Genomic DNA, 144,179 nt, shown 5'->3' with positions numbered 1-144,179 from the left:
CATTGGCAGATTTTTTAAAGTTTCTTTAAACCAACTTCCATTTTTATAGATTTTTCAGAAATCGTGACTCACTATCTTATGTCATTTAGCTTGTGCCTCGACTTAAGAATGTTTCAATATTTGTAATTGAAAACAAGAAAAAAACACTGAGGAAGAAAATATTTTTTTGTAGCATTTCAACTGACATGGACTCTTAAAAATAACTCATTTGCGAAAACTCTACCTAGGGAGCAAGTCCATTTAACAAAATGAAAGAATACAAATAAACACACAAATATTGTGTAAAGGGGAAGTCGTGGCCTATTGGTTAGCGAGTCGGACTCGTAATCCAAAGGTTGTGGGTTCGAGTCCCCGGCCGGCAGGGATTGTAGGTGGGGGGAGTGAATGTCCAGCGCTCTCTCCACCCTCAATACCACGACTGAGGTGCCCTTGAGCAAGACACCGAACCCCCAACTGCTCCCCGGGCGCCTCAGCATAAATGCTGCCCACTGCTCCGGGTGTGTGTTCACGGTGTGTGTGTGTGTGTGTTCACGGTGTGTGTGTGTTCACTGCTGTGTGTGTGTGTGTGTGTGTGTGTGTGTGAGTGTGTGTGTTCACTGCTGTGTGTGTGTGTGTTCACTGCTGTGTGTGTGTGTGTGTGTGTGTGTGTGTGTGTGTGTGTGTGTGTGTGTGTGTGTTTTCACGGTGTGTGTGTGTTCACTGCTGTGTGTGTGTGTGTGTTCACGGTGTGTGTGTGTTCACTGCTGTGTGTGTGCACCTTGGATGGGTTAAATGCAGCGCACGAATTCCGAGTATGGGTCACCATACTTGGCAGTATGTCACTTCACTAAAATAACAAATTTGCATTTTGATTGTTTCACAAGCTCACTGCAGTGCATTTTGGGATTGTCTTCTCCATGACCAAACTGCAGTAATTTCTAGAACAGCCTTCGATTTAAGAGAGTGAAGCTGCTCCCTACATAAGGCTGCTCACTAGGTTTTGGAACAGAGCAGCAGCCTTCATCACATATGTGTTTACACTGATTTAGATTATATATCTGACATATTAAAACCAACATCCAGAAGCGTAGATACACACACAGACGGTTTAACAGAGCTCAGAGGGTCAAAGGTTTGTTGGTACTCCTCTCTATGATCATAAAGGCGACATTCAGACGCTTTTAATAAACTAAAGAGCACATCAGTGCAAACGCCCTGATCAAACACCAAGAGCAAATTAAATGACATTTCAGAAGATTACAGAGGACAAACATCATCAAAGCGAAGCTGAGTGTTGATTCATCCATCGGTGGTACGGCGCTCGGAGCCACTGAATAACCAGAGACTGAGGAACTGATAACAATAGAGATCTGTAACATCAGCTGTAACAAACAACACGCTCCAAAACAACAGATCACCACTTCATAAACACACTGCACTTCTGATGGAATACAGATTTATATTCACTGCCATCAGGCAATACTTTGGATCAGTAAAAAAAAATATATATATTATAAACGTTAGTATTTTTATATAGCAAGGGAACCTTAAATCGACTAAACTTGAAAGTAAAAACATGTCTAATGTTACAAAAGCTATTTTGCATTATTTTCTAATTTAATACTGAATTATTCATTACAAATGACATTATCAGAATAACAGAGATAATAATAGAGAGTCACTTTGGATAAAAGCATCTGCTAAATGAATAAATGTAAATGAATGCAAAGAGCTTTGAAATTATGCTGAATATCAGTTATTTACTGCTGACCTACAGATAAAATATGCATCATTGTACATCATAATGTTTCTTTGTTTTGAGAGTCAAAATCCTGAAACGTCAGTCATTTCCAGGTTCAAATTATCATTAAATCCACTAAAATAAATTGTCCAGTAAACGTGATTCTTTATATATATCCTAAAGGTTAGAAATTACTTTTATTCATCAAGGATGGATCAAATTGATCAAAAGTGACATTAAAGATGTTTATAATGTTACAAAAGGTTCTTATGAACTTTTTATTCACCTGTGAATCCTGAAAAATAAAATGTATCACAGTTTCCACAAAAATATTTATAACATTAACATTGATAATAATCAGAAATGTATGTTGAGCAGTAAATCAGTATATTTTATAGTTAGTAAATCAGGAACACAACACTACTAAGATGGAGAACATTCTTCTCCAAGACGTCTCAAAGAAATCTCACAATAAAGCTGAAGAACTGAATTAAAGGAATTTTTCACCCAAAAGTAACTTTTTTTTTTATACAAACCTGCATCTTTTGTGTTCTCCAGATGTTAACTGATGGACTGGAGTGGTGTGGATTATTGTGATGTTTTTATCAGCTGTTTGGACTCTGCTTCTGACGGCACCCATTCACTGCAGAGCATCCATTGCTGAGACTCTGATGGAATGTTTTTTGGGGTCAACTATTCCTTTAATAGACAGTATCGACAGATCTTTTCTTCTGCATTGGTAGATTACTAATATTAATAAATGTAACTGATGTTGATAAATGGATCCTTATTGCAAAGCGTTACCAAACAATGAAAGATATGCACAGATGCATCCTACACTTAGACCTATAACATGCATTCAGAAAATTAATGGGTGACTTTCCATTTTATGATGACTTTAAAGCTCTGTAAAGGAGCTGTTCATCCTAGACTGATGTTCTTCTCATCTAGCAGATGTCTTCTTCAGGTCCTGTGTGTCGTGAACTACAGGTGCGACTGACCTCACAGTAACACTGAAGTGTTTGTTCTAGAGTGAACGCTGCTTTCCTGAGCACTGAAACACACACCGTCCATTATCATATGTGACATAACAAGGTCAGAGCCATAATTCTCCCAGCAGCCCCTGCTGCGCGCCATCACTCATCACACAGAGGAACATTAGAGGAACCACAGAGAGAGAGCGGGAACATTTCACCCCAGAATCAACAGAAAGAAATATGAAAGCATATTTGACCATTTATATAATCATTAAAACCAAGTCAAATTTATTTGCATGGCGTTTTCTCAACACACACCGTTTCAAAGCAGCTTTACACAAAATCATGATGTTGATGTTTATAATATCTGAATATCTTCATGCCTAATAGTTGCATTTATCAGAACACAGCTGAATGATAAAACGTAATAATTCCAGTCTTGTTTGAGCCTAAATAAATGCACTTACGCACCTCCATGCCACAATACAAAGATCTTTTTGTTGTTTTAATAGATAAAGACATTAATAAATTTGGAATTCTTGTAATTAATATTTGGAAGCTTTTGAGAGAAGCTTTAGCAGTTTTCATAATGTCGAGAGTGTGTTTATATTTCTGATAATAAATTAAATCAGGAAACTAGATGAATTCAAGTGTGTGTGTCTCTTGATTTGTGCTTATTGGTGAAAGTGCAATAATTCTGATGCCATTTCTCAATTTACAACAATCATGGTCAGTAATTGTGGTTATAAAGTGGTGGCCAAAATTATTACAACACTTGGCGTATTTAAGAAGTTTCAGTATTTTTATTTATTTATTTTATTTTATTTTTTGTTGTTGAATTGGCCGTTACAATTCCCATAAAACAAACTATTGCTGGAACTAAAAATGATGGACTGCCCCTCAAAGTCCGGACCTCAACCCCATCCAGCAAATTTGGGGCGAGTTGGAAAATAAACTGGACAGATCTATTGTTCTTTGGCTTGAGTTGCAGAAGGCATGGGATAACATTAACGTTGAAGTTCCCGGGAAATATACTGACACTAGACCAGAGAGATGTGCTGCTGTAATTACTGTAAAAGGTGGACACACCAAATATTAAAGTTCAAAGTGGATAAAAACAGTGCGACTCACTTCATCTGATGTTTGTTGTGCTCACAGCAACCATCTGAATGTTTCATTAACATTATGAAATTAAATCATGTTTTGGAGGCAATATTTTCTATATTTTCATATCTGTCAGGTGGTCTAACAATTTTGGCCACCACTGTATGAGTAGAATAATTGTTATTATCAGTTTAACCATGCAGCCTGACTAAAATCTGTCCCTGGCACAAAAGCAGTCATGAGTAACACAGGTATATTTGTAGCAATAGCCAACAATACATTGTATGGCTCAAAATTATACATATTTCTTTTATGCCAAAAAATCATTATTAGGCAAAAATCATGTTCCATGCAGGTATTTTGTAAATGTCCTACTGTAAATATCTCAAAACTTCATTGTTGATTAGTAATATGCATTGCTAAGAACTTCATTTGAACAACTTTAAAGGAGATTTTCTCAATATTTAGATTTTTTTGCTCCCTCAGATTCCAGATTTTCAAATATATTTATCTCAGACAAATATTGTCCTATCATAACAAACCATACATCAATGGAAAGATTATTTATTCAGCTTTCGGATGATGTATACATCTCAATTTTGAAAAATGTAGTCCAGGGTAGTGTAGGTTTTGTGGTCCAGGGTCACAAATGTGATTTAATAGACTAAAACTCCCAGCTTTTAGGCAACTAGAACCTGACTACATAAAATAAATAAAAAAACAGGACAGATTGTCTAAATATGAACAAATTAAAAAGGAAATCTGACACAGAACTAAGACTAAATCAGAATGAAGACAAGCCGGGACTCACAGGGTGAAGTTTTCCTCCGGATAGCAGCGGTTGCGCAGAAGTCCAGCCCAGAGCTGAACGCCGATGATGCCGAAGATGAAGAAGACGAAGAAGCACAGCAGCAACACGTTCCCTAACATCGGCAGCGTGTCCAGCAGCAGATTCACCAGGATCCTCATGCCTGACACACACACACAGAACATGACAAAACACTAAGATACAGCACAATAAACACACATCTGCCCGTCACAAGACAATCAGCCTGAAAGATCTCTGACCAGATCAAGCCATCAGTGCTGGATCAGAAGGCAATTTGTCTCTATTTTAGCTTAATTTCCATCACAAAAACTGCAATAAGCCATAAATTCTTCAACTTCGTTCCTTGAGTTACAACTTCACATGCAAACACTGCTTTTGGGGACGAACTTTCCAGGAGTAGAACTTCCTGACATGCGAAGGATGTGACAATCTCTGAAGGCATTTCTGACTGACGTTCCTCCTCTGATCTCCTCACTAACTGCTCACGTTCACTCGGATGTGTTCCTGTAGTTTGGAGGTCTAGTTGTCAAACGCTGTGTTTCCAGAGCGCAGGTGAAGTAAAAAGAGTCTCAATAATGAGCAAATCACATCTGACACACTCACACTCACTCCAGCCGACTGAAGAAACTTCACTGAGAGTTTGAGACACTTCACTGTAAAATCACAGCCTCTGACAGACTGAGAGTTGGTCTGGAATGATCTGATACGCTTCAGCTGATGGAGAAACACCTCGCTCTGTTCCAGAAAGGCCAACTGAAACATTCACAACTGGTTTTACAGTACTTGCATGATGAGCTGAATTCATTGTCCATACAGCAGAGCATCACCCAGATGTCTGAGTGTGTGAAGCTCTGTTTGTGTTTATAAATGACTTGTAATTTGTGTCGGTTCACAATGGCTCTGAATGACTCAGTAGTGTGTTCAAAGCTTCAAAACAATCAATACTCATCAGCCGAGTTGAAATTTGTTTTGGATGTGCTGTGAATGATTAACTTTCAAATCATCTCAGATGGATTAAGCGAGGTTTGAAGAACGGACCCATGTACTTCGTCGGTTATTATTATTGTTTGTGTCTACGTGTTGTGCTGCTAGATTCCTTGTGTTTTCTCTAGTGATGGAAAGGAGGCTTTGTGGTGAAAAACGGCTCAAAACTCAAAGCCTTTAACACAATGCACATTAGCGACATCTGATGGTCAGAGGTTTTCTCCAACATATCTAACAAATCATTGCGGAGCAGAGGATGGGTTCAGAAAGTTTTTAATTTGTGCCAACTCGTGTCATGCGTAGTCTGGTCAACTGATTCACATATTAATCAATAATATAAAATATATGATCATAATTAATAGCTGATGAGAATAGTTGCAAAAATATTTTGGGTGAGCTGTTCAGGGTCTCTGAGATCCCAGCTATAGAACATGATTCAGGACGGTGACGAGTCTGCTTACAGACAGGAGGTTAAAGAGCTGGCTGTCTGGTGCAATCACAACAGCCTGGAGCTCAACACGCTCAAAACTGTGGAGATGATTGCGGACTTCAGGAGAAACCCCCCCATTTACCATCATGAACAGCACTGTTGCTGCAGTAGAGTCATTCAGGTTCCTGGGCACCAACATCTCTCAGAATCTGAAGTGGGAGTTCCACATAGACTCCGTTGTCAAGAAGGCCCAGTATTTCCTTCGCCAGCTGAGGAAGTTCAACCTGCCACAGGAGCTGCTGAAACAGTTCTTCTCTGCAGTCATTGATTCTGTCCTCCACTTCAATAACTGTCTGGTTCAGCTCAGCTACCAAATCTGACCTCAGAAGACTACAGGGGATAGTCCGGACTGCTGAGCGAATCATTGGTACAACCCTCCCCACTCTCCAAGAACTGTACTCATCCAGAGTGAGCAAAAGGGCTGGTAAAATCACTCTGGACCCCTCACACCCAGCACGTCTCTTTAGGCACAGTGTTAAATCCAGTGTGTCTCATCAGCTAATGGTTTCTCAGCAGATCCTCAGGAGATTGTGAGTCTCCTGTCCATGAACCCTTTATGATTCAGCACTGATGAAACACTCACAATCAGAAACAGAGTCAGGTTTGATTCCACACAGCAGAAATGAGTGGAGACTCACTGGGGACTCTGTTGATGGCTTTGAGCGGCCGCAGGACTCTCACCGTCCGGATGGCCGTCAGGTTGATGTTCTGCAGGTCCAGTGAATACTCCACCACCCTGAACACACACACACACACACTATAAACACACAGTTCATCTGTACAGCCTAACACAGTACAGGCGATGTTTTATACATTTATTCTTCAGCGCTGTTTGTTCCGAAGCTCCTCAAACACACGCACACACACACCTGGTTTGATGATCTCTGACAGCTTAAACATATTTACATACATGCAGACACACACACACACACACACACATACACGTGTCTGAGACGACGCTCATTAAAGATCTCCATCTGTCCTGCATTTACACACTGATCTCATATTAGACACAAATAAAACACAGCATAACAGAAGAGACAGAGATGAATGAGTGAGCATCATTACTCCAGTCTTCAGTGTCACATGATCTTCAGAAATCATAATAATATACTGATTTACTACTCAACAAACATTTCTGATTATTATCAATGTTGAACACACTTGTGCTGCACAATATTTTTTGTGGAAACTGTGATACATTTTATTTTTCAGGATTTACAGATGATCAGAAAGTTCAAAAGAACATCATTTATTTGAAATAGAAATCTTTTGTAACATTATAAATGTCTTTACTGTCACTTTGATCAATTTAATGCAGCCTTGAGGAATAAAAGTATTAATTTCTTTCCAAAAATATGAACGATGGTGTGTGTTTTATACTAAATGTCCCAATTATATTATTGTAGCAAAGCCTTATGGATTTTACACGGTTTGTCAGTGTTAACAGCATCATTGATTCTGAATGGAGAAACTCCAGAGCTCCTGAATCACTGCTGATCTGAACCGAGAGCGCTGAGTTACTAACACATATCACACTTCATCAGCTCAGCACTTCAGGAATCAAACTCTTGTAATGGGTTTTTTTGAGCGCTGAACTTAAGAGTGTAACGGTTACTGTCTGAAAGCTCTGTGTGTGTGTGTGTGAGTACCTGCTATTTATCACGTTATGGGGACCAAATTACATTTTTTTAGGTCCCCATGAGGAAACAAGCTTATAAATCATATGGAATGAGGTTTTTTTGAGAAAGTAATAATGCATAAAGTTTCCTGTGGGGGTGTGTGTGTGTGTGTGTGTGTGTGTGTGTGTGTGTGTGTGCATGTTTATGTGGTTTATGAGGACATAAATGTGTATAATGACATGGGTATGACAGAGGTATTACAATATGAAGGTGGTTTATGAGGACACTGCCTATGTCCCCGTAATTCAAAAGGCTTAAAAAACATACTAAATGGTGTTTTTTTGAAAATCTAAAAATGCACAAAGTCTCCTGTGAGGGCTAAGTTTAGGTGTAGGGTTGGTGTAGGGCAATAGTACACACAGTTTGTTCAGTATAAAAACCATTACACCTATGGATTGGTTTAAATCCTATCTTGAAGACAGAATGTTTTCTGTTTATCTTGATGGTTTTTCTTCATCTAGCTCCATCTTGCATTTTGGAGTTCCTCAGGGCTCCATTTTGGCCCCTGTTCTGTTCTCATTATATATGCTTCCTCTGGGGTACATCCTTACCAAGCACGGGGTGTCATTTCATTTCTATGCTGATGACACCCAAATCTATCTGCCCTTGAGGAAAAATTATCAAAGAGGCTTGGGATCACTAAATATGTGTTTGTATGAAATTAAGTCTTGGTTCTCTTCAAACTTTTTACATCTTAATGAGAGCAAAACGGAGGTCATTGTGTTTGGGTCTTCGGGGGCCCCTGATTGTGATTTTGGGAGATCTTGATTCCTGCAAAAAACTGTCTGTGAGAAATCTGGGTGTTAACTTTGATTCTGCACTCAGGTTCGATAAACAGATAAATTCTGTAGTCAGATCCAGTTTCTTCCAATTAAGATTGCTATCAAAAGCCAAGAGTTTGTTGTCGTTTAAAGAGTTAGAGAGAGTTATTCATGCTTTTGTGTCATCAAGGCTTGATTATTGTAATTCCCTTTATATGGGAATAAGTCAATCAAATATAAATCGACTCCAGATGGTTCAAAATGCGGCTGCCAGACTTTTGACTGGCACCCGCAGATTTGATCATATTTCTCCTGTATTATGTTCTTTGCACTGGTTGCCGATCTGTTACAGAATCAAGTTTAAAATTGTATGGTTTGTTTTGAGTGGAACGGCTCCTGAATATCTCAGTGATCTTTTAAATCCAAATACATCTTCTAGACCACTGAGGTCTTCGGAGAAAAGAGTGTTGATGGTCCCTAGATCTAGTGTGTGTGTGTCTGTGGGTGTGTGTGTGTGTGAGTGTGCGTGTGCGTGTGTGGGTGCGTGTGTGTGAGTGAGTCAGTGAGTGAGTGAGTGAGTCAGTGAGTGATTGAGTGAGTCAGTGAGTGAGTGAGTGAGTGAGTGAGTGAGTGAGTCAGTGAGTGAGTGAGTGAGTCAGTGAGTGAGTGAGTCAGTGAGTGAGTGAGTCAGTGAGTGAGTCAGTGAGTGAGTGAGTGAGTGAGTGAGTCAGTGAGTGAGTGAGTGAGTCAATGAGTGAGTGAGTGAGTCAGTGAGTGAGTGAGTGAGTCAGTGAGTGAGTGAGTGAGTGAGTGAGTGAGTGAGTGAGTCAGTGAGTGAGTGAGTGAGTCAGTGAGTGAGTGAGTGAGTCAGTGAGTGAGTGAGTGAGTGAGTCAGTGAGTGAGTGAGTGAGTGAGTGAGTCAGTGAGTGAGTGAGTGAGTGAGTCAGTGAGTGAGTGAGTGAGTGAGTCAGTGAGTGAGTGAGTGAGTCAGTGAGTGAGTGAGTGAGTCAGTGAGTGAGTGAGTGAGTGAGTGAGTGAGTGAGTGAGTCAGTGAGTGAGTGAGTGAGTCAGTGAGTGAGTGAGCGAGTCAGTGAGTGAGTGAGTGAGTGAGTGAGTGAGTGAGTCAGTGAGTGAGTGAGTGAGTCAGTGAGTGAGTGAGTGAGTCAGTGAGTGAGTGAGTGAGTCAGTGAGTGAGTGAGTGAGTGAGTGAGTCAGTGAGTGAGTGAGTGAGTGAGTCAGTGAGTGAGTGAGTGAGTCAGTGAGTGAGTGAGTGAGTGAGTGAGTGAGTCAGTGAGTGAGTGAGTGAGTCAGTGAGTGAGTGAGTCAGTGAGTGAGTGAGTCAGTGAGTGAGTCAGTGAGTGAGTGAGTGAGTGAGTGAGTCAGTGAGTGAGTGAGTGAGTCAGTGAGTCAGTGAGTGAGTGAGTGAGTCAGTGAGTGAGTGAGTGAGTCAGTGAGTGAGTGAGTGAGTGAGTGAGTGAGTGAGTGAGTCAGTGAGTGAGTGAGTGAGTCAGTGAGTGAGTGAGTGAGTCAGTGAGTGAGTGAGTCAGTGAGTGAGTGAGTCAGTGAGTGAGTCAGTGAGTGAGTGAGTGAGTGAGTGAGTGAGTGAGTGAGTGAGTGAGTGATCGATCTCACCCGGCCATCACGATGAAGAAGTCCAGTCTGTTCCAGGTGTCCCCCAGATAACAGCGCCGGCCAAAGATCCCCAGAGCCACCATCTTCACCACCATCTCCATCGCAAAGAAGATGTAGATGAAGGCGTCGAAGGCCTGAGAGGCAGAGAGAAATCAGCCGTGCAATTAAATCAATTGATATCAGAGTCTAATGATTAGCTAATTAACATGAAGCTCTGAAGATGAGTCTCTAGATGATGCTGATGATCTGTAATCATCTGAATATTAGATATGAAGCACACGCTTAACGGGTTAGTTAACGTGCTGAAACCTCGTGAGATCAGAAAGAGCGGATTAACGAAGCGAAGGACTCATTAACAGGCTTCTGCTGGAAGTATGTGAAACTGATGAATCCGGTTCCTCAGACTGACCTGCAGGATCTGGCAGCGTTCAGAGGAGCAGTCGATGTTCTCGCAGGGCTGGTACATCCCCAGAGTCACACAGTTTAGCAGGATCACCATCATACTGACTCGCTCGAACCACGTGAGCCAGTTAAGGAGAACACAACTAGTGCTCGATGCAATGATTGTGTGATTACAGCGCAGACGAACAGAAAACATCACCACAGCCAATAAACCAACACATTCATGATGAACCAATAGAGAGAGAGAAACTGAACCAGTCTGAACCATTGACATATGCATACAACATTAATTCATGTCCTATTACAACAGCATTAATGCATTAAATGAATAGTGTTTACGAGATAGTATTTAAGGAAATTAAAAATGGTATTCATTAAGGACGCATTAAATTGATCAAAAGTACCAGAACAAAATATGTATATTTCAAATAAAAGCTGTTCTTTTGAACTTTCTATCATCTGTGAATCCTGAAAAAAAAAAAAAATCAAATGTTCCAAAAATAAAAACAAACCAGTCCTAACTGAAAGAAAACAAGCTGACAAAAAATGTATACCATCTGGTGATAATATTGCATAACAAGATATTTATAAGCTACTTTTTGTAGGTCTGTAATTTTTGACCAGGAACACCACATGTGTTTTTTTTGTTTGTTTGTTTGTTTTGCTGTTTGTTTTTGCAATTTTGTACAAAATAAAGGCTTTTCAAAATTAATTTCTTGGTTAAACATTAGAGCATGCTGGTGTGATTAACAGTGCATTTTTTTATTTTATTTAATATTGATAAAATTATCCACAAATAACGCTTTTTTTCACTCAAAAACTGATGTACGTAAACTCAGATTAATGAGGCCTATGATAAATCAGTTCCAATATAATTAAATCAGTTCCATATAATTAAAGTAAATCAGTATATTAGAATGATTTCTGAAGATCATGTGACACTGAAGACTGGAGTAATGATGCTGAAAATACAGCTGCAGATCACAGAAATAAATTACAGTTTAATCGATATTCACAGAGAAAACAGCTGTTTTAAATTTAAATAATATATCACATTTTCACTACTGTATTTCTGATCAAATAAATTCAGTTTTGGTGAGCAGAAGAGACTACTTTCAAAAGCATTATAAATCATACACCACCATTTGAAAGTTTGGAGTGAATTTATAAAGTGAACTCATGCTTTTTTTTCTTTTTTTTCTCTATTAAAGGAGTCAAAATAGTCTTTCTATAGCACTATACAGAGCGATTGCATGAGTTTTGTGTGTGTTTGTATGAACGTGTGTCACCAGATGAGTGCCGGCTCCTCCTGAGGATTCGTCTTCATCTGCGTTTCTTTGTTTATTTGTCTAGCGCTCGTCAAAATGTTTACTGTTCCAAAGCAGCTTTACAGAGTTTCGAGGCGTAAAACACAGATTCGATACTGAATTCATTCCTGGAGCTCAGCAGCATCTGCTCATACGCTGTAAAAGAGCGGCGTGAACATTCTGCTGAACGACTCCTTTAGTGTTTCACAGAAGAAAGGAGTCAGTCATACAGGTTTGGAACCACTTGAGTGGGAGAAAATTATAACTTTCTTCAAAACTAATGTTTATAATATCGTACTCAAATGTTTAAACAGTTCAAACAAATGTCAGGTGATCTGCAGTGAATGTGATGCACAGGTGGGCAGTGGAGCTGCTCCGTTACCATAGTAACACCTCCTCAGGTGAAGCGCTCACCTCATTCATCCAGCTGCAGCAGGCCAAACACACATAACTCATTCAGTCATTATTACCAGAATGAGGCGAGATGCTGGAGGTGAACAGGGCATCAGATCTCACCACACTTCAGCAGCTGATTCATCATGACTACAGTTTTGCATTACAAGCTTTCTGAAAAGTTATGTTTAAGTATGCAAATGAGGCATTATATAATGAAATATGCACTCATTTGCATACATTTCCAAAACAGGAGTCTGAATATTAGATAAAGTCATGCTTTGTTGACAAAGGTTTTTCTAGAGGGGATTCTAGATTTCTCGTTTTATCACTCCATAAATCAAACAGAAAACAAATACATTTTCACCATGTGTTTAGAAATATAATGTTAAATACCGCATACATGTATGGGACTATGTACCAAACCCCTCAGTAAAAGCATTCAGAATATACAGAGGCATAAACCTGTAAAGTTTGGTAAGAAAAAAAAACTCTTTAAAGATATGGATTGGAATCTAAATACACACAAACAGATAAAACAATAAATAAAATAATAAAAATAAAACGCTTAAATGCGTATTTTTGGATACATGTTATGGAAGCAAAATAGACCAAAACTGACCAGTGCTGTAGATGCTCAAAAAAGTAATCATGATGATTCAATAAAATATAATTAAAGTTGATATGGTCAGTAAGGTGATTTTTTTTTTTTTTTGATAGTTGATAAGAATTTAGTATAATTTACTAGTTCCATTAACTCACATCTCCATCTGTGATGCTGAAAGTGTTTCTCAGTCTGAGCGCTGAACTCAGGATTCCCAGCAGACTTTCACATGCTCACTTACACTAATGCTGAACCATAAACAGATAAAGCTCTATCATGGGGTGGTGATGGCGCAGTGGATAAGACACATGCCTTTGGTGTGAGAGACCCGGGTTCGAATCCACTGTGAGACACCAATGTGTCCCTGAGCAAGACACTTAACCCTTATAGCAATTGTAAGTCGCTTTGGATAAAAGCGTCAGCTAAATGAATAAATGTAAATGTAAATCATGACGACACACACGGGCAGCGAGATCTCCATGAAAGCACATTAAACAGAAGGAGCGCTGGTCTGTATGAGTCTCTCATTATGAGCGTATGAAACCCTCCTCAGCGCTTCTGTCCCATCATGAGAGTGAATCCAGCTAGATGTCACTATGTCACTAGACGCTGATCTGGGGTCAGTAGAGAGGACTCGGGCTCTATTTATACAGCGGCTCCAGCAGAAGCACACGAGTTCTGACGGAAACCAGCACAATAATGAAGGCCTTTCCCAGAATCCTCACTGAGCCTGAGTGGAAAAAGGAGTATTTGAGGAAGATCCGGAGACACACTGCAGTTATAGATCATGGCAGAATATCTCTCACACACACACACACACACACCAATAACTCAGCTAAACTAGCTGCACATCTAAGATGATGAGATCCTGAACTTTTATTGAATACCTGTATGTCACTTAAAATAAAAAAAAACATACTGATTTCCCATAAGATTAAACAGTGAGCAGGATATAATAATAAAACAATAAAGAGATCAAAAGTGTTTAAAGATTTTCATAATTAAAAGTCATAGTTGGCTTTGTTAATTCATCAAAGCTTCAATGATGTAGACAAAAAAAAACTGATCAAAAGTGACAGAAAATACATTTATAATGTTACAGTAGATTTCTGTTTCAAATAAATGCTGTTCTTTTGAACTTTCTGATCATCCATGAATCCTGAAAAATAAAATGTATCATGGTTTCCACAAAAATATTGTGCAGCACAACTGTGTTCAACATTGATAATAATCATAAATGTTTCTTGAGCAGTAAATCAGTATATTATTATGATTTCTGAAGATCATGTGACACTGAAGACTGGAGTAATGATGCTGAAAATACAGCTGCAGATCACAGAAATACATTACAGTTTAACACATAGAAAACAGATATTTTAAATTGTAATAATGTTTTGCTGTTTTTAATGTATTTTACATCAAATAAGTGCAGCCTTGGTGAGCAGAAGACACTTATTTCAAAAACATAAAAAAAAACCCTACCAATATTAGTGTTTGTCATTATATTTGTATATTTTTCCATTCAGATGGATATGTGTGTGTGTGTGTGTGTGTGTGTGTGTGTGTGTGTGTGTGTGTGTGTGTGAAAGAAAAAATAAATTATATATATATATATATATATATATATATATATTATTATTACACAGGCATTAGATGACATGACACATGAATCAGTTTCTGTCTGTCACGGCTCATTGAAACCGATCCAGAGAAGCCCAGTGGCTGAGTGAAACTAAACTCTCTTATTGTCTCCACGGCGACACTTTCTGATCTCCATGGCAACAGCAAGAGTTTTTAAATCAAGTTAATTGAGAGTCTAGAAGTTGATGGCAGGAGGAGCAGCAGAACATCAGCAGACGATCACTCGCCGTGCATCTGCACCACAACAACAGACAGAAGCAACACAGAGCGCTGCGAGAGCCAACCACGAAACACATAAATGCATGATTTGAGAGTGAAATTTAACTGTTGTCCACTTCATTACATGTCATTTAACCATGTACATTATTTCATCAAAGTTGAAACTTTCTGGGCTAAATGAGGAAAATAACAATCCTAATAAATAATAAGCTAAAACTAAAAAGGACGAGACGCTGACCTTTAGCAGCGGCGTCAATTAGAGCCGCTGACACGCCGATATGATGAACGACACAGAAAACACATCAAGAGAAAGTGAGTAATCACACCAGACTCCTGAGGAACAAATCAAGCTTCAGCAGCTCCAACACACCCAGAAAACCGCTGCAACTCCACCTAAAAACAGCAATCATCTCACTGCACAGCGTTTATAACGGAGCGAGCAATGAAAAATAGAAAGCAGAAGCCATTATATTATTTTTTGCATATCAAAATGTGTGTTATAATAGAGTTTAAATAATCTTTCTGAGGTGGAATGCTGTTCTGGATTCAATGCATGACCCTTTTTCATGATTCCGTCATTGCTGAAGTCAATTTTTTGCAATCCTGCATAATTAGTAAATTCACCCTGAAATGATTGCAAAAATAAAGGGCTCACAAAAATGTGATTAAAGTCGGAATGTATTATTTTCATGAGGATACGGATGTCGCGCATGTGATGCCAATACCTGTTCCTATCCAAAGTTACGAATTAGCTTGCGCAAAACTGGAATGTTGCAAAACACATTTGCGAATAAAGCACCGTTTCTATCCAGTGAGTTGAAGAGAACAAAATCATCACGTCCTGATTAATGAGATTTGTGTTGATTGGTCCATTTTTATGCTGTCCCATTGCAAAATCACATCCTTTTTTATGCACATTAAGGAACTTATTTGGTAAAAGTGTTTCCATCAAGGTATATTCATGTTTTCTATAAGATATTTATATGACTTAGCTGAGCGCATTTTTATGCAATTTTTAGAATTTATATGCATCTTGGCATTCCCATCCAGCGTTTTCTATGCGATATCCCAAAATGTGCATACAAACAGGTGGATGGAAACACAGCTAGTGAGTCTGTGTAAAACAGTGAATCTTACTCACCTGAGTCTCACATAAGCAGGGTTGCCAAGTCTCAGGTTTACCTCCCAATTGGGCTCTTTTTACACTGTTGCCGCAGATTGCTTTTGAAGTCTGAGGGTTAAAGTGATCTAACCGGAATGCTGTTTCAACAGAGCGAAAACTGCAGAAAAAAAACAAAAAACTAACATAATTGGGCATTTTGTTTTGAAGACCTGGCAACCCTGCACATATTCTGCCACAGAGTCTCCTAAAGCATTACTGCTGTCTGTGTCATTAATATTAATGAAACAACAACAACAGAACAGAATAAATAAAGTACCTAAATTAAGCACTGTTGTAATCTTTATATTGTAATTATCTGTCACTTGTTTCTTTTCAAAATAAACAAGCTTTATGCATTTTGTTTGATCTCTGTGTCATGTATGACTATTGAGCAACTAACATGATATATAATATGGTAAAATAATATGGTTATCCTACTTAAAAAAATGCAATACAAAAAACTGCCACCACAAAATGAATGGGAAAACTCCCTGGTGCGGCTGATTACTGTAAACACATGACGGACGAGGCTGAGGTTATTTTCTGTGGTGACAGCATCGGTCAAACGGTTTGGATCATTGTATGGTTTCTAGTGTTTCCCGCTGCGGCGGAGCCCTGATGCTCACCGGTTAAACGGGCTGCCAACGGCAACAGAATCCCGCCAGCATTCCTCAAGACAGAACCATCCTGTTGCTGTGGCAACAGAAGAAAAAAGAGCGGGAGCGGAGCGAGCGACGGACGCTCCTCAGAGAGACCAGAAAGAACAGAGACTCAAATGAATGTGTGACAGAGAGAAACTCCCATCACAGCACAACACTGAACACTGAACACTTCAACACTGAAGTAACCGGAGCATCATCAGCTGTGTGTTCCTTCAGACACTAATAAACACTCACTGCTTCTCTCACTGCTCATTATAATGAGCTGCATTTACTATTTTTACTTGTTTCTATTTTATTTTATACTATTTTTAAAAAGCATTTCAAATATAATATACTACCAATCAAAAGTGTAAAATATTTTTTTGGTGAAAACTGAGATACACAACCATTAAAGGCTTGAGGTAAGATATAAAGAAACATAAATAAATAATACTTTTTGTTCTTCAAGGAAGCATTAAATTGATCAAAAGAGACTGTAAATATTTTGTAAACATGTATAGTATCAAAACAAAAATTATATTTCAAATAAATGCTGTTCTTTTGAAATTTTGTATCCATCTGTCAATCCTGAAAAATAAAATGTATCGAGTTTCAACAAAAATATTTAGTAATAATACTTCATAATATTATGGCTTTGACAAATACTAAAACTAAACCTGAACGTAAAACTAAACTAAACTAAAAACCAGACTTCAAAAGGTGCTGTTGAACAGAAATGGCCACAATAAATGTAGTAATTATTAAAGGGGTCATATGATGCGATTTCTTGTTTTCCTTTTCTTTAGTGTGTTATGTATCTGTTTGTGCGCGTATAAGATCTGCAGAGTTATAAAGCTCAAAGTCTCCCACAAAAGGATTTATTCTGTCTGAAAGAGAAGGCTGATCCAGACGGGCTGAAACACCTCATTCAAACACGTCCCACATGTCTACGTCACGATGTGGAAATATTTACATAATGCCGTCTGAATGTTCATGCAAAGAAAGGCATGGTTTCAGTAACTGCAGTAGTGTTGATGTGTGTGTGCGTGTGTGTGTGTGTGTGTGTGTGTGTGAGACAGAGGCAGGGTCACATCACAGTGGAGTCAGCTGTCTTAACTGCGTGTGTAAACACATACGAGCATCATCACTGTGTCTGTCACTCGACTCTGTTCCTCTCTCAGGCTTGAACTGATGGTAAAACTAAGGACATAATTAACTGTCTTTATATTTACTTTGAAAGCTGAAGCTCGCGATTATGGAAAGGGGCGCTACATTTCCAACGCGTGCTTGTGGTGTTCGGCCAATCACAATGCACTGTGTCAGCTGGCCAATCAGAGAAGCCTGTGCTTGTCAGAAGGAGGGGCTTTGTAGAAAACGTGTTTGAGAGAGGCGGAGCATAGAGGACCTACAATAATCTACAGTATTTGAAAAATAATGTGTTTTTTGAACATTAAAGCATGTCAAAATATTCTGTTACACCAAACACATAAAATAATGATCTTGAAAAAATGACCCCTTTAATCTAATTTTATGTAAAAATGTCTTCACTTTTTTCAGTCAGATCATATAATGGACATCAGCTGTGATTTTTAATGTCTGTCACATGTTGTGTGTCAATCTATATGACTCACTATATGACATCTGACAGATCATCCAGCGTGACAGATGTTAAACTCAGACTCTCATTCACTAAACAGTGTGGTATTACACTGTGATGTTTCTCTTTTCAGCATCGCTTGTTTGATCAGTTGTTTCTTCACAGTGTGTCAGAATGTACAGCGCTAAAGAGAAGTGTGTGTTGGGTTAATTGCATTATAAATAGTCCCAGTAAAGGGATTTGTATTGCTAATTAGTCTTTGCGGTGTTGTGCTGGTGTTATCTGTCAGCGGCGCTTTCATTCTGCCGCTCAGATCGCTCTCATTCAGCGCAGGTGAATCGTTTCTCTTTCATTTGTGCTGCTGTCTGTCAGATCTCTCAGTCAAACAGATCAATCGGGCCCTTAATCTTTCACATTCAAACACAAACAGGCTCCACGAGCGCCTCCGATAGCAGCTGAGCGAAGGGACGCTGAGAAAACTCACAAATAACTGTTATTTAAGGCAAATTAAGCAGCATGAGAGAAACCTGAAGGCCAAAACTCAGACTTACACAAACACAAGCAGATGAGTATAACACACTCCTGTCTCTCTCATTACTCATCTACATTTAGTCATTTAGCAGGCGCTTTTATCAAAAGCGACTTAGAAATGATCCTAAATACAGCAAAAACAGTAATATTGTGAAATATTTTTAACTATTTAAAATAACTGTTTTCTATTTGAATATATTTTAAAATGTAATTTATTCCTGTGATCAAAGATGCATTTTAAGTATCATTACTAGTCACATGATCCCTCAGAAATAATTAGCATATTTATTATATTTTAATAAAAAACATAAATAAAAAAACATTTATTATTATTATTATGTTGAAGTTTTTTTTCAGGTTTCTTTGATGAAAAGAAAGTTCAAAAGAACAGCATTTATCTGAAATAGACATTTTGTAGCATTATAAATGTCTTTATAATAATTTTTGATCAATTTAAAGCATCCTTGCAAAATAAAAGTATTAATTTATATAACCCCCAAAATAAAATATATTCTGCCTCCAAGCTTTTGAATGTTAGGCCTTTAGTGTATAATGTTACAAAAACGTTTTATTTCAGATAAATGCTGAACTTTGGATCTTTCTATTCATCAAAAAATATTCAACTGTTTTAAATATTTATAAAAATAATAATATGTAAAAATGTTTCTTCAACAGCAAATAAGCATATTAGAATGATTTCTGAAGGATCATGTGACTGGAGTAATGAAATTCAGTCACTGGAGAAAATTCAGCTTTGATCACAGGAATACATTACATCTTAAAATATAGAAACATATATAGAAAAAAATAGAAAGCAGTTATTTTATATAGTAAAAATATTTCACAATATACTGCTTTTGCTGTATTTACGATCAAATATTTATTTAGGTGAACAGAAGAGAATTCTTTAAAAAACATTCAAAATCTTACTGTTTGAAAACTCTTGACTGGTGGTGTAGATATGTAGCCTATCATTGCATAGTTGTTTTGGATAATAAAATATCAGGTCCGACAATATTGTGTCTTTTTTTTATTTAAATCTATATTTATTCGCATTGGCCCATGGAAACCTCTATGAACACACTTGACTTGACAAAAAAATCACGGGGGGACGAATTTACATTTTATTAAAAGTGTTTGCGTATTCTACACTCGTGGCTCGCGCACACATTAGGATAGGTTAGACGCCTGAGTCCCGATCAAGCACTTTACCGATTCCTCCTCCTGCCTGGCTCTTTGGCCCACATCACTCACTGCAGAGCAAGCCTGTTCTTGATAAAGCTGCTGTGAAAACTTGGGAAAAGCCGACGAGGAAGAAGTTGGGGTGAAGCGATCTTCATATAGGCGGAGCAAAATACTTCATCGCTCTGTCTATAGCGCATTGTGATTGGGTGGTACACTGTCAATACAGGAGACAAACCAATGGGCCACTGGCTGCTCGCTGTCCCTGCGTGATGGCAAAAAAAACATTCTGTCGACCCCTTAAGTGCATCGGCCCACCGGGAAAATGCCTAATCAAGCCCTGGATAACATACAAACAAAAGCAAATATTCTCTGAATTTGTCCTTTTGTAACAGAACATTATATTTCTAGAACAATCAGCTTCTTTGATGTGATGTTGAATATCTGAGATGATGAGTAACAGCTGAATATGAGTAACAATGCTCATCAAACACTGCTGACTGTTAACAGCTTCAGATTAAACATTCAAATAACTAACCTACACACACACACACACACTCATTTAAGTTGAGTCACTGCTGTGTGTGTGTGTGTGTGTATGGTCTCGCAATCTCCATGGCAATAACAGCTGCTGTGGTTCGTAATTGAAAGCAATGAGAAAAAATAGAACAAAGAAATTGGAAAAGAAAATAAAGCAGATCAACAGAGACGAGGAGAACACAAGGCTGTTAATGATGGATGCGCAACACAGACGAAGGAGAAGCAACCACCAACCTACAGTGTGATGATTACTGCCACAAACATGAAGATGAAGGACAGGAAATTAAGAAAATAATGACTGTTTGCAGAGCAGTTTCCACAGACGTGCCCGTCTGTGATTGGTCAGTCAGACAGAAAGTCTCTCTCCACAAACCAGCAGAGTATCGTCTGAAGCAGATGCTCGAGAGCGCAGCAGATCAGGCCGTTCTCTGCATCTGCTCTGATAAAGCCAGATAATCCCTGGAGCTCTGATGAGACGAGTTGTGGACACACACACACACACACACACACACTCACACACCCACACACACACACCTCACTCCGGAGCTGATGTGTGTCTCAGGAGCTCATTTGGATCCACTGAGATCTCAACACTCAATATCACAAAATTCAGAAAATTAATATTATATTGTATGTGTGAGACCTGCAGCCACAGTGATAGAGCGGCTACTAGGCATTACTAGATGGTTTCTAGGGTGTTCTGGATGGTTGCCAGATGGTTACAGCAGGTTCTGAGTGGTTTTCAGGTTACTCTAAACATTAACTGGATACTCAATCCGTTGAGCACAGACTCACTGACAGCAAACATCCAGAACTGATTCAGAGAGCTGATGATCCAGTGGATAATGACGGCTCTTCACTGCTCTTTTGTTCATGTATGAGAGAGAAAACTCGGAATCTCCTCCAGAAACACACAGAGATGAAAGAAAGATGCACTGATCCGCTGAATACTGTATTATACGTGTTTGTTGTATTTCAGTGGTAGAGTCAGATGTTAATTGCATCTCATCTTGTCTCAGTGAATCTAAATGATGCTGTTAACATGACATTTACCTACTAAACACACACCGATCACAGCAGCTCCTTCACCTCACGACAATGACCACAAACATTACGCAAATATCACACAGACATTAGACATCTGATGATCAGCATCTCAACAGACCCCAATAAACCTCCAGCATGATCACACACACACACACACACACACACACACACACACACACACACACTATCATTATGAGTTCATTCAATATTTGTAATGGCTTTTCTACTGTACAAACTGTTTTTCCAACCCCTTACCCTAACCTAATCTTTACACACAACTACAGGCATGTTTTGATTCTCAAAACACTTAATTCTGTGTGATTTATAAGCTGTTTTCCTCATGGGGACCAAAAAAAATGTCCCCAGAACCATTTACTGATATTACTATAATTGGACATTTAGACCCCATAATGTAGCATACCAGTGCATACACACACAATAAATGTGGCATCTGTCTGATCTCTGTGGTGCTTCACTGTGTTTCTGTATCAAATGTAGAATCAAACTCTACACTGATCCATAATCCACCAGCTCTAACATACACAGGTTCATATCAGACGAAAGCACCGAGTTCAACAACCACACATCTGAGGAAGATCCAGTCACTGGATTTGAGCAAGTTTCCCGTTCAGAGACACTGTCAGGCCTTTATCCGAATTAAAAACTTGCAGTCTGTTATTATCATCAGTTTACAAACTATACAGACTTTACAATAAATACAGACTAATGAAACACCCAAAACAGACTCACTCTCACACACACACACACAGTCTGACAGCCGGACAAACACCTTCAGAGGCGTTCTGAACTTAATAAAAGACGCCTGACATTTAGACACATTATTCACTGCCAGAGCTGAAGAAACATGAGAGCACAGAGGAGAAGAATACATCCGAGGACGAGAGACACTGACACACTGTGAGAGAGAGAGAGAGAGAGAGAGAGGGCAAGATGTCATCACTCCACATAAACACTGAGACCGAAGAGGTCGAGTGACAGTCTTTAGATACGAGAACAATCACAGACCATACAGCGTTCAGTCAAATGCTTTTACATAAAGTCCCACTGAAAACACCCGCAGCGTCAGCTGACGATCATCCAGCATCTTCAGAATCTGACAGTGGATCATCAGAGACGTCAATCACACAGTGATCAGGTGACGTTTCACTCTGCATTGATTGGGTTTGATTGATCTCTGTCTGAAGAACAGCAGCAGACGATCAATGCAGGTCTACAGCAGCTCTACGACGTCACATCAGCCTACAAACCTCCTGCTGAGCTCAGATCACCTGCAGGAACGGAGGAAGACCGAGACTCCAAAACCATCTGCCAATGAGGCTTCAATCACATTTCAAATTAGCAACACAACAATTCTGAAATAGAAAGAAACAGCAAACTGACCACCTGAGCAATGCATTGTAGTCATACTTAATTTCATAATTGGAAAATAATATTATTTTTTTTATTTGATTACTTAAATCTTGTGTTTTAAAAAGTAGAGATATAAGCACTACAGTCGAAATGGTTTCTGTCTTGCATTCTATCTGTATAAATGATGGATGTCATTAAATCTGTGGAAATTAGCAGATATAAGTTTATGCAACCTCTTATTTACATAAGGCAAATAAAGCTGTTTGGTTTATATTTGTATGTATATACTGTATATAATACATATTTTAAAATTGTATTGCATACCTGCTGCTGCCATATTAATGGCCCATTTTAAATGTTTGCATGTGCTTTCCTTCTCTTTTTCTTCTTCTTATGTTCCAAACTGGAGCAGAGATGAAATACTTTTCTTGTTCTTTCCAGAATTTCAGTAATAAAAGTGTGCATCTTTATAAAATGCATGCAAATAACAGTGAGCACAACAGTTACTGTGCAGTGCTTGGCAGTGGTTGAAAAGGATTTAAACAGGACATTTTGAATTGATATCCTCTTGTAAATGTGGATTCAAATGTCATTTAAATTACTACAAGACATTGGTGTTTGTCAGAAAACAGCAGGTAATTCGGTGGGGGGGGGGACTGAAAAACACTGATATTCAGGATTCAGACAGCTATAAAATCACAGACTAACACTGAAAACAGCTTATGTCCCCATAATAAACAACTACCGTCTGAATAAGGCCTCGTTTACACTGCAGGTCATGATGCTCAATTCCGATCTGATTTCTTTGGCTGTCCGTTTACACCTTCTTTCAATTGTGACCCACATCCGATTCATGTGTTTACACTTGTCATACCGTCTGAAACATCCCGCATGCGTTGTTGTCATTGAGCACCTCCACACGTGCTTCCTCCCGAGAATAATGAGACCTGTGCTGACAAAACGAGTTATTTTTATTTTCACATTCTCCATTAAACAGAAGCTTTCAGATGATGAAAAAAAATCTCAATTTCAAAAAATTGATTTTTGACTGGTTTTGTGATCCAGGGTCACATTTGAGCAAAAAATCGGAATTGGGTCACATTTAACTGACAGTGTAAACGGGACCTATGTCTAGAAGCATTTCCTAAAACACTTCTGAGGAAGATCTAGTCACCTGACACAGTTTGAGTTTCATCACATCTGAGTTTTGAGTTTTGACTGTATGCATATACACAAGACATTCTTCATCACAAAGCCTGTGTTTTATGAGTTTTCTGACCAAAAACAGCTCATAAAAGCAGCCACATCACTTCAGATGTCAATCAAACGGCTCTTTCTGTCTGAGTGGGCGGACCCTGGCCAGAATAAACTAAATATATGCAAACTGAATACTGTGTGAGACTATAGTTGACTAAACACTGACATTTCAGATTCTGCCCGGTCACATCTGAGCTGAAATAACAGATATTACAAGTAAGAGAAGCTTTAAAAGAGAAAATATGCAGCTGTAATATCTCGCACACACTGTAATTATATTCTCAACCTCACACACACACACACAGACTGAAGCAGAGCGCCGCTGATTTATCATTATATTTTGTCATTATATTTTCATCACAGATGACAATCCATTATTATTCACAGTTGTGCTGAAAGTCACCCTGGGGAAGAGAAGATGTGCAGCAGAACCACACGTGTCCTGAGCAGATGCCATGAGACTCACTTAAAGCTATTCATCTTCACACAATTACAGCCAATCAGAGGAAACGTGCTTAATATGCAGGCATGTGGAGCAATGAGATGTGGCTGTGGGCGGGGCTAACCAGTGCAGCGCTGCCGAAATATTAAACAAGTATTGACAAACATTTAATATCCTGTTCCTTGTCAAGTTCACACACAAAAACGTGTCTGGTTAACACATATTTAACTTACTCTAAAACCATTAAAAAACATTTTTGTTACTTGAAATAGAATAAGTATAAACTGAAATAAAATAAAATATTAAAAATATATTATTTCAGCAAGCTGCCAAAGTAACAATTATCATATTTATTTAGTTTAACCTTATATATTAAAATATATGCAAAACCATTTCTGCCATGGAATTTAAAAAAATAAATAAAAATAAAAAAAGGAATAATTGCTACTTTTTATCTCGGAATTTGGATTTCCGAACTGCAACTCAGAACTCAGAACGGACATATAACCTTGCAATTTTGAGAAAAAAGTCAGAAATGCAAGATTTAAACTCAGAACTCTGACACAAATTTGAAAAAAGGTTGCAGGTAACAGATTTTTTTTTATTATAATTTTTACCTTTTTATTTATTTGACTAACTAACTAACTAACTAACTAACGATAGATGGATAGATGGATAGATAGATAGATAGATAGATAGATAGATAGATAGATGATAGATAGATAGATAGATAGATAGATAGATAGATAGATAGATAGATAGATAGATAGATAGATAGATAGATAGATAGATAGATAGATAGATAGATAGATAGATAGAGATATTAAAAAAAAAACTAATAGAAATGACAAAAACACAACAAATTTACTAAAACTGTTCCTAAAATTAAAACAGACAATATAAAAATGAGCAGTAATGCAGTGGTTAAGGATATGGGCTGGACACCATGCGGATGCACCAGTTGCGAGGCCATGTGGTCTGTTTGAGGCAGAAGAAGACGATGGGCGCTAGTTCTGGGTACGGGACGACCAGAGCACTTAACTCACTGCTGACATCATCAGCCACTTCCTGCACCTGCTCCGCCGGCCCCGCCTCTTCCTGCTCAGCAGGCCCCACCTCTTCTTCAACAAGCCCATCCCAGCCAGGAGAGGTGCACCGGTCCACATGTGGCTCCGCCCCCACCGCAGCAGGCCCCTCCTCCTCTGATGTCATGGCTTTTGACCTGCCTACAATGAAAAAGACAGTTAATGATCTCACAGGTTCCTGTCAGAGAAATCAAGTTTAAAGAAGTTAGTTTTAAGAAGAACCTATAGTTCTCAACAGAGGTGTAAAAAGTACTCAAAAATTTTACTCAAGTGAAAGTAAAGATACTCAATTACAAGTACAAGTATCTGGCCAAAAACATACCTGAGTAAAAGTAAAAAAGTACTGCTTTAAATTGTAATCAAGTATTAAAAAAGAAGAAGTACTTTTTTTCTGACAGACATTCAGAAGTTTGGTTAAAGGGAGAAAGCGAAACAAAATGCAATGGCACAGGTCAAGCACACATCTAGTGCAGCGATAACAATTATAATTCAGCACAGCGGGACACAGGGAGCGGGATTAAGAGGAAACGTCATCCTCTCCACCCTCATGCCATCCCATATATATATATGTATGAATGAATGAATGATGCATTTATATAGTGCTTAATGGTGTATTGCTGTACACCCAAAGCGCTTTACAATCATGTGGGGGTCTCTCCTCAACCACCACCAGTGTGCAGCATCCACCTGGATGATACGACGGCAGCCACAGCACAATGGCACCAGTGCACTCACCACACACCAGATACATATCCATGTATGTATATATATACGTATATATATATATATATATATGACTTTTGTTTATCAGATGAACACAAACTAAGATCTAAATCATCTAAACTAAATCATCTCTCTTCTTATAAGACAAGCATGGGACGTCCAAAAACGACACTACAAAAACTACACAAAGTGAATATGACAGTAACTCATACAACCCCTGTTAATGAATCAATATGTTTAAATTGACCGTCGTGTTCACTTTGTGTTGTTTCTGAAGTGGTCCTGTCCCCTTGCATTACAACAAATAAAAATGTAATGTACTTTTTAAGTTGAAATAAAATTGTAAGGAGTAAAAAGTACTGTTTTTTCTACAGAAATGTAATCAAGTAAAAGTACAAGTAGTCAGTTTAAATTGTACTTGAATAAAGTAAAAATCCCCCAAAATAATACTTAAGTAAAGTAATCAAGTAAAATTACTCAAGTATTTTACACCTCTGGTTCTCAAGCACTTTTTCTTCAGTCTCTGGAGTGAGTTGTTTCTGACCTGCACACATTTCTCTATTCATACAGATCAACAAAAATAAACTTATTTTGCTGAGCGGTTGGTAAAGGTGGACCGCTGGGTAAAAGCTAAATAAACGGGTTGGTTATAAATACTCCTGTAGCCGCACATAAAGAATAAGCTGCTCTGAATAGAGACCAAACATTAAATGAACACAGTGATGTTCAAGCACTGCATCGGTCCTGCTCGTGGTCATCTGATGCTGCGGAAGCACACACGATCGGTCACAGAATCAGAGCTCAGAGGCTCTCTTCATCTGTCTTCATCTGTTCTCATGTGTCTTTGAATGCTTGTGTTCGTCTGATTGTCTGACCTGTGTTTACTGTCATTTCTGTCTCCTTTTTACCTCACAATTTACATTTTTCAGAACTGCAAGATATAAAGTCAAATTTGAGATATAACCTTATAAATGAACAGTTCACCCAAAAATGATTTATCTGACATTATTTGTCCACCCATATGTGATATTTAAAAACTAAATTACTTTCTTGTTGAGACAATGAAATTGAATGGGGTCCAGTATTGTTGTTTACAGTTTTTCAAAATATCTCCCTTTGTGTTTGAACAGGTTTGGAAACACATGAATGATCTAGCTGACCTATCCATTTAATACCATTAATATTGCATGTTTGTCAGCACATTACATTCTGGAAGAGGAAAACTAGATAAAACAAGCATCAGGAGACTCACGCATCACAACAGATGTTTGGAATCACTCACGTCACATCAGATGATCATTATTACAGTCCCAAATCTGAATTAGATGTGTTGTCACATGAACAATGTGAATGTATTTACTCACGAAGATCTTTTTACTCACATCAGCTGTTCAATGTCTGTAATAATTCTGTTGTGTTCTCCATCACAATCTCTTAAACCTGTTCACCAACTCCCATCCATCCTTGTGTGTGTGTGTGTGAGTGTGTGTGTGTGTGTGTGTGTTTGTGTGTGTGTGTGTGTGTGTGTGTGTGTGTGTTTGTGTGTCCAAATGACTACACAAGGACAGTAAATTAGCTACATTGTGCGGAGTCAACGGTCTCAAATGAATAAACATATTAAATCATGTTTCATTAATATGTAAAATACAGAGCGGTTTCAGTGCTGCTGTCTGTGGGTTTCCAGCTGCTGCTGAGGCCAAACACACACACACAGAGAGAGAGAGAAAGGTGCTCAAATGAGTTTTCTGTTTCTCAGATGTTTCTCCTGAGAATAAGACTCCAGTAATATCCAGTAAAGTGTCTCCACTAGAGTTTCAAAGGAGATCTCAACAATGTCTCAGACTGCACTCAGATGTGCCACAATACCAAAGTCTGCAATCAAACCTCAGAGGTCTTAAAATTAACTCAAACATTTCTAATTTCTCAAGTTCTCTTGGGTTGCATTTCCCAAAACCAACGTGAGCCAACGCAGTCCTGATCCGCTGAGCAATAAGTGTTTATAGACACAGACACTCACCATCTGCTGACCAAACACACACACACACACACACAGTGTGAAGTAAACGAGGATTTTTAACGAGAGGCCACAGCTCTGGTGACTGCACTAACGGTTTAATGACCCGCTATGAGAGATCAGCTGTCCTGTTCAGTTGCTGGACTCACAAACACACTACAGCCGCTGTGATGTGAGGAGACCTGAGCTACAGAACACGCTACACTCCATACAGGAGGAGAAACACACGTCTGCTGTTGATGAGGTCAAAGGTCATGTGTCACTGATCTAGAACAGTCTTATATTCACAAACACAACGAGACTCAGATCAATCTAGAACAGATGAGAACTTCAGTCTTCACATAAGGACACTAATGAGTCGTCATAATCATATCATAAATCAGAATATGGCTATTTGGGCAATATTTGACTATTTCAAATGTAACAAATGGCTTGAATAAAGAGTTGTTCATTTTGCATTCTACATGAATGTATTTCGCAGATGCTTTAATCCGAAGCGACTTGCATTGCATTGACAGAATCAAACCCATGACCTTGACGATGGTAGCATCAAGATCTGCAGTTTGAGCATCAGGAATGATGAATGAGACTGAACGAGACTGAACGAGAGAGTCAGTAAAACGATCTGAACTTCCCTTCACCGCACTCTGTGTGTGTGTGTGTGTGTGTGTGTGTGTGTGTGTGTGTGTGTCCTCTTGCTTCTCCTCCAATCAGCAGGACACACAGGTGCCGCATTGTAGGATTGAAACTAATGACATTTGCATACCCCCAATTCCTTATTTACCTAATGAACACCTGCTGGAATGACCTCAGAAATTATGAAACACACATGCAAACGCACACACAAACACACACATTACACACACAATCCATAAAAAAGAAAAACACCTCACATTAGTGTCCATGTTACACTCAAGCAATAAATCATGACATAGCTTATTAAGAATTTTAATTTACTTGTTTTTAAGTCAAATCAAATTGTATTTATTTAATTGCATAGAATCAGCATGAAAAAAAAATATTTATCAATTAAAAGCTATGAATATGGTTCAAATATGGCTAGATGTACAAGATTGTGTGTCTTATATATGAGTCTTATATAATAATCTTGAATTACTGATGAGAAATGTATAAACTTAATTATTGTCTATTTAAAACATTCAGTTTATTACACAAATCTCATTCTTATTAACTGTATGCATGATTGACGAGTATGCATTACGTTAAATATATTATTTTGTTTATGTTGTGTTAAAACTATATCCGGCGTAACTTATGTTTAAGTCATGAAAAACTGCTTTGGCACAAAATAAAACTCTCACTAATACTACAAGTGAACTCTGGGTAAAAATAAAAGTTATAGGACACAAACAGAGAGAGTGTGTGTGTGTGTGTGTGTGTGTGTGTGTGTCTGTGTTTTTCTATTCAGTTGGGGATTTAAACCTGAATACACACAGACTCATGGGGACTCGTGTCACGGTGGGGACTAAATTGAGGTCCCCACGGGTAAACAAGCTAATAAATCACACAGAATGACGTTTTTTGAAAATCTAAAAATGCAGAAGGTTTCCTGTGAGGGCTAAGTTTAGGTGTAGGGCAATAGAATATACGGTCTGTACAGTAGAAAAAGCATTACGCCTATGAGAGTCCCCACAAGGATAGCAAACCAGACGTGTGTGTGTGTGTGTGTGTGTGTGTGTGTGTGCTGAGAATGTGAATGTTTACAGCCGGAGCAGAGCTGAAATCTGTCTGCTGTATAAACATCCTGACAGACACAAACCTCCAACTTGCTCGTCTCTCGCTCTTCCTAAACAAAACACAGACCTGGATTCATTCACGAACCTTCATGACATTACAGCCAGGAGCTCAGTAACATATAACAGAACTGAGCACAGCCAATTACACACGCAAATGAGTCATTTTATTGAGAAGGTTTTGATTGAGAAAAGTTAAATAAAACTGAATTATTACTATTTAGGCTTCACTCTCATTATAAAATGCTACAAAATGAGCCGTTGGGTTCTGTTGAGGAGTCACTGCAGCACTTGTAGAAATAGCGTGTGTTATAAATCAGCAGTGTGTGTTTCCTGTCTGAGAGGGAAGCAGTAATCTGTTCCTCATCCAGACGGCTCAGGTAAGTCATGATTAACATGATTAATGACCCCGAGCTCCAGCAGGAACAACAGAGACTCACTCCAGTCCACACAAGACACTCTGACATTCTCAGATGCACTACTAAGACAATCTGAGACACACTCAGACACACTGAAACTCTCAGACACTCAGACACTGTGAGACATGCTGAGACACTGAGACTGAGACACACAGACACATCGAGACACTCTGAGACACTCAGACACTGTGAGACATGCTGAGACACTGAGACACACAGACACACCGAGAAACTCTGAGACACTCAGGCACTGTGTGAGAGATTCTGAAACACTCAGGCACTGTGAGACATGCTGAGATACTCCGAGACACAGAGACACAATGAGAAACTCACACACTCTAAAACACTTTCACACACACACACTCAGAGACACAATGAATGATTAAAGCTCTAGCCAAATTATTCAGTCTGGTTTTATGGTCCGGTAACTTCCCTGAGATCTGGTCTGATGGACTGATCACCCCCATATGTAAAAAAGGTGATCGATTTGACCCCAATAATTATCGTGGCATCTGTGTGAGCAGTACTTTTCTGCAGTATAATAAACAGCCGTATTGTCACATTCATCTCAACATACAATATTTTAAATAAAGTTCAAATTGGTTTTCTACCAAAAACATCGCACATCTGACCACATCTACTCTTGTCATATACTAATTCAAAAAAACATCAAGGATAAACAAAGGAAAATATTTGCATGTATTTAAAAAAAAACTTTCGACTTGTACAAACTCCTAAAAATTGGTATTGGTGGAAAAACTTTTAATATTACACAGTCTCACCAACGGTAAATGTGCGGTGAAAATCAACGATCACAGAACAGTGTTTTTCCGGCAGGGCTGCAATCTGAGTCCAACTCTATTTAACATCTACATGAATGATCTTGCTCCACTCTCAGGGAAACAAACACCAGTTCATATATAAAGGACAGGTCTTACAGGGAGGCTTCGGCCTGGCTGTCAAAACACTGAGCGAAAAGACTCGGTGGGCTTTTTATGCAATAAAGTCACAATGTGGTCAATTAAAACTGCCCATTAAAACTTGGATTAAATTATATAACTCAATAATAAAACCAATTATTATACATGTATGTGAAATTTGGGGACCAGTACTAAATTTAAAAAATTGGGTTAAAACTTCAATAGAAAAACTACAACTAGAAATTATCAAAAACATTTTAGGGGTCCACAGAGGCACATCCAATGATGCCTGCAGAGCTGAATTAGGTTTATACCCCCTGAAGATTGAGATCCAGAAGAGATGTGTTCAGTTCTGGCATCATCTCCACAGTAGTTCTGCATCTCCGAACTCTACAATTCCCACTTACTGCCCCTCTGGTCTTTGCCCCAGCACCACTGAGTTTTTGCATCAACTGACAGACTATATCAGGGGCAAGGCCATGTATACACTTAAATATTGTTTTTATAAATGAAACTTTAAAAGATTAATCAAAACTTAACAAATTATACTTTTGAAGAATTTGACAATGGTGCCATTTGATTGGTTTCTGATCCATTACTTTTAAAGTGTGTTTGTATAGTGACATCACAAACTGATTGAGAAGCTTGACCCAAAATTATCGCACAATAGGTCATATGTGATAATATCATAGCATGCATAAACACTTGAGCGGCTTTAAGAGATATACATGGTCTTACCATACGAAAACAGTTCAAATTTGTCTTAATAGTCATAGACATTTTCTTAATATGGGCATCAAACTTTAAGCTTAGAGTCAACTATAACACCTAAATATTTAAATTCACTCACTACCTTGGTTTCCTTTTGCTCACTTTTGATTTTAAATACATCCAGTGCTTTGTTCTTTAATGAAAAAACATTGAAACTGTTTTGTTGTAATTTAAAGTTAAACAGTTATCCTGCAGCCACTGGGAAATACAGAGCAGTTGCCTGGTTAACATTTCTGCAGCCATATTAGAAGTTTCTGCTGTGACATAAATAATTGTGTCATCTGCATATTTGACAATCAACCTCCTTGCAACTTTCAGGTAAATAATTTATATACAAATAGAAGAGCAACGGACCTAATATTGAACCTTGTGGTACACCTAGTTTGGATCTTTGAAGTGATGACGTCACACCATTAATTGTAACATATTGCTGTCTACAATCCAGGTATGATTTTAACCAGTTTAGAGCTTGTTGAGAAAAGTTCATTTGTTTCAATTTATTTATGAGTACTACATGATTTACAGTATCAAAAGCCTTTTTAAGGTCTAGAAATACCGCTCCCACTACTTTTCCTTGATCCAAACTAATTTTTTTATCTATAAAATGACATATAGTCATTTCTGTTGAGTGCTTTGGCCGAAATCCAAATTGCTTAGGGTTCAGCAGATGAGTTTTTTCCAAATAATTAATTAATTGTTCAACCACTAGCTTTTCTAAAACTTTGGAGATTACTGGAACAATTGAGATAGGTCTATAATTACACACCTCATCAGTCTTTTGTCCTAAATATCACAATGTGAGGGAAACATTTCTCCCCTATATCATATTTTCATATATATATATATATATATATATATATATATATATATATATATATATATATTAATGATTTGGCAAAATTGTGTTACACGGTCATGCTAATAAAGCTTAATTGAATTGAATTGAATTGAATTGAATTGAATTGAATTGAATTGAATTTAATTTAATTTAATTTAATTTAATTTAATTTAATTTAATTGACACACTGAAAAATTCTGAGACACACAGACACGCTGAGACACACTGAGACACAGATTCATCCTCAGAAGATCCAGAGCACAAGCACCTGTTCAGCGTCCCATCAATCCTCACACTCCTACAGTTAAACACGGACACACAAACCCTGGTTAAGGCCCTCAGCCTTCTCACAAACATTAAAAACACACGTCTATTGACCTGAGAAACACTCATCCATCTGCTGTCAGCTCAGAGAACAGCAGCACTGCACTGGGACACAAACCACTTCCTGTCTGATCACATGACCTGGACTTACGCCACAAACACTTCACACGCTTTCTATTAGAGATTCAAGACCAGCTCAGAAATGTTCTAGAACAGCTCTGATCACAGTAAAACAGGACACGCACACTATGAGTCTGAATATTGTTGCATTTTTATATGGATGTCTTTGGTCGGCTGTAATATTGTTTTATGGGGTACTAGACACTGTGTCACTGTTAGGGTGACCGTATGTCCTCTTTTCCCTGGACAAGTACTCTTTTTGGACCTAAAACATTTTTTGAATCGCCCAAAAAATGTCTGGGATTCGGGTGTTTTCTTAATCCCGCTGCCGCTGAATTCCTGACCACTTCCACCTACTCCCGCAATTTCGCTACGATTTTCGTGTCCACTCTAACCGTTCTAATGGTATACAAGTTTTGCGCATCAGGGAGCCGCTCTCAGGATGTAGAGTATTTAAATCTCTTTTTTCGCTGTTTACATCCACTTTCGATTTCGCGTTCACACGCACTCTGTGTAAAGGGAGCACATCTTACAAGATCAGATATTTGTCAGTGAGCTCAGGATCTTTTGAGCAGCAAATACTCCAGCATGGTATTATCAGTCATCTCTCCTTATTCTCAACCTGTGATCAGACAAATCTGACTCCTGCAGCAGGGTTGCCAAAGTGTTTTTTATAAAAACTTGACCCTCAAACGTTTGAAAAAAGAACCTTTAGCACAAGCATTCTCTATTCTTTCTCTAGTCTTTCTACTTATTTTCTTTTTGTTTATTATAAATGATGAAATGTTAGGCGTTATGCTGTGTAATGTTACTGTGCTAGGCGAAACCCCGCCCACGAACCCGCCCCCCACTGTCCTCTTTTTGGAAAACTAAAATATGGTCACCCTAGTCACTGTGGTTAAACCAAGTAAGAATAAATAAATACATAAAACGCTAGTGGTTTTGAAATACCAATGCATAGAGGAAAATCACTCAATTAAAAAAAAAATGCAATTAAATTAGGAGAAGAGCGCTGGAGGAATACCACCACAAATGGAGAAAAGATGTCATTCTTATTCAACAAAATATCATCATTCACTGTTTCTCTGCAGGGAAACCTTACAGAACATCACAATCATCATATGAGATGAAAGATAATCAATATATGAATCAATCTGACTGTTCCTCACACATCATCATAACACTGCTTGTGTGCAGAGATCAATCACACAGAGCAGTGCCACCATCAGCTTCATCTTACTGACGGACACGTCACATGACCTCACGTCTCACTCCTATTGGCAGTCGCCACTGCTGCTCATTTGCATTAAATTAAACTTTTCTCAGCTTTGTGGCATCAATGGACACACCATCACATCAAAAACAGCCACAGATATCACATCTTATGATTATTTCAGCTCTCTTTGCTGCTGTAAATCACTGAATATATGTGAGAAAACATTCTTAAGAATTACGAGCTTGTATTTGACACATTATAAACTTGTGTTTCTGTATGAATATGATATTTTCTGCTGTGGTGTGGTATTATGAGCTCTGTGTGTCTGCTGATCTCTTCAGGAGCGTGAGACGCGTTCAGATCTCGACTGATGAGGGTCATTATGAAGAACTGGGACAGTCTGAATCACACATTACTGGGGTGAAACCCTACAGCCGCTCCAACCCAGACAAACACACCCCAGCCCGTCTGACACACAACACAAAATAATGAAACAGAATCACTCCAAACAGCTGAAGAGTCACTACTTCAGCTCTGAACTACAGAAAACAAGCGCGCTCAGTGTGATTACGGCACTCAACACATACATACACACACACAAATATCTCAAGATCTATAAGCTCAGTCTATATTGAGCTCTATATAATCCACATACACACACCTCACGTTGCATAACGTGTCAATTTACATAAGTGTAAAACATACACCTACACACTCTTGTTTAACAAAGAGACAGAAACACAGGGAGGTAAAAAAAACGAGACACGAGACGAGAAACAGAACAAGAGAACGTGCAGATATACAGGATCAGACAAACATCTCACACACACACAGGTCTGGAGGTTTAACATGAATGAACGTGGCACATTACATTACAGCCCAAAATAAGAGGAAGATATTTTAATTAAATTGTGCATAAAGAAAATTAGGCCTTTTTTAGGACATTAGGATTTGTTGCATTATGACTATTTATGTCAATTAAACACATTTACTCAATAGTATCATTAGCCTACTGAAATGCATCTTTTGGGGGGGTTTTTCGCAACTCTAATTATTGTCATTGATGATTCTCATTACTAGCCTATATGCCCGTTTTAATGCAGAGCTTACAAAATCGCTAACCAGGGTTATTGTATTTTCTCTACCAAAATGCATCAGTGCCATATTGAATATTGATATAAAATTCCTTCCTTGACTTGTGTTGTTCACTCATTTGTAGTGGTGAACCAGATCATATTTGACCATTTGCACGTGTTGCTAATTCAATCATTCAAGCATTTTAAACTAAGCACAAGAAGAGTCAAAATAGAACTCAATACAGTACGCTCAAAGATTTTAACAAAGATTAATCGGCATTCATTTTTACAGTGAACACTATGCAGTGTTATTTTACACTTAATTATTACATTTCTTTACCTGAAAACTAATGTTAGACCTTATTTCATTTGTAACTTGGTTCTACTTCATTCATTTATTTCTTTAATTTATGCTTACAATTAATTTTTTCCTATTTTATCACTAACGGTTCACTTGTCTTTAATAATGTTTGACCTTTATTAGTTATGCTACTAGTTCTTTGCTGAGGTACTGAAGAAGTGTTGTTTAAATAATGACAAACCTTTTTTTTTTTTTTTTTTTTGCTCATCCAAAAAACTGATTCGATCTGTGACTCAAAATCTGGAATATGATCTCAACCGTGAGATTTGTGATCCGTTGCACTCCTTCTCTCGTTAAATGATATTTGAAGGAAAAATTCAGGAAGAACCTAACAAAGAATGCCTGCCCGAAGGGATTGTGAAATTTTGCGAGCCTGGTAATGTATTACTATAGAAAATATTACAATGATTGGATTTTAATTAGCATTCAGCAAATGTTGATGTGCTAAATAATTAATAAATATTTGATTTAAATAATATATTCTTTGTTTTACATTAGCATAACTAGAAAATAAGGGTAAAATGTGTTTAAATATCACTGTTAAAAAATAAATAAATAAATATCACAATTAAAACTATTTTTTTTTAATCATAACATCTTTCTTTTAACTTTGTAAATTTAGGAAATATGAGTAACATGCTCTTGACAGAGTGAAATTCAGTGTGTGTGTGTGTGTGTGTGTGTGTGAGAGAGAGAGAGAGAGAACTGAAGGACAGACAGACAGTCTTCAGTGGTGAAGTTTCATGTGGAGTCTATGAATAGCAGCTCAGGATTGATCTCTCCGCGTGGGCAACACACACACACACACACACACACACACACACACACACAAACACACACACACACAGTCTCTCTTGTCTCACCCTGTAATTAATCCCACCTGCTAATAAACAATCCCACTGCAAATAGCTGCCTGGTAATTGTGTCCTGAAGTGAGCTGAATCTGACAACACCTCCCTCTGCAGACGTCTCAACGGTGAAAATGATTCATAAATAACATTAAACACTGGACTAGATAAATGTGTGCATGAATATAAATATCACACACATTATAATGGCTGTGATTGGATTACAGGCGATCACATGACTGATATTTAGACTTCCACACAACAGTTACACATGCAGGTAAACCAGCTTCAATTTAAAAAGTACTATAAGCATGGAGTTCATATCAGGTCATTGACATTTCACACAAAGTGCTCTGTAATTGTGTTCAGTTCCACAGTCAACAAGGACTCAGAAGTCAAAGCTAATCAGAAATACACAGACCGACAGTCCTCTGAAACACACAAACACACACCAGTGGAGCCACACAAACACCAACTCAATATTGAGATGCTGGTCTGTATATCAAAACACTCAGAACACTGCTCAACCAATCAGAACACTCGGATAAACATTTGACCAATCACAACGCTAAGACCGCCACTCAACCAATCAGAACACTCATAAGGCTGCTCTTGACCAATCAAAAGACTCAGAGCACTGATTGTCACTAAGTTGTTCTCTCTCGTATTCTCACACTCTTCATGTCCTAAACGTTTTGCTCAGCCCCTCTCTGATTCTGATCTTCACGTGTTCCTCTCTGGTTATATTGTGGAATATAAAAATGATTCAAGTAAGTTATGGAAGTCCCTCAAGCAGCTGGGTTACAGTAGCAGGTTGAAAACAAAAACTAGTAACAAAACACTTGTATTGAGGAATAATGTCACAGCAGAAAAGGTGGCAGTGGCAGACAGTTTTAACAACTATTTCTCATCAGTTGCTAGTGAACTGGTGGAAAAACTACCTGACCTGTCAGGGCAGTATTGTGAAAGCTATTTTGTTGACTTCTATTCTCAGCAAAAGGTCAAAGTAAATGGCTTCTCTTTTGAAAAGGGATATTATAAATTTAAACCAATGATTTTAAATTTGCCAGAGTAATTCCTTTATATAAGAAAGCGAGTAAATTAGAATATGGAAATTACAGACCTGTTTCTATTCTGTGTACTCTGTCAAAGATAATTGAAAAGATTATATTGAACAGATTGATAAATATTTAGCATCACGCAATCTATTATATGAGTTTCACTGAATGGACTGAAATATTGATGACGGTTAATAATAACGCCATCATTTCACCAACAACACGAAAACCTTCTGAGCATCACCTGGGTGTTTTCCCGGGTAACATAGAGAGAGAGAGAGAGAGAGAGAGAGAGAGAGAGAGAGAGAGAGAGAGAGGAGAGAGAGAGAGAGAGAGAGAGAGAGAGAGAGAGAGAGAGAGAGAGAGAGAGAGAGAGAGAGGAGAGAGAGAGAGAGAGAGAGAGAGAGAGAGAGAGAGAGAGAGAGGGGAGCACTGCTGCTACAATATAACAACATCTGCTGACAGAACATAAAACACACACCATTCAAATTTATACATAACAGATTTCAAGAATGTGAATACCTGTGCAAAACTCACCACTACAATGCAGTGGTGTTGTACGGTAGGTGGTTGCTAATGTGTTGCTGTGGTGGTGATGTATGTATATTAAATATCTTGCATTCAACATAACATGGCTTTACTGCTATACAATCCTGCGGAGATCATGTTCAGATGTGTGTGGTATCTACACCACAGGTGTAGATAATAATTTGATCCACTGGCAGACGGAGGTGGGGACGGAGAGCTGAGTTAGTTTGGGCAGGATGAGGTCTGGAATGATGGTGTTAAAGGCCGAGCTGAAGTCCACAAACAGGATCCTCTCATAAGTCCCTGGTCTGTCCAGGTGTTACAGAACATAATGCAGTATCATTTTGATTGCATCATCCACAGACCTGTTTGCTCTGTAGGCAAACTGCAGGGGGTCCAGTGAGGGTCCAGTGATGTCCTTCAGATATAACCCAAAACCAGTCTTTCAAATGACTTCATGACCACAGATGTTAGAACCACAGGTCTGTAGTCATTAAATCCTGTAATCTTGGGTTTCTTTGGGACGGGGATGATGGTGGAACGTTTGAAGCATGAGAGGACTTCACACAGCTCCAGTGATCTGTTGAAGATCTGTATGAAGATCTTTACTTACTTACTTTACTTTACTTTTGTCATTTAGCAGACGCTTTTCATCTTCATCTTGCAGAGATCTTCATCTCACATGAACAAACATCAAAAAAGATCAAACATCACACAAACAGAAATTTGTCCAAAATAGAGCAGAAAAATAAAAATAAAACACAATAAAATTACAAATAAAACTAAATAATAATAATAATAAAAATAATACAAAATAAATCAAATTTAATAATAATAATAATAAAACACAAAGAGCTGAAGTACTGGAAAAAAAAAAGAAAAAACAACACAGACACTGATCTCACCACTGCAGTCTCACACTCAGTACAAAATGGTTGAATGTGTGAAATAAGTGAATAAAAGCCATTTAGTTGAACACACACTCACACACAGAGAGAGAGAGAGAGAGAGAGAGAGAGAGAGAGAGAGACAGAGAGAGAGAGAGAGAGAGAGAGAGAGAGAGAGAGAGAGAGAGAGAGATTCAGCCTCTGGGTAAAGGAGGAAAACTCATTGTGTCGTCTTTTATTATCTCCTGTTACACACACATTCTCTCTCTCTCTCTCTCTCTCTCTCTCTCTCTCTCTCTCTCACACACACACACACACACAGAGAGAGAGAGACTCAAACTTTCGCTCCAAGTCATTTAATTGAGTCGTTTAATAGAGTGGCAAACCTCCAGATGCTGCTGCTGCACTGCAATGAGACACTGCACACACACACACACACACACACACACTCCATCATAAACATCAGAAAGACGTCTGAGAAGACGATCAGCACCTGAACTATCATTACAATACAACTATTATTACACTGATGAGTTAACCCAGATTAACCCAGCGCTCGACTAGACGGAGAGATCCTTACATTCAGACACACAACACACTGTTCAATCAGGACAAATAACACAGGCTTCATCTGAGGAATCAACTGAAGAGGAGCATCATGTGTTTGGATCATCAGCATCCTTCAGTCTTGAACAGATGATGAGTTTGCATTCATATCCTGTACAGGAATCCTCAAATCTGGCCCACTCCTGCAGAGTTTAGCTTTAACCCTAATCAAACACAGCTGAGCTGCTAATCAGAGTCTTCAAGATCATTAGAGAATCACAGGTAGATGAGTTTGAGCAGGGTTGGAGCTAAACTCTGCAGCAGATTGACCCTCCGGGGAAAGATCTGAGGAACCCTGCTGTACATACAGCAGTATCAAACCACTGAGGAATCTGATATTTCATATACTTCTCTAATTCAATATTACAGAAGAGTTATACATTACAAATGACATTATCAGAATGACAGGTTCATCTGAGAGCCACTTTGGATAAAAGCATCTGCTAAATGAATAAATTAAAATTAATGGAAAGAGCTTCGAAATGATATTGAACATCAGTTATTTACTGCTGACCCACAGATAAAATATTCTTCATTTCACATCATAATGTTTCTGTTTTTAGTGTAAAATCCCTGAAACGTCAGTCATTTTCAGGCTCAAATGAGCAATAAATCTACTGAAATAAATTTGCCAGTATGACTCTATACATACACTAATCAAAAGCTTAGATATTAATTATTTTCACGAGATCACCTGCCATTTTGTTCTGCAAAATAAAATTTATCTCAGTTTCCACAAAAATATTATTGTGCAGCACAACTGTGTTCAACATTGATAATAATCAGAAATGTTTGTTGAGCAGTAAATCAGTATATTATTATGATTTCTGAAGATCATGTGACACTGAAGACTGGAGTAATGATGCTGAAAATACAGCTCTGCATCACAGAAATAAATTACAGCTTAACACATATTCACATAGAAAACAGCTATTTTAAATAATATTATTTCACTATTTTTACTGTATTTTTGATCAAATAAATGCAGCTTTGGTGAGCAGAAGAGACTTCTTTTAAAAATGACTGACTCCAAACTTTTGAATTCTATTCTATGCCAGTTCATTCCATCAAAAGCATCATGATAACGGCTAATCATGTCAACCTAACTGAATAATGTTAACCAGCACAGGTGAGACGCAATCACAAACACATAAGATGTGCATCTTTGCCGTAATCTGCATCCAAACCTGAAGCACAGAGCAGCATGTGGGCATCAGACGCCCTTCGTTCGCTCCTCTCTGAAAGAGTCTGAAATCTTCCCATGGTGCAGCTGACGGCTCTGCAGTTAACAGTGTTACACACACACACACACACACACACACACACACAGACACACACAGACACACACACAGACACACACAGCTTCACGTCTCCATCAGAAACTCAATCACACTGTGCCTCTCCACCAGTTTCAGCATCTAAACAGTGCTCAGGTTCAAACAGCAGCGCCGGACGGATCTGTTCACACACACTTCAGTTACGAGAGAGACAGACAGTCACACACTTCAACTGAAAAGATCAGGACTCATTGAACTGCTGAATGTAATTAATAATCAAATTAATTTAAAACAATGCCACTTAAGGTAAACAGTCAGAAATTTAATAATGAACAAAGACACAAGCCATAGAACAAAAAAACACTTAAAATAATAATAATATTAATAATAATAATAATAAACTAACAAAAACACACATTACTTATAGCAGTTTGTCCCTATGAAATCAGGTTTTAAATCAGGTAAATCAATTGTATTCATCCAAAAGCATGTATAATCAACTGAATTCATAAATCTTTAATGATACAATCAATCTTTAAATGCAAATTAAAAGAAAATATAAACACTCCATTACAACAAAATATATTATATTTTCTGTTAAAATAAACAAAAATGAAAAATGTTGTTTTTAGCAACTAGCTGTATATAGAATAATATACATTTTATTTCAGTTAAAGTTTATTTCAAATGACATTTTATGGTTTTAGCTTTAGTTAACTATATATAATAATAACCCTGAACACAACGTTGCATTTATTTGTTTGTTTGTTTGTTTAAATAAAATGCAATGTTTTTTTATCATTTTCAAAAGCTCATAAAAATAGATTTCTGTCATAATTTCTTCAAGTTATATCAAACTTTTATTTTAGCAGGTTGTAAATCAATTAGTCAAAGAATTAGCCCATATCTTGATTGGAATTTGATTAAATGTACAGCACTACTATGGAATTAATCATTCAAAAATTGGCAAATTCTGTCACATTCTGCATTTGACAGTAAATTAGATTTGAGACTGGATTCATGATTATCATGCAGCCCTTCATCTAACAGCAGTGTCAAGTGTTCAGAGCAATGACTGACACCAAACACATGACAGGACCGTGAGATCAGACTCGTGTTACCTTGAGCTTTCAGAAACACACACATCACTAAGATCAGCGTCTGTGATTCACACTGGACTGTGATGTATCTGCTGCTCTCACAGACAGGCCATTCTCACACTATTTATGACCAGCGATTCCGGACGTGACACTCAGGCTGGTTTAATAACCGTAACCGGATCGGTTCAGAACTGAACCACTGATGCCTCCGTCTGCAGCTGATCCAATATTAATGCAGCCATAACTCAGCAGCCGCAGGACTTCACCGACCCGAAGACGTTGTGTGAGCTTAAAGCAGACGCTTCAGTCCGACCAGAATAACAGAACCGAGAGAGAGTCACTGACCCATAATGCCTCGCTCTGATCCTCACTGCAATTAGCACACCAGCTTAATGAGAAGAAATTCGAAAATCAAAAGAGAGAGAGCAAGTGTGTGTGTGTGTGTGTGTGTGTGTGTGTGTGAGTGTGTGTGTGTGTGTGTGTGTGTGTGTGCATGTTTATGTGGTTTATGAGGACACAAATTTGTATAATGACATGGGTATGACAGAGGTATTACAATATGAAGGTGGTTTATGAGGACACTGCCTATGTCCCCGTAATTCAAAAGGCTTAAAAAACATACTAAATGGTGTTTTTTTGAAAATCTAAAAATGCACAAAGTCTCCTGTGAGGGCTAAGTTTAGGTGTAGGGTTGGTGTAGGGCAATAGCACACACAGTTTGTTCAGTATAAAAACCATTACGCCTATGGAGAGTCCCCATAAACCACAAAAACCAACATGAGTGTGTGTGTGTGTGTGTGTGTGTGTGTGTGTTTATGTGGTTTATGAGGACACAAATTTGTATAATGACATGGTTCTTTAGATTATTCAAATGTCTTTCAAACTAAGACAAACATGGTTCACTGAAAACACTGAAAGTCTCTTCGGGGAACCAAAAATGGTTCTTCTATTGCATCACAGCAAAAAAAAAAAAAAAAAAAAAAACTTTTGCAACATTTATAAAGTCCCCCTGAAATCAATAATTGTATCTCTTAAAATTATTTTAATATTTAAATTAAATATTTAAATGCTTTTTTTTCCTGGTATAAATAATTGATTCATACTTTAAAACGGCTCAAATATAACTCTACACCTGTACCTCATTTAATATGCAAAGAACTATGAATATGTAAATTAGTTCCCGCTTCCACCCAATCACAGCAGCTCTGTCTTCCTGCTCCACTTTCACTCGGTCAGCTGAAGTAGAAAACACTTCACAACAGCAAGCAGTAATAATGGATTCATTCAGCCGTACATGTTTGAACCAGAAACTGATTCTGAAGAAGAGGAACACATCGTCTACAGATCCATGTATCAGAATGCTAATGCATTTAATCTATCTCTAATATACAAGTAATTGTTATCATTTAGCCTGACTGCATTACAAAACAGCTCATAATGTGTTGCTAATGTTAGATAAACTGTGTTCCCATTCACCACCTCAGACAGAAACCTTCAGAAAGCCATCCTCAGTAAAACGCTTTGCTAATGATATGAAACACTGACGGTAGGAAACGGTGTTTCAACCTGCGTTTTTGAGACTGTCTTTGGTTCTCTGCAGTTTTAAGGAGAAAAAGCTCAGCAATGCTGTTGACTAATGAATCTGCACAACTCTAAGCATATTAAAAACACCAGATAAACACAGAAACATTGTGATTTTCACCACAAGGGATCTTTAAGAGTGTATCCACCTTTTTCCTATGGCCCATGATGCTTTGTGTGAATTATGGGAGTCATTTCAGTTAAACTGCAAACAATCAGCAAAAGATTCACTCTATGAATGCAATAATACATGTTTTCAAAATTGAACAATGATGAGGTGACATAATTCTGCATTATTATTATTCTACTCACCCTTCAAAAGTGTAAAAGCATCAAATTAATTTTAGCATATCACGAATAACCCCTAAAGCTTGATTATTTACGCAACAACTTTTAAATATCACTGTAGTACTAAATGTCTGTCTATGTTGCCTTAAGCAAACATTTCAAAGTGATTTCTGTTTTTTTGACACATAACAAATATTGTATTCCTGCTTTAGGAACATTCTGATAAACAGTGCTGATAGAGATTAGAAGAGAAAATGGAGACAATTACATTTAAAGCATCTGTGTGAAAACCTGGAGACGTGAGGATATGAGGAGAAAAACACAATCTTATGGTCAATTATTCATGGGATATATTGCACATTAAACCACAAATGCACAAGATATGATGTCTTTTTATATTTCTACAGCAGAACACAAAGGAAAAAAGCAAATAAAGGAAAAGACACAGTGGCTGAAAACAGCTTGTGCCATAGATATTCTTGTTATATCGTCACATTAAAATACCAAGTGTTATATTATTCTCCTGACATCTGAAAACAGACCATGAGGGAAAACATACAGCTCACGGACTGATTATTATAGCACAGCATTATGATCGGGAATGATTTGTTTCAGTCTTTTCAAGTGGAACTTCCAAAAACCAGAAGTGCTTCCATAAAACGAGACTCAGTCGACTCGTTAAGAAATAGGTGGATACAAACTTCAGAAGAGCCACTTCAGCTTCAGAAGCTCTGGAATATAGAGCATGAGTCTTATAGACTACTGACATACTTTAAAAGGACAGTTCATCCAAAAATAATCATTCCATCATCATTTACTTGTCCTCGTGACATTTCTAAAGGCTTACCTTCTTCAGTGGAACACAAAAGCAGATATTTTGAAGAGCAAACCCCTTTGACTTTCATTGTATGTACCAAAAAAAAGAAGAAGAAGAAGAAGAAGAAAAAAAGACAATTCCCTGAATATCATCTTTTGTGTTCAATAGATGAAAGAAAGCAAGTCAAACAGGTTTGGAATGACACAAGGGCGAGTAAATGATCATTTTTAGTGAATTATTACCAATGGATCAGTAGCTCAAGCCAATAAGAGAAAAGCGAAGCTTTCTTTCAGTTCAGAGAGAATTTATACTACCTCTCTAACTAACCTCATCTGCTCTGATAACAGGGAAACATGCTCACAACCCTCACGAAAAATATTTTAAAAGTGATTTAATTCTTAAAGGAATTTTCCACAAGTTGATATGATTCTTTAGGGTCTTAATGAAAAGTCTATAACATACTTTTGTTAAAATTTCTCAGTATTAGTGTAAAAAAACACCTTCCCCCGGTTTCCCAGACAAGGCTTAAGCCTAATCCCAGACTAAAATCTAAGTCTGAGCTGTTTCAACTGAAAGAAACTTGCTCTGACTGATTTTAAAATATATCAATGCCTTTATTTTGTCTCAAAATGCACACCAGTCAAGGCACGTATATAAAAAGTACTTAAATGTCCTAATTTAACTATGGCCTAATCCTGTTTTAGTCTAAACCCTGTCTGTGAAACCAGGCCCTTTTTTCCCTGTCAAAATCAGCTCTTTGTTGAGCAAGCCATTATAGTCCATGTTGCTTTAAATGCTAATGAGCTCTGCTGACCCCGCCCCTCTCTTCCGTGAGGTGACCAGCAGTACTGTTTACTTCGGCTGCGAATCTGGCTAACTAGCACATTATTAGGAAAGGCGATTTGCAAAGATTCATAAAAAAATGTTATTCTCACTTCTTCTGTAGATGAAGCTGGATCACAAATGATTCGCGCAAACATAGACGCATTTAAGGAGATGGGGGGTGCATTCTCTTCAAAACGAAAGTAATGTTAATCCTCTGCGTCTTCAGCAGCTCAGATGTCGGGAGTAAATGATGAGTTAAATATTTATTATTACATTCAACAACAAAACACTTCAATCGCTTAATCGGAGACATCTTGTCTTCCCCTGCACCGGAGGCTGACAGCTCTCAGCTCACTCAGGGCGGGGCTAAGGTAAGACGGTCTTGTCAATCAACTATTGTGGGAGGGGCCTACATCATTCTGACAGGAATCTCAGAACAGCCTGATTTGAGAAAGGGGATTTTAAAATAGGGATTTAAAAAAAAAACACTGGGTGGATTTGTATCACATTTCCAACACATTTATGTTCAAACAACTTGAAAAGTGAATTTTTCATCCGATGACCCCTTTAAAGTAAGCTGTATGGAACTTTTTTTTTTAGCTTTGTTAATATTTGATATAGGCTACATTCTCATAATGTTGAGAGTAGTGCCATCAAATGATTATTCGTGATAAATCACATCCAAAATAAAAGTTTTTGTTTACATAATATACTGTATATATATGTGTGTGTGTGTGTGTGTGTGTGTACTGTGTATATTTAATATGTATAAATACACACACATGCATGTATGTATTTAAGAAAAATGGGTAACACTATTTCAATAGTCCACTTTAGACATTCTACTAACAGTAAGTAACTTTGCAACTACATGTCAACTAGCAGTCATTAGAGTATTAGTAGACTGTCTGTTTAATATCTTCTAATACTGTATTTTGATGGGTCCACAACATACAACACACTGACTATAAGAATCTTTGCAAGTATGTCCATAATTTATACTAATCCTACACCTAACGTAACAGTCCACTCTGAGAGTTAGTAGACATGTAGTTGCAAATTAATGAGAATTAGTTGATAATGTCTAAAGTGGACTATCAAAATAAAGTGTAACCAAAAAAAATTATTTATATTATATATATATATATATATATATAATAAATTATACAAATATAAATATATACATTTAAATACATATACTTATTTTCTAAATATATACTTTATGTGTGTGTATTTATATAATAAATAACACGGTGCACACACAAATATTACATAAACAAAAACTTATTTTGAATGCGATTAATCAATTTGACAGCACTAGTTGAGAGAAAACACTCTTAGATCAACATTCTCAGAATTCTCTTATGACATTATTATGACATGACAATCAATGATTGATCAAAGCACAAAGACATGTCCTCATGCAGCTGTCACCACAAACACCGTTCATAAAACCACTGAACACTAGCCTAAATGAAAGGGAAGTGGTCTGGATCTAAAGCTCTGGAATGAGGAAGAGGTTTTTCTCATTAAATAATGAATGCAAATCAATGACAAGCTCCATGAGCTCAAACACTCTCCAATCCTCAACACAAACTCAACGCCTGAGATCAGAAAAACAGACAACCACAGCGTCACTCATTCAGACCGCAGGCGTCTTTTCATTTCTAAACTGATTTCTAACTAAAGACCAGTTAAGCACAATGTTCATATTATAAAGTGTTACAGAGAGATTGTTTTTTCCTGGATGAGCCTGGAAAGGTTCAAAATGAACATAAGCATTAAAGACAGAATGAAAGCTGATGCATTTCTGAGTCAAACAAGATATTTATTTGTAAAAAAAAAAAAAAAAAAAAAAAAACTTTAACCCAACACATTGACTATGCACTAAAAATGAATCCAATAAATAATAGTAAAAGACACAAGTTTTAATTTTGGCATTGTATTAGTAGCCTAAATGTTGAAATTAATATTAGGCAATATTAAATTCTTTAGTTTATAACTCATGTTAAAGCATGCATGAGTGAATGAGTCGATCACCAGGTTATAACCCTTCAACGCTGTCTTTAAAACGAACTAAACACTGAATCGCAGAAGCCTGAAACTCATTACAGCGAGCGCGTGCACAGAGACGCCCTGACAGCCCACGGGAGCGCGCACCTGTCTCCGCGCGCTATAAATAAAACAATAACACTTCTGAGTTCTGCTGATGATTGTAAATGAGCAATAACCATGACAAAAGCATTCCATCTCCATGCCTTACAGTGTCTACCGCTGCGTCTGGATACGAATAAAGCAGCTAATCAATAATCAATCAGGGAAGTGACGGGATGAGCAGCTGCGAACCACAGAAAACAGCCACGAATTCGACTTTAAACTCAAGAAACGATTCTGATTAATAATACCTCACATCGATGCATCTGAAAGTTGTTTTCGCAAATGATCAGGATGGACATTTAGCATACTGACAACCCGAAATAAAACAAAAAATCTAATGACACAAAAAACACAAATGAATACATATTTTATAATGAAAATAAATACCAAAAATGTAATATTAAAATAAAATATTAAAAATGTAAATTATTTAAAATAAAATTTTAGGTTCGTTGTGGAATATTTATGTATGGTTTATTTTAATACTTTGTTTATACACATAAACCACATATAAGACCATAGCAGTATACTCAAAGTTAGAAGACCGTGTTAACACAAACATCTGAGAGAGGGACAGAGAGAGTGTGTGTGTGTGTGTGTGTGTGTGTGTGTGTGTGGTTCTGTGCGCCACGACGCTTCTGATAATGGTTTATCCATTCACGCAGTGTGATCAGATGAATGGAAAAGTTTGAGCGATGATTTCCTGAACTCACCTTGATTTGTGTCATTAAAGTTTGATGTGTCGAGATGATCCTGAACGAGTCTCTGAGCGAACGAACGGTCAGATATTACTGCGCTCCGGTGCGTTTAAACGAGTGCAAACAAACACAGACACTTCAGACAGAGATATTCCTCCAGAACACTCAAATCCACGAGACAAATCCATTCATGAGCTGAAGCGGATCCTCTGCTGTTCCTCACGCGTTCCTCATGCTGATCTGTGGGAATGCGCTCCGGCTGGGTTCTGGATTCAGGAACGATCTTCAGACGCGTCTCCCTCGAATCCCTCAGACGCGCACCGAGGCTCCATCTCCATGCATCTGCTGCTCCTGAAGACGCAGGAACACAGTCGCAAGCCCGTGTGTTGAGTGTCTCGCGTGGGTTCTGCTGCATCACCTGAGCGCGAGCGCGCACCGCCGCCTCAGGTGAGCGCACACGGGAGCGCGCGTTCCTGGTGATTCGGTAGAAGAGAGACGGGGATGCTCATCCTGAGCGCTTCAATAAACGTGTCCGTCAGCTGGAAGAACATCTGTCACAGTCCCAAAACCGTCTGTGCTTCCCACCTAGACAGCATTTCTAGTGCGCATCAGAAGCGCGCGCAGTGCGTAACGATCCCATTTGTCTAAGAGCGTTTAGCTAACATTCCCATTAAGCTCTGGAAACGTTATTTCTGAGCGTTTTTTAAAAGTTCGAAAATTCCGGTTTTTAATATATTAAGAACGGAACACTCCCTCCAATCATTTTAGAAAAAGAATCTTACATTTGAATGGTCTTTCAGTTTTTAACACTCATTTTTTATATTTAAAGGACGTTTTTATTGGTTATGCGAACATTACAGAAACATTGCATTTTATTGTTTTGGAACTATTATAAAAACTTTCAGATTTTTTAAATGTTGAAAACGTCGAAAATATTCAGCAAATATTAGTAACATCATGAGAACGCTCCAAGAACAATGTTCTTCCTCTGAACATTACCAGAATGCATATCAAACATCAACATTAATCATGTTATATGAACGTTTCATAAACATTATTTTAGAAATGTTTTGTCTGAACAAATACATAAACATTGTAATATTAGGGAGACATTTCTAATCAATTCTCTATATTTTTTTTAATAAAGCTATGGCTTAAAGACAAACATAAAAATTTCAACATTTATTAATTTTCATATTGCTGCAAAAACAGATCACGTTATTTTCTCGAGAAATTCTGAAGAATCATCATGCAGTTCATGATGGATGTACAGCTGTAAAAATGATATAACAGCATCATAACAGCAAGCCATGTGACTTATGCACGATATTTCAAGTCTACTGAAGTCATATGTCTTACATTTCAGTCTGTTCTTCACAGAAACATCATATCGCTCGCAGAAGACTTCAAAGAAGTATGGATATATAAAAAAAAAAAAAAAGAGATGAAATAAGATTCTTCAAAATTCATCTGTCACGAATCCTGGCCATGAACTTCCATTCATTCACCACCAGAGGTCACCCGCTCACCACATGGACTCTTGCACTACACTACTGGCACTTCACCATTGGACTACAGTTCCCATCATCCATTGCACTGACGACACACACAGCTGATTTCACTGATCACACATGCTTTATAAGCCTTGGACTTCCTCTCTGTCATGGCCGAGTATTGTGTAATGGAGCTGATGAGACAAGAGGCAAGCGGATCCATTTACTGAGCTTTATTAACAGGCGTAGTCATCAGACAAGCATGGGTCAAACAGGAATATATATGGCAAGACAAAGAGTAGTCCTTAGGGCAAGCGTGGGTCTTCAATCGGCGAACGGTATCCAACAGGGGCAAGGCAAGAGAGATAATCCAGGAGGTACACAGCAATAATCCAAACGAGGTGCAAACAAGGTCCGAACAGCAAGGCAAAGGGTTAATCCAGGAAACACAGGCAGGTATCAAACACGAGAAAACTAACAAGGCAAGACTATAACTACTGAGAGTGTTCCGTAGTGTAGCTATCGCTAGGATATATGCTAAACAATACTCAGCGATCACAGAGAGGAAGACCAAGGCTTATACAGCATGTGTGATCAGTGAAATCAGCTGTGTGTGTCGTCAGTGCAATGGATGATGGGAACTGTAGTCCAATGGTGAAGTGCCAGTAGTGTAGTGCAAGAGTCCATGTGGTGAGCGGGTGACCTCTGGTGGTGAACGAATGGAAGTTCATGGCCAGGATTCGTGACATCATCCTTTCATTTTCCACAGGAAAAAAAAAAAAACATGTTTGGAGTGAGATTGTCAAAAGTGTAAATCTGTAAATGTGACAGAATTATCATTTTATGAGAAATCTAATATTTTCCTCTCCACAACTCAAATTATTCCTTCACTGTACATTGACTGTAAAAAATGTTTCAAATAAAACAAACATTATTGGAGTACATATAAAAAAAAAAATGCTATTTCAGTGTTTCTATTTCAAGCTTTCACATTTAATTCAATGCATTACTTGCTGTTTCTTTGTAATTGTAAAAGCTTTGACAGTAAATCCTGCATCAGTTGCATTCAGACTCAGCAGATGAAGCTCAGAGACGCTCACTGATTCTCTCTCTCTCTCACGCACTTTAATAAACATGTTCATTAAGTGCTTTTGACACCAAACACAACAGCCAGATCAATTCCATAATCATTCAGACTAAACAATGACACTCTGATTCCATTCTGAAGTGATTTATTGAATCTCCTCAGACTGCAGACAGAACAGCTTGATTACATGTGTTCACTCATATCAGAGACCTTCAGACCGACTCTGGTGAAATCGATCGCCGTGCATCGCAGTTCAATCACACATCGTCACCTGAGGAGTGAAAAAACCCAGCACTCCACAGACATTAAATACCATTTACTTTAACTCCATCTCCGCTGAATTAAAGTCAAGTCTAAGGCCAGCAAGCTGCTTTCCACTCACCTGACCTAAGCATCAAATATTTAGCTGATGTGAAGGAATCATGAAATATAAATCAACAGAATGATTCTCTCCACTGAGAGTAATAAGAGTCTATATTCTTTTAATCAGATCATTGTCACTGACGACTCTTACAGGATGTGTTTTATAAAGCAGCAGTGGAATGAATCCATAAAGGCATTGATATATTAAACTGTTAATCAATATTTCTCAGCTGCAGTGAACAGACAGAAGCTAGACGGTCTGTGTTGAGATGTGTGATATTGATCCGTTTACAAAGACTCACAACACAAACCGCCTGCACATCACTGTTAAAACCAGAAAACTGGCAGCTCAGACACCAATTACCGCAGTAAAATGATCAGCTTCTCCCATATTCACATTACAGGGGCAGGACAGTTTCAAACAGGTTTCCTAAACGCCATTGGTCAGACTAACAGATAGCCCCACCCCCAAACTCATGTTATTGGCTGAGCTAGATAAAACATGATCACTACACTGAAGAAAAAAAAAATACTCAGAAATTGTTAGTAAATGTCACAAACAATTACAAAGAAATGGCAGTTAACACATTGATTCTGAAATTCTGAAGTAGAAAGACTGAAATAGTATTTTGTGGCAAAACATACTCCAATAATCTTTATTTACAACTTTCAAAAAAATATTTTTTACTCTGCAGCAGAGTTTAATTGATTCTGATTAAGGAGCAGAAATTTAATAATAGACAAAAAACTCTTTCTGTTCGTGCAACAATTATAGTATTAAACTGAAAGAGCTGCACGGGAACGTTTTAATGAAATTCAACTATTCATCTCAGCAGGTGATAATTATAGTTTACAGACTTCATCAACATGCTGCTGACAGACGATCACATCAGCATCCGCTCAACACACAGACGCATGAGCAGCTGCCGCAGACGCTGATGGAGCAGAAGTGTGTGTGCAAGTGTGTGTTTGTGTGTGTGTATCTGCATGTCTTTGCATGTGTTTGCAGGAGTCTGTGTCTGTATGCATGTGTCTGCAGGAGTCTGCGTCTATATGCATGTGTCTGCATGTCTCTGTATGTGTCTGCAGGAGTCTGCGTCTATAGGCATGTGTCTACAGGAGTCTGTGTCTGTATGCATGTGTCTGCATGTCTCTGCATGTGTTTGCAGGAGTCTGTGTCTGAATGCGTGTGTCTGCATCTATATGCATGTGTCGCAATGGCTCTGCATGTGTTTGCAGGAGTCTGTATTTGTATCTGCATGTGTGTGTCTGCATCTTTATGCATGTGTCTGCATGTCTCTGCATCTGTCTGCAGGAATCTGTGTCTGTATGCATGTGTCTGCATCTATATCCATGTGTCTGCATGTCTCTGCATGTGTCTGCAGGAGTCTGCGTCTATAGGCATGTATCTGCATGTCTCTGCATGTGTTTGCAGGAGTCTGTGTCTGAATGCGTGTGTCTGTATCTATATGCATGTGTCTGCATGTCTCTGCATGTGTTTGCAGGAGTCTGTGTCTGAATGCGCGTGTCTGCGTCTATATGCATGTCTCTGCATGTGTTTGCAGGAGTCTGTATCTGTATGTGTGTGTCTGCGTCTATATGCATGTCTCTGCATGTGTTTGCAGGAGTCTGTATCTGTATGTGTGTGTCTGCGTCTATATGCATGTCTCTGCATGTGTTTGCAGGAGTCTGTATCTGTATGTGTGTGTCTGCGTCTATATGCATGTCTCTGCATGTGTTTGCAGGAGTCTGTATCTGTATGTGTGTGTCTGCGTCTATATGCATGTGTCTGCAGGTGTCTGTGTCTATACTGTACTGTATGAGTGTCTGAAGGTGTCTGGGCATGTCTCCATGTATATTCATGTGTCTGCAGGTTTTTGTGTATGTCTGTGTGTGTCTGTGCATGTCTGTGTGAGTGTCTGCGCATGTTTCTGCAGGTGTCTGCACGTTTATGAGCGTGTCTACAGGCTCCAGCATGGCAGCACTGCATCTCTGAGCTGAGAGGAGATTCACTGCATCAGGACATGTCTGACCAAACGCTCCCATGGACTCAAAATCTACTATAATTACACACATCCAGCTGTTTCACTCAGATTCACAGTGTATTTGACATTGACAATAAAGAAAAACATGTTTCACGAGCCAATCAATTGACAGGTAAAGTCCTGTCCTACTATCTTCCCTGATTCTAGTTTCACTCAGAAATGCATTGGATTATGAGAGTAAAATATGTTGTGAATGTTGTATATCATTGATGTTATCTGGGAATGCTGAATGTCCAAATGTTACCCATCAGAAAATGTCAATTTAAACATCACTCTGCATTACTGCTTTATTTTGAGCAAGCTTTAGAATGTAACACTAGCATTTAAACTGGTCAGTGATCAATGCAAAGTTTATCCAAACTGAATGAACTATATGCTTAGTTAAGGAGCACACAAAAGCAATAATCTGACATTGCATTGATCTCTTACAACAAACAAGTCCTGTGTGTGTTCAGAGGGAAACTCAGTGTTTTTCATATTTTATCATCATCTCATCCTCTTCACATCACTGTTAGCCGTTCTCCAGGATGAACTCAATGATAATTACAGTTCACACTGCGTTCTGACGGTTAATAAAGACCAAACATGCCACAAATCCCAAATTAAAAATAAGTGCAACTGAACAGAACGAGAAAACGAGAAGGGCTTTCTGAGCCAACAAAGCATTATACAGTCTCAAATGCCAATTAGCATCTGAAATATATTGCAGACAGTAACAGAAGCGATTATACTGGCAGTGAAGAGTGAGGTCTGCTACTGAATCATGACAAATGAGCAACACTTCCTTCCTCACCATCTGCACTCACTGTGAGGAAACTGAGAAAAAAACAATCCAGCATTTGACTTCAGAAAGTTGTACAATAACACACAACTTCAGTATTTACGAGATGGCAGACAAGACTGCAGTCAGTGATGCTCACAAACACAAATGTGCACAAATGAACACATAAAAAAAAAACATGCATAGAGAGAGAAAATTAAAAGTTTAAAATAATTAATTAAAATAAATATAAACAAATAATAAAATTGCATTGTTATTTCTTTATGTTCTTTTACATAATTATTGATTGATTTACTGATTTATTATTATTTTGTGTATTATATAGTATAGTAGTCTTTAATTTGTTTATTGTTCATATAATTGGCAATGCTTTGTCAATGCTGTACAAGTCTTGCCAATAAGGTTTATTTGAACTGAACTGAGAACTCTTACATGAGTACAGAATTCTAAAACGTTTGTTCTTTCTTCTAGTGTTGAAGAATCACGTGAGTTTGACCGGAAGCGTGTCAGATGTTCCTCTGGTGCCCTCTAGCGCCTCACATCACAAACAACACACACCACAGGAATATTGGGACAGCAGCAGTAACATCCTCTCATCCACAGGCCAGAGCACATTTATCTGTTTATCAGCACTGGTTCTCAACACATTCAGAACAGAGAGTGTCATGCAGCTGATTGCAATTTATTTATTTTTGATCGTGCATATTGCACACATATTGCACACATACAGACGTCCTCCTGCTATATGAATGATGAATGAATGCAGACTCTGAAGCACAGCAGCATCAGATGAACCTTCAGATCCAGTTTAACCTGATGATTCCAGAGTCACACTTGAGAGATACAGCCAATCAGAAAGCAGCTTTTGTTTCCATGCCGATAGCCATGACTGACATACAACATAAGATTGTAAGCGTGTTGACAGGATTCATATGTTAGCTGAGACACATGTCAATCATAGTGAAGAGAAGCAAAAATCAGAACACTTTAAACACACACACAAAGAGAGAGAGAGAGAAACCACAAGACCACAGTGAGAGACAGGGCTTTAAAGGATCTTCATTGGCATTGATGGTTTCATGAACATTTAACACTCAGTGTTCTTTGAGAACCAGAATGGTTCTTCTGTGGTGTTGTTGTGAAACCCCCATTTGGAATCTTTCATTTTAAATTTAGCATGAACTTTACCTGCTCATGTCCTTCATATGATGTGTGCATGTTTATGTGGTTTATTAGGACACAAACATGTATAATGATATGGGTAGTACAGAGGTAATACAATGTGAATTTGATTTTTGAGGACACTTTCATTGTACCCGTAATTCAAATGTCTTAAAAATGCAGAAATTCTTTGGTTATGCAAACCGATTGTTGCAGCAGCTGTCCGGGTGGCTGGTCTCAGACGATCTTGAGGTGAAGATGCTGGATGTGGAGGTCCTGGGCTGGTGTGGTTACACGTGGTCTGCAGTTGTGAGGCCGGTTGGATGTACTGCCAAATTCTCTGAAACACCTTTGGAGACGGCTTATGGTAAAGAAATGAACATTCAATTCACAGGCAACATCTCTGGTGGACATTCCTGCAGTCAGCATGCCAATTGCATGCTCCCTCAAAACTTGTGACATCTGTGGCATTGTGCTGTGTGATAAAACTGTACATTTTAAAGTGGCCTTTTATTGTGGCCAGCCTAAGGCACACCTGTGCAATAATCATGCTGTCTAATCAACATCTTGATATGCCACACCTGTGAGGTGGATGGATTATCTCGGCAAAGAAGTGCTCACTAACACAGATTTAGACAGATTTGTGAACAATATTCTAGAGAAATAGGCTTTTTGTGTACATAGAAAAATATATTGAGCTTTAGTTGAACAGATTTGTAATGATCATGTAAATGTGCAGACTGGCTGATAGCTACACTGAGTTTTGTCGTTGTGTCTGAATGAGAAACAAATGTTTTCATTGAATGCATTTCGTGCCAAAGCGATGATAAATGATCCAGAGTTTAGCTCACGTAGATAATGTTGTGCTTCACTGCATGTGTTTTTAACAAAACCATCATTAGCCATCTATGGTTGCAAGTTCCTCATTACTAAAATAGTTAAATAATTTGCATAACAGCATTGCAAAGTTGTGTGGTTGGAATTACAGCTCTCAGCCTGCGGTTAGAAGCAGAGTTTCTTATTAGTAGGACATGCATGTGGACTTACGTATGGTATGCTGTTTGGCACAATAATGTATTATACAGTGTTGGGCAGTAGTTACTAGTAACTTAGTTACTGTAATAATATTAATTTTTGCAGTAACTATGTAACTAATTACTAATAAGATTTCAGTAATAATATTACAGCTACCATCCATAAAACAGCTTAGTTACTTTTGATGCCTCAACCCCGCTGATTTAAAATCCAACAATCAAATAATTCTTAGATTTATTTTCATAATTTTCATGACTCGCACATGCATGCAATGTCCCTCGTGCAGCAGGTAAGCTTGGAATATGGAAAAGCTTACATTTAGCAGATAGAAATATTGCATTATATTGATTTTGTCAGGAAAAAAAGATGATCTGAACACTGTTGTGTAAGTTGTGGCTTTACTCTGGCATTACATCCCACCCACATCCCTCAGATCAGCATGTGCTACATTATATTACTATAATTTTATTTTTTGAAAATTAAACAGTTTCTTACAGACTTATGTGACTTGATAAAATACATAATGAAATATAATTGTATATGGGTAAAGGAGAAATTACAATTAGCTTCAAGCTACACATAACAATTAATGAGATGAATACAACACTTCTACTTGAATGTAACTATCAATCACTGAGTGTCTGTAATCACTTCTGACTGCGATCCGATGTGGATTTTGGTCAAATGATGAGGCAGAAATATGTTGTTAGTAACATTCTAGAAGAATTCTATGTGGAAGATACATAGTTACAACTTCTGTGGGGCGTGAAGTAACAGTAATGTAACTAGTGTAACTAATTACTGATGCCAGAAAATAATAAGTAACAATATTACTTTTGAAAGGAGTAACTAGTAATGAGTAATTATTTGATTATATAGCATTATCATTAAATTACAGTATATGGTTGCAAACCTACAATTCATGAAACAATTCACAATTTGCTCACAACTCTAAACACAACTTCAAAGCTACAGCTTGTACAAACCTTGAACCTTAGTCAAATACATATTCTCCCTTTTTGTGAGAATCAAACTCATGATGACACACAGACTAATGACTATAGAGAACACTAGTGAGATCATTTCAAATCACTGTCACGCAAACCTCCTTTTGAGGATCAGGAATCATTCTGCAAGGCAATGTCTATTACAGCATATGACATAAATAGAGGGGTGCAGATACTGTGAAATTCAGGAGAATTCTAAGAATAGTTCGTTTTCATTACACTACCTTAAAGAGATCTCACAGTAGATGAAAAGCACTAGTGAAGAAACGTTCAAATACCCTCAAGTTTGAACTGAATATGAACACACAACAGAGTATAATTACTGTACACTAAACAATCAATAAGTAAATAAATTCAGCATCCTCTGCCAAATTACAGAAAACGCAGATGAACTTCACATGCATGTTAAAGTAACATATGAAACACGTGAAACTCCTATGAAACGCATATGAAACACATGGTGTATAATGTGCTACTGTGTGTAAAATAGAGAAAAGTGCTGCTATTATATTCTGTAATTAGGAGAAATGAATCATATATAGGCCTGGTTTCACAGACAGGGTTTAGACTAAAACAGGATTAGGCCATAGTTCAATTAGGACATTTAAGTACTTTTTATAAACGTGCCTTAGAAAAAACATGACTGGTGTGCATTTTGAGACAAAGTAAAGGCATTGATATATTTTAAGATCAGTCAGAGCAAGTTTCTTTCAGTTGAAACAGCTCAGACTTAGATTTTAGTCTGGGATTATGCTTAAGCCTTGTCTGTGAAACCGGGGGATAGTGTGTTAGCAATTGATTCATTATAAGAAGCGATTACTCCAGCACCTGCGTGTCACGTCACTAACAGGCCTATGATGTTGAACCAATGTGGGAAACAGTTGTGACTAGTTTCTACAACAATACATCGGTTAAGCGGTGAGATGCATCGTTTTACGGGAAACGAACCCCTGGTGATTCTGAATGTGTGAAAAAATGAAAACAGTGCAAAATAAGCCAGTCAACCAAAATAACAGAAGTACAAATAGACTGAACATGATTATATCTCTCAGACTAAACGGTGTTCATATGGACAGGAAGTGTGTGTGTGTGTGTGTGTGTGTGTGTGTGTGTGTGTGTGTGTGTGTGTGTGTGTGTGCTTGTTTAACTATACTTGTGAGAACCAAATGTCATCACTTATATAGTGAAATATTATAATAGCCTCCTCGTGTGAAAGTGTTTCCTGGCCCGTACTAGTTAAAAGTCTTATAAATCGATTAAATAATTTTTGTATTTAAAGTTTTGCACAAGTTTCTGATGGTTTGTTTAGAGCTAGAGTTCGGCTATAAAAAATATCATTAACATGACAGAAAAACAAATGAAGTCTATGAGATGAGTGAGTTTGTGTGTGTGTGTGTGTGTGTGTGTGTGTGTGTTCGCAGTGGGAGGGGAAGATGATTTACACTTTCTATTTCCCCTTTTTACAGTCATGCTTGCGCGAGTCGTGTTGAAAGTGAGATAAGCTTGACTTCTGTTCTTCCTCCCAGTGTAATGAAATAATATCTGAGCGCGGAGCTGCAGGTGAAGCTGACATCGTGCGGCTCAGACGACAGACAGATCATCATTTCATGAGCTGTAAGTACAACAATCTTTCTAGATTCACACAACACTTCAGTGTCTCTTTCTGAACACTCACCGTTAACAAGGAGGAATAAACACGAGAGAGATAAAAGTGTTTGTGTTGATGACAAACTCACTCATCTAGAGTCTGTTAAAGAGGAAACCGAGGCTAGAATCACAGGATCTCAGTAACTTTGAGTTAAACTTACACAAATGCATGCTTTTGCTATTTTAATTTTAAATATTTTGACACAAAAAAGTACATTGACACCAGACCAGAGTCAGAAGGCAGATTTGGACTGAAAGACTGAACTGTGTTGTCAGAACAAGAGCGTTTTAAAGAAATATCAGGTTAGGGGCAAGTTGTCACATGTTTTATATGCTGTAATTATAACACATTTTAGTGGAATAAAATAAAGCAACTTAGTAATTAGCAAAATAAATAAACCTACTGAACAATATAAAGTAAAGCGTGACAACTAGCCCCTCTATTTCACAGAGCTGACACATAAAGCCATGTCAGTGGTTCACACAGCCGTTGTTTTGCAAGATTCCACTTTTACACTGAGATCAAATGTGTGTTTCGGTGAAGCAAATCTGCCTGTGATCCGTGAGCAAAAACGATACTCAAATGAGATGAAAGGCTTTGCATTGGTGCAGCTGCAGCGCTGCAGAAACGCACGGAAGCAGGTGAGCAGAACACGAGCTGCTTACATTACAAACCTCAAATGAACACGTCACCGCATTCAGGGGAAATTCTGCTTCAGACGCACATACAGAAGCTTCACAAACCCTCTACAGAATATACAACATCTACATCATTTTAACAGAATACAGTAGAGGTCAAAAGTTTTCATCCCCCTTTCAGATTCTGCAAAATGCTAATTATTTTTCCAAAATAAGAGAGATCATACAAAATGCATGTTTATTTAGTACTGACCCGAATAAGATATTTCACATTAAAGACATTTTGGACTCATGAACAACTATCACTAAACAAAAAAAACACAGCTGTGGATCATTCAGCTAACAACAGTATGAAGAATCAAGGGGGTGTAAACTTTTGAACGGGGTCATTTTTATAAATTCAACTATTATTTTCTCTTGTGGACTATATGTAAACATCTTTAATGTGAAATATCTTATTCAGGTCAGTACTAAATAAACAATAGCATGCATTTTGTATTATCTATCTTATTTTGGTAAAATAATTAACATTTTGCAGATTCTGAAAGGGGATGTAAACTTTTGACCTCAACTATAAGTGGTATCATGAAACTGCCCTGAATCGGCTGTTTCACATAACAGTTATATATTTACCCCTCAAGACAAAATAGACAAAACGTTTAATTACCCTTAAATCATTAAAGCGGTGTGTCGTTACCTGCATGATCCATAACTGTTTTTATATTTTGTGATAGTTGTTCATGAATCTGCCTGCTGTTCTTCAGAAAAATCCTCTCCAGCTCCTGCACAGTCTGGTTTTCCAGCGTCTTTTGCGTGTTTGACCCCTTTCCAAAAGTGAGCGTATGATTTTGAGATTCATCTTTTCATTCGGAGGACAATCACAAATATTACAAAGATGAAAACATTCACGGATGCTCCAGAAGGAAATATAATGCATTAAGAGCCGGGGGTTGAAAACTTATGAACAGAATGATGATGTATAGCCTGTATGTTTCTTAATTTGTTTAGATTTTTTTTCCATGTAGTTCTGCCGTTCAGAAGCTACATAAAATACTTACGTTTCCCAGAAGACAAAGTAAGATCCAATTCAAAACGCTTACCCACCCTCTTAAATTAAAAGTTCAGAGTCACTTTCAATGAGGAAATTTCTTTTAAAAAGTTGACTTTTTACTTTTCTAAGCTTAAATTCATTTACACGTGGAAAAGTTTTGGTTAGATGACTTTAACTTTTAATTGAAAGCAGTTTTGACGCAGCATTCATACTTCGATTTCTCAACCATGATGTTGTAAAAATTAGTAAGAAGTGCTGAGAAATTATGCTTTTCTTAAATTGTTCTCAAACAGAAGAAGTCACTCACACAAACTTCCGTATGAAAAACGACCTGTTTAATCATAATTTCATAATGTTCTAACTAAAATAAATTCAGTGGACTTATTAAATTTAATTTTTGTTTTTTTACCATTTTTGCAGTACCTAATCTAAAGTGGAGACTATTCATCATTTGCAAATGTTTATAAACATTTACTAATGTTTTAGTATCTTTATTGGCAGTGGACTTTTAGCTACTTTAATGATGTTTGTGTAAAGAGTGGTTAGATACGTTTAGCTAAATGCTTGGTAAAGACATGTCACACATTGTAATATGGGTGCAAAACATGTTTATCACCTAAATACTTATATATATAACATGTGACAAATTAGACTATACATACAATAGACACAAACTACATGTTTTTACACAAAAATAGACAAACATTTGCATGTAATATATATATATATATATATATATGACACAAATTAGACTATATAAACAATAGAAACAAATGACATGGAATAAGATGTAGGGATGGACTAAGATGGTTGGTATAAAATAAATATATGTGATCATTTTATTGCACAGTGGGAAGAGCATTTAACCAGATCAGCCTAATATTGTGTGCCATTTAAACTCAAATGTCTGCACTTTTTTAAGTTGTAGTAACTTGAAATTGTTTGCATAACTTTGAAAGCTGGGAAGGGGATTTTTACTTCCCAGCATGCTTTGTAGGACTTGATAAAGTAAACGCTGAAGTTCGGTGTTATTTCCAGTGAAGGAACGGAGCTGTTAGTGCTGCATGCTTGTGTTTGACATTTAAAGAGAGTTTCTGTTGTGCTGAAGTTTTCCTGTGGTTGGCGTCGTGCTGAAGAGCAGATCATGGTTAGATTGTGGGTGGATGCACTGACTCTACGGCTGCGTCCACTCGCTGAAAATACAGCCTCTGCAGACAGCACAGAGGAGGAAGTATATCCATCTGACTGATTCCTGAAGGCAGCATCGATGTGTCTTTCACTCTCTGTGACATCCCACTGCCGTTTTTGATTCTGTAGTTGAGCTAAAAAAGAAAAGATGGCATCTGAAAGTTACGGTTGATGGTCAGTTTGTTTGTAAATGTGGAATATTATTTTTTAAGTAATTGTATAGATTTCCAAGCACCACACAACTGCTCGCCCCCACAGCCATGTACAGAGGGAAAGTGATTTTAAATATTTTCCTATCATTTTAAATACAATAATATATTCATAACTATCAAATATATGATATAAATGGCATAAAAACAAAAAACTAAATGCTGAATAAATATAATAAAATATACAGTATAACAGAAGTAGTGGTCCCCTGGAGTTGTGTCACTGGTGTTACCATTTAACAAAAATAGTTTATTTTGAAATATAAATCACACTGATGACATCACTTAACTTCCTTCTTCCTATTTTCGAAGATCTATGAAGAAAGTCCCATGATAAATAAATCCACTGTCTATTTTCAGTTATCAGAAATGTTGTTATCTCATGATTTCATATGAAGCTTTTAGTTGAACTCACTGGTATGACCTGCTTTATTGATAGGGAATTATAAAAAACTAGAATACAAATGGATTAAACTACTTAATTTAGTCAGTATACCATGATTGACAGCATGTGGTTTGATATCTTGCAGCAGACATTGTGTAAAATGCATTTTTCATGAAAATTGTCACTGGTGTCACCTTCCTTATGGGTAAATAAATGCATAAAAAAGAATTTTAAAAAATCATTAAAATGTCATTTATGTGTATTCATGAAGTCAAAAGGTAATCTAATAATGTGGTCTAAGTTTAAATGTTAGAAAAAGAAATACATTTTAAGACATCTTCCCATAGCAAAAGTGGACATTTCTGTAGAATGACCCTCACAACTTGCCAGAATGTTATCAGGACGTTTCCTGCTAGCTGGACGTCGTTCTGGTTGTTTATAGGTCATCGGTTGTGTGAGCTTCCGATCAGAGGCTGCACTGTAAAAAAAAAAAAAAAATTGAGCCGACTTAAAATTTTAAGGCAGCCAGCTTCAGCAGATTTTTGAGTTCTCTCAACTTATTTTTGTAGGAGATTCTCAACTTTATGTTGTATAAACTTAAAACAACAAGTTGAGAAAACTCAAAAATCTGCTGAAGCTGGTTGCCTTAAAATTTTAACTGAAAATGTGGAGTTAGTCGTGACTAGACCCAGTTTAAACTGCAGTGGATGTCATCGGCTGTGTGAGTTCAGCCCAGAGTGATTGAGCAAAAGAAGAAAGACTGACAGAGATAGTTCATTCTCTCACACTCAGTGCTCAGGACAGACGGTCAGGCGGGTTTGGAGTGGCTCGAGGGTCAGTAGATGTTTGGGTGATCTGTCTCTTTCATGTGGTTGTGTTTTAGTGTGTGTTCGGCTGGTTTCACTGTGAATGTCAGCTGTGTTTGACTGGCATGTGGTTTGAAAGTTGAGATATTCACTCTGTTTATGCATTGTTTCTCGTTCTAGTCTCTGAGTTGTCTCCATCATGGAGGCGACAGGGAAATATGACTTCACCGCCACAGCAGAGGACGAGCTGAGCTTCCGGAAGGGAGATATAATCAAGGTGTGTTTCAACATTTACATCACAGCAGCACACATCTGCAGCTCACTGTATGTACTGTATTGTACAGTATCACATATCCACCGATACACACATGCACTCAACTCATTCAGTTATTCTGACACGTTCAGCTACTTTAAGAGAGTTTGTCCATTCCTCAGCAGCTCTTTCAGTGGTTTATCATCACATGCTACTTTGTAGATTTTAGGCACCAATGATGAATGGTTCAGAGCAGAAATAAACGGCATGGAGGGATTCGTTCCTCGGAATTACATCAACATCCACTTCCCCAGGTAACAGACGTCCTCTCACTGAAACACCACTGCCAGAGTCCGTGGCAAGCCATTTTAACATTTAATCATGAAGTGTACTAGTATCTATGTTCATGCTACTAGTACTTATTTGTAGCTGCTAGTGTCTATTCCATTACACTGTAAAAAATGATAAGTTGACTTGACTTAAAATTTCAAGGCAACTTGCTGCACAGCTTTATTGAGTTTACTCAACTTTGGACCAAGTTGTTCACTCAACCTAAGTCACTGAGTAAAGTCACATGTCTCTTTTTTGTTCAGCTAACACAGTTTTGTTAGTTAAAAAGACTTCTAATGCTTTTCCAATGTGTCTCAAATTATGTTCTGTGAACTTTTTTACTTGTTTACAAATGACAAACATTAATGGATAAGTTAGTCTAATAAGTAGACAATATTGTCTTTGTTTGTAAGACAACTTACAAGACTAAGATATCCAGAAAACAGACAGCTACTGATTAGCAAGCTCTACAAGGCTAACACACTAGCAAGGAGGATGCACACAAGGCACACACAAAATGAACCAGCAAAGACAAGAGGGAAAATGAGCACAATATAGGGAGCAGAGCACACGAGAATCAGGTGAACACAATCAGACAACGAGGACTAAGACAAGGAGGCAGGACAAGGGAGAACATGGCCAACACAAACAAACACAACCACATGCTCTCAGGCACAAGACAAACAAAGAGACATTAAACAAAGACAAGACTGACAACACTAGTACACATTTATTAGCAAAGAGTACTTATCAGTGTTGGGAGTAAGGCGTTACAAAAGTAATGAATTACAGTAACGGATTACTTTTTGATGTAACGCAGTAGTGTAAGGCATTACTACTCAATTTTCAGTAATATTTTACTCAGTATTTTAGCCCAAAATGTTTAATTAATTTAAAGTCAGATGCGACTTTTTTACGTATTACTTAATCCATAGAAGTCAATGATAAAAATGTGAAACGTGTTACTAGCAACCGTACAATAATTACAAGTCACTACTAAAATAATAACTAGTATCTAATGTGGTATCTAATGAATAAGTACTAGTATCTTCAGAAAGTCACTACCTAAAGTATAAACGCTAGTACCTGAAGCATAGGTACTAGTAGCTAATGTATAAGTACTAGTACTTACTGGAATAAGTACTAGTAGCTATTTAAGTACTAAGCATTAAGCTGGACACTGGTACAAGGGTTAAATGTTAAAACGGCTTGCCACAGAGAGCAAACGGAACAGTTGCGATATTCTGTTTGTGTAACACCAGATTGACCAATACTCAAGAGATCACTGACAGCACTGCATAGTTAGTTAGTGGTGTTTGCCTGGTCAGTCCTCACTATCACTAGTGCTCAGAGTGATTTGTACAAACCCATAACACTAGTATAACATTTAAGTGTGGAGGACTGCATATACAGATTCCCAGTTAAAGCTCTTGATTTGATACGGATTCATTAGTTCATGTAAGGCTGTGCTGCAGTTAAGCCAATCACATTCAGATCTGTGTCTATTCAGTAAACAGCTCTTCACAATCCAATCAACAGCCAGTGGATAAGATCAAGTCCCGTCCTGTGGTTGTTTCTAGCTTTATGTGGTAGTAAAGAACCTTCGGTTTCATGCAGTTCTAATAAAGCCACATATATAAACTAAACTGTCTGTGTGAACAGAGACTCAGTGGTTCTGGCTGTATAGAACTCACAATAATCTACAGAAACATGACGTGCTCCATCATTATGAGTCAAAGAGTTAACGAAAGACATCTGGATTTCTAATTTCACTGTCAAAATATAATAAGTTGAATGGTTAAAAATCTGTTTTATCATTTTGAGATTGATTCAAAAATATTTTACACAATTAAAACCATTGCATTATAAATAAGAACAAATTAATATAAAACAGTGACATCTAGAGGAGAAGACTTAGATAGTGATAGGATTTGGAAATAAATACAAAAGACTGATCTGTGGCTTTTGAGAATCAACTAAAAATTCACTTTACTTTACTTTACTTTAATTATGGGTGCTGGTGGACACAAAATGCAATAATCATGACCAGTGGTTGACAGTGTTTTAGTAGCTTGTTACTGTACTTTACTTAAGTCAGTGTTTTAAGTATTTGTACTTTAGGCAAACATCGTTCAGATTTTGTTGAGAAGATGTCATATTAAAGCAATGTTTCTTCAGCTGGTATCAGGAGAACACCAGCCGTCAATCAGCACAGGAAGAACTGATGTGTCAACCAATCGGATCCTTCCTCATCCGAGGCTCCCAGACTTCACCTGGAGCATTCTCCATCTCAGTCAGGTACAGCGCACACACACACACACATAATGGTTTCCATGTTTTACAGGACAATTCATAGACGTAATGTTTTTCATACTGAATGTGTTTGTGCCGTCAGACATGAGAACGATGTGCAGCACTTTAAAGTGATGAGAGACCGGCACGGTCAGTATTACCTGTGGAGCGAGACCTTCAGCTCCCTCAACAGACTGGTGGAGTTCTACACACAAAACTCCATCTCCAAACAGAGCCGCGTCTACCTGCTCACAGAGCAGCGGGTGAGTCCAGCCACGTGTGATGAACATACAGCAAACACCTCAAACACTCACGAGTTCTGCTCAGAACATGCTTTCTCTTCAAACACTCAGTGTTTGTGTTTCTTCCTCTTTGGTCTCTCTCTCTCACCCAGAATCCACCTGATTTCCCGCTCAGGAAGTCTGCTGAGCTGCCGCCCATCTCTCAGGTACAGCCGCTGTCACTCCTGTGACGTCAGTCAGTCTTCTGATGAGCTTCTGTCTCAAATTATGCTTTCCTTCTGCAGGAGAGACGCAATTACAGAACACCAGCTCCAGCCTATCCTCGCCCAGCCGAACCCTCCCCTCCACCCCCACCACAGGTCACACACACACACTCAGAGATGGGCACAAATACATCAAAATGTATTTAAAATAAAAATACTTCTGTTGAAAACATTACTTTAATACATCTACAAAATACTGTGTGGGAAAATGTATTTAAATACAAATACAGTATTTTGTATTTTGAAAATACACAAAATACATTTGGCCATCCAGTGAAGTAACAATATTAAGGCCTGTTTACACCAAGAACGGTAATTATAAAGGTTACTATATTAGTGTATTCTAAGTATACAATGCAGTTGTGTCATCTGTCACTAAATGCTCAAGCTCTTTAAAGCAGCTGTTGGTTATAGTTGTGGTGTATCTTCTATTCACTTAGATTTAGGATGTATTCACACTAGGAGATCTGATGCTTTCTTGAGCACGATTGACCCCCAAAGTCCAGTTCATTTCACAAGTGTGACTGCTCTGTACTGTGCCCAGTGCGGTTCGTTTAACCATGCCCTGGCCCGCTTGAAGAGGTGGCTCAGGTGAGGTACGCATGTAGTGAGACTGCTAACTGCGCTGGAGCATGGAACAGTTAAAGGTGGGGAATGAATTTTTTCAAAAACGCTTTAGAAACTGAGTCGGGGCTGAATACCAAAACAAACTTGTAGCCAATCAGCAGTAAGAGGCGTGTCAACTCATGATATGAAGGAAAGAGCGTTCAGTGAAGAGCCGAGCCGAGTGACAGAAACAGATGGTGGATATCAAAATAGGGGCAAGACCATATAAGGGTAGGGGCGTGTTTGACAATTGTGCTTGGGCTTTAGTACAAGGCAGCTGTGCGTAGTGTGAGTATGCCCTTAGAACAATTTTTTTTTTTTTAATCTTTATTATTAGCATTATAGTTATCTTTGTCTTGGGATACACACACAGAAAGCTGCTTATTACTCATTTATCCATGTTCATTTGCTCTGATGTGTCAATAGCTCCTGTCCACTAGAAGCTCCACAGATATATTTGCATACCACGACCATATATATATAAACGACATAGAAAAAGTTAAATTGATTTACACTTTATATCATCGCCGACATTTATATTGTCATATTGACATAGCAAGCAGTAATGATTAAAGTTTAATGAACACATTTGACTAGTTGATAAAAAAAAAAAAACTAACAAGACTGACTAGTGCTAATGCACTAAACTCATCTCTTTCAGCAGTACTTGACTTCATCCTAAACTCAAAAACCTTCATCTTTCCCTCTATCTTTCTCTCCCTCCCTTGCTAGCTTGTACTTATTTGAACAATGACTGAGGCTTGGTGTTACGAGCACTTCCTCTGTCTGATTGCCTCTTCAAGATTAATCGCTTCTTGTATTCCCCAATTGTACGTCGCTTTGGATAAAAGCGTCTGCCAAAAGACTAAATGTAAAGCTATTCTGGTATGAATCTCTCCTAATAGTTTTCTATAAGAACAGGACATCCTAACACGCTTATTATGTTTACTGTGTTGAGAGGTGCTGAAATGGCGTTTGGTCTCATACTGTATGGCGTATCTTGTCAGTGTGAGCACTTGCTTGGCCATTTTTAGTGATTAATAGGAAAGTGGGTTCAGCTGAATTCTAGCAGTGATTTGTTAGATAGGTAAAAAAAAAAGGTCGCAGCAGCCCTCGTGTGAAGCCCTCTTAGTGTGAACACCATCGACTCCACCGGGCTAGGACACCGGCAAAGGATATAAGTATCAGTTTTTATTTTTATTTTATTTCTTTATTTTTTTCCTTTTTATGTTTACTATTGAAATGTTGTTGTATGCATTTATCAATTTTATTTAATTTCTGTATTTTCTTAAATGGCTGTGTATAGAGTATTTACAGAGTGTTAACTTTTAGTTTTAGTTACTTTTTCTTATTTGTAAGTCACTTTGGATAAAAGCGTCTGCTAAATGACTAAAAGTAAAGTAAGTAATGCTATGTTCCCCTTGCTAGGGTTTTTTTTTTTTTTACCTGCTGAGACAGGTATGCTTTTTTCCCACAAAAGCAAGATCACCTTGTTTTAATGTTAAAGTCATGCACATAGTAGTGCAATAACCATTTCAAGCATGTTGCGTGGTTTATACACAGCAAAACAGCATGTATTTAACTGAAAATCCAGAATCAACAAGCTAACTGTAAAGATAGCACTGTGAATGATGATATAGTTGTCAGCAAATGGGATGCTACATTTTATTCCAAATTAAAAATCTTAAATATCTACAATTTTGAATTTAATAAGACTTTCCCAGGAAAAGCATGAAAGTGGCATGTTTGAGCTAGTTGATGCAGGAGATCAGCAGTCTAATAAAGAGGTTGATTGGCAAAAAGTATTTTATGTATTTTGAAAATACAAAAATATTAAGATTAAATGTATTTAAATACAAAATACATTTGATTTTTTTCAAAGGTATTAAAATACAAAATATTATTTTGTATTTCAAATACGTATTTTAAATACATGTATTTGAAAAACTGCCCATCCCTGCACACATACTCACACACACACACACTCTCTCACACACTCTCTCACACACACACACACACACACACACACACACAAACACACACACACACACACACAACTCTGTATAGCTATCTATGTGAAGACATTGATTGACACAATGCAATCTCTAGCTCCTTCCCCAAACCCTACCCATCAGAACTAAGTGCCTCACCCAAACCCTTACTCTAAACCTAACCTTTACCCAACTATAACCTGACCCCTAAAACCAAGTCTTGACCCTCAAACAGGCCTTTAAAAGGCTCTCAGAAAGTGAGGACATCACTTTACAATTTTGTCCACACTTTGATGGTCTAAAACTCAAACCGGCCCTCACAAAGATAGCTGTACAAATGCACACACTCACACACACGACATCAGATCATGTTATGCTCATATTATGTACAAATGATGCATAAGCATTAGATCTGTCAGTGGTGCTGAATGAGCCGGTTCTGTTTGTTTGTGTGTGCAGGCGTCTGCGCTGCAGGTTCGAGCCATGTATGACTTCTCTGCGGAGGACGCAGATGAGCTGAACTTTCAGGCTGGAGATGTTATCGAGGTTTTAGATCAGTCTGATCGTTTCTGGTGGAAAGGTGTTCTGCGCGGAAGAACCGGACTCTTCCCCGTCAACTACACCAATCCTGTCTGAGGATCCGTGACAGACGTTTGGCTCAAAATCCATTTCACCTTGTGATGTTGCATAATAATGATTTATGAATACATTTACATTAGCAGTTCTTAGTTTAAGAAACACTTTTTCACCTTCTCATGTGTACAGAACACACACACACCTGTAAAGCATTGCTCTTCCTATTGGCACAGAGATTTGGAAAAATTGTTGCTTAGTTTGAGCACTTTTACAAACAAGTTTATGAATCTTTCAAAATTGTTATGATCTTCTGCATTTGGACTGTATAAAATGTTCCTGAGATGTGATCTTCATCCAAGTATTAAATAAATACATCCATATTTGTTAACACACAACTGAGTCATGATGTTATTAAAGGAATGGTTCAGTTACAATTTTGAAAAACATCAGAATTATCTTTCTCAGTGCATGCTTAACCAAAAATATCTTGAAAATATTTCATGAAGTGTCTAATAACTGGCTGCTCTGTGTGGCTTACTTTTCACCATCAGTTCCACTCTATCTAGTCAATTCTGAGCCCCACCTACTTTTTCCTCATTTAAAGGAATATTTCACCCAAAAAAATAAAAATGTGTTGAAAATGTGCTCACCCTCAGACAGGCCCGGCACTGCGAGGGAGGAAATCATGTGATAAAAAAGTGGAAAATTCACTCACCAAAGATAGGCCGCCTACATTGTTCTCACTTTGCTAACATTACTGCCATTATTCTTAAAAGTAATGCAAATTATGTTTGCAACAGCTGTAGTTTTTTGGAGTGGCCTGGATGATGAGATTCCTGGCCTGGCTGGAATTTTGTCTCAGACCGGCATTAAATAATTTGTGAATATTTGTAAACATTCGTGGCTTGAAACAGTTGGAAAATTTAAAGTGTACTGCATTTCTATGGATGTTTTGCCATTCAGGTAGGGTTATTATAGCTGAGCCCTTACAATCTGACTTGCTGCAGTTTGGAACTGAACTGCTGGTTTGTTTGGTCAGAGGAGAACTGGCCCCCGACTGAGCCTGGTTTCTCCCAAGGGTTTTTCTCCATTCTGTCACCGATGGAGTTTTGGTTCCTTGCCGCTGTCGCCTCTGGCTTGCTCAGCTGGGGACGCTTCAGTTCCAGCGATATCATCGACCTGATTGCAAAGACACTATTTAAACTTATTGACACATTATTTTCCTTTTTTGATATTGTGCAGTTGCTTTGACACAATTTGCATTGTAAAAAGCGCTATATAAATAAAGGTGACTTGACTTGACTTATTAAAGTTAACTCTCTCTCTCTTCCTTCGGCTTGCTGCCTTTTATCAGAGGTCGCCTCAGCAGAGTGATCCGCACAACTGATTTGGCACATGTTTCACGCCGGATGCCCTTCCTGCCACAACCCAGTCCTGAGAGTGCAATAACTCATGCAACCCCAGTGCTGGGACAAACTCACTCACTCACTGGTTATTAAAGTTAACTAAAACTAATAAAACCATTTCTGTTCATTGAAATAAAGCTGAAATAAAATAACATTATCCTAAAAGCAATTATATGAATAAAACTGAATAAAATCACATATATAAAATTAATCAGTAGCCCTATTCGTGAAAGTTAAGCAACCAGCAGAGACAGATCCACAGTTCAACTCGAATAGGCTATTAAACAGCCTCAACTGGTTTCTAGAACTCACATATTTATTAGGCCTACTTAATTTCTGTTTTATTAATTTTATTTATATTTTATTACAGCTCCAACTGTCTAAACCACTTACAATTAACCAGTGGAAAAATAAAAAATTACTCAAATTCCTATATGTTCACTTAACGTGAACTAACAAACATATGTGACCCTGCAGCACAAAAGCAGTCATGAGTAACACAGGTATATCTGTAGCAATAGCCAACAATACATTGTATGGATCAAAATTATACATTTTTCTTTTATGCCAAAAATCATTAGGATATTAAGTAAAGATCATGTTCCATGAAGATATTTTTAAAATGTCCTACTGTAAATATATCAAAACTTCATTATTAATTAGTAATATGCATTGCTTAGAACTTCATTTGAACAACTTTAAAGGAGATTTTCTCAATATTTAGATTTTTCTGCTCCCTCAGATTCCAGACTTTCAAATAGTTGTATCTCAGACAAATATTGTCCTATCATAACAAACCATCCATCAATGGAAAGATTATTTATTATCCATGTATAATTCTCAATTTCAAATAATTTACCCTTATGGCAGGTTTTGTGGTCCAGGGTCACATATGATATATTTAGAAACACGAATGGGAAATTATAAGTCATAGACTATATAATATGCACATTGGGACATTCTAATTGTTTCTTGGATGAAGTTCATCCCTCCTGTTGGAGTCATTTATACAGAAACAAAGTTCCCCTTCCTACGCATTTCGTGTGAACTCCACCCACCGCAGAAACACACCTGCCCGCGGATTCTCGGCGAGCTCAGGTGAGCACAGCGCGTGCAGGTGAGGCATTCCGTGCGCGTGAGGTGAGCGGCAGGTAACGGCGCGTCATGGCGGAGTCGCAGCTCTTGTGTATGGAGGACGGGCTCATACCCCTCGCGGTGCCCGAGTCCAAGCCGGAGTTCTACTACAGCGAGCAGCACCGAGCGGCCCTGGAGCTGCTGATCACCGACGGAGACGGGGCCTTCAAGACCCTCCTGAAGGACGAGAACAGCCAAGACTTCCTGTCAGCGCGGGAGATCAAAGCCATTACCAGCAGCTTCGTCAAATACAAGCCCGAGGAAGACGATGGAGGAGCGGCAGCGAGTCAGGACAAACCTGCCGACGCCGAGTCGCTGCACTCCACGTACTGGCCGCAGATGTCGGACATCGAGGTTCCGCCGCTGGACATCGGCTGGCCCTCATCAGGGCTCTTTAAAGGGGTCAACCGGGTGTCAGTGTACACACACCCGCCCAAAGAGAACAGCCCACACATCAAGGAGGTGGCCCGCAAACTCATACACGAGTCCTGCAAGGTCAGCATGCATTCACTGTTACAGTAGCAGATTACTTACGTTTTTAAGTTACTGTTAATGTGGTAAATGGTAATAAATTAAGAAAAGGTGCCACGGTTTTATTATATTAGCCTATATATTATATTTATTATTTTATTATATAGGCCCATTTCTACCTCATTTAACCAATAAAATCAGTTGTGCTTGAATAAATGTATTTAGGTTGATTCAAACCACATAAGTGCACTAACATAGGCTAGGTAACTACTACACTGAAGAAAAAAAAAAGATATTATTATTTTAGGTAAGTGTTTGCAAACAATTTATTTTAGCTACATTTAAAAAATGTTGAAAGTTAGTCAGCTAAATTTGTTTCTTTAAATGTAGCTAAAAGAAATGGATTGCAACCACTTACATTAAAAAAATAGTAAGTTCAATGAATAATTTTTTTTCGGTGTATGGTTACTGTGATAAATGTTTATAAGGGGATTCCTCTTCATCATCATAATGCTCAGTTTCATTTTCTCTTCTCTTGTGATCATTATCAGATTATGACACTCCTTACATGTCAGTTATCTAAAGATGTGCCTCAGGTGGTTGCTATATAAATTAACTGGTTTATAATAGACTTTAAAACAACATTCCCTGAAATGTACCTGAAACTGGCAGCAGCTGTGGTTGCCAGAATTTCACCATAAAAATTGGTAGAAACATTTTATGCATTACAGGTTGAACTTAAATTGACAGTAAAATATATATTTGATTAACTGAAATAAGGTTAATGTACCAAATTAATAAAATCTGTTTAAAAAACAACAACAACAATGGAAAATGTACTGATTATTATCCATTCATTTGACTGACATTTCTGTTAACCCTAGTTATCAACAGATGTAACATAAACCCTTATGTACACAACTGATCAGAAAAAACTAATAGAGTCATGTCAGTGTAAAACCATTGAATGTAAGCATCACACAGAAACCTGGGAATGTCAACTTGTTTGTTTTTTTATCTGTAAATTATTAAGATGTGTTTGTTTTCACATAAAAACTGCTTTGTACGTGTAAAATTACATGAAATGTTCCTCTAGATCGACTAGTTTTTCAGGCCTCATCAAACACTGGAATGTGTTTTCTTGACAGTATTCTGACCGTCCCATTCATCCACAGTTCCTGGGAAGTGTTTTATACAGTAGGTGGATCTCTCTGCCCCAATGAGGATAGACTATAGCCTACAGGACCTGAGTGAGGCCCTCATGTCACAGGTCTCTTTGTTTCTCACCTCCTGCAGTGCTGGATGCTTGAAGATCTTGTTCAGACTTGATCAGACTGTCTGTTTCTTTAGCCTTCAGTTCTTGAGGAATACTGTAAATTATCTGGAATCACTGACTCACTGAACGGACTCGACATTTTCCAAAACATCTGTCATGTGAAAGAAGCTGGAAGAGTGTGTAATGATGCGCTGAGCTAATCAGTGTGTCATGAACATCATGTCATAAATCATCCTCATTGTCTGTATGCAAATCTCTTGTTTTCATATACGGGAAAATCAGTCTCAGCGCAGCAGGCAGGTCTCTCCAGATTCCAGAGCCAGTTTCTGCTTCACAGCAACAGAAGGACAGAGATCACTGCTGTCTTACCAGCCTTTACAAATAAACAATAAGATGCCCTCATTTACTCCTGCTGGATTTATTGAGGCTTTACAAACAAACTAAACAAAGATGTCAGCTGGAAGATCAGAAACCGAGAGAGTGTTTGTAGAAGAGAAAGTGAAAGCTGTTTCTATGGCTGTGAATCAGCAGCTCTTTACATTTACAGTCTGAAGTATTCCTGTAATCCTTGTGCAGAGTAGACATGAAATATATCATATTATTAATAATTCATATGATGCTTTGATGCATATGCTCAAATTTCAGTTGCATTCAGATTTTTTTTTTAAATCATGTATCAACATGCATTGTGCATTATCCTCAGTGAGCTGTTCAGTGATCAACAGCAATGATTTATGAGAAGATCTCAGAGAACAGAAACACAAAGTAGCACAGAAATGCTTTGACAAACACATTTTCTTTCCTTTATTGACACATTCTCTATTGAAACAGGAAGCAAGGATGGGAAATATTGACAATCTTTTTAAAAAATGACCATCAGGCTTCAGTTCCATCAGATGAATCATGATTTATTCAGAGGCAGATGATCAATATTCTTGGTTGATTTCCCCAAATGAGAAGGTTTAATTTGACTGCTGCTGATGAGAATGAATGAACGGTCTGTCTGTGTTTTGTCCAGGTCGTGGCTATCGTGATGGACCTGCTGACCGACCTGCAGATTCTGCGGGATCTGTTTGAGGCGTCCAAGCGCGGCGTCCCCGTCTACATTGTGCTGGACGAGCAGGGAGCGCCGCACTTTCTGGACATGTGCGGCCGGCTGCAGGTCGGAGCTAGAGAGCTGAAGGTACACAACTACAACCAGAAAAACAGGCAATTTTCTTCAAATAAAATAAACATTAAAAATTTGTTTCAAATTACATTTAAATAGATATTTTTCTACCAGTTTATTTTTTGGCCATTTTTTTATTTTTGTTTAAATATATTTTAAAAATGTAAATATATATTTAAAAGCATTTAAAACTCGATTTGTTGTCTATAACACATGTGAACATATAATATTTTAATCAAATTCAGCAAGGAACATACTCTACAATGCTCTAAAAAATACAATATTACTATATATATAATAAAACATTATAAATTCCATTTTTATCTCTAGTTGGCTATTCCATAAACTTTTGCATTTAAATGTAAGCTAATATAAGATAATATTATTATTATTATAACCTTTATTTTACCAGGAAAACACATTGAGATTAAAAATCTCTTTTACAAGAGCATCCTGGCCAAGATTAACAGTAACAATATATAATATAAAGTAATAATCTTATTGGTGATAATCATGAAATAAATGTGTGTATATGAAGGTTGAAACCCAATTATATTTTCTGTTTCAAAAACATATTTAATTGAGCTTCACTGTTTACAGCATATTTTTACATATATTTTGGCCCTTTTTTTTCTTTTTTTTGCTGTACCCATCAAGTGAAAACCTGGCAATTCAGAAGTTAGCAATAATTTCAGCTGATGTTTAATGGTCTGTTTCCGTCAGAATGTCCGGACTCGGACCGTGAAGGGAATCGGGTTGAATCTGTCCGTGGGGAGAATCCCGGGAAACGTCAACAGCAAGTACATGCTCATCGACGGAGACAAAGTCATGTTTGGAACATACAGGTGAGCGAGAGTTTATAATCTGAACCTCTTACATGATGTTCTTCATAGAGTAGAGCGGGGAAAACACACCCCTAAAGATTGTGTTCTTGAAGTTTTCAACTTATTAGATAGATTTAATAAAAAATACATTTCTACCCAGGTGGTGTAAAATGCCCCCCAGTCTGACAAAGCAATATGCTTTATACATTTACAGCAGAATCAGAGTACAGGCAGTTTTAGCTTAAATTCAAAAGAATATAATCAATAATTATGAATTACAAAATTATAATAGCCTATTTGAAAAATATTGTTGGCTGATGCTACCTGGCTTGCTAACTTGAGATAATTTTTAAATATAAAGTTCAAATATTTTATTCAACCAACTAGTTAGAATACATTTGATTGAAAAACAAAGGATTTGATGATCAGAACATATAGTAACTACAGTAATTAAGCCATGTTTATTGGGGGTGCACTATTATTTACCCCACTGACTATGTTTGAGAAAACAAATTGTCATTCTGAAAATATAATTATATTTGTATTAAATAACACACACTCTCTGACTACAGACCCTACTGTTCTCATATCATATATAACTGTGATGTTCTACAAAACAATAAGCTTTAAAACACTTATTTTCTTACTGCTGAAAATGAGATAATTTCCAGTGAAATCCGCTTTCTCTCAGATACATCACCAGTGTTAGCTTCATGGTGAATAAAACTTCTGCATCACTCTCGTCAACGGAGTCCATAGTTACAGTAGAAACATGTCTTGATTTATCTTGTGATTATCTCATCTATGGCTGTGTTTGTGTGTCTGCAGTTTCTCCTGGAGCTCTTATCGAATGGACAGAAACATGATCACGGTGATGTCAGGGCAGGTGGTGGAGTTCTACGATAACGATTTCCGGGAACTTTACGCCAACTCTGACAAACTGGACCTCTTTAAGGAGTTTCACATCAGTAAGCCCCAAACAGGAACGCTGTCGCGGGCGGCGGTGCCCAAACGCACCACAGTGGCCACTTCTCGCTTCCAGGTCAATCTCGGAGACGCCTCGCGTGGAGATCTGAAAGTGCCAGCACACAAATATCACAACCCAAAATACCTTCTAGCACTCGGACAGATCCCAGGACCCTCGGAGCCACTGCAGGACTTCTTCAATAAGATGGAGCCGCCCGATCCGGCTGAGCAGGACCTGGAGAATCCCACAGAAGACCTGGAGAACATCACACCTGCTCCATCTCAGCCCGAGAAGAAAGAGTCCAAGAGACTCAAGAAACTGTCATTTAACACAAAGCAGAGGAAGAAAGGGAAGAAGAACCAGACGAGTGACGAAGTTACTGAAGAAAACGGGGCGAACCCTTCAGACGACGCGTCTAAAAACACACTCACCAGAGACGAGGCGCAGAACAGCCTCAAGAAGAAGAAGAGAGGATTTATGAGCTTTTTCAGAAGAAGCTGAATGAGGATTGTTTTAATCATACTCTTTTAAATGAGCCGCTGTTTTTTACTCCTGAAGACTGTTAACCCTCATGTTTACAGAACACGTGACTCCTGATGTGTTCCTGAGTGTGTTTGTGCAGTTCAGTGTTCGTATGTGTGACAGTAAAGCCTTCTCATGATGTACAATGCTTGATAAGGAAACCTAGTAATGCTTCAATTACATTAAAGGGGAAGTTTAGGGGTGAAACTCTGTTTCTGATATTTATCCTTCTGGAAACCTGTGAAAAAGGGAAAAAATGGTGCATAAAGAAGCTGGCTACACTTTTATTTTACAGTACATGTCCACACAGTGTACTTGCATAAGAATGTACTGTAAGATAAGGTAACTACATGAGGTATGGGTAGGTCCAGGGTTATTGCCTAGTTATTGTAATTAGTATGTACATGTGGAAGAGGACTGTATGATAAAGTGCTACCAAGAGACTAGATTTAAATTCAGAAAGGTGTATTTCTATAGTGCTTTTCACATATATCCCAGCTAAAAGGTTCTTTCAAAGTAATTGAACAAATGTTCTTCCAAGTATAATGTTTGTTCAAAGTTATGTTCTTTAATAATGTTCTCAAAATGTCATTCATAGAATGTTGGTGAAACAATTTATTTTGTTACATTTTTCAAATGTTACAACTTGTTTCATTGAACTTTCAGAAGTAACGTTCCCATAATGTCTGCAAAATGATCAAATGGAAGGTTTTCTTAACTTTCCCCCCTTGATTATGTAAACATTTTTATGCTTTAAAAAATTGACATTTTGAACGTTCGGTGAACATTCATAAATAATGTTTTCAAAACTGTGAATGTCAGCAAAACGTGATAACATATTTTTATGAGCCAGGCACATTGTTTCAAATCAGCTGTACATGATCAGTATTATATTATTCACTTCTAAAATGTCAAACTGAATTTTATTTTAGGCTTTAGTTAAGTCTGTAACCAAAGTTGGTAAAGGTGTTAAAAAAAAAGAAAAACTAAAGCTGTTGTGTGATCATGTTTTTGCTAACTTTCATTTGGCTTCAAATACACGTGCTCTTCAAATCCCACCCACTAAAGACACATCAGCCAATCCGATGTCAGAGGAGCCAAATATACAAAATGATTGACAGGTGAAGAAAGTATTTTCTGATTGGCTCATGATGAGTGACGGTCCTTTATAGACGCTCGCCCTCTGCTGCTGGACCCGAGCACCACACACACTTCACTGAGCTTTTGTTTGTTTGTTTGTTTATTTGACAAAATTTAGGACATTATATAAAAAGTCCAAAAAAGACTAGTTCATACACATTTCAAAATAATGTCGAGGATAAAATACACAAAAAAGCCATACGGCTTATTTCCATTGTGGTCCTCAGCTAAAGCTAAGCTAATACAGCAATAACAGCCCATAATCTCCTGAACTGCTCTTATTCAGTGTGTGACATTATTTAGCCGGATCTCTCTCTCTCTCTCTGTGTGTGTGTGTGTGTGTGTGTGCGTGCACCTACTTAACCATATTTTGGGGACAAATTTGTACCCAAAAGTGAGGTAAACTTGACAAAATCTCCAAAAACCTCCCTTTGGGGACGTCTTCATTTGTAAAATAAATTAAAAATAAACAAAGTTTTTTTTTTTTAATTGTAAATTTTATTGTAGGGCGATAGAAAATATGGTTTGTACAAAACCATTACGCCTATGGAATGTCCCCATTTAGATAGCTAAGTAAACACGTGTGTGTGTGTGTGTGTGTGTGTGTGTGTGTGTGTGTGAGCTCTGACCACAGAAAGAATCAGTGGATTTACTGCAATAGCTCTGAAAAGGAAGTGACCACAGAGGAGTTAATGTAATGAGCAACACTTTTAGTCAAGACCACTTAAACCGAGACCAAGACCAGGAATTATACAGAGCTGTTACCAATCAAATAAAATCACGAATGAAACAATAAATTCATCTTTGCACTACAGAGGTGGAACAGAAGTTGCATCCAAATTGTTACAATTACAACTGCATGAATAATGTTATGAGATGAATGTTTTATATAAAATTTTGAATATAGAAACATGATGAAAAAAATAAAATGATAGCTTTAAATATAAAACTAAATCTATCTTACAAGACTGAAACCTTCAAAAACTGGTCTTGGCTGTACATTATTACATTCACTAATGAAAATATGAACAGGAAAATACAGATGAACATGTTTCCTCAGATGCTCCTCATGGATGCATGCCAGTGTTCTTGAGATGATGGAGAAACATCTCGATCTCAGAAGATTTTAGCATCATAAACACTACAAGCTATTAAACTGCCCTGGACCTTCACAAAACCACCAGCAGATGTCACATGCTGCTGTTCTGGTGAAGGAAGTGAAAGCAATGAGGTCATTTCATGTTTCCCTTTTTAAATGTTGCTGTTGCATGAATAAAGACCAGAGCACCGAGCTTTCATCCTTCCAACAGATGCTAGAAGATTCTATTCCCATTTGATTCTGCAATCATCTTTAGTGACATAGACTCATCTTCCTCTTAAACTCTGAGATCACGTTTCAGAAGTTTAAAATAACACACACACACACACACACACACATTATGTTTTACTGTTCCTCAAAAAATTATCTTCTGCTCACCAAGGCTGGATTTACTTGATCAAAAATACAGTAAAAACTGTGAAATATTACTACAATTAAAAGATCTGTTTTCTATGTGAATATGTGTTAAACTGTAATGTATTTCTGTGATGGTCAGCTGTATTTTCAGCATCATTACTCCAGTCTTCAGAGTCACATGATCTTCAGAAATCATAATAATATACTGATTTACTGCTCAACAAACATTTCTGATTATTATCAATGTTGAACACAGTTGTGCTGCTCAATATTTTTGTGGAAACCGTGATACATTTTATTTTTCAGGATTCACAGATGACCAGAAAGATCAAAAGAATAGCATTTATTTGAAATAAAAATCCACTGTAACATTATAAATGTATTTACTGACACTTTTGATCAATTTAATGCATACTTGATGAATAATATAGTGTTCATTACTTTTTTTAAAGCGTGTGTGTGTGTGTGTGTGTGTGTGTGTGTGTGTTGAGAGTGAGAATGACGCTAAGCTTCTTCTTTTAACAAAACCAACAAAAGTCTTGTTTTGTATTGAGTCCTGATGGCACTAATGTGTGTTTCTGCTCAAACTAGAGACAGTTCATTAACAACAATCATCACAGGACATTTAGTCTCAAATAACTTTAATTAAATAATCTATTGTACAATTCGTCACATATAATCTTTAATACTGTATGATCTATAATATTTACAAAAGTATTTTACATAAAAACATTTGCTACAAAGAAATCAAAGTCACTGTGTTTGTCCTGAATGTGTGTTCACTTGCTGTAATGGATTCAGTCGAATGTTAAACATGAACACAATCTCAGTGTCTCTTCATGAAGTCCAAAAATGACACCAGTAATCTCAGAGTTTCAGAAAACATCCCAATCATGTCTCATCAAACGATGTCTTGCTGGATGAGAACTATAGTGACTCATTTGGCCCTATTTTTTTTACTTTTCCTGATGAATTTCAGGAGCAACGTCTGAGACCAAGTTGATACTTTTTACATTTCCTGAGCTAGAGAGAGAAACCTCTGAGAAATGACATTAAAATCAACAGGCAGTGAAAAGATTCTTTCAGAAAAGATCTCAACAATGTCTCAAATTATCTCAATATGAACTCAACATTCTCTTCGAATGATCAGAGCTGCTTCACATTCATTTCATTAGTTTATACTCAAAACTATTGATTCATTTGAATCTGTATGTCTAAGGACTTTCAGGAGAAACGTCTGAGACAGAGCTGATCTCCTGAGCTTTAATAAATAAGCAGTGCTCTCTTATAGTTCTGTCCGTTTGTCGTTGTAGTTCAGTCGTTTCATCATTTCTCTGCCACTTTGTTGATGACTTTCTTTTTGCGGGTGGACACTAGATCATAGAAGGGGTCTTTAGTGATGCTGGCCCTGTGGAGACACGACATAAGTGTGTATAAAACGATTCATATATGTTCAGACAAGTCAAGTGTGTTCAAACGAGTCATGTGTGTTCAGATGAGTCACGTGTGTTCAAACGAGTCATATGTGTTCTGATGAGTCAAGTGTGTTCAAACGAGTCACGTGTGTTCAGATGAGTCACGTGTGTTCAAACGAGTCATATGTGTTCTGATGAGTCAAGTGTGTTCAAATGAGTCATATGTGTTCAGACGAGTCACGTGTGTTCAAACGAGTCATATGTGTTCTGATGAGTCAAGTGTGTTCAAACGAGTCATATGTGTTCTGATGAGTCAAGTGTGTTCAAATGAGTCATATGTGTTCAGACGAGTCACGTGTGTTCAAACGAGTCATATGTGTTCTGATGAGTCAAGTGTGTTCAAACGAGTCATATGTGTTCTGATGAGTCAAGTGTGTTCAAATGAGTCATATGTATATGACCTAAATATATTGCTGATATGCTCACTGAATATAAACCAAACAGACCACTCAGATCATTAGAATCGAGTCAGTTAGAAATACCAAGGGTTCACACAAAACAAGGGGAGTCTGCTTTTAGCTATTATGCGGCCCGCAGTTGGAACCAGCTTCCAGAAGAGATCAGATGTGCTAAAACATTAGCCACATTTAAATCAAGACTCAAAACTCATCCGTTTAACTGTGCATTTGTTGAATGAGCAGTGTGCTATATGTCCCAACTGACTGCAATGAATTTTAAGTATAATCGTTTTCTTTAAATTTATTTTAAATCAATTTCTATATCATTTTAAAATTCCTTGTTTTTATTATTTTTATTTCCATGTTTTTATTGATTTTAATGTCTATTTCACTTTCTTTTATGTAAAGCACTTTGAATTACCACTGTGTATGAAATGTGCTATATAAATAAACTTGCCTTGCCTTGCTTTGCCTATGTCTTCAGACGAGTCACATGTGTTCAAACGAGTCGTATGTGTTCAAACGAGTCATGTGTTCAGACAAGTCAAGTGTGTTCAAACGAGTCATATGTGTTCAAACGAGTCATATGTGTTCTTATGAGTCAAGTGTGTGCAATACAAAGCTGAACCCCGCCCCCACCACGGGTACTCGGACCACATCACTGTTATGCTAATACCAACATACAGACCACTTCTCAAACTCGCCAAACCGGTTCAAAAGCAGATCACAGTATGGCCAGACAATGCCACCTCAGCACTGCAGGACTGCTTCCAGGACACAGACTGGAACATGTTTAAAGAAGCAGCCACCTACAACAACCACACAGACCTGCAGGAGTACACTGAACCTGTGACTGCTTACATCAAAAAGTGCATAGATGATGTGACAGTCACCAAGACCATCACCACACGTGCCAACTAGAAGCCATGGATGACAGCAGAGGTTCGTAGGCTGCTAAAGACCAGAGATGAAGCATTCAGATCAGGAGACAAAGCAGCCCTCAAAACAGCAAAAGCCAATCTGTCTCATGGCATCAAGAAGGCAAAACAACAATATGCTAAAAAAATCAACAACAATTTCACAGACAGTAAAGACACTCGGCCCCTGTGGCAAGCCATTCAGACCATCACTGACTACAAGCCCCCGTCACAGGCCAGTGACGATGACACATCCTTACCAGATGCACCCAACCACTTCTACTCACGATTTGAGATACAGAATGACACACCTGCACAGAAACTACTCACATCTCCAAACGACCAGGTACTCTGTCTCTCTCCAGCTGACGTAAGGAAGACCCTGTCCCGAATTAAACCACGAAAGGCTGCGGGCCCTGACAACATACCTGGACGTGTACTGAGAGACTGTGCTGCACAGCTGACGGATGTCCTAACAGACATCTTCAACACCTCGCTGAGCCAGGCAGTCGTCCCCACGTGTCTCAAATCCACCTCCATAATTCCTCAAAATTATGGAGGAATTATGGAGCTCAACTTGACTTGAAACGAGTCATATGTGTTCAGACGAGTCACGTGTTCAAACGAGTCATATGTGTTCAGACGAGTCACGTGTTCAAACGAGTCATATATGTTCTGATGAGTCATATGTGTTCTGACGAGTCGCATGTGTTCAAATGAGGCATATGTGTTCAGATGAGTCGAGTGTCTTCAAACAAGTCATATGTGTTCAGATGAGTCAAGTCTGTTCAGATGAGTCACGTGTGTTCAAATGAGTCATATGTGTTCAAATTGAGTCGAATGTGTTCAGATGAGTCACGTGTGTTCAAACGAGGCATATGTGTTCAGACGAGTCACGTGTGTTCAAACGAGTCATATATGTTCTGATGAGTCATATGTGTTCAGACGAGTCGCATGTGTTCAAATGAGGCATATGTGTTCAGACGAGTCACGTGTGTTCAAACAAGTCATATGTGTTCAGATGAGTCGAGTGTGTTCAGATGAGTCGAGTGTGTTCAGATGAGTCACGTGTGTTCAAACGAGTCATATGTGTTCAGATGAGTCAAGTCTGTTCAGACGAGTCAATTGTGTTCAAATGAGTCATATGTGTTCAGATGAGTCGAATGTGTTCAGATGAGTCACGTGTGTTCAAACGAGTCATATTTGTTCTGATGAGTCATATGTGTTCAGACGAGTCGCATGTGTTCAAATGAGGCATATGTGTTCTGATGAGTCGAGTGTCTTCAAACAAGTCATATGTGTTCAGATGAGTCGAGTGTGTTCAGATGAGTCACGTGTGTTCAAACAAGTCATATGTATTCAGATGAGTCGAGTGTCAGCGTGTGTTCATACCTGATGGATTCGATCCAGTCGTCTCTCTCCTCGGCTGAAGCGGCACAGATGGTGTACGCCTGATGTTTCCCTTCCACCACACGTCCATCCGTCTCTGTCTTACACGCCTTGATCTTCTGACCCCGGCTGTTGGGGTTATACAGCTCCAAACAATACTACACACAGGTCAAAGGTCACAGGTTAACCTTCACTAATAAAACCTCTCACTGACCAAATCAAAGAAACACAGGCTGTGTTCAAACCCTCATGAGCCGCATCACTCCCCAATACAGGCTGATGTTTGTATGTTTCTCAACTAAAACACACACTACTAACTCAGATAGTCAACTTTTAATTAGACTGAACTATTTTATCAGGATTTTTGTTTTAGTACTGACACTGTGATAGATGATAATGTTCATTTCTAGGCCTATATCATGTTGTATTTCAGCTCACTTTTTTCATGCTACATAAATATATTCCACACTCAATATTTTTATTTGTACTCACTTTTCATGAGGTTTATATTTATTTATTGCAACATGTATTCAGTGATTTCTTCATTGTATTTCATTTCATATTTCATGATTTTTTTTTTCCTTTTATTTCATGTTGCATGAAAAATATACGGCTTAAATTTCACTCTATTTTTTTATCCATTGCAACATTCCATAATGTATTTAATGCATATATTAAATGTTTATTTATTTAATTTAGTCTGTTAAATCACTCTATACTGAATGTATTATATTTATAATCCAAACTTCATTTTTGATTAGTAATATGCATTGCTAAGAACTTCATTTGAACAACTTTAAAGGAGATTTTCTCAATATTTAGATTTTTTTGCTCCCTCAGATTCCAGATTTTCTAATAGTTGTATCTCAGACAAATATTGTCCAATCATAACAAACCATACATCAATGGAAAGATTATTTATTCTGGTTTCAGATGATGTTTTGTGTTCCAGGGTCACATATTGTAAAGTGTTTCTAATATTTCTTCTCTAGTTTTAGTCTTATTGAATATATTAATTCTGTGATTATCCTTCTGCTTTAGGAGCTGGCCAAACTGCAGTGCAATGTTTCTGTCCAGCTGTCCGGACAGCTTTCTCATTGCCATTCAGGAGGTTGTAAGCCAGTCTGTGTGAAGTTCTCACCGGTTTGCGTTGAAACATGACTTCCTTCACACACAGATTCTCCAGAGGAATGATGCCACGCGGCTCTTTGTCCTGAACACAAACACATGATCACTCCTGATCTACACACCTTCATGCATTCAGAGAGACTCCACGGTTCTTACCGTGGTAAATTCAAAATAATACAGGCAGTTATCGGTCAGGATAAACCAGCGTCTCTTCCACGTCTTCACACGGCCGCCTGCCGACAGATAATATATAACACTGTCAGATGATCATATTCTTACAGTCTGAGCATCTCAATTAGTGTGACAGTATTCAACTTAACAGATTTACTGTAAATATAATAAAATCAGCTCTTGATTTTATAGACTTGACTGTTCATGTTCAACAGTGAAGATCAAAATAAGTTTGTTTTCAGCAGTCAGTAGTGAATTCTATTAATCTTTATAATATCTAATGTTCTCTTCTGAGCTCGGTTTTACCCAGTTTGAGCAGCCAGCCCTCTCGGTCCGGGTTGAAGAAGGTGTGCGTCAGATCATTCCCATCATCCTCTGGGATTTTGAAGGGTTCGTTGCGTATGCTGTTATACAGATTCTGTTGATGCAAAAAAAAAAAACCCACACATTTTCACCAAAACACATCACAACCACGACCTTTCTGTTAGTTCTGCTTATTCATGTAAATATATACGCCACCGCTGACGAATAAACAAAACCAGGGTGACATTTGTGCTCATTTTCATAAGAAGTTGTGTCCACACAGTTTCATTGTGGCATTTAGTTTTTTTGTTTTTTACATTTATAAGGGCAAATTTGCTAACGTTATTAACCCCTTAACTGTCACTCACAGTTTTGAATATAGACATTATAGAGCACTATTCAACATTTTAACATGATTTTTATGTACCATTTCCATGGTAATGCAATGTCTGATTTTAAAATGGGTTTCAAAGGATGAATTTTGAGATTTTAAGTTTTCAACTGATATATAATTTCTTATGATTTGTAAAGCGTGATTGGGAAAAAGGCAACTAAGAAGACTGTCTGTGACAAAGGTCAGAACTCCTGTTATGATGTAGATTTTTCAGGTGCACTCTTGTCATAAATTAATCTATTAATTTTCCTACATAATTTTTTTAACAAAAAAGGACCTTAGACCTTTCCAACGATATATAGTTTGTGATGATTAGATTAGGATTGTAAAAAGACGGGTGACAGTTAACAGGTTGAATGTATGCATCATCTTTCACCCGTGTACAAATATTACTATTTAGGCCGTAGACAGATATCCTAAAAATAGTAAATTAGCCGAATTCAGCAGCTGCTTTCATGAATGTCTCATTGAATCATTGACTCACTGAAATTAGTTTAAAAACACTTAATCATTCAGGAATGAAACATTACTGAGTTGATCAGAGATGCAATGATTGGAGAAATACAGCAAAACTGTCCAGACAATACTGTGTCTAAAAAGGTACAACACTGAATGCAAACTTGAACATAGCATTAACATTTATTTAATTATTTATTATTATATCATTGTATAAAGTATAACATTGAGACAAACGAGCATCTGGCTCAAGCCTGCTCTGGTATTTCTGAACTGGTCTAGCACTAGCAGCATCATGTGACCAGCGAGGGCCGATTGTGATTGGCTGCTCACCGTCAGAAGGTCGTTGGGTAGATCTTGGCCATTGTTGATCCCACGGTTCATGCTGATGAATCTCTCGAGCGTAGTCTTGTCCTTCACGTTGGGATTGTGCAGACTCGTGTTCAACATGATGATGGCAAACGACAGGATATAACACGTGTCTAACGATCACAATCACACACAACAAACGCTTTCAACACCTTCAGCTCAGACTGATCAGCAAACTCAATGATATTTGACCATTATGAGTATCTGCTTGATTAATGCATTCATTTGCCAATACATAAAGTTTTTATTTTTATTATTATTTGAGTTAATTTAATGTCAAATTATTTGTCATTCATTCAAAAAATATTCAGGCCTAAATTTGAATTGCATAAAAAAATATTTGAATTACACAGTATTAACATAAACTAATCAACTTAATGTGATGCATATTGTATTTGTCAATATATTTGTCATTTTATTAAATATTTGCATTCATTAGATTTTATTTACATAATTATATATTCAGTGCATTTATTAAAATTGCTTCGAAGCAGAATAACCCATATGGCCAAAAAATATATGCTATATAATATATTTTAAATATATGTCAAGTATATGTTATAAACAGTGAAGCTCAATGAAATATATTTTTGAAATTGAAAATATATCTAGTTTCAAATGTCATATACCAAAATATATTTGTAGATGTATTTCAGGGGCAAGAAAATACAGCCAACATTTAGGTCAAATGCAAATGTGTATGGGATAGGCAAAAGATCAAAATTAATAATGATTTAATTATGCTTATATATACACTGTATATATATATATATATATATATATATAGTATTTTTGGAATATTGTAAAGCATGTTCTTTGCACAATTTCATTCCATTGTGTTATATTCATACATGTTATGTTCAGTAGAGAGTTTCTACAAATGTGAATGTGTTTTCTTGGATCAAAATATATCACGCAAATTATATTTTTAAATGTTTTTTATACATATATATATTTTTTTTTTTAAATACAAAATGGGCAAAAATGGTTGGAAATATATTTACGCAAATATATTTTAAAGCAAATATATTTTTGCATATCTTGAAATATATTTAGAATATATTTGAAAATAATTAGTTTGCTATATGGGAAATCTGTTAATGTGTGATTGGCAAATATGCATGATTTTAAACTTATTTGTTTGTGTTCAAACTATGTAAATGCATGGAAATTTTATATGCAATTCAAATACATAAATCTTAAATGTAGACCTGAATATATTTTGAGTGTATTAAGTGTTTATCGGTCATTAGATATTAAGGCGTGAGTGAGTTTGACCTGTGGACTGGAAGACGTTGGCGTTGCAGTTACAGTAGCGTGTGGCGAAGGCCTCCATCATGCGGTCGATCTTCTGAGCTTCACCCGGCAGACGGAAACTCCACAAGAACTGGCTGCAGAAAGAAGAAGACGAACAGAAATGAGACGAGTTCAGCTGCTCATCTGTGGATGAAGAAGAGCTCGTGTCCTCACCGTAACGCCTGGACCAGGTTGAGATCTGAAAACTCGTGCAGCTCCACGAACGCTTTGAGGATCTGCAGGTGCATGTCTTCCCTGAAACAGCAGACAGCATCAGATCCACATTCACACACACAAACACATCTGATGGTTAATACTTCATAAGTCACCTCTCTCCCAGGAAGTCTCCGATGGCGGTCTTATTCAGTCCTTCCTCTTTATACAGAAACTCAGCCACTCGCTCTGGTTTCCAATCCAGAAGCTCATTATCCACCAGATACTTGATTCCCTGAAACACAGAGCCGCTTGAGCCGTTCAGTGACTGTCACAGACCCAGCCAGATAAACAACGAAGAGAGGCTCGTGTGAGTTTATCAGCTCCATCCACACCAGTTCCTCCACAGTTCAACATCTGTTTTAGAGATTTTCCTTCAAACCCACACTTCCCTTTTCAGCAGAATGACTAAAGAAAGACCAAAACCCTCGACACAAAATCAGATAAACTATTCCTCTGCTTGAGCTTTGGTCACCTACAATATTATATATTATTATATTACATTATATTATATTTTATTATTAACAAAAGTTAAGAAATGAATACTTTTATTCGTCAAGGACATTAAATTGACCAAAAGTGACAGTAAAGATATTTATAATGTAACAAAAGATTTATATTTCAAATAAATGCTGTTCTTTTGAACTTTCTATTCATCTGTGAATCCTGAAAAATAAAATGTCTCACGGTTTCCACAAAACAATATTGTGCAGCACAACTGTGTTCAACATTGATAATAATAATAAATGTTTGTTGATCAGTAAATCAGTATATTAGAATGATTTCTGAAGATCATGTGACACTGAAGACTGGAGTAATGATGCTGAAAATACAGCTGTGCATCACAGAAATACATTACACTTTAACACATATTCACATAGAAAACAGCTGTTTTACACTGTAATAATGTTTCACAATTTTTACTGTTTTTACTGCAGTTTGGATCAAACAAATGCAGCCTTGGTGAGCAGAAGAGACTTGTCGACCCCAAAGCTTTGAGCACTAGTGTACATGTGTGTTGTCTGTAGTTTAGTTAGGTTTGTTAAGTGTGTTTGTGGTGTAACATTCTTGTTTCTTAACCTCACAGAGATCAAACATTGACATGTCTCTCTCTCTCTCTGTTGTCTCTTCTCGGCTCATCGGGTCTGCAGCAGCTCATGCTGGTCTCGCTCTTTAATGTGCAGCAGCAAAACCACAATGATTCAGAACGAGAACAACCTAAAGTATTTCAGGTGACCTGAGGGTGTTGAGATGCTCCCCGTCACTCCCTCTGTCTGTCGCTCTCTCATTCACACACACACACACACACACACAGGCTGAATGTCTCAGTCGTGTCTCTCTGTCTCAGATCTAAGGTTTATGGTAAAGTAAGACGAATGTGTTCCACTCATCATCTCACGCTGGAAACATCATCATCCTCCAGATCTCACCTTTTTAGGATCCATGTTGAACTTCTTCTTGCCGCTACAGAAGCGTTTCTCTCTCTCCAGCGTCTTACTGCGAAAAAGTCACACAAAAAACAACTTCACGACCAGAACATCTAACAGACGTTTCAACCAACCTGTTAACTGAAATATAGCTGAAATAATGCATAAATATTAGATGAAAAACTAAACTAAAAATTGAAATGTTACCATGACTACTAACTGAAATAAAGAAAAATACTAACTGGAAATAAATCAAAACTAAAGCTGAACTAAAATTCAAAATAAAAATGAAATACATAACCCTAAATAGTAATAATAAAAAATAAAATAAAAAAACAGTAAAATAAAACAAAAAAACAACAAAGTTTACAATAAAAATTTAACAAAAAAAACTATAATATTTTGTCATTTTAAATACAAATGACAAAAACATGAAACAAAATGACTACTTGTGTAACTAAAATGAAAATAAAATTGAAAATATAAAAATAAAGCTATAGTAGTAGATAAATGATAGTAAAATAGCACAGGTTAAGTCAGGAGCTGTAAGTGATGAGGAGGTGTTGTGTTAGTTAGTGAATGATGTTAACTGTGTTTCTCTACACCTCTGCTTACTCTGCGTCTGAATTCAGGCTCCAGATGTTTGTGGTGAAGCGTATCTTCTCTGATCATGAGACACACACGCTCAGCATTCATTCATTCACTCACCTGTCTTCTGCTGATTTGAAACCCTGGATATCTGCCATGACGTTTTCAATCTGGTTCTTTAGTTTCTGTAAGAAAAAAAAACATTTGAAAGATTCAGAGCTGATGATCAGCTCAAACATCGTTGTGTGAAGGTTTCTAAAGCTCATTTCATGTCTCGCAGACACAAATAATTCACCATGATTGTCTATTATACACTTAGCAATAATTGTGACTGCAAACAAGCTTTGATGATCCGTACATCATCACAACACATTTAGGTCATAAACACGTTGTGGAAACATTGTTTGAATGTTTCTAAAATATTGAAATGTCCAGTGTTTTTGTTATGATTAGAAAGTTATTTAAAGGTTGGGCTAGTATTCAGTGTGTTTTGTTTTTATGTGTTTAAAGTGCTCTATAAATAAAGTGAATGAATGAATGAATAAAGGTTACTCAAATGTTTCTTACAACATTCTACTAACTTTATTTTCACCCAAAATGTAACATTATTTGAACATTTATTTTTAATATTCTAAGAATGCTAAAATAACATTATCTAAAGGTTACAAAAGCATTCATAGAGCAATAGTACAAATAACATCAGAGAATGTTGCTCAAAGAACATTTCCTCTTAACGTTATGAGAACGTGTATATATAATATTTATATATTGAACGTTCCATAAACATTATGAACATTTTGTCCTAACATTTATATAACTTCTGAAAAAAAGTTTTGAGAATATTCCCTGTTAGCTGGGAAAGTCCAATATGACACATGTTTTTTAGGTTATTTTGTATGTTTTTTGTGTTTGGTTCATATCTTATGGCGTATCAAGTATGAATGTTCTCCTCAGATGTGACGTGATGTGAAGAAGCTGATGTTCATTTACCTCAATGTCCTCCAGCAGGATCTGCTTGTGCATCTTCAGCCCCTCGATCTCCATCTGCTCCTCCGCCGTCAAATCTGAGAAACCAAACCAGTGAACATTTCATCAAACATCAGTCTGTCTCTGCTCTATATAAACATACCGCAGCGAGTTTCTACTCAACATGACAACATCAAAACAAACCCTGAAACATGTTATTGAGGAGATCAGAGTCGTCTGAAATCACGTTCCTGAAGTCTACAGTGAAGCTGGAGACTGGAACAATGAGCTGCACACTTCACGAGCAACGAGTCCTGTTCTGCTTTATGAAACAGGAAATCTGTTGTCATGGGGGCCGATGGCTCTGTGAGGGGCCTCTGAACACGTGTGTGTGTGTGCGTGCGTGCGTGCGTGCGTGCGTGTGTGTGAGTGTGTGTGTGTGTGTGTGTGTTTCACTTCAGATTTGAGCATCCAAACACACTACAGCGATCAGAGGACAGAAACAAGAGCTGATCTACCATCAATCATAGCAGCAGATATGAAATAAAGAAGTATTTGGCACCGGATCATCTGATGAGTGTATGTCAGATAATATTTCAGCGGTGTTACGGGAGTGGAAGTGATCCTACAGATATACATTTCTGTATAAAATCCATCAGCATCAAACAGACATCAAACTTCACTTCAACAGAACTCAAAAAGACATTTGCATTATTTAAAAAAAATAATAATTGATATAAGAATAGAGATAAGATATTGTTTTAGCACTTTACAGTTACATTAAAGAATAATCTGTAGTTAAATATACTTTATTCATCTATAACCTGCATTAAATCTGTCCTTCTGCTTGCTGGTGTTTTGATATAAAGTGCAGATCAATAAAACATTACTAATAAACAATAAATCAAAAATTAATGGAAATACAGACACTGATAGAAGACAGAGAGGTGTCTGTCAGTAATAAGAGTTTAGTTTAGTTAAAGTTAAATGCTGTCTTACCTGAGTGACAGCTCTCGGTCATGACTTATATATATATATATATATACAGTATATATAATGCTGATCTGCTGTGAGTTTGGACTCAAGCGTTCTTCATGTTTGTTGTAGATGGTGTGAGTTCCTCTATCAGCCGCTGCCCTGCCCTGCAAACACTGTTTCACACCAGAAGTGAAGCATTTCCGCAGGAGGACCTCACACTCACACACACACACTCACACACCCCCACACACACACACACACACACACACACACACACACACTCACACACCCCCCCACACACACACACACACACACACACACACACACACACGATGAAAGATGATGAGGACTTCAGCTGATCTGATGATGCCCTCTGCTGGTGATGGACACACTGAAAACACAAAGCACCTTACACACTGATGACTGACCAATAACAGAATGATTGATGAGCCTCATAAAAGAACTTCAGATTCTTTATAGAAATCTTCTGTCAAACACATTGACCATCTATCAACTTTTTGAAATAGTTGGATATGAGTCCCTCAGTTGTCCTCAGTGTGAAAATATGATCTCAAAATCATGCAGTTATTGTTGGAAAGGGTTCAAATACCCAAAAGATGCAGGAAAACCAAAGAATTTGTGGGAGCTGGAGGATTTTTCTGAAGAACAGCAGTTTAACTGTTCAGGACAAACAAGGGACTCATGAACAACTATCACTAAACAAAAAACACAGCTGCGGATCATTCAGCTAACAACACCGTATTAAGAATGAACAGGGTCATTTTTATAAATTCAACTATTATTTTCTCTTGTGGTCTTCTATGTCAAATATCTTATTCAAGTCAGTGCTAAATAAAAATTGCATGCATTTTGTATGATCCCTCTTATTTTGGTAAAATAATCAACTTTTTTCAGATACTGCAAAGTGTATGTAAAATTTTGACCACAACTGTATGTGTATGAAGGTGTTTATGTAGTTTTTTATGTCTCTCTGATAGACAAGGCAGTTTATCTTTATCATTTAGTTTTTATTTTTATCAGTTTGTTCTGCCTTTTTTGTATATATTTTTTTTATTTGTAGCGTGTATTTCATCATCTCTCATGATCATTTTTCCTACAGTGATGTGACACGTGATGAAGATGAGCGGTCTGTGTCAGGTTGAATAGTTTATTAAGTGGTGTGACACTAACCAGCCCAAATAAACAAGTCTTGAGAGCTCATCTCTTCAAGGCGTTGCCATGGCAATGGCTCTTACATGCAAATGTGTTCCGATTAAAATAGTAAATAACAAAGAGCGTCTTCAGATTCATTAGGAGATCTATTTCGAGTTGAAAGTGAAGATAAAAGAGCGCTCTTGTTTCTCTCTGCACAGGCATGAGGCTGATTTAGTGCTGCAGTCAATGACTCAATGCCTTCGCTTCTCAAGCCGCATATACGGTCAATATTCTGTCAATCAGAAGTATTTGTGCTCTACAGTACTTCTTTTAATCCAAACCCTGGAGAGAGAGGCATCAGTTACAAAGCTGTCTTCTCAAATGAGGTCAATTCACGTCTCATTTCAGTTTCTGGGTTAAAACCATATAAGCACACTGTTTATCTTACATTTGAGACTGTCAACAAGCTCCATAGCATCATATTTGAGTAGATTTATATTGCAATATAGCTTTACAGTGCCATTGCATTTATGTGTATTTCATCATTTCAGATTCTCAATGATCTATTCTTGATCTGCTATTGAGATGGACCAATAGTAATGATAGAAGCTCATTGTCATTATGGAGCGTGATCAGGCAATCACAGCACAGTGGAGGCATCGCCTGCTCTCTCGTGATTGATCACCTGAACGCAAGCAAAGAAGGAAAACGTAACTTCGTTTTGAAACTTTGTCCAGTGTTAGACAGTTACTTTAGAAATGGGTGATTTGTATTATTACTAAACACCAGTCACATAAAATCAGTACTCCGTGACATGCATTAATTACAGATTAAAGTCCCTATGAAATATTTTGATACAATAGAAAGCATTAGGAATCAGTTTGTCGTAAGCCCCAATGAAACTTTACCGATAAATTCTTGCATGGTAAAGAAGATCTGAGAATAATTTTCTGTGCAAAGTATTTCAGCAATCACGTTGTGTTCCCAGTATTTTCTGTCATTTGTTTAGAATCAGATATAATGATGCCAAATCACGAATGAATCACTGTTTAGAGTCGATTCTTTTCCATTAGTGTAACGGTCTGACAGAATCGGTTCATGGTTCGGACAGTCCACTGTTTGCCACGGTTTCTCACTCCGTAAAACAGTAACGCAATAATTAAAGAACACAGCTCAAAACAAGCGCTGGATGAAAAAATAATTGCATACAAATCCGAAACAAACCAGCAAAAATCTTGTTTGTCAGCGATGAAGAAGGTAAGTTGGACACCTGCAGCATGTTACGACATTTTCCTGAATGAAAGAGAATCGAAGCATTGGTTACGCATTTAACCGTGGTTCTATGACTGGCCGAAGACCGCCAGAGGGCAGAATCTCTTCCTGTCATCCTCTTTGTCCAGAACCTAATATAAAAGCTGTCACCTAGTGACCTAAATGATGTGTCAATAAACACCTCCTTAGACGTCCTCTCTTCCTCAGAGTCTTCTCGTTAACCCAGGTGACCAGAGGCTTTGGCGGGATTTACGACATAACTCTATAGTTACCAATAAGGACAAACTAACTCTGTACAGAATTCTGGCCGAGTCATCTTTATTTATATAGCGTTTTATACAATACTGATTGTGTCAAAGCTGCTTTACAGTGTCAAACAGGAAAATAGTTTAACAACAATGCAAGAGGACAATAACAAAGAGTAATTTTTCCAGCTAAGTCAGTTCATTGATGATTCAGTGATGTCATCATTCAGTTCAGCTCTCTTCCAATAGTGTCTGTGCAATCAGTTAAGCATCCCAAACTAAGCAAGCCAAAGGCGATAGTGGCAAGGAACCAAAACTCCATCAGTGACAGAATGGAGAAAAAACAGGCTCAGTTGGGGGCAAGTTCTCCTTTGGCCAGATGAAACCAGAATGATAGAATGATAAAATAAACCAGAAGTGAAAACCACTATAACTCAAGACTTGCAAAAAAATAACAAAAATATATAAGCATATGAGATAATTAATTTCTTTATTCAAATTCTCAATTTTGAAATGATATCAGGTCCTTTCACATGCGTGCTCTTTCACCCAGTACTGCTGTTGAGCAACCGTTTGGGGCAGAAACAACATTAAGTCTATAGAAATGTGAAAACGTGGAAGGTGAGTTTCAAGTTGCCACTGCGCAAGTGTCTGTGAGCTGAACTCCCCACGATGTTGCCACTGAACGTGTAGAGTGACAGTTCACTGGATTGGGCAGAGACATAAGAGCTTGTGATGACCTCGGTTATCCAGTGAGCAAGCCTGGTCTTTGATACAGGAGAACCCTTATTAGGATCTGAAAAACAAACAAATAACTAGTCAGTAGTTTTCCAGGGAGCTGTCCTCTCCACATAAAGATGTAGGATCTCACACGACAAAGCTTGGACACATCTCAGGGTCTACCGAGTGAAACACTGGCAATATCACTGGTGTGTTAACACACAAAAAAAGCCGGGTTTGGCCGCAACGTCACTTTGGAATCTTCTGGACCCCAAAGAGAGCACACTGAATTCACTGAAATGGCCATCAAAACAACGATTTTCAAAAAAAGCCATTTAATATCTGCTTATAGCAGTGGTTCAAACGGATACAAGCAAAGATTTTCAAGAACAATATTAAGACCCCACTGTGGAATCATGACTCTACGGGGAGGATTCGGGAGATCTGGTCTGATCGGTAACTAGGCTGGTGGACCTGTTAAAAGATGGTAAAGGAGACGAAACCACATTCTGTTAATCCAGCATGAAGCTATTAATAACAACGGCCGGCTCCTTACTCGAATGCAACTGAGAATCATCAATCATCCGGAATGAATGAGGGAATGCATATATGAGATAACTGTGGGCCATCGCTTAAAACTGTAGAAACCTTGTGACCTTGTGAAATTGTTTTTAAAATCCATTGATTTGTCATTATTAAATGCCAATAATGAATTTGTGAAGTTGAAAACCTGTTTGTCGCTGACCTTAGCGCGTCAATGCTGTTTAAAAGTGGATTTGTTGTCTTTGGGGGGACGATTATCAGAGGCCACCATCGTATGTCTCGAACAATGATGTGATCTGGGTGGAGGCCCATATGGCCAGGATTGTTGAACCTTATATGATCTATTTGGTGGCAGGTCACGTACTGGAATTTGGTGGAGCGAGGGAAAAGAACTCCAGCGGAACGAAAAGGATAGCAAATAACCAGGCACTTTAAATAAAGTGCGCTGTTTCTGTAACTGACACCGTGCTTCTGAAGCCATCACCGATCGCAGAGCTACATTAACCAGTTCTGTGGCTGTAGTGTCTGGTGAACTAAGTGAGGCATTAATTGCAGTCATATTAAGGCACTTTAAGTGTTTTACAATGTTTTGTCACACTGTTTATGATTGAAATATTGCCGCGTGTGCTTAATATGGATTGCAAATGGCCAAAACTTGCATTTTGTTCACATACCTCTGTTTTATTCTTTTGAGAGGTGATCTAAATATCTGCGGCTGTGAAATAGATGGAAAATGAACAGGCTTGTCCTGCAGTTCTATGGATGTTTTGCCCTCCAGGTCTTCAAGCCGGTCACGTGACTGAAAGCTATGAATTGTGTTTACTAGATCATCAGACATAAGTGATCCTTCACTCTATTCATCTGCATTAACATCACTGTCCGTCATTCCTGGTTCCTTATCTGAAACAGATTGTTCTTCCGAGAACAGCGAGTCTGTGGCTGCCATGGAGACACAATCAAGGTCATCCAGAAATATTGCAAGATCAGGCTGTGAGAGAGACGGAATACCAGTTTCAGAAATCTCAGAAGTTGGCTGGAGTTGCAGTTTTGCCAAAACTCCTGAATTTTCCCAATTCATCAACTCTACGAGCAAGTCCTTTTTAACCTTTCTATTGTTTCAGGAGAGGAGTGGAGGCCAAAGTCGAAGCTTGTCTTTTCATACCTCCCTCCGAGTTAATGCTTATCCCTGTGAGGCGAGCACGTCGCATTGCTAGGGGCATCGTGTTGCGATGGATGCATGGACCTTCCAGAGCTTCCCTAAAATGCCCGGTGCCCCTAGCAATGCGATGTTCATCATCAAGACACAAGGATGTGTTTATAGACAGACATGTCATTAAGGTCATGACAGCTTTTATATTAGGTTCTCGACAAGGAGGAGGACAGGAAGATATTCCACTCAGTTATGCCCTCTGGCGGTCTGCAGCCAAGTACATAGAACAACAGTTCTCGAGACCACTAAACGTAATGAGTTTTGGAGTAAATCCGTGGTACCTAATAACGGAAATCATTCAATAACACGATATTAAAGTACCATGACAAGTGTCCTGAAAATACGAACCACCTCTTATTAGTTAGTTAGGGTTAGAGGAGGGTTAGTTTTAACTGCTGGTAGGTCATCCTGAGCAAGTAGCAGCATTAACCTCATTAACCTGTACATGTCAGTTTTCTCTCTTGGGCTGTTTAATAACACAAAAGCTGCCAAGACTGATCCGCTTACTGCCACAAAAACAGATCAGTGCCAAAGGCTGTTTATTTATAAAATCTGATCATTTATTTATTTATTTATTCTCAAAGCCATCATGTCACTCAGGAGTCCCTTTGCTCATCCTCTACTTATGGATTGATTTAATGTAAACATAGATGTTGTTACTAACGTGGATGAAACCCATTTTTGAGCATTTACTGTTGAGATATAGAGTATTAAACCAGATTACTGTTATAATCAATCCCTGGCGTGATTCTCGTGACTATTTTGAGAAATGTAGCACTCTAGATTCGCAGCGGGTGAGATCGAGACGAGCCGATCAAAACCTCCAGCTGACAGCAGAACCAATCTGTGTTAAAACTAATCAGAAGCTTTCATACGAGCATCTGAATGCTGATCTGAAGGATGCAGACGGGCACTTTACCTTCAATGAGCTGTTGAATTATTGCACTGCAGGCCTGCTCAAAATCATTCAGGACCCTTATTTGAAGCATAAAACGAGTGGAAGAGACTCTAAAGCAGGAGTATGTTGAAAACATGTTGAGTATGTTCTTGATTTCTTTCCTTACAGTGACTGAGGAGGAATCAGCTGAACACTGCAGCTCCGTCTGTCTGTCTCAATGGGCTTTACTGATGGGACACATTTCGGTATATAAATATATTGAACAATTTCTGGTCATTAGATATGAGAAAAAACTGAAAGAAAAAAAGAGAAAATAAGGATTATAATTAAAAAAATAGACAATGATTCTGAAAAGTACACAAAACAAAGAAACAGACAAGTATTAGCAACTGAATTAGTGTTATTTTAGTATTGATTATAGTCTCTATGAATAATTAATTTTTATTTTCAGTTTCATTTTTAACTTTAGTTCATTTTAGTAATGTTGTTATGCGCTTTTGTCATTTCAATTAGTTGTATTTTATTTAATATTTAATTTTAGATATATTTTTATTTCAGCTTTAGTAATTTTAGGATTTTTTTCTGTTCCATTTAAGTTTTAGTAATATTTTTTATGTGCTTTTATAGTTTTCATTTTTTAATAATTATTTTTTAGATTTTTTTTTTTATTCCAATGATAGTAATTTTAGTAGTTCTTTATTAAAACATATTTTATTTCATTGAGTTGCCAAGTCAATTTTCATTGAAGATTTACATCTAACATTTATATTTTACTTTATTTCAGATTTTATTTCAATTAACAAAAACAATAACAAATTTAATTGACAATAACAAAACTGAACTGTACCTAAACTCAATATAAAATCTGATCATTCATTTTCATATCATTTAGGTTCAACGTAAACAATTGTCTATATGTGACAAGATCTGAAACAAGACCCTGATCAATAATATTGTTCTGTTTGCCGTACATTCATTTATATCACTTTATAAATGTTGTGTCTCAGCTGTTCTGTCATCCATTTGAGTAAATTCACTTCCAGCGCCAATGTTATTACGAAGATACAGATCACTACTAATGAGGAAATAAACTGATTGATTTCATCAGGGTTCAGTGAGTTTTAAACAAATAGCAATACAATGATAGCATTTACTGTTTACATGCTTCTGAAACCATTGATATGATTTCACATGAATCCTGTACACTTTTAAACACTGAGGGCTTTTAATTCATGTGTTGTGTTGGTATTTCTGGCTGATTTTCTGTAGTTTTGGCAACTGCACCAAGACTAATTTCTCATTTGCTACCATCTTTGAACACAAAGTTCTACTAACATCTTAAATTTAAATGACTTTTAAATGAGTCAAACCATCCCAGATGAGGTCCATCTGACTTGACATGCGCCCACATTTATGAGAGGAATATATTCCATGAAGAAATCTCAGAGGAACATCGTCACTGCTCTCTCTCTCTCTCTCTCTCTCTCTCTCTCTCTCTCTCTCTCTCTCTCTCTCTCTCAGTGCATTACTGCTCTCTCTCTCTCTCTCTCTCTCTCTCTCTCTCTCTCAGTGCATTACTGCTCTCTCTCTCTCTCTCTCTCTCTCTCAGTGCATCACTGCTCTCTCTCTCTCTCTCTCTCTCTCTCAGTGCATCACTGCTCTCTCTCTCTCTCTCTCTCAGTGCATCACTGCTCTGGTTGCCTGGATACGGGATGCTGTGTTTCCTCGTGCTGCTGATGCTGCGGTGGCTCATTTCCTCAGAGTCGCTCGAGCAGGTGGACACGCATGAAGTTATTAACGGTGAGTTTCCATGTTACTTTGAAATTTTACTGTAATCTGAAATTATTAATTGGAGGCATATGAAACCAGCTTTAATTATGTAAGTAAATATGACCTTGTGTAAGTGATTGAGAGATGCTGTTGTTTGATGTTGCACGTGTCACAACATCAGAGAACTTCTGTGTGAGATCTCACAGAACCGTTTACATGAGCACTGAAGAGTGTTGTGTTTTATACGAACGTTCTGGTGTCAATGATTCGTTTTGACCCATAATGTGTAAAAATAATAAAAATTCATGTTTATAGTACTGCACTTTTAACACATTCCAGAGGATGTAGATGCAGAAGTATAATGTTTATGTTTTGTTAAGTCACTAAGGTTAATTCTTGTGCACAAATATTTATTTTTTGAGTTTTAAATTGTCTAAACAGTTTAACTTCTGATTCGAGTTACAAAATTGGCCAGGTTATGTGTTTTACTGTAACTAGTCATGACCAGAGTTGCAGACGAGGTTGGTGAGTGTTAACTTAACTTAAAATCATGCTTGTGGTCATTAATGAACAGTGAGTTTGAAGGTTCATTATTTTGAACATAATTGTGCTTGTCTAACCTTTAAAAACCAGTTGCATAGAATTAGTTTTTCTGTTTATATGAGTGAAAAGGCAAACACATCTGCATGTGAATGTAGAATCAGATTATTATCCATTCTACAGTAGATGCACTTAATTCCTTCTCAAATGTGCTGAATTCTCACATGAGGATGAGATGTTTTATGCTTAGATGAACTAATAATTATTGTGCGGTGATGAATGGTCGTTGAACGCGCTGCATTTCACCCGTGTGCAGCGCAGCTGTTTGTGACGGTTTCTGGTGAAAGGCTTTTTCAATGGCAGCAGACTGACTGAGATCAGAATGGCTGGAGCTTTTGTTCCCAGAGGTGCCATTAATCCACATTAACCTGCACAGCTGTTCACACTGCAGCCGCTCGATTCACTTTGAGCGATGAAGGAGGAACGGCAGCAATAAAGCTTTAACCTCTGACGCTCTCGCTCCTGTTGACCCTCCATCGGCTCTCAATCTCCATTCAGTTCAACAGTAGAAACTTGATAAAGCTCATGTTTCTGCCATTCTTCATTATCACAAACATATACACATGCATTCATCATTTTAAAGTTAAAGGGATAGTTCATCCAAAAATGAAAACTCTGACATCATCCTCTCACCCTCAAGTTTCATTCAGCTGTTAAACACAGAAGAGGATATTTTGAAGAATGTTGGTTGCTGGTAGCCATTGACTTACATAGCACGGGAAAAAATACAATGAAAATCAATGAGAACCCTTACGTAACAAAAATATATGGGAATATACTGCTAAATATAATGTGATATATTACATAATACATTTCCATAAACAGGAAAGCAGTGCTTACATTTTTCAATATACAGCAATATATGCATTGACAATATATGGCTCTATATTGATACATACAAATATATTTAGAAATTAAGACAAAAGTGCATTTAATGCTCACAAAGTTCGATCCTTTATTGAGTATATATTGCACATACATATTACCATATAAATGTGAATGCATGTATGCTTTTTTATTTAAGTGTAAAGAAATGTTTAATTAAGTGTAATTTCATGCATTTGCCTCAATAATAGTATGATCAAGTGTGCGTATGCTGTATATTTTAAAATATGAAACGTATATTATATATAAATGATTGTTAGACATGAGAAATATATATTTCCATATATGTGTTTATACTGCCTTAGTATCTAAATCAATATATTTATACACATGCCATTCGATATCTCATCACATAAACAGATACAGCGGTGTGAAAAAGTGTCGGCCCCCTTCCTGATTTAAATTTCTTTTGCATGTTTGTCACACTTTAATGTTTCAGATCATCAAACAAAATTAAATATTAATCAAAGATAACACAAGTAAACACAACATGCAGTTCTTAAATGAAGCGTTTTTTTATGAAGGGAATCCAAACCCACATGGCCCTGTGTGAAAAAGATCCCCCCCCTGTGGTTTATCACACCTGAGTTCAGTTTCTCTAGACACACTCGGGCCTGATTACTGCCACACCTGTTCACAATCAACAAATCACTTAAATAGGACCTTCAGTAATATTCAGTAATACACTTTATATTATGTGATATATAACTAAATATATTGTCACATATTTTTCAATATGTAAAAGCAGCAATTCCTTATATATTATATATATTTATACTATTACTCTGTATATTTCCTAATATACAGATATATAATTTATTATGTTGATTGTTTATATATTAGGATATATATTCTCTTTGCGTAAGGAAACCAGAAACTTACCAACATTCTTCAAAATATTTTCTGTGTTCAACACAGAACTCAAACAGCTTTGATTAAATGATGACAAAATGTTCATTTTGGGGAGAACTACGCCTTTAACATGATAATTAAAAATTTTAATAATTCATCATTTTTCTTCACGTATGACGTATTTTTGAGTCAATCAGGATGTCAAATGAGAATAAATGATGGGAGTTGATTTTCTCCGAGATGAGCTGATAGTAAAAGTCTCTTTAAATCAAGCCGGTTGATCAATAAGAGCGATCGACGACGTCAGCTGAAGGAAAGCCCGAGGGAATGATTCTAAAGGCATTTATTTATTCAGAATGACGTCATTGATTGATCATCATCAATAAGAGCAGAAACATAAATTAGAAGAGTGAAGAGTTGATTTAATGTTGACTTTTAACACTCATTGAAATAATAGCTGTTGTTTAATGCTATAAGTTTGAAACGATGTTGAAACCACATTTAATGCTAAATATTGTAAGAAATATAGTATTTGAATTTGTACAGAAATGAATTGGCCCTGATGGAAAGTAAAGCATTGAACTAGAGTTAAGCGTGTAATGAGCGTCTGTGTTTCAGATTGAGTTGATCCGTGGAATCAGAGTCTCAGTGCTGCATGGATTTAACGAGTTTTTCTTCTTAATGAGTCTGTATGTTAGACGTCCCACACCTTCCTACATTTAACCCTTCACTTTCCCCGGGAGATTCGTTAGTCTCTTCATTTACACCTCTGTTTGTGTATCTACATTAATATCTAGTAATATCATTAATATCTCACTAATATGTTTTCTGTGTGAATATCTATTCAAATGTAATTTATTTCTGTGATGCACAGCTGTATTTTCAGCATCATTACTCCAGTCTTCAGTGTCACATGATCTTTAGAAATCATTATAATATACTGATTTACTGCTCAACAAACATTTCTGATTATTATCAATGTTGAACACAGTTGTGCTGCACAATATTTTTGTGGAAACTGTGATGCATTTTATTTTTCAGGATTCACAGATGAATAGAAAGTTCAAAAGAACAGCATTTATTTGAAATAGAAATATTTCCTGTCACTTTTTATCAATTTAATGCAACCTTGATGAAAATAAAGAATAAATTTCTTTCAAAATACTCTTTAACGATATAAAAAGAGACCATCTGATAAAGTGACTGGTGCAAACTAAATAATGGCTGTTTTTGGTGTAAGACCAGCACAGAACCACCATAAACCACTCTGGACCGGGTAAAAACACACAACCCAGATAGCAAGCAACCATAATGTTAAGTCAATGTTGATGCATCAATGCTAGCTGTATTGAATTAATGTTACTAAGGGGTGTTGGTCCGATATCACTTTTGAAACCAACGACAATGATGAGATTAAAAAAAAAAAAAAAAATCAATGAAAATGTCATTGGATCAATGTTATGAAGAGATATTGGTTTAATATCACTTTTGCACCTGCAATTATTGTTGAAAGACAAGATTTCAACAAAAAATCAATGAAAATGTCATTGGATCAATGTTATGAAGAAATGTTGGTTTAATATCACTTTTGCACCTGCAATTAATGTTGAAACAATGGTGAGATTTCAACCAAAAAATAAAACTAAATCCATTGAATCAATGTTACACTATGATTGATTCTACATCACTGCTGTAGAATTAACACTGAAATAAACAAAAAGTATCATTGGTAATATCGCTCGATCAATGTTAATGTGATGTTGGTTTTAAATCACTTTTGTTAAAACATTTAAAATAAAATTGAAATGTCAACATAAAATACTGCTGTCATCAGTGGCCTGTAGCATGAAGACAGATGAACAAACTCAGAGTTGCAGAGTAAGTTTTGAGTTGACAAAACCCGATAAAGCCAACCTGGTTTAGATCAGGTTCAGCGGGCTCACAAAGCTCGATATAAATGCTCTCTGTTAACTCAGAGTTTGAAGCAGTTTGTGATTAACTCTGGAGCGCATCACACGGAGCGAGGAGAGCATCAGCAAAGTGAAGTTATTAATGTAATTTCAGGAGGAGTACGCCCATCTAATCCTCCAATTAATATCCGAGTATAAAACAGCCTCTTCCACTTCCGTTGTTAGTTCTTTCAGCAGCCCTCCACCTCCCCATCTCCTCCTTTATGCATATTTATTTAATGTATCCTTCTGTCTATAGGGGGCTATCGGAGCCCTCCACTGCAGACATCAAGCCAAATCCGTTTACCACTAATGCTAAGATTATATGGGCACACGAACTCGTGAAGCGTCATTTGGATTCACTTCTCGCGAGAGTCACCGCAGTTCACTTTTCTGCTGGAGATTAAGAGATGTCGTTGTAATAAATGTAATAAACTTAAATGCATTTACAAGGCAGGAATAAACACTTCTGCTGCAGCAAACGTTTGGCAGCAGAAAGAAAATATATGACTATGCAAAGGAATAAACTGCATTTAATTATTTATATAGTTTCATACAGAGCTCAAAAGGAAAACATATAAGTTTATTCATATACAAGTTGGATATATTAAAGCTTATATAAATTAAGCTTAAAATTAATTGCCACTTCATATAATAATTATAGTGTAAGTTGCCATGATGACGAAACCCGAAAACTCAGAGTTTGCTCAAACTAAAGATCATTGCACACTGAGTCTGAAATGTTTCAGTTGTTTCGTATTCCCATCCTTTCCTATCAAAATGCATGCTACAGATGCGAAAACGCAGAAAATCGAACCTGATCCGAATATTTTTTGACGGACAACAGTTTCGGAGGTGATGTGCAAACGTGATTGACACAACGTGAGGTCGTATTTATTTTTTAACGTGCAAAAATTTCGGACTCAGTGTGCAATGACCTTAAATGTGAACTTTCCTGGTTAAGAACTGAAACCGGCTTCGTGCTTCAGGCCAAAGGTGTATTTTTTTGTGATTGTGTTTCAGTGGAAACTGAATGGAGATCAGTCACATTCATCAAATTTAATACAGATTCAGGAATATGAAGGATAGCATCAAATACCAGATCATGGCGACTACAACTCAATGTATAATCTATGTCACAACTATCAAGAAGGTGCTTCTCATTTTTTTAATTGTCCATACTCATCTGTCTTCATCACTTACTAAAGGACAGAAGGCAAAGTGCCCTGCAAACAATGCGTAGTAATAGATGCAATGCGTGGGCTATGTGTTAAGTATCATATTCTTGCTCACGATCATGTCATTTGCACAACAAGAAATCTGTTAAATATTGTTTGAAATTTAATCAGAAAATTCGTAATAAATATTACTAAAGCAAAATGCATGCACTTTTTAAGAATTTAGAAAAATGGATGGTTTATTCAAATACTTTAATAACTTTTTTAATTAATTTATCTTATTAGATAGCATGTAAAACAAAGGAACAGAGAAATATTATGATAGATGCACCATTGTTTGAAACCCAGAGTCAGGCGGTTCAACAAACAAGACTACTGTATAGGATGCACCTGTGTTTTCTTCCTAATAAGGAAGCATGAGTTATATTACTGAGAAGTGCACATGCAGAACCAAAATGGGTGTTTGCCAATAAGTGCACATTTTCAAGCTCCAACTGGTGTTTTTCAATAATTTTTAAATAGACTTACTAAAATCATGAAGGCCCAGCCTGAAACCAAGCCCCATGGATGAGAGCAGATCGGCTAAAGCAATGGAAAATGCCCATCGTGTTTTGACACACGCCACTGATTGAGACACAGCCACTGTTGTTCTGCAGAGACACATGTCTGCATGACCTCGTGCTCATCAACTACAAATCACTGTTAGTTCAGTCTCACTGTCGACTTCCATCAAAATCAATGTAGATCCAACATAAACATATTAAACATTGAAATGTCAATCTCAGCCAAAATGATGGTTTGGATCAAAACTCAACACTGTATCAGTGTCACCATGCTATCTGGGAAACACTGCTACGAGGTTATTGAGGCTAATGTCACGCTGTAAAGCGTCTCGTCTCTTTAGTGTTGAGCTCTTCCACTGACAGTCATTGTGCTCAGATAATGAAAAGGTCTAATCTCACTCTCAACATGTGTGTGTGTGTGTGTGTGTGTGTGTGTGTGTTCATCTTCTTTTGTCTTTTATGGTCTTTCAGACACTGACCAGGCCGTTTCTATGGTGACAAGATGCCCTTCCCTTCACTTGTACTGAACTCTGTGTGTGTGTGTGTGTGTGTGTGTGTGTGTGTGTGTGTGTGTGTGTGTGTGTGTGTGTAAATCCTAGTCTTTGTGATGCACCATAAATCTTATTCACCAAGATTCATATTCATGCACACATGATGATGATGATGACGATGATGAAGGTGTTTGCATAGTTTACTGCCGCTGATGTCTCTTTGTGGACACAAACACTAGATGTCTTTCTCTATTGTGTGTGTGTGTGTGTGTGTGTGTGTGTGTGTGTGTGTGTATGTGTGTGTGTGTGTGTGTGTGTGTGTGTGTGTGTGTGTGTGTGTGTGTGTGTGTGTGTGTGTATGTGTGTGTGTGTGTGTGTGTGTGTGTGTGTGTGTGTGTGTATGTGTGTGTGTGTGTGTGTGTGTGTGTGTGTGTGTGTGTGTGTGTGTGTGTGTGTGTGTGTGTGTATGTGTGTGTGTGTGTGTGTGTGTGTGTGTGTGTGCAGTAATCGCCTTTAATGAGCGTCATCAAACAAGGTCTTTAACGTTTCTGCGTCTCTTTTAGTTGTAAATGTCAGTGGAGAAAATAATGCACAGAACTCTAGAGTAAATTACCGGAAGAGCGTTTAGATCATAATGGATGGAAGAGGTGAAGCTGGGTGACTTTTTACCTGCAGAAAGAGGAAAACACAGTCTGACGCATAAAAGAGCCACAAAAACACACAGGAGGGATGATTAACATCGCCAGTCCTTACGCAATCCCTGATTTACCGTCCTGAGATGTTTCTAAAACATCCATCTGTACGTGGGCATTAAAATCAGATTCGATTTATTCTCCTAATGCATGTTCCTGATCTTGATCATGATTTACTCATCCACTCTAAATTATAGTTCACACAATAAGTCTTTTCATAGTCTTGTACTGAAAAACCTTTCCCTAATCTATTGTTCCCAACAAATGTCTCAGTTGTGATGAAAAAAGTGTTAATTGTGGTGAATTTTGGCTATGTTGACTCAAAAACTGATCAGCTATGATGATCAATATCTTCCAGAACATCTGTAATAATGAGATGTCGAAATTATGACTTTAAAAGTTGAAACTGACATACAGAGTAATAATTATGAGTTAAAAAAAATTTGATAAAAATAAAGTCATTATGAGATAAAGTCGAAATTATGACATACTAAGTTCAAAATCAAAAAGTCCATTTTTGCCTTTTCATCTCAATTTCTACTTGTCATAATTTTGACTTTTAAAGTCATCATTTTATATGTTTGTCTCATAATTATGTATAATTTCGACTCAGTATGTCAAAATTATGACATTTAAAGTTGTATTTTGTTAGTATAATTAAGACATTTAAATAATTTTGACTTTTCATCTCATAATTGTGTCTTAACAAAGCATGATTTTTATTTTATTTTTATTTTTTGTGGTGGACATGGATTTCCATACGGTTGGGAGTTTTTGTTTGGGCAAACCATTTTTCAATGCAGATTGTTCTCATATTCAGGTTGGTCACGGCAATTCACTGGTGTTCAAAGTGATTATTGAGAATAGACCATTTACTTTTTGCCTAATGTTTCACTAATGTGACACAGTCCACAGATATTTATTCTAGCCAGTGACCAATAAAACATGATGTTTGAGCCTTTCACTGGGCTGGTCAATAAGCTCATGTTTTCTATTATTAATGATCATTCAGACTTTTCTGGCAGTACTGTTTATTGAGACGCATGAGTGTGTCTCCAGAAGCAGCGCAGCTTCACAATAGACCAGAATAAGAGGCAAAATAATGATCCAGTGCTTTGATTTCTGCATCATAATTGGTGTCGCTCAGTCAGAGGATGAACTAGAAGCAGCCAATGACATCTATACTTCATCTATATATTAAATCTCAGACTGTGTGTTTTCTTCCTGTGCTCCTAATAAAGTGTTTTTAGCTGGAGCCACGCGCTCGTCGGGTCGGTCTGCGCCGCTGCCGCTGCTGTAGTGCACTAATTATCCCACATTAGTGTTCTAGCAGAGACGCAGCTCAGAAACAACATCAGCCAACACTTCCTGACAGAACACACATAATCCAGCACCACTCTCTGTCCCTGCCGCTCATTTCCCACCCGGTCGGGGTCCAGGATCGCGTTCTTGTACCACAGACGTGCTTCTGCGCCGCTGTACTCGATTTATAACACAGGCTTCATGTTCATGTTTGAGTCAGTCGTTATATAGAAACAGCAATAATAAGACTAAACATTTAAGTCCACTTCAGTTCTAGTGTGTTCATTTGCTCACATGCATATCGCTCCAAACCAAAATGACAAAAGATCCACACATATTTACACAAATTTACATCACATGCAGGAAAAGTGTTTGGCATTACTTTAATTTCTGTGCATCATATGACTTCAGGAGTCCTACTGTAGCACACACTGTAAACAGGTTGTAATTTTACAGAGGAAAACTGTAAAAATGCTGGAGTAAAACCTGTTGATTGGTAGGCTATTCTCTAAGTTACCTTTCGAAATGCATTGCTTTAGATGCAATTTTTCTGTCAAATTTATGTTTTTTTTGGAAAATATACGTGGTTATTATTTATATAAATTGATTTTTTTCTTTATATTTTCATTAATGTACATTAGTTTGTTTTCTGTTATTTTGTTGATGCATTATTTTAGTGTCGTATGTGTTACTCTGATGGTGTTTTGTGTGAGTATGACACTGTACACTATCTATGAGTATTGGCCATATTTTATTAACAGGCCACTTATGATTAACTTAATATTGTGATTCTTTTACTCAGAACTGCAAAATATAAAGTCAGAACTGTGAGATAAAACCTTGTACCTTATGATGGAAACAACAAAGATGAAATGTAAACTCAGAATTTCAAGAGAATTGTGAGATATAAACAAAAAAAAAGTCAAAATTGTGAAATTTGCAGTGTATTACATGTAATTGCAAATATGAGAAAAAAGTCTGAATTGTGAGATAAAAAGTTGCATATTACTTAAGTATATATCACTTAAAGGGACTTCAACCAAAAATGAAAATTCTGTCATTAATTATTCACTCTCATGTCGTTCCAAACCTTCAAAACCTTTGTTCATCCTCGAAACACAAATTAAGATATTTGTGATGAAATCCCAGAGCTCTCTGACCCTCCATGACAGCAAGGATCCGAACACGATCAAGGCTCAGAAACGTAGCAAGGACATCGTTAAAATAATAGTATCTTTTGAAAGTGAAAGTACCAGTTTTTTTAGTGTATGCACTACTGCGAGGATGTTTTTGGTCTGGTTTAACAGTCACTGTTTGCTTTTGTATGGAAAAGTCACACATTTTGCCAGGATCATTTTTGGGTTTAATTATTTCTTTAAATCTGTCTGTCTTTGTAGACCCATTGAGTAACCATTATTCTGTCTCACTCATAGATCAGATGGGCATCAGTTGATCACTGGAAGACTCAATCTCTCTTAAACCCATGGAGGTACATCAACGTCTTTCACCTCCCTCCACCGCAGAAGCTCCAGTCTGGACTAATGCCTCCTCCTCATCCATGATTCCCAACCAAACCTTCCCTCCTCCGTTTCTCCTTCCAACAGAGAACTGGACCGATGGCAGAACTCCGGATCACGCGCCGGGAGTCGCCGGGATCCTCATCCCTCTCATCTACATCACTGTGTGCATCGTAGGTCTGATCGGAAACACTCTGGTCATCCACATCGTGCTGCGATATTCCCAGGCGGAATCGGTGACTAATATCTACATCCTGAATCTGGCCATCGCAGACGAGCTCTTCATGCTGGGCCTGCCGTTTCTCGCCGTTCAAAACGGTTTGCTCTCATGGCCCTTCGGATCCCTGATGTGTCGCCTGGTCATGACTGTAGATGCCATCAACCAGTTCACCAGCATCTTCTGTCTGACGGTGATGAGCATCGACCGCTATCTGGCCGTGGTGCATCCTCTCCAGTCCTCTAGGTGGCGCCAACCAAGAGTGGCCAAAACGGTGAACGCCACCGTATGGGCCGTTTCTTTCGTTGTGGTTTTGCCTGTGGTTGTGTTCGCTGGAGTTCTGCAGGACGATGGGAACTGCAGCATTGTGTGGCCCGAGCCGGCAGAGGTTTGGAAAGCGGCTTTTATCGTATATACGGCGACCGTTGGGTTCTTCGGTCCTCTGACAGTCATCTGTCTCTGCTACCTGCTGATCGTGGTTAAAGTGCGCAGCTCCGGACGAAGAGTCCGCGCCACGTCGATCCGCCGCCGGAAGTCTGAGCGCAAGATCACGCGAATGGTGGTGATCGTCGTGGCTGTGTTCGTCTTCTGCTGGCTGCCGTTTTACGTCTTAAACATCGTGAATCTGCTGGTTCTCCTGCCAGGCGAGTTCAGAGGGCTGTATTACTTCGTCGTGGTTCTTTCGTACGCCAACAGTTGCGCGAATCCCATTCTGTATGGTTTTCTGTCGGATAACTTTAAAAGAGGTTTCCGGAAAGCCTTGTGCAGATCCTCCAGACGCGTGGAAAACCAGGATCAGCAGCAGGGGACGGGAATGGTTGCGTTACCGCTAGAGGAGATCCGAAGAGAACATCTGAAGTTGAGCGAAGTAGAAGAACACAACGCAGACCGAGAGATGACGAAACTCCGGAACGGGGTTCACGAGGACAGCGCTGCGGGAGGAATGGATGGGCGGTGTGAGCGCTCCATCAGCCCGACCTCTGACCCCACAGCTGTCCGTAATGGAGCGCGGCGGACACACAAACACCTGCCGGAGAACAGTGATGATAAACGCTCCGTCCTGGAGATCAGCTGCTTGTAATGTGAAATATGAATGTTCATTTATGACTATTAAATGCACCACCCATTCAACACTGCTAACTGTGACCAATCAAAAAACACAACCTTTGCTCCTGTTCTTTATTTGTATGTCCATCTGTGCTGAAACTGATTGTGTTTACATGTACACCAATAATGTGATTTATAGTAATTAGAGTTAGGACTTAATCGAGGTTTACATCACACAAGTAAACCTCTTCACTCCTACACTCTACACTATTTTTACTGCCATTATTGTTCTCTCTTTTGCATAAAAATCTTGAGTCAAGAAGTTCCAGATGCCAAAATCAGACTTTATTGGTAGAAACAAGAAAGTTGAGATGCCTGTAGATCCACTAACAATTGCATTTGCAATTTTTGTTCATAAAGTACTTTCAAACCTGTATAGCCAGTGAGTAACCAAATCACATATCAACTCCCTAGCAACCGCCTGAACACCTAGACAACCACATAGCAACTACCTGAACACCTAGACTACCACATAGCAACTCCCTAGCAATCACCTGAACACCTAGACAATCACATAGCAACTCCTTAGTAATTGCATGAACAGCTAAACAACTACATAGCAACAACCTGAACACCTAGACAACTACATAGCAACTCCTTAGCAACCACCTGAACACGTAAACAACCACATAGCAACTCCCTAGCAACCACCTAAACACATAGACAACCAAAAAACAACTTCTTTGTAACTGCATGAACACCTAAAAAAACTACATAGCAACCACCTGAACACCTAGACAACCACATAGCAACTCCCTAGCAACCCCCTAAACACATAGACAACCAAATAACAACTCCTTAGTAACAGCAAGAACACCTAAAGAACTACATAGCAACCATGTGAACACATAAACAACCACATAGCAACTCCCTAGCAACCACCTAAACACATAGACAACCAAATAGCAACTCCTTGGTAACCAAAAAAAAAAATGAACACCTAAACTCACTAGCAAACACCTAAAAAGTCGCCCTCCATTTATTTGCTACAGTTATTAAACTCTTTGGCTTTTCTTTAATGGTAGTGCCCCAACTGGTCTATTTAAAAAAAAAAAAAAAAAATTGTTTATTAAAATCATATACAGAGAGCATACAGCATGTAAACCAAAGAGAGCAGCTGCATATCGGACCGTTTGGTGACTGGTGCCGTTTCGTCTTTATTGTTTTCTTCATATCATTGAATTGCTGAAGTGAAACAGTGCAGATGATAAAGGCCTGAAACATAAATGAGGCCTACAGTCTCCTGATTTCATTCATACATTCCAGGTTATAAAAATGTACTATATGTATTAAAACTTTATCATATTATTGACATATCCCAATGCAGTAATGTAGTAACATGAAGTAAAGTTTAATCGCAATATTGCCTCAATCTCATGATAGTCGCATTATGAGGGTGCATGTGCTGAAAACCTAGGTCAGTGGTCGGCAACAGACGCTCCGCTCACATACTCTGATCGGACACTGCCACACAAATGTGGCTTTTTGTTGATGACTCGCAGGATTTTACACAGAGTAACAGCTCACTACCAGTTACAAAATACACTGGAACAGTCAGTCACAGGAAATTCTGGTTGCATTTTTCATCAATTAATATCTTAAATGATCCTTTGACTATGTTCTGGCCCGCGATCTAGTGGTGAATTTTCTTTTTTGGCCCGATGCCAAACTTACATGCCGACCCCTGACCTAGGTATTCATGGAGCAGGAAACTGGAAAACATCAGTATGTTTACATGCGCTAATTTCCGTCAATCCGAATGAATCTAATCTGATTTCAGATTCTGAAACTCTAAGCATTGCGATCTGATTCATGTATTGTTTTACATGTGCATTACATGCATTCTGAACAAAGCTCCAGTGCATGCACAATGAAACAGTCGATGCGTTCAGAACTGGAGAAATCACTGCGATAATGTGACTGGAGCTACCTCGAGTATTGTTGGTTTGGCTTTTTTGGGAATTTGTTTGTGTCTCTCCTCCACAGTTCATAAGACATAAAGCATATGCAAGCACGCATCTGTGCACTGTGCAAGGTATTTCTGAATCTGATTAAGAAAATAGTTTCCAGTTTCGGGATTGTTTCAGGTGTACAACAGTCCTTTAAATCAGATCAGATCAAGCTCGGTTGAATCATTTGAGGTGTTTAATGTGTTTCAGTCCGATAAACAGATTATTGAGAGCTTGTAAATGTAGTTAGTGAATCAAGAACAGTGTTGGAAGAATTCCTGATGATTAGGATTGAGATCCTTTGAACAGATCAACATATATCTCTGTTCTTCAGCTGAAGGGCAGAAACTGCAGCCGGTGACAGTGTGTGTGTGTGTGTGTGTGTGTGTTTGTGTTCACTGACATTTATGAGCTCAAAGGGAACCCAGAGCTGCTCTTCTCCTCACACAGATGCGCTGAATGAGATGCAGTGAAGCGTCTTACATGAAAAGCTATTGTTGATAGTTACTCTCCTGGAGCGCTGGCCTGTGATTGGTCACTGGTGTGCTTTATTGTTTGTATATAATGACTCTAGACCAGGGGTGGGCAGACTCGGCCCTTCCAGGCCACTTTCCTTCAGAGTTTAGCTCCAACCCTAACCAAACACACCTGAACCAGTTAATCATTGTCTTCAAGGCTACAGGCAGGTGAGTTTTATCAGGGTTGGATCAAATCTCTGCAGGAAAGTGGCCTGGGTTTGCCCATCACTGCTCTAGACTGTATAATTGACCACTGACAGACAGTCTGATCGTTTCCTCCATCGCTGTGCTTGTGTCATGTCTCTCAGATCACCACACTCTTTCTGCTCACAGAATAAAATCATTTACACTCCTAATCAATAATTCATCTCCGTTTATTGATTTGGTATGTACTAGTGTTTAAAGTGTGATCATGTATCAGGGTTTATTTTGCAGTAAGTCTCTTAACGTCACTACTGTGTTATTTTTAGTGAGGTGAACAAAAGACTTGCTTTGACTCAAACACACCCACACACCAAAGATCCAGAGCAATCTGTAACCTTCAAGAGAAATACTGAGATAAATGAGACACAAACACCTGCATTCTGCTGCCAGTAACCTTTTAATACAGATCAAACTGTGCAGACGCTGGATCTGTTATATCAAACTGTTCATTTGGAACTAAATCTTTAACATTCGCTTCCTGTAGTTGCAAAGTATATTGTATGGTTTATAAAAACAGAACTCAAATGATGAAAACATAATCTGATCCAGCTTCACTCGGGCACGATGTCTCCGATCCACTTGAGATACGGCGGGTTTCCCTGATCGATGGGTAAACTGATGACCTCGGCCACTTCATACGGATGATTTGACCTGCGGAGAAAACAACACACTCACCTTTACTCATTCAACACTCTGCTGTATTTGTAGATGAAAGCTGAAGCTAGCAGAACCAAACACAGCTGCAGAAATGATGACGGGTTTCGTCACTGATGTGTCTGGACAGATAGACTGTGATTATTCTGCTTCTGCATGTAGCAGAGAAATCCTTCAAATAAAACCAGAGAGTGTTTTTGCAGCTGATACCGGACATATTCAGCAAGAGCAGGGATCGTTGAACTTCTCGTCTTAATCATCTAGAAGAAAAAAACATGTAAACACACGAGTTCTTCAATAATATGTATTTATCACACCATGATACAAGCTCTAAAAATGCACATTAGTGTACATGAATACATATAAATGAATGCAATTTTCCACCATTGTTGTGTTGCCATATATTTCAAATATCTAAATGAACAGGATTCTTCTCTTTTGTGTGCATTGTTTTCTGAAGATTGTCTAGTGAGACAAATGTCTTCAGATGTAGATCCTGATTGCAGATCTGCACATTCATTATGTCTCCCTTATACAAGGTTTTTAGAAATATATTTCATAATTTATGGTGAAATAAAAAAAATAAGGTAAACTGAAGGGAACACAATACAATACAATTAGCATGCTCTTTAAACGTAAATGTCTAGGGTGCGAAAATGAGTGTTAGCAACACTTTTGAAAATACAACTTCCAACTGAACTCCATTTCTTTTTAATGCATTTAAAAAAAAAAAAAAGCTTCTTAATGTTTAAATATCTCTGCTCCAAACCACTAGAATATGAAAACTCTTACTGCACCTTCTGATCAAACTGCAAATAAAATGCTGTTCTTTCTCAGTATTTGTGTCTTGTTTTCCAGTGCAAATGTCTAAAGATTCTTAAATCAACTGGAGTAGCAAAATGACAGAAGATTTTTTGGTCAGATTGACCAAAATGAAGCAAGTTTATGATTAAAACACAAACAAATATCGGTCTCAGAAAAATCAACTTAATTCAAAAGGAAAATAAGTTTTTGTTCACCACTGACACATTTAGCATTTACAGTAAATGCATCTTGATTTAAGCATGTTTAGATGTTTGGAAGGCAAGACAAAAATACTGAGGAACAGATAAAAAATTTTTCTTGCAATACATGCAACATATAATGACATAACTTTATGAACGTTTATGAATGTTCATGAACTAAGATGGCGCCGCTGATGGCAGCTATTGTGCGTTGCTCTTCAGTGTTTGTACTGTTTTTGTTTGTTTTTCCTGTTTTTTGTTTTTCAAATGCGATCAGTTTTACCAGGGATGACCTGCTGAACATTCGGCAGAACACAACACAAAATCTTTTTGGGACTGCACAACATGGGACTGCACTTCATCCTGCAGCATCTGGACAGACCAGGGACTTATGTGAGGATCCTGTTTGTGGACTTCAGCTCCGCTTTTAACACCATTATCATGGAAACCCTTCAGAATAAACTAACCCAGCTCTCCGTCCCCACCTCCGTCTGCCAGTGGATCAACAGCTTCCTGACAGACAGACAGCAGTTAGTATAGCTTGGTAAATTCACATCCAGCACTCGAACCATCAGCACTGGAGCTCCTCAGGGCTGCGTACTCTCCCCACTGCTCTTCTCCCTCTACACCAACGACTACACATCTAAAGACCCCTCTGTCAAGCTCCTGAAGTTCGCAGACGACACCACACTGATTGGCCTCATCCAGGACGGTGACGAGTCTGCTTACAGACAGGAGGTTAAGGAGCTGGCTGTCTGGTGCAGTCTCAACAACCTGGAGCTTAACACACTCAAAACTGTGGAGATGATCATGGACTTCAGGAGAAACCCCCCTGCTCTCCCCCCACTCACCATCATGAACAGCACTGTGACTGCAGTGGAGTCATTCAGATTCCTGGGCACCACCATCTCTCAGGACCTGAAGTGGGACATTCACATTGACTCCTTTGTCAGGAAGGCCCAGCAGAGGATGTACTTTCTTCGCCAGCTGAGGAAGTTCAACCTGCCACAGGACTTACTGAAACAGTTCTACTCTGCCATCATTGAATCCATCCTCTGCACCTCAATAACTGTCTGGTTCAGCTCAGCTACCAAATCTGACCTCAGAAGACTACGGAGGGTAGTCCGGACTGCTGAGCGAATCATTGGTACAACCCTCCCCACTCTCCAAGAACTGTACTTATCCAGAGTGAGCAAAAGGGCTGGTAAAATCACTCTGGACCCCTCACATCCAGCACACTCCCTCTTTGAACTGTTACCGTCTGGTCGACGCTACAGAGCTCTGAGCACCAGAACGGCCAGACACAGGAACAGTTTCTTCCCTCAGTCAATACATCTCATGAACACTCAACAATAAACGTGGAACACACAACTATAATACACTATCCATTCACCACACTCACTTATTTTCTCATTTCTAATTTGCACATACTTGATCTGTACAAACATAGTTGTCTATATTATATATTGTGTTTTTGCTGCTTTATACATTCTATCTGGATATTTGTATATTATTCTTTATTATCTGTCCTGTTGCTGTCTTTCTGTTGCACTGTGGAGCTTCTGTCACTACAACAAATTCCTTGTATGTGTAAATATATCTGGCCAATAAAGCTGATTCTGATTCTGATGTTCTGCTCTGATTTAAGAGCTTTTAGGCCTTGTGTGGAAGGGGACCAGGACTGAAAACCACTCACTACATCATTCCATGAACATGTTTGAAAGAAATGCAAATAAATCCAATCAGGAGTCTGAAACGATTTCATGAAAATTAATTGAACTTTCCAACTCAAACAGTGTTTTTTCTTAAAAAATCTTAACAACAACATGAAGAACTCCAATTACATGATATTTAGAAAAATGTAATTGACAAATAAAAAGTGCAATAACCGTGACTATATTCACAATGTTGTTTGATGTTTTTATTGCTCAATCACTGATGGAAGCATGTCGTCTTTGGGAGGTTTGGGAATCTTAATCACATCTCCATGTGTTTGTCAATTCATTTTCTTGAGGCTGAATAATAAAACATGATAAATAAAGAAATATAGCAGAGAAAGAGCTGAAACTGACCAGCAGAACTTCACTGTCCTCCTCGATCTTCCCCTGCCACTCGTACCTGCAGCACACACACACACACACACACACACACGTTTGTTTCTGTGAATAGTGGGGATTTTCTATAGACTACTATTTCTCTCACATCCACACTCTCTCTCTCTCTCACACACACTCTCACACACTCTCACACACACACTCTCTCTCTCACACACACACACACACACTCTCTCTCTCTCACACACACACACACACTCTCTCTCTCTCACACACACACACTCTCTCTCTCTCACACACACACACACACTCGCTCTCTCACACACACACACACTCTCTCTCTCTCTCTCACACACACACACTCTCTCTCTCACACACTCTGTCTCTCACACTCTCTCACACACACTCACACGGATGTGATCTGCGGGATGATGTTCACACACGCTGCCAGCTTCTTTTCCACAATTCCTCTGAGGACAAAAACACATAACACACACTAACACGTTTCACTGGGGATATATTCATTTAAGATCAATTTTAGTTGCTTTAATTGTTCAGTTGTTTCAGTTTTATTTTGGTACATTAAGTTGAAAATGAAAAATGTCATAATGTAAGTGTGTGTTCTTCAGGTGTGTGTACCTGGCCAGCTCTTTGGCCACCGTGTCATTGGGGCAGGTGACGAAGGCTGCGGAGTGTGTGCCGGATGAATACGAGTCTGACGCCATCGAGAATGCTCTCAATCCCAGCCGCTGCAGCACCGGCAGCATCAACACAGCCAGCAGAACCGACTGACACACACACACATCACACAGAGAGAGAGAGACACACACACACACACACCACACAGAGAGACACACACACACATCACACAGAGAGAGAGAGACACAAACACACCACACAGAGAGAGACACACACACACCACACAGAGAGAGACACACACACATCACACAGAGAGAGAGAGACACACACACACACACACCACACAGAGAGACACACACACACATCACACAGAGAGAGAGAGACACAAACACACCACACAGAGAGAGACACACACACATCACACAGAGAGAGAGAGACACACACACACCACACAGAGAGAGACACACACACACACATCACACACACACATTACCCAGCATTAACAGGGTTATTCAAGAAACTCCACACATCATCAGAACTGTCAATCATCTCATCACAGCAGTCAGTGTTGGGGAAAGTTACTTTTAAAAGTAATGTATTATAAAATTACATTACTGCCTAAAAAAGTAACTAATTTTGTTACTTAGTTACTTTTTATGGAAAGTTATGCAAAGTACATTACTTTTGCATTACTTTTTCCCATGTTTGTTTTTAATAAAAAAAGGTATATTTCTCACACACACACACACACACACACACAGACAGACACTCACACACACACACACACACACACACAGACACAGACACTCACACACACACAGACACTCACACACAGACACTCACACACACACACAGACACTCACACACACACACACAGACAGACACTCACACACACACACACACACACACACACACAGACAGACACTCACACACACACACACACACACACACACACACACACACACAATACATCACAAACACAGGAACTGTTACTTATTCGAAAAAGTAACTCAGATATTTCCTTCTAAATTAAGAAGTAATGTGTTACCAGTGTTGGGTGTAATGTAATGACTTTTTCCCTGAAAAAGTAAAGTAAGGGATTATGCTTATGGTTTCTGTAATTTAATTAGTTACTTAATACTGTGTATAGACTGTAGAACATTTATATACAATAAATACAATAGTGGATTTAACATCAAAATTTAAAGTCTAACCTTAAAATGCATGCTTTTTATGTTTCCTTCTCACGTTAAATACTTTGGTGAGTTAATAAGAATATTGAAAACACTTCAGTGTGTAAACTAGTTGGTTATTAGCATGAATATTACTGGTGTATTGAGTATCCGCTCTTTCAGCAGTGTGCATGACTTCACTAGTTATTATAAAAGAGTCTCACTCACCAGACAGCAGAGTATGACAGCAGACAGGTCCGATCTCATCACCTGCACAGGTAAAACATGCTGATTATACCTCTTCTACTCTACATTCTCCACGCACACACGCACGCACGCGCACGATGAAGAGCAGCATGAAGCGCGTGCATGAGTGACATTAGAAATACTCTTATGATGCTTTCATTGAGTTTTTGATCATGTTTGGAAAACTTGCACTGCGAGTAAATAATGACAGGTGTTCATATCGTGTGAATCTGATCATTAAACACTGAGCTCGAACTGAACTGTTGTGCGCTTAAACGCTATTTATTCGTCATTAGATCCGCATCTGAATGAAGAAAACAAACACGTTACGCTCACCTCGCAGCCACCGATCTGCCGTAAAGCGTCCGCGACTGTCGTGAGACATCAGCGCCAGAGCCGCTGTAAGGAGAGACTGCAATGTCAGAACAAAGAGCGTAACGCTGCAGTAAATCGATTAAACTAATGAATTATCGAGACAAGAAAATATAGCCTACGGATTAAAAAAAAAAAAAAAGATAATTAAAAAGATAAAAAGGCAAAACGAATATCCATAATACGTTAAACCTTTGCTTTCGTTAATTAATATTCCCTGGATATTGTTTCTTTTATTTTTTTCTATTTCCTTTGATGCTACTATGATTATAAAAGTGAGTACATTTTATAAATCCTCTTTATGTATATTTATGTGTGAATGTTCTTGTTCTACATTTACATTTAAAAAGGCCCACGTGATCCAAGCTGTCCAGTACGCTTCCGCTAAAGACAGAGCCGCGGATGTTGGTGTCTCCTCATTACAGAAACATCTCTGGCAGCGGAATTCTTCATCTTCTGCTTTGTATCTAAAATCTTCACAGCCATATTTTAATATTAACATAATAAAAAAGTGTGTGATATTAAAGAAGTAGCGCTTAGGCATCAAAGGCACTCATAAAGGAATTTAATCATAAAGGACGCACATGTCGTAAACGGTGCTGTTAGCGGAAGTTGCGTGCGTTCTGCGTCACAGATCAACTGGTGTCTTCCGGCGGAGAGAGAGCCGAGTTCCCGCCGAAAGGTAAACAAATAAAATAAAATAACTACAAATTAAAATGTTGTTTCTATTTGGTTTAACAATCGCATAAAACTTCAAAGAAGAATATTTGGCTCCGACACCAGCACACTTACTATTATTTCAACACAACTTTTGTTTTATTTTTTTTAGCGCAGAAATATAATTAAATACAGAACATATGAGCAGAATAAAAATAATAATTATTACAGAACCCTTCTATAATATGAGATGTATCTTTTGGAGGAGACTATTTGAAGTTATATTAATAATAAATGATCAGAAGCTGGGTTTAAATGGAAGGTTTGTGGATATAATATAATAATAATAATATAATATATAATATTTAAGTTACTCATCAAACACATAAAGTTTAGGACATCATCTAACTCCTTCATTAAAGACAGTGCTGCTGTTGACCAGATCTGATGCAACTGGATCATTGATAACTAATATTATTAGATATTAATTAAATAAACATCCACTTCTTAATAAACAAGTAACGTGTTGCATGAAGTCATGATAATAGAAGTTATTTAAAAATGCCCGTTTTTTTGGTTAGTGTGTGTGTGTGTGTGTGTGTGTGTGTGTGTGTGATTGTGTGTGTGTGTGTGTGTGTGTTGTGTGTGTGTGTGTGTGTGTGTGTGTGAGAGTGTGAGTGAGTGAGTGAGTGTGTTGTGTGTTTGTGTGTGTGTGTGTGTGTGTGTGAGTGAGTGTGTTGTGGTCATGTGATCAGCGGTCAGTGATGACTAGTCCACTGCGCAGACTGACGAGTGAAAGAGACGCAGGAGCGTGAAGAGAGCAGTGCTGATCTCAGTCTGAGCGGCTGATGATGGATCATGAGTCTGTCCTGCTGAAGCATGTAAACCTTCTCCTTCTACATTCATGTGTTTCTGTGATTTCAGACGAGCAGACGGTGACGGAGCATCTCCAGGATCAGAAGCGCAGCCGTTCAAACCTGCATGAACTCAAAGCACTGCTCTTATTAGCTATGTTTCCATCCAAAGTTACAAATTAAACTTGGAAATATCGCATAAAACATTTGCGAATAAAGCACCGTTTCCATCCAGTGAGTTGAAGAGAACCAAATCATCACGTCCTGATTAACTTGCACTAAATATCCAGATTTAATTTGCTGCAGTAGGAGGAGGTACTGTATATAGTCATTTTTGTCTAAAAAACTAAAAGTGCTCATGTTATCTTATATTCGGAGTCTGCTGTTTAGGAACGCAATTCTGGGAGTTAATTCTAATGAAGCAGTTTGCTGAAGCATTTCAGATGCTGTGCATGAGATCGGTTTTTATGCTGTCCTGTTGCATAATTGCACATTTAGGAATTTATCCGGTAAAAGTGTTTCCATCGTAGTTTATGCGCATGTTTTCTTACTGGATAACAAATTTATCCTACTTGGTTGCATTTTTAGAATTTCCATGCATCTTGCCGTTTCCATGCAGCGCTTTTTTAAAACGCACATAAAAATAGGTGGATGGAAACATGGGTAATGTTATTTTTGTCATTTCACTCAAAAATGCATCACAATATGGATGTATAATGCTGTTTGATGAAGCCAAGTTTATGCCTCATTATGTGAGCACTGGTTAGTTAGGATCATGTTAGTGGTTTGTGTTTCTGTTAATAAAGCTTCTGACCTGATTGAAATATTCAGGTGTTGTTGACTCTTTAAGATCTCAAACCTTCTGCTTGAAAAGATCTTCAGCAGTTCAATTCTCTTCATGATTTTACCTTCCTCCCCTTTTTTTATTTGGTGTTATATGTGTTTTCTAAATATTTATCTTCTGTAAAGCGCTATATTGAGTGTTTTACTTCCCGTTATTAATCTGATGTCTGTGCTTGGATGTTATCAAGGCACAGAGTTCTCCATCAATCTGTTTTTATCTGAGGCCTCTGTTTAAAAAGGTGTGGGATGTTCAAAGGAAAAAAAGGATTCTGAATTCAGATTAGATCACTAAATCCAATCTTGGCCCGCGTCCCAGTGTGCATACTATCCATCCTAAATTATATGTGATAGTAGTTATTTTCAATAATATTTAGGGCAGATAAGGTGGATAGTATGCACATTAGGACGCAGGGCCGGTTTTGATCTGGAGTAAATCCTCAGTTTGTGCTGTTCAATATGTTTTAGTAAGATTGGGATACTGATACTGAAAATTGATTATTCTGATCCCAGCAGAAGGGTGGATTTCAGGATCAAAAATGTAATAAAACTTAAAGGTTGTGTGTTTTTCTTTTTTTAAACTACTTTGGCACAATCATCAGAGATGGAGCAGTCAGAAGTAGTTATGTGTGTAAATGCAATGCAAAACATTGGCATCCACCCCCCCGCCCCATTCATTTTTATTTTTTTTCTCCATCAGCATGTCCCTTTAGGGGCTCCGTAGAGCACTAGTAATCCAGATTTGGAAATCTGAAAAAGTGTGTATCTGGATGGGGATCCAATCCAATTTTGCTTTGAAAAACCGGCACACAAGTAAGATCCTGGATGGCGAAACATGGGATTTCCAAATCCAAGATGCTGCAGAAGCTTCAGTGTGTCTCCAGCAGAAGGCAGCACTGATCCTCCAGCCTGTTCCTGGATCAGCATTATTGTCCAAAAACATAACCCTACCCATAATTTATCCCTAAGATCAGAGGGAAATGATAGTTGAATAACACGGGTGTAGAAGCACCTGACTCTGGTTGTAAGGCTAAAACTGACATTTTCTGTGAACTTATCTCTCGATTCTGATTGGTTGCTTGGAATGATCCAGGAACATGTTGCACTCACTGATGTCCAGGTGTGTATCTTTTATTCAGCACTCGCTGTGCAGTTATTACTGTTTCTTTCTCACATTCATTCATTTATTAGTGAATTAAGAGTCATTCTGTCATCATTTACTCACTCTCTTTTCACTGTATGACGTCTGCAGAATGCTAAAGAATAATATTAAATAATGTTCTTCTCAATGCATTGACATGTGGACCGTGTGTAAGATGTCTTTAATAATAGCTTTAATATTTTTAGGCAGGTTCAGATATTCTGCTTGTTTAGTATTCTGTAAACTTGATCTTTCAAGTCTTGATTCTTGTTTTGTGAAAGCGCACACACACACACACACACTGAGTCAAGGCTGCTGATGTGATGTGAGCGCAGGCATGACGCGCAGCAGACAGGTGCAGTGAAGGACACACACACATGAACACACTCTGGCACATGAATGACTGAATGGATGCTGCGCAGATGAAGATGTTCCCATGGAAACTGGAGAGTCAGCACATCTGCAGCTGCATGTATGCTCCAGTCAAACTCACACACACCTGCACTCACATGTTCAGCTGACCGTGTGTGTGTGTGTGTCAGCATCATTTTCATTTATGCATTTATCAGAATATTTTCTCCAAAGCAGCTTACGTTGCATTGAAGGCACATCAGTTCATGCATTCTCTGTGAATTGAACTTTGACTTTAGGGTCGCCAGCACCATGATCTACTGTTTGAGCTGCAGGAACACTTCAAAATGCTTGATTTACACTTCAAACTTGAGCACAGACGCTCTCATACACACTCACACACTGACTGAGAGACACAACACTGAAAGTCAGTTATCAATGATGCTGAGAGGAATTAAGCAGACACTCACACACACACACACACATACACAGCTGTTTGCTCGGTTGCTGTAATCCATCTAATAGCTGCTGTGAATTGTGTGTTTGATGACAGAACGAGCAAATAAACCAGCATGTGAGAGCTGCCAGATACTCTGATTGAACCACTCACACACACACACACATACACACACACTCACACACACACACACACACACACACACACTCACACACACACACACACACATACACACACACTCACACACTCACACACACACACTCACACACACACACACACACACTCACACACACACACACACACACACTCACACACACACACACACTCACACATTTACTAAATAGAAACGTTCTATAGACTTCTATTGTTTTTATATGGAGCTAATTATAATTACTGTAATCTAACCCTTAATGAAAACTGACTGTGTTTTTATATTACATTTGTATCTGATGTTTTCACTGTTGAGATTTTGTAAGATTGACCTCACTTCTGAAACAGCAGAGAGTCTCATTCTTCTTTTGTAAAGGAATTTTACAAAAGAAAACATGATGTAATGTTGCTGTTGAAAGTGGTTTTTAGGCTATTACTGTTACAAAGAACAGTATGAAGGGTTTTGCTAGTTTTAGTGCATTTTGGATGTGAAATAACTGCTGTGCAAAGATGAAAACTGGTTAGAAGAACAGTGAGAAGAGTTTTGATAAAGAGAGTATTGAGAAATGAGTTCTAGCAATTAAAAAAATTGAATTATATTAACAAAAGTTATTACATTAACATCACTGTAGATCAGTCCAAGAGACTTACATTTGTCTTTTTTTTATTGTTTTTTTTAACTAAGCACATTTATAATTAAATTTATATAGATAGATAGATAGATAGATAGATAGATAGATAGATAGATAGATAGATAGATAGATAGATAGATAGATAGATAGATAGATAGATAGACACACATATATAGCATATATATATATATATGAAGCCCAGAAATTAAGTAACGTTTACCTTTTATTGCATTATTTACTTTCAGTTTATGTTCTTCTGTTTGTCAATGCATTTTATAAAAAACTAAATCATTTTTTTTTTAAAGTGATTTTATTCGATGCAAATTTGATATCCATATTTCTCCTTCATTCTTCTGCTTGTTCAGTCTGATGTTGATGGTGTGTGTGTGTGTGTGTGTGTGTGTGTGTGTGTGTGTGTGTGTGTGTGTGTGATGTGAGACATGGAGACATGAGGAACACAGACACATCAACTGCAGCACCATCAGCCAGAGTCGCAGCCAATCGCGAACCTGCTTTCGCGTGACGTCACTGCATTGTATTCTAAATTCATAAATCTTCTTGATCTCTGTGTGCCGCACTGGCTGCTGCTCGGCGCGTCCTGCATGTAAAGTGTGTCCTCTGCTCTGCTCTGGAGCACCGATGGCTCCTGCTGCCTCGCTTCTCTCTCATCCTGACCTCTCTGAGACGATCTGAGCAGAGATGCAATGATTACAGTCCAGCTGTCTGTCACGAGCATCACGCGTGCTGCTGACATGTAAAAGAAGGTTGTGCTGTGATGCTCTCACATCTCTAACGCTGAATCCATCGCGAGAGGGAGACAGTCGCCTTGGTAACAGCGGGATCCGTCCAGCCTCAGCACCAGCTGCAGAGCATCCATCAGTCCTCCAGTGATCCTCACTACTGCAAAACACCAGCAGTCGCCTACAAATACCACACTGGCTAGTTTTAACGAAATAAAACCTCAAATGTGATCAAGCGCCAGATCTGAGGTCTGGAAGACTGAGATGAGAGACTGTCTGGGCCTTCAGCTCCAGATGTTCCTCAGTCACGCATCTGGAGGAACAGCATCCGCATCGTTCTGGAATTCTTCGAGGAATTCTGAAGGACCGTGAGGTTTCTGACGCCAAATTAAAGCGTGGTCGAAGATCTCTCAGACAGACAGACTGGAAGCAGACACCGAGCAGAAGAATCAGCCGTTCATTCAGCGCCGCTGTTCCGTTCGGTGAGACGGGTTTGTGCGTGCGTCGTGATTCGGTTTTCTTCGCCTGTATGTGTGTTTGATGGCGCCGGTGGGCTGCGAGACGGGCACCGGGTGTGATGTGAGCGGTTCGGTGAACGGGAGAACAGCAGGGCTGCTGTGGAGCGTCGCTTCTTCGGACCAGATTCACGAAGCATTCGACGGAATAAAGGCCACCTATGGAAACTGCAGACCAGAATTTTAGGAAAAAAGGCAAGCGAGTGATTTCACGTTTCATTTTTTTCATTCTAATAAGCTATCCGCTTTTTTCTTCAACAATCGCCAGGATGGATTGATTTCACTGACGCGTCGCAACTCTGAATGATTTTCAGCCCAAACAGTGTTTGAATCCATTCTTGGAATATTAGGTTCATGGATGCGCGAGCGCGAGCGCGACTGCTGGACCGGAAGCGGCTCGGAAACGTGAAGGATTCACCGTTTCACCGGGAGCCTTCAGTCTCTCTCTCATGCCCTCAGTAGACAGCTGGATCGGATCGAGAACAGGCCTGATTGAGTGAAGATGAGTTTATCGTTTATCGTTCCATTCCCATTCAACGCTTGGAGAGTCGCTCCCCTGACAGCACGCCTACAGACGTCTGTTTGACTCTGGATTTACATCTGCAACACATATTATTTTAATCTGAGATAGGTCTAAACGACGTCTCCTATCAGATGTCAAATAGACGTCTATGAGATGTCTTTAGATTTAGAATGTATGTAAAACTGGCATCTTACAGATGTATGTCAGATGTTTGCACACAGCAGATGCTTTCCAGATCAAGTGATCTTTAACAGATGTACATGTGCTATCTGGGTCAAGTTCATCACTTGATGAGTTGCATTAGTATGTAAGTGTAGGTATAGAAGCGGCCTGCTGTTTCTCTTCCTTCTCGAGGGCCCTCGCCTCGTTTCTTCTTATTTTTTGTCCTCTTAAATCCACAAATATTTATTTCCTATACATCAAGAGGAAAGGGGGCTCCCCTTTCGTAGAATGCGGCAACATGGGCGTGTTTGAGCGCGGCGTCCAGATGCTCCTGACCACGGTGGGCGCCTTCGCCGCCTTCAGTCTGATGACCATCGCGGTGGGGACGGACTACTGGCTCTACTCACGCGGGGTCTGCAAAATAAAGAGTACTAACGAGAACGAGACCAGCAAGAAGAACGAGGAGGTGATGACCCATTCTGGCCTGTGGAGGACCTGCTGTCTGGAAGGTAGGGTCTCCGAGCAGAACCGCATCTGAACGGAGAAGTTCTGGAGAACATTCATGCAACTCTTTGTAGTTCATCATACGTATGTCTTGTGCGCTGTATTCCAAGTCTGTTAAGTTCAAATGATAGTTTTGTATGAAAACAGATCCAAATTTAAGCCATTATTTGCTGAAAATCTATAGAAGGCTTGGAATATTAAATATAAAGGTCCCATGAATGATGGTTCCGTGAAGATCCTTGAAGGTTTGTTATATTGGAAAAAGGTTCTTTAGATGATCTTCGCACTAAGAGATAAATTTGGATCACTTAAAGGTTCTTTGGTGAACAAAAAATGTTTTTTTCTGTGGCATCACTGGCCCTTATTTTAAAGGGTGAAGCGCACAAGTCATACGGAGTACATTTGTGATGCTTTTGTTGTCTTTCTCAGAGCTAAACAGCTGCTGAATTAAGATTCTTCCATATTTTATCATTGGATGCATTCATATATTGTGTCTACATCTTTAAACAAGACTCTCTGGAGCTGCTGGATGAATGAGTTTCTGATTTAGTTTTGTTCAGATCAGATCCAGTGCGTGCTGTGTGTGTCGAGGGTCTGACTCAATTTTATTTCCCTATAGACTAAACTCCTGCGGGATGGTATTAAAGGAATGGTTGACCCGATGAATAAACATTTGCTGAAAATGTCCTCATGTAGCAGAGGCCATCGGGTAAGTGCTGTGCAGGTTAAACCTCACTCCCTGACCTCAAGTGGCGCTCTAGCGACTGATGCTAGGGGCCGTGGCCTTTAGCCTCCTTGTTAGAGCGCCCGCCTCCCACGCCAGGGACTGCGGTTCGAATCCCGCTCGGAGCGGACCATGACACTCACCTTCAGGCCATCATAGATAGATGAGTGTGTTTCTTGATCAGGTTTGTAGAAATGTGTCTCTGCATCAGTGTCTCAGCAATGGATGCTCTGCAGTGAATGGGTGCCGTCAGAATGAGAGTCCAAACAGCTGATAAAAACATCACAATAATCCACACCACTCCAGTCCATCAGTTAACATCTGGAGAAGACAAAAGATCAAACTAATCCAGCATTAAGTCACTTTTTAACTAAAACAGCATAGAGTCCATAATCCATAATAACTGTTCCTCCAGTGATAAAGTGTTCTGGTCTGAATCAGGAGAGAAATCTGCACAGATGCCAAAACAGCTCTAAACTAATATCTGTCTGATTTTGATGTGAGAGACAACAGCAGATGCACTTTATCACTGGAGGAAGAGTTATTATGGATTATGGACTCAGATTTGAGTTAAAAACATCTTAATGCTGGATTTGTTTCAGCTTTTGTCTTCTCCAGATGTTAACTGATGGACTGGAGTGGTGTGGATTATTGTGATGTTTTTATCAGGTGTTTGGACTCTCATTCTGACGGCACCCATTCACTGCAGAGCATCCATTGCTGAGGCACATTTCTCCAGATCTGATGAAGACACAAACTCATCTACATCTCTGATGGCCTGAAGGCGAGGATTTTTTTTTCATGTTTGGCTAAACTCTTCCTTTAATTCACACATCCTGACTGTAGCTTGTGATTTTCACCCGTGTTCTCCAGTGAACAGACTCTAGTTGTTATGCAGTTTTTAAAGCATCTCAGATTTTTGGCAGTATTTGTCTGTTTAACACATTTTATCATGTTAAAATACATAAAAACAAAAAAAACCTTTCACAGAAAGGAGTGTAACTATATAGATTGACTTTACTATAAAGTCTTAATGCTTTGTATTTCCTCACTGAACTGAATGAGGTGATTTGTGCTCCAGTCAGATGTTTATAAGCCAAACAGCTGTGAAATCTGACGAATCTGATGGGAATAGCTGATCAATTCATCCAATAAGGCCTGACTTCAGTCGACTCTCTGTTATTTCCAGCTGATACTGAGTTTATTGAGTATCTTCAGAATGATTAGTCCGAGGGAATGTATTAAATCTCTGTAGCTGTGCATCATCTGCCTTTATAGCAATCTAAATAACAGTCTAAATAATACTTTATTTAATGTGCAGAACTGATCCAGCAGAAATGATGCATTGAATAATTCAGGGGTTTATTTCCACGCTGATGGCTGTACAGCAGCTAATAACAGAATGATCCGAGTTACGCAGCTGCTGTCGGCATCCGTCTTTGTTTTAGTTGTTTTAGTGAAGTCTGTCCTGACATGAACCTCACATTCACATACAGGACATCATTAGGCAAAGCAAGCTCTAAAATATGATCCGTATAAATATAAATATGAACTCATCAGCTTTTAATTTTCATGTTGTGCATAACACTTTTTGATGAGTATTTCTGAGGCTGGATCAATGTTCTGTCCGGAGGTTGATGGCCTGTTATGTCACTGTCCAGACAGCGGTGACCTGTGACCTCTGGGACCTCACTGGAGCTTCAGGATTTGATCTTTTATATTAGAATAAGTCTGGTTTAAATGTCTGGTTATCCTGTATGGTATTTCTGAATAGATGATAGATCGATGAAACTGATCAGACTGATCAAATACACATATTATACTGGAAACACATCATTAGCAGTCTGATTATGAACTGCACAAATAACTGTGACACATAAACATGTCTCTACATAAGGATGCTTCTGTATTTGAGTCGTTTAGAAGATTGCTAACTTTGATCTGATTCTATTTGATGTTCATGTAATTGTTCATCTGATACATTAGGTTTTATTTTTTGTTCTGGACTCACTTTTTTTTTTCCTGAGAGAGCAGATTAAAATGAGCCTGTCCACATTTGTGTCCGAGGAGAAGAGTCTGTGAGCTGAAGACTCAGTTACGAGATACTAGAGACCATTAAATCAATATGTGTGTGTGTGTGTGTGTGTGTGTGTGTTTCCTCTCAGACTCTCATACTATTACTACAGTCAATCTATCAAAGTAAGTCTTTACGCCTGGAAGGGTGAGACAGGTGCTGATGCAGTGAGACAGTTTATATTAGCGTGAGACAGGTGTGTCTGTGTTTATTAGAGTGAGATGGGTATTGAGCGTTTCCAGCTCCACTGAGAACATTTCACACCCGCTGAAAGGTGATGACAGTCCGCAGCGTAACACACAGTGTGTGTGTGTGTGCGGACAAGCCCATCTCAGAGATCAGTGGAATAAGGGTAATCCTGTTAGACATGCTCCTAATCACTGACACACACTCACGTGTGGAGAACAGTGAATTATGTAATGCAGTTATGCAACATACATGCGTACAGCAGCAGAAGAGAGAGAGAGATTCTGTACAGAGAAGCTCAGTCATCCTACAGGGGAAGAGAGATCGTGTGACAGGGGTCAGAGGTCAGAGGTCAAACTCACATCAGCAACAACACTCATTATTTGAGGCTGGAGGGGAATGCTAAAGCTGGCCTGACTCACCTTTTAGAAAACATAACATAACATTTCTGATTATTATCAGTGTTGAAACAGTTGTGTTGCCCAATGTTTTTCTGGAAACTGTAATACATTTTATTTTTCAGGATTCACAGATGAATAGAAAGTTCAAAAGATCAGCAGTTATTTGAAATATAAATCTTTTGTATTATATTATAAATGTCTTTACTGTCACTTTTGATCAATTTAATACATCCTTGATCAATAAAAGCATTCATTTCTTTTACTAGAAACTCTTGCTGGAGTAGCTATAGTGTGCAGAGAGACCTGATGACGTCATTCAGAGTGCTTTATGAGGTCACTGTTGAGCACTTTTTCCATAATTTGTGTTTCCATGGTAACAGCGTCTTCTCTGATTGGTGGATCTGAGGATTATGGGTAGTTTCAGCGGTTAAACATGATGCTTTTTCTGAACTTCACCAGCAGAAACAGAGATCATCACTGAACCGCTTGCTTTACTAATGTCTCTCTCTCTCTCTCTCTCTTTCTCAGGTAATTTTAAAGGCATGTGTAAACACATCGATCACTTTCCTGAAGACGCAGACTATCAAGCCGATGCAGCAGAGTATTTCCTGCGTAAGTCAAACGTGTGTGTGTGTGTGTGTGTGTGTGTGATGATGGTGAGATGAAGAGCGTGTGTGTGTGTGTGATGATGATGGTAAGATGAAGAGTGTGTGTATGTGTGTGTGTGTGTGTGTGATGATGATGGTAAGATGAAGAGTGTGTGTGTGTGTGTGTGTGTGTGTGTGTGATGATGATAGTAAGATGAAGAGCATCTGTGTGTGTGTGTGTGTGTGTGTGTGTGTGTGATGATGATGGTAAGATGAAGAGTGTGTGTGTGTGTGTGTGTGTGTGTGTGGGTGATGATGATAGTAAGATGAAGAGCATCTGTGTGTGTGTGTGATGATGATGGTAAGATGAAGAGTGTGTGTGTGTGTGTGATGATGATAGTAAGATGAAGAGTGTGTGTGTGTGTGTGTGAGAGAGAGAGAGAGAGAGAGAGAGAGGATGATGGTTTGCTGCTCAGAGCTGCTGCTGCTCTTTAAAGTCTTTAATTAGGTCACTTATTTCTATAAATATTTCACTGCAGTTTATATGGGTCAAAACTCTGAAATGCCCTGCCCTGCCTCCTCATCCACGCAGAATGAAAGAGACTAAGATGCTGTAATACTCAGCTGCATGAAGCACACATATAAAGATTATCGTGACTGTACACAGTTTTCAGTTTTAGAATAAAACAACGATTTTCTCTTCTGAGACCCGATGTGTTCCTGAACTGAAGCTCGGTCCGGACGGATCGATGGGCTCGCAGTGATGTCATGTGACTGACAGGAAGTGATGACCTCATGCTGTGATGTCATCAGTCAGTCAATAATTATGACACACACACACTTGATTAGAGGTCACAGTTACATATTCCGGACTGCTGTGTGTGTGTGTGTGTGTGTGTGTGTGTGTGTGTGTGTGTGTGTGTGATGATGATGATGATGATAGTGATGAAGGAACTGAGCTGAGGAGAGGCAGATAAAGTGAACAGAGGACAAACATTATCATGAATCAGAAAGAGACAGAGTTTAACAGACACAGAAACGATGAGCAGAGAAACTGGAGAGAGTTTAGAGAACAAACGACTTCACACAAGAGAGACGAGACGAGAATGTGTGTCAATCAGATACAGTGATGAAGGTCATGTACGAGTGTGTGTGTGCGTGTGTGCGTGTGTGTGTGTGTGTGTGAGTGTGTCTGCTATTTTTATTTTACTATAGGATTTATATATGAACGATTTTAATACTTTTAACTTTAGTTTATTTATGTTTTAGTCATTTTGTTATGTGCTTTTGTCTTTTTTTATTCTTTTAACATTTAAAAAATGAATGTACTGTAGCTTTATTTGAAATTATTTTATTTTATTTTATTTTCCATTTGTATTTGGATGTTTTTCAACTGTTTTTATTTCAGCTTTTATATCAGAGCGAGTGTTGGTCATGCCAGTTTGATTCCTCACATGTCTCCAGTGTTCATTTATCATTATTTATATACTATCATAGTTCTTATTTACATTGGAATTAGCTTTTATTATTATATTTTTAATTTTCATTTTGATTTGTTCCATATCTAGTAATTTCATTATGTGCTTTAGTCATTTTAATTGGGTTCCATTTTTATTTTTAATATTACTATTTAGGTTAATTGATTATTTTTAAATTGATTTCATCTTTTACTTTTAGTTAACACTTTACTTAATGCCTTTATGCATAATGCATTATAAAAGTAGTTTTAATGCATTAATTATAATTCATTGTACAATCTCATGAATAATTATAAACACAGTTAATACATTATAACACTTATCAATTCATTGTTACGCTATGCATTTTAAATTTAGCTATAATTATTTACGACAAGATATAATGTATTACAATGCACATTATGAATAATTGTAATGCATTATACCCTTTAATAACCCTTTATAATGCATTATACATAAAGGCTTTAAGTAAAGTGTTACCTTTTAGTCAGTAATTGTATTGCTTTAATTTAAACTTATTACAAATAGCTGTCAAGGTAACATTTATCACCAACCAATCATGGCTTTAGAACAGGCCTGTAAAGACACATCTACACAACTACACAAATGTGTTTCTTTTCTTTCATTCTGTGTAATACTGTATTCACAACCACAAATGCTTATAGTAAAAAAAGTTTGGTTTCAATCTTGCTTTCGTGTTTACCGTGAAGTTTTCAGCATCTCTCTTGAACAGAAATGTACACAGCAGCTCATGAAAGAAGAGCTTTAGGGTTTGAATAACTGTGTCTATGATATATCCCAAAAATATAATATTATGTCAAAGGTGTTTGCAACACAAGACACATTTTGAATGCAGTGCTTGATTTTAAAAGAGATGTGAGGCTTTTTGCATTTTGTGTGTGCAATTCTTGGATTTGTGTGTAAAAAAAAGAGGCAAAGTTTTGAAAATGTGTGTAAGCAGCTGAAAATAACTGTTTTTAATCATTTTAGTTAATGACAGGAACCCTGCACATCCTGATTTCTCAAACACTGACTGATCACAGTGATTCCAGGACATCAAGGTCTAATCTGATTGGCTGAATGGACTTCGATCGACTGTTTGTTGAGGGCAGGTCCTTCTCAGAACACACTGTGATGTGGTTCAGACGTCCAGCGTCTCATGACGTGTGTGTGTTTCAGGTGCGGTCCGGGCCTCCAGTATTTTCCCCATCCTCAGTGTCATCCTGCTGTTCATTGCCGGTCTCTGTGTCGCCGCCAGCGAGTTCTACAGGACTCGACACAACATCATCCTCAGCGCAGGAATCTTCTTCGTATCCGCAGGTGAGCGCGCTTCACCAGCTTTGCAGCTTTTTCTGATTATTTTTCTAATTGTATTGATTCAGTTCAGTTGCATAACTGTGTAAAATTCATCAGTCATACATACTGTATGTGTATAAGTGCATATGCATGTACAGTATGTGCGAGTGCTATGACTATCTCCTGTTCTTCACTGGACTCTGAACAAGCAAAAGACAAACAAGAGTAGTGTTTTACTTTTTTCACATCTGTATGTAGTTTGTGTGTAAGCATTTTGAAAAAAACAGAACACAACATTCGGCAGAACACAACACAAAATCTTTTACCGGATTTAGATTTTTCGGATGTTTTGCTGGACATTGTAGTTGGCGGAGCCGTAGCTCTGGTCAAACGCTACAGGAGGCGCCGGCGGGGAAGAGAGCCGGAAACTCCTTCTGCTCTCCCGGACAAACAAGGACTTTTCTAACTCTGCTGCCCTGTGTTTCACGGAAACCTGGCTGAATGGCGACATACCGGACAGCGCGATTCATCTGCCTAATTACCAGCTGATCAGAGCAGATCGGGACGCAGAATCAACGGGGAAATCGTGCGGACGGCGGGACATGCTTCTACATCAATGAGAGGTGGTGTACAGATGTAACTGTGTTAAAGAAGATGTGCTGTTCAGATCTAGAAATGCTCTTCATTAACTGCAAGCCGTTCTGTTCGCCGCGGGAGTTCTGCTCGTTCATTCTCGTGAGTGTCTACATTCCACCGGAAGCGCACGTGAGCACAGCTCTACAGAAACTCGCTGATCTGATCGCAGAGAGTGAGCAACAACACCCGGACTCTGTTTTAATCATTCTCGGGGACTTTAATAAAGCAAATCTCTCCCGCGAACTGCCAAAATACAGACAGCACATCACATGTCCCACCAGAGACAGTAATATATTGGATCACTGTTACACAACAATAAAGGACGCATATCACTCGGTTCCACGGGCAGCTTTAGGACTCTCTGATCACTGTTTGGTTCATCTTATTCCAACCTACAGGCAGAAACTTAAGTCTGCAAAACCTGTATTAAGATCTGTTAAAAGATGGACTAATGAAACAGAGCGGGATTTACAAGCCTGTTTCTCTCTTACTGATTGGACTGTTTTTGAAGCCGCTGCCACCGATCTGGACGAGCTCACAGAGACTGTAACATCTTATATCAGTTTCTGTGAGGATATGTGCATTCCTTACAGAACTCATCTAACTTATAACAACGACAAACCATGGTTCACTGCAAAACTCAGACAGCTCCGTCAGGCCAAAGAAGATGCTTACAGAAAGGGGGACAAAGTCTTGTATAAACAGGCCAAATACACACTGGAAAAGGAGATCAGAGTGGCAAAGAGGAATTATTCTGACAAGCTCAGGAACAAATTCTCTTCCAGTGATCCTGCTTCAGTCTGGAAAGGAATGAAGGATATCACCAGTTACAAGACACCATCCCCCAGTACTCTGGAGAATCAACACCTGGCAGACGACTTGAACCAGTTTTATTGTCGTTTTGACAAATCACCCCACACCCGCCCTGAACACCTCTCCACACAACCATTAACACCTCCAGCAACCCTCCTCTCCCCCACACCTACAATTCAAATCAGCGAAGAAGATGTGTGCCAGGTCTTCAGGAAGAACAAAAGGAGGAAAGCACCTGGTCCAGACGGTGTGTCACCAGCCTGCCTAAAAACCTGTGCTGACCAGCTGGCCCCCATCTTCACACAGATCTTCAACAGATCACTGGAGCTGTGTGAAGTCCCCTCATGCTTCAAACGCTCCACCATCATCCCCGTCCCAAAGAAACCCAAACTTACTGGACTTAATGACTACAGACCTGTGGCCCTAACATCTGTAGCCATGAAATCATTTGAAAGACTGGTTTTGGCTTATCTGAAGGACATCACTGGACCCTTACTGGACCCCCTGCAGTTTGCCTACAGAGCAAACAGGTCTGTGGATGATGCAATCAACATGGGACTGCACTTCATCCTGCAGCATCTGGACAGACCAGGGACTTATGTGAGGATCCTGTTTGTGGACTTCAGCTTTTAACACCATCATCACGGAAACCCTTCAAAATAAACTAACTCAGCTCTCCGTCCCCACCTCCGTCTGCCAGTGGATCAACAGCTTCCTGACAGACAGACAGCAGTTAGTAAAGCTTGGTAAATTTCGACCTGCCACAGGAGCTGCTGAAACAATTCTACTCTGCCATCATTGAATCCATCCTCTGCACTTCAATAACTGTCTGGTTCAGCTCAGCTACCAAATCTGACCTCAGAAGACTACGGAGGGTAGTACGGACTGCTGAGTGAATCATTGGTACAACCCTCCCCACTCTCCAAGAACTGTACTTATCCAGAGTGAGCAAAAGGGCTGGTAAAATCACTCTGGACCCCTCACATCCAGCACACAACCTCTTTGAACTGTTACCGTCTGGTCGACGCTACAGAGCTCTGAGCACCAGAACGACCAGACACAGGAACAGTTTCTTCCCTCAGGCAATCCATCTCATGAACACTCAACAATAAACGTGGAACACACAACTATAATACACTATCCATTCACCACACTCACTTATTTTATTTTTATTTCTCATTTCTAATTTGCACATACTTGACCTGTACATACATAGTTGTCTATATTATATATTGTGTTTTTGCTGCTTTGTACATTGCCTATTTGGATATTTATTGTTATTCTTTTATTACCTGTGTCCTGCCCTGTTGCTGTCTTTCTGTTGCACTGTGGAGCTTCTGTCACTACAACAAATTCCTTGTATGCGTAAACATACTTGGCCAATAAAGCTCATTCTGACTCTGATTATGATTATGATTATGCTAGGATAGCATGTATCAGCATGGTGTAAATACAACATGTATTTTTGTAATGCTTAACTATGCTGATGAGCACTGATGCTTGCTATCGATCAGACCTGATCTGTCTTTATGCAGAAATAATGAAAATCTAAAAAGCTCATTTGGTCATTTTGAGCTCAGTGTGAATTAAATCATAATGTAAATCAGCTCTTTTTCCAAATGCTGTACCTGAAGAAGAGCAAAATGTCAGTTAACCCTCTGGTGCTGTTGGGTCATTTTTGACCGAAAAACTTGACATTATCATGGACGTGATTCGAAAAGATTAAATGGTCCTGAAAAAAATAGTCACCCTTGTATTGTTTGTGAAACCAACGGGTAAATTGCATCTAGTGGAAATGTTCGGTACTGCACTCGAACAAAATCTTACTGAAAGCTCTTTTTTTTGTGATATCAAACTCAAATTTGGAACACAACTTATTTAGATTGATGGCTTAGAAAAATTGTATTTTGTGCATTGTTCATAACAAGAAACTTCTATCACTTTTTTATTTCACGTTTTTAACATTATATACCAAGTGTCTCCCTTATATAATATTAAACAAAACATATGTAAGTTAGTGCTGTTAAATGATTAATCATATCCAAAATAAGTTTTTGTGTACACATTATGTGTGAGTACTGTGTATATTTATAATATGTATATAAATACACACACATACATGTATATTATTTTTTTTATATTTACATGAATATATATATATATATATATGTACAGTGCCCTCCAAAAGTATTGGAACAGTAAGGCCAATTCCTTTACTTTTGCTGTAAACTGTAAACATTTGGGTTGACATCAAAAGATTAATATGAGATGATAGATTAACATTTCAGCTGGATCTGATACACAATTTAGAAGATAGCACCTAACATAAAATAAAAAACATGATCAAACTAAAATATAGAACATTTCATCGAAATAAGCAAATATATATATTTGGGTAATTTTGAACATGCAAGGAGCACCAGAGGGTTAAAACAATAAATCTATTTTTTATCAGCTCTGATGTTGAACACAAAGATGTGAAAAAAGATTCCAGCACTACTTGTGGTAAAGAGGACTTTAATGTTTAACAATACTGACACATTTCGGTCTAAGAGCCTTCCTCACTCAGGGTATCCTTCTTCAAAGCTCTGAATGTGTTGGTATTGTTAAACATTAGTCCCGCTGGAATCCTTTTTCACATTCTTGTACACAGTTTGTTTCCATGCACCTTGTGAATTGGTAAAATTGCTCCAGATCCCACCTCATCTGATGTTGAAAACACAAACACACATGCACAGTAAAAATTACAGTGAATTTAACAGTAAAAGACTGTAAAAATGCTGCAGTAAAAAACTGTTAAATGGTTAACGGTAAGTTGCCCTACTATATACGGTGAAAACGGTGTTGGACATTACATGTAATATTATGCTACTATACCGTTTTTTGAAGTGGAAAAAGAATGTATAATTTACAGTCAATAACCGTAAATTGACATTCACAGTATTTCCTGCGTTATATTTCAAATTTGATGGTTATTTTTGTTGATTTTTTTGTTTCTTAGTTTTTCTTATCAGTTGTGTACGTTATGGGTTGTTACATCTAATGATGTTAAATTAATGATATTGCATTATTTCAGTTATCATGATGGTGTTTAGTGTTTGTGTGAATGACACTGTGAACCTTCTATATATGTTAATATTTAGAAGCTGCTTGTGATGTGCTTTGATTCATCATGTGACTTTCTCATCACCACCTGCTTCTGGCAGTTATCAGTTTATTACAAAGGTACAAAACAGATTTCAGTACTTCTGTAGGTTACTCACAAAATCTTTACTTCTCACACAATTTCTGAAACTTGACACTCAAACAGCAGAAGCACACACCAAATCTCCAAAACCATGCACTAATTCTCAGCCTTTTGACTCAGTTTTCAATTTCATAAAACACTTTTTGCAAAACACAACACACAATTGTCTATGTAACACACAAATCTAACAGGAAGTATCTAACACACTAACTCATCACATGTGCTTCACTTAACACCAACCAATCAATAAACACACATCTACACAACTACACAAATGTGTTTCTTTTCTTTTGTTCTGTGTAATACTGTATTCACAACCACAAATGCTTATAGTAAAAAAAAGTTAGATTTCAATCTTGCTTTCGTGTTTACCGTGAATTTTTCTACATTTCTCTGCTAATTACCTTCAATCTTGAACAGAAATGTACACAACACAAGACAAATGTTTGGTTTTGAGATGTATTTATGATATTTTGAATGCAGTGCTTCGTTTTGCAAGAGATGTGAGGCATTTTGCACTTTCTGTGTGCAATTCTTGGATTTGTGTTTAAAGTTTTGAAAAACATCTGTGACCCTGCAGCACAAAAGCAGTCATGAGTAACACAGGTATATCTGTAGCAATAGCCAACAATACATTGTATGGGTCACAATTATACATTTTTCTTTTTTGCCAAAAATCATTAGGATATTAAGCAAAGATCATGTTCCATGAAGATATTTTGTAAATATCCTACCGGAAATATATCAAAACTTCATTTTTGATTAGAAATATACATTGCTAAGAACTTCATTTGAACAACTTTAAAGGAGATTTTCTCAATATTTAGATTTTTTTGCTCCCTCAGATTCCAGATTTTCTAATAGTTGTATCTCAGACAAATGTTGTCCTATCATAACAAACCATACATCAATGGAAAGATTATTTATTCAGCTCTCAGAGATGATGAAATCTCAATTTAGAAAAATGTACTCTTATGACTGGTTTTGTGGTCCAGGGTCACAAATAGGCAAAGTTTTGAAAATGCGTGTAACAGTTGAAAAACAAAAACGGTAACATTATATCAGTTAATGTAATCACGGTATTTAAATCCTAAAATGTTGCTACCGTATTTTTTTTACAGTTAAATTCTGGTGGGTTTTTTTTACCGTAAATTTTACAGATTTGTTTTACAGTGTGTGACTGATGTTCTGTGTGTGTGTGTTGATGCTCAGGTCTGAGTAACATCATCGGGATAATCGTGTACATATCAGCCAACGCGGGCGACCCGTCCAAGAGCGACTCGAAGAAGAACAGCTACTCGTACGGCTGGAGCTTTTACTTCGGCGCGCTGTCCTTCATCATGGCGGAGATGGTGGGTGTTCTGGCCGTTCACATGTTCATCGACCAGCACCGGGAGTTACGCGTGTCTCGCGCTCGGACCAGCGCAGGAGGAGACTATCTGCAGGGGTCTGCCATCAGCAGAATCCCCAGCTATCGCTACCGTTATCGGCGCCGCTCGCACTCCTCCAGCCGCTCCACCGAGCCCTCGCACTCACGCGACGGTTCGCCCGTGGGACTCAAGGCCTTCGGAGCGCTGCCCTCCACCGATATCTCCATGTACGCACTGAAGTCTCCTCATGGCACGCCACCGATGTACAACTCCGAGAGAGAGCCGGACTTCCTTCAGGTGCACAACTGCATCCAGAAAGACTCCAAAGACGCCAATCGTCGCACCACACCTGTATGAGAGACAGCGCCCCCTGCAGGTGAGGAGGAGAACCGCTCCGCCAGAGACGGACTCATTTCTAACACTACTGATGATGATGACGAGTTTACATGTTCCAAGTTCCAAAAAAGAAACGTGTAATGCATGATTTTCTTATCTTCTGTAAACTAACAAGTTTTCAGCCGCGTGACGAATCGGAGCGACAGCGTTTGGACTGAGAGCTCTTGAATTCTCTTTTCTTCATGTTTGTTTAATTTTGTTGCGCATAAATACTGTGAATCTTTGTGGCCGCTGTGAACCCAGGGAAGAGAAAGCGATCCCACTAACCGGCCGCGGTTTATATGTCATTATAAATATATTAATGATACATGACTATATATAAATATATGAAAAGATACATACACTCACCTAAAGGATTATTAGGAACACCATACTAATACTGTGTTTGACCCCCTTTCGCCTTCAGAACTGCCTTAATTCTACGTGGCATTGATTCAACAAGGTGCTGAAAGCATTCTTTAGAAATGTTGGCCCATATTGATAGGATAGCATCTTGCAGTTGATGGAGATTTGTGGGATGCACATCCAGGGCACGAAGCTCCCGTTCCACCACATCCCAAAGATGCTCTATTGGGTTGAGATCTGGTGACTGTGGGGGCCATTTTAGTACAGTGAACTCATTGTCATGTTCAAGAAACCAATTTGAAATGATTCGAGCTTTGTGACATGGTGCATTATCCTGCTGGAAGTAGCCATCAGAGGATGGGTACATGGTGGTCATAAAGGGATGGACATGGTCAGAAACAATGCTCAGGTAGGCCGTGGCATTTAAACGATGCCCAATTGGCACTAAGGGGCCTAAAGTGTGCCAAGAAAACATCCCCCACACCATTACACCACCACCACCAGCCTGCACAGTGGTAACAAGGCATGATGGATCCATGTTCTCATTCTGTTTACGCCAAATTCTGACTCTACCATCTGAATGTCTCAACAGAAATCGAGACTCATCAGACCAGGCAACATTTTTCCAGTCTTCAACCGTCCAATTTTGGTGAGCTTGTGCAAATTGTAGCCTCTTTGTCCTATTTGTAGTGGAGATGAGTGGTACCCGGTGGGGTCTTCTGCTGTTGTAGCCCATCCGCCTCAAGGTTGTGCGTGTTGTGGCTTCACAAATGCTTTGCTGCATACCTCGGTTGTAACGAGTGGTTATTTCAGTCAAAGTTGCTCTTCTATCAGCTTGAATCAGTCGACCCATTCTCCTCTGACCTCTAGCATCAACAAGGCATTTTCGCCCACAGGACTTCCGCATACTGGATGTTTTTCCCTTTTCACACCATTCTTTGTAAACCCTAGAAATGGTTGTGCGTGAAAATCCCAGTAACTGAGCAGATTGTGAAATACTCAGACCGGCCCGTCTGGCACCAACAACCATGCCACGCTTAAAATTGCTTAAATCACCTTTCTTTCCCATTCTGACATTCAGTTTGGAGTTCAGGAGATTGTCTTGACCAGGACCACACCCCTAAATGCATTGAAGCAACTGCCATGTGATTGGTTGATTAGATAATTGCATTAATGAGAAATTGAACAGGTGTTCCTAATAATCCTTTAGGTGAGTGTACATGAATATATGAACATCTGTTAATAAACCACACATGGACTTCTTGATTCAAGAAGACGCAAAAAAACAAAAGAGCAAATCAGAAGTCAATAAAATCATCATGGATAATAAGAGCTGGATTCATGTCGACTCATTTGCATGTGTTTGTACAAACCGTCCTCAGAAATAGTTGCTAGACTAGACCAGATTAGACCAACAAACACGCTCAGGCTGGTTTTTCACCAGCATCACAGACTCAGATCTGCTGCAGGATGAAGACGGACATTGAGATCCAACTCTCACTCACTGTGTGTGTGCGTGCGTATGTGTGTGATTTACTGTGTGTGTGTGTGTGTGTGAGTGTGTGTACTATTGTGTTATTTATCTTACAACAAATGACTGGTTTGTGTTTTTATTGCAGTCAGTGGTTTGTGATTAGTCTTTGACTCCACTCACACAGACAAAGGCCATCAACAAGTGTCGTGATGAACATCAAAAACAACATCTTTATTATTTACAGTGGTGGCCAAAATTGTTAGAACACTTGGCATATTTAAGAGATTTCAGTTGTTTTTGTTGAATTGGCCGTTACAATTCCCATAAAACAAACTATTGCCGGAACTAAAAATGATGGAATGCCCCTCAAAGTCCAGACCTCAACCCCATCCAGCAAATTTGGGGCGAGTTGGAAAATAAACTGGACAGATCTATTGTTCTTTGGCTTGAGTTGCAGAAGGCATGGGATAACATTAACGTTGAAGTTCTCAGGAAATACACTGACACTATGCTCAGAGCAACCATCTATATGTTTCATGAAGATTATGAAATGAAATCAT

The 144,179-nt window shown here is 38.2% G+C and overlaps 6 protein-coding genes and 1 pseudogene across 8 annotated transcripts in view; 4 read left to right on the top strand and 3 right to left on the bottom strand.

Annotated features, from left to right (window-relative positions):
* The window catches only part of LOC306879196 (voltage-dependent T-type calcium channel subunit alpha-1I-like), an 88,339-nt pseudogene extending 62,708 nt beyond the window's left edge, over positions 1 to 25,631 (bottom strand). The window contains exons 1-5 of the transcript in view: positions 25,474 to 25,631; positions 10,589 to 10,724; positions 10,180 to 10,313; positions 6,743 to 6,840; positions 4,613 to 4,772 (exon numbers count right to left, since the gene is read on the bottom strand). The product of the transcript in view is annotated as a voltage-dependent T-type calcium channel subunit alpha-1I-like (transcript). The remainder of the gene's footprint in view (positions 1 to 4,612; positions 4,773 to 6,742; positions 6,841 to 10,179; positions 10,314 to 10,588; positions 10,725 to 25,473) is intronic.
* A 33,596-nt stretch (positions 25,632 to 59,227) lies between these two features.
* LOC306878835 (GRB2-related adapter protein-like) lies at positions 59,228 to 71,564 on the top strand. Its single transcript, XM_079431394.1, has 8 exons — positions 59,228 to 59,392; positions 63,884 to 63,980; positions 64,179 to 64,270; positions 66,465 to 66,584; positions 66,682 to 66,841; positions 66,973 to 67,026; positions 67,105 to 67,179; positions 70,140 to 71,564. The coding sequence occupies exons 2-8, from the start codon at positions 63,903 to 63,905 to the stop codon at positions 70,314 to 70,316; spliced, it is 756 nt and encodes a 251-aa protein (XP_079287520.1). The 5' UTR covers positions 59,228 to 59,392; positions 63,884 to 63,902; the 3' UTR covers positions 70,317 to 71,564.
* A 1,165-nt stretch (positions 71,565 to 72,729) lies between these two features.
* LOC306879529 (protein FAM83F-like) lies at positions 72,730 to 79,032 on the top strand. The gene is made up of 4 exons (XM_079432537.1): positions 72,730 to 73,291; positions 75,562 to 75,726; positions 76,435 to 76,556; positions 77,364 to 79,032. The coding sequence occupies exons 1-4, from the start codon at positions 72,827 to 72,829 to the stop codon at positions 78,001 to 78,003; spliced, it is 1,392 nt and encodes a 463-aa protein (XP_079288663.1). The 5' UTR covers positions 72,730 to 72,826; the 3' UTR covers positions 78,004 to 79,032.
* A 2,214-nt stretch (positions 79,033 to 81,246) lies between these two features.
* On the bottom strand, positions 81,247 to 93,233 carry LOC306879428 (cytohesin-4-like). The gene is made up of 13 exons (XM_079432365.1): positions 93,110 to 93,233; positions 92,135 to 92,208; positions 91,265 to 91,329; positions 90,560 to 90,626; positions 89,246 to 89,364; positions 89,091 to 89,171; positions 88,899 to 89,011; positions 87,585 to 87,733; positions 86,405 to 86,516; positions 86,084 to 86,160; positions 85,941 to 86,012; positions 84,803 to 84,957; positions 81,247 to 82,028 (listed from the first exon to the last, which is right to left on the bottom strand). Exons 1-13 carry the CDS (start codon positions 93,129 to 93,131, stop codon positions 81,947 to 81,949), a joined length of 1,188 nt encoding a protein of 395 aa, XP_079288491.1. The 5' UTR covers positions 93,132 to 93,233; the 3' UTR covers positions 81,247 to 81,946.
* A 17,663-nt stretch (positions 93,234 to 110,896) lies between these two features.
* On the top strand, positions 110,897 to 112,228 carry LOC306879195 (somatostatin receptor type 5-like; the record flags this gene model as incomplete). The annotated part of the gene is made up of 1 exon (XM_079431991.1): positions 110,897 to 112,228. One exon carries the CDS (start codon positions 110,897 to 110,899, stop codon positions 112,226 to 112,228), a length of 1,332 nt encoding a protein of 443 aa, XP_079288117.1.
* Positions 112,229 to 115,078: 2,850 nt separating this feature from the next.
* LOC306878844 (protein CutA homolog) lies at positions 115,079 to 121,707 on the bottom strand. 2 transcript variants are annotated; one of them, XM_079431405.1, is made up of 8 exons: positions 121,407 to 121,707; positions 121,031 to 121,093; positions 120,677 to 120,718; positions 119,277 to 119,425; positions 119,048 to 119,107; positions 118,656 to 118,701; positions 115,790 to 115,839; positions 115,079 to 115,576 (listed from the first exon to the last, which is right to left on the bottom strand). In XM_079431405.1, exons 3-8 carry the CDS (start codon positions 120,713 to 120,715, stop codon positions 115,477 to 115,479), a joined length of 444 nt encoding a protein of 147 aa, XP_079287531.1. In that variant the 5' UTR covers positions 120,716 to 120,718; positions 121,031 to 121,093; positions 121,407 to 121,707; the 3' UTR covers positions 115,079 to 115,476. The 2 variants fall into 2 exon arrangements, with proteins under 2 accessions (XP_079287531.1, XP_079287532.1); XM_079431406.1 differs by lacking the exon at positions 121,407 to 121,707 and adding an exon at positions 120,325 to 120,355 and having other exon boundaries at positions 115,081 to 115,576; positions 121,031 to 121,052.
* Positions 121,708 to 128,380: 6,673 nt separating this feature from the next.
* On the top strand, positions 128,381 to 141,761 carry LOC306878945 (voltage-dependent calcium channel gamma-2 subunit-like; the record flags this gene model as incomplete). Its single annotated transcript, XM_079431570.1, has 4 exons — positions 128,381 to 128,597; positions 132,506 to 132,589; positions 135,222 to 135,362; positions 141,247 to 141,761. Exons 1-4 carry the CDS (start codon positions 128,387 to 128,389, stop codon positions 141,759 to 141,761), a joined length of 951 nt encoding a protein of 316 aa, XP_079287696.1. The 5' UTR covers positions 128,381 to 128,386.
* Between the last annotated feature and the right edge of the window lie 2,418 nt (positions 141,762 to 144,179).

Source organism: Barbus barbus (assembly GCF_936440315.1).
Source record: "Barbus barbus genome assembly, chromosome: 13".
In the NCBI taxonomy this organism is placed as follows: Eukaryota; Metazoa; Chordata; class Actinopteri; order Cypriniformes; family Cyprinidae; genus Barbus; species Barbus barbus.
The sequence above is the reverse complement of the archived record's forward strand: the minus strand, read 5'-3'. Positions and strand labels throughout refer to the sequence as shown.

Excerpts from the sequence above, each read along its gene's own strand:
- LOC306879428 (XM_079432365.1), bottom strand. The coding sequence starts at position 93,131 with ATGACCGAGAGCTGTCACTCAG. Across the intron at positions 89,365-90,559 it reads TCAACATGGATCCTAAAAAG|GGAATCAAGTATCTGGTGGA; the intron begins GTGAGATCTGGA and ends TCTGTGTTTCAG. Across the intron at positions 84,958-85,940 it reads TCATGTTTCAACGCAAACCG|TATTGTTTGGAGCTGTATAA; the intron begins GTGAGAACTTCA and ends ACCTGTGTGTAG.
- LOC306878835 (XM_079431394.1), top strand. The coding sequence starts at position 63,903 with ATGGAGGCGACAGGGAAATATGACTTCACCGCCACAGCAGAGGACGAG. Across the intron at positions 64,271-66,464 it reads ATCAACATCCACTTCCCCAG|CTGGTATCAGGAGAACACCA; the intron begins GTAACAGACGTC and ends ATGTTTCTTCAG. Across the intron at positions 67,027-67,104 it reads AGCTGCCGCCCATCTCTCAG|GAGAGACGCAATTACAGAAC; the intron begins GTACAGCCGCTG and ends TTCCTTCTGCAG.
- LOC306879529 (XM_079432537.1), top strand. The coding sequence starts at position 72,827 with ATGGCGGAGTCGCAGCTCTTGTGTATGGAGGACGGGCTCATACCCCTC. Across the intron at positions 73,292-75,561 it reads TCATACACGAGTCCTGCAAG|GTCGTGGCTATCGTGATGGA; the intron begins GTCAGCATGCAT and ends TGTTTTGTCCAG. Across the intron at positions 75,727-76,434 it reads TCGGAGCTAGAGAGCTGAAG|AATGTCCGGACTCGGACCGT; the intron begins GTACACAACTAC and ends TGTTTCCGTCAG.
- LOC306878844 (XM_079431405.1), bottom strand. The coding sequence starts at position 120,715 with ATGAGATCGGACCTGTCTGCTGTCATACTCTGCTGTCTG. Across the intron at positions 119,426-120,676 it reads CTGTCATACTCTGCTGTCTG|TCGGTTCTGCTGGCTGTGTT; the intron begins GTGAGTGAGACT and ends TGTGTGTGTCAG. Across the intron at positions 119,108-119,276 it reads GTGGCCAAAGAGCTGGCCAG|AGGAATTGTGGAAAAGAAGC; the intron begins GTACACACACCT and ends TTTTGTCCTCAG.